The following is a 143,601-nucleotide window of genomic DNA, read 5'->3' as shown; positions in this document are numbered from 1 at the left end:
CATGAAAGGTTACAGAAGTCGACTTAGGTCCAATTTAACAGCCAATGATTTTTCGATGAGCAGAGCTGCAACAGATTTTATTTAGCCACAAGCATTTTTTTTTCTTTTTTCTGATATGAAGTCAGAAATTTTGATTTTTTTTTTTTTTAAAGACACTAAATGTCACTAAACCTGCAACCAGACCAGATAAAGTTCAAATTAGAGTGATTCTGAATCCTTTCATTAAAACGCTGCACATTTCTGTGCCAATTATTTCTGACTCTTCTGGACAAAAGTGGATGAAATAGTTCTTACAAATTAATAATAAAAGGTTGGAAGCTTTTACTCACACAAACACTAGTGAATTTTCCAGGAAATATTGCTTTGGCAGGGAATTTTCCCAAATCTAAAATAAAGAGAGGAAAAGTTGGGTTCTCATATTAGTTACTGCTTTTGACTGCTGGACAAAGGGAATAAAAACAGTAGTTAAGTGCAAGGTTTCCTTCTCTTCTTTAGTATGGATAGGAATCGTCACTTCGGACCTTTAGCACCTTCAGAAACACACCCAGTGCCATGCAGGTTCCTCTGCAGCTACTTCTAACAATTACTGGTGCTCCTTAGCATGGAAGTTTGACTCAAAACACTCTCCAGATTTAGCTCTTTTGACTGCCCAAGGAGCTCATCATTTTGCTTGTTGCCTTCCATTTTCCTGAACACACCGGGAACGCTGTTCAGAATCTGAATGGATCTGGTCTAAGGAATGGGAAGAAAGCAAAACCAACGATACCTTGCAGCCCTACATTCCAAAAAAGCAGTCTCATTTTAAAAAGGACCTCAAAAGCTTTTTTTTTTTTTTAAACTTACATCTGCTAACAGAGCAATCCAAGCGCTAAACCAGCTGAAGTTGCCCCTGAAAGCCTGAATAAAAATGAGTAACTCTGGTGCACTCAGCAGGTCTGTCATAGAAGTTGGTAAGGGTTTTAGATTTCTTTTTTTTTGCTCCAGGGTGCTGGTAACATTTTTGCATTAAGAGATTTTGAACCTTTTGTACCAAAGAATTAGAGGTGCGCTACAGTGCCAGTAGCTGGGGGTCTGGAAATACACACCAACAAGTGTCATAAGCTTTGCCTTTGCTGAAGGAAGATGAATAGTACAAAGAAAATCTGTCTAGTTTGTTTTACAGGCTTGTCTTTCTCAGTACGGAACAAACTGACCTCCCTGGTCTAACTTTGCAGTGCCTATTCTGCCTTTGTCCTGCAGAGAAGAGCAAGAAAGGAACAAATCTATTTTTGCACCCCAAAAACGCATTAGAGGAGGATTATCACACCCACCTAAGGGTACTGCCTTGTTTGTTTATAAAGCACAAAGCATTTCTCTTCTTGGACACTCTCTGTTGCTGGCCTGTTTTGTGCCTTCCATTTGTAATAAAGATACTAAGATGCTTACCCCTTGTTTTTTTTTTGTTTTGTTTTGTTTTGTTTTGTTTTGTTTTGTTTTGTTTTTAAAAGAACAGTGGAAGTGGAGAGTCGGATGACAAGCAAGAACAAACACTAGAAACTCCTTCTTCTGGCCCTGCTTTTTAATCACCCAGCATCACCCCGGCTGCAAAACAGCCTCTGCTGATTTACCTGCTTGTTAAAGCACCCCACAGGCTGCAAGTGCGGTGTGCTAGGTGTCAAGTTATATTTAACGGTGCACACGTAACCATTCATCTTCCCACAGTCGAAGCACAGAACAGCCTCTTGCTAACACAACTCATCCCTGCTGCTGCAAGAAACCTCATGGCCTGCAGGAAAACCTCAAGCTAAGAGTTCCAAAGCAAAAGCAGAAAACGCATCATTTGTACTCTTTCTATTTGAGGGAATTCTAGCTGCTAAACGCTGCCTACATCTGAGGGCACGTTCTGAGGCTGGGGGGAAGGACACTCAACACCCACTGACAGCAGGAGTGCAAAGATGCCAGCCAAGAAGGCAAAGCTTAGAGCTGAACGCTGCCTCAGCTTCCTCCAGCAGCCAGCTGGGGGTCACCTTTCACCACGCTCTCTGAGCCTCGGAGCCCCGAGTTACCGCAGCCGCCACGTACAGCTGCTCCTTGCTGGCCCAAACTATTTGAAGAGTCTTCAGACTTCAGGGACCTGTTTTACGACAGCCTCAAGATCAAATTCATCTGTTCCTGAAGGCGCTGATCGTCCTGCTGTTTCTGTAGCTGTCCAAGAACAATCCTGAACTGAGGCACTCGTCTGATCACACAGTGCTTCGGCACAGATTTCTCTTTAGCTTGACACAGCAAGGTGAAGAGGAATCGATTCTTGCAAGCAACCTCTCAAGCAGGGATCTAATAAGGTGACCAAAACGACAGATCTGTTGTGCAGATCTGAGCACGTCACTCTGCAGGGAATCACTTTCAAGCCTAAGATGTTTCACCCATCTCCCTGCCCCAGAGCGACACAAGGAAAGCTCTTAAGCAATTGCTAGCCTCTCCTCAGTGCTCACGAGTCCCAAATCACTAATTTTACAATATATAAACCATGGCAGCTGGCACCTAGTTGGCACACGGTGACACTGCACACGTTGGCAGTGTCCTCAGGAGCTGGAAAGTCAGGGGTGAGGGGCTTAAGGGAAAACCACACATCAGTTTAGCAACTTGGCTCCCGTAGGATACTTCCTACGGCAGGAGTTTTAGCAAAGTCCCTCCCTCAGAGGGACCTGCTGGCTAATTAAAACGGGACTTCTGCTGGAGCAGTCAGAAGGCAGCAGGGTATCAGGAGATATCCAGTGGCCATCACCGTCAGCCTGTGGCAGTTTGGGGTCCAGGTATCAGTGGTTATGCGTGGTTTTCTCTGCTTCACTTTCTCCAAAGCTGTGAAAACATATTTCTTTTACAGCACTGTACAGTCACACGTTACGGATGGAACCAGCTGCATCAACTTCCAGTACGACGGTGTTGGAAAAAGGTGCCTTTGGTGGTCAGGAGCACAACAGCTCTGGTGAGGTGTTATTTAAGTGTGTTCTTACATCTGAGTTTCCTCATAGCAGTATGTAGCTGAGGGGGTCCAGGTTTCCCAGGTAAGATTGATGTTTTTTCTCCTACCAAGCACCAGCTCAGTATACAAAGCTCTGTTAATAACACCCAAGCGTGTAGATGATAAGCTGAAACTGCTTTTAAACCTATTTGTTGTTACAAAAATAGCTTAATACACCATCTTCACAGGGTAAAAATTCACATGGAAGGACAGAAAAACCCAGAAGCGCTTCCTGAGCTTCAGTTTACCAACAGCACCATCGGATTTAGATCCTGGCCTGGCAGCCAGGATGCAGGGTCTGTAAGCATTGCTGCGATGTGCAAGTGCCAAGGCAGGTTTCTGGCCTGCCCTGACTAAAATACCTTTTATATTTTTAATACAAACAGCGTGCCAGGTACGCTGTAATGCCAATGGGCCAGGTCAATAGAGGATGTCCAACAGCAGAGGCGTTTATCCTAATTTCTGGCATGAAAACACTTTGAACAGCATTCTTTTCACAAAGAAACCCCTCTCTATCTTCTCCAATGCTCCAGGATCTGCTGCAGCTGCAGCAGCCGCGCTGGTACAACCCACATCTTTGCCAAATCTTTTCAGTAACTGTGCTTTACCTCGGCAATGTTGAGGTCACTCCTCTTCCTCCTCCAGCTGAGCAAGCAGCTCGCTGGCTCTGCCACACCGCAGGTGCGGAAGCGAAAGCTGGGAACACAGGAGTCAAACTCTCAGTGCTCACGAAGCCACCAGGGCAGAGGGCTGACACAGAGGCACCCCGGATCCGCTCTCCCTCCCCGCTGCGAGGCTCGCAGCAGCCCCAACCCGAAGCACACACAATGCTTCGCATGGTGATGTCACCGCTGATTCTGAGTCCCCACGTGAGGATCTGCCTCACCACTCTCAACGTCCGTGTTGGTTTTTGTTTTTTTGTTTTGTTTTTTTTTTAAACATTCACAGCTTATGGGAAACCATCAGGTAAACCACAGATCGCTAGGGAAGAAGGCCCACACGAGGGAAGTCCGTGCTTTTCTTCCAGGCAGTGGCACGTGCTTTAACACGCCGCGTTCGACAAAGCAGCTCTCCCCGTTTTGCTCAGTGGCAACAGGCACGACTGCAACGCACACAGGTGTAGGCAGCACCTGCAGGTCCCAAACCCTTAACCGGTTTTTAGAGAGCACCAGTTTTGTAAGTAGTGCTTTTCCCTTAATCCATGACCCCTTCTTTCCTTTATTTCTATCGGGTGGCTCTCCTCCATTTTCCTCCTCAGTGTCTGAGCAGACACTGGGAATCGTTTCCGGAGGAAGGGCACTGCTGAAGCTCCTCCATCTACTCTCCGAGAAAAGAGAGTATGTTAAAGAATACATCTTTCCTTTCTTTTCCCTTTTTTAAATACAATTTCTGAAATCAACGCTGCGGCCTGGCAGCAAATACCTACGGGACTAAAGATGATTCCTCATCCTCACTGTGACGTTGTAGTTAACCTCCCAACGAACCCATCTCCCCAGGAAGCGGCCATTTGAGATGGGAAGGGGCAGAGCAAGAGGAAGCTCTCCTTAGCCTAGCTCTTCCCCCAACACCACCTCGCCACCCAGCACCAAATTCAACTCACCTGCTCCGCCCGATCACTCGAACGGGCGTCCGACGCTGGCACACGCCGCAGCGGTGGTTCTGACGTGCCTTAAATCACCTCTCCGCAGAATCTCTCGGGTCTGTACGCTCAAATAACGCAGTATTTGAGAAATAACGCCCAGAGCTCACTCTCTGAGTGCAGCCCAACAGCACCGAAGCACCGGTAGGCTAAACATTCCGAACCTGGCAACAAGGCTGACCCAAGCAACAGCACGGAACCCTTCTGCACCTTCAGCGTGGACATCAGCGTAAGGAAACACAGACCTCCTCGATCCAAATTTTAAGCGAGAAACGCAAAAGGTCACCCAACCGGCTTGTTTTCAGCAAGCTAAAGGAGAAATTAAGGCGACAACCGGGTGCATCCAGAGTTAGTCAGATCCTGAAGGCAGTTCCTTGGGGGAACGGAGGAGCAACGCGCCAGATGAGGGCTGCCTTACAGCGCACCCCTTAGAGGCACTGCTACGGAAGGAAGGCAGAAGGTTGGAACTCGAAAGAACTCGCAAGGCGCCCGTTAAGGGGGAAATCTTTCATTTTTTTCTCAGCAGAACCTCCCCTCTCCCCTCCCCTTCCCCCCTTGAAGGCAGCCCAGGGACTCTTTGCTTCCTTAGGGAGAGCGCAGGGACGGGGCAGGGTGGTGGGACAGATGGCCACAGGGTATGATGGACGGACAGACAGCCGGACAGAGGGCCCAGCAAGGCCTGACGAAGGGCTCAGGAGCGGGAGGGAAGGGCAGGGCGAGGGGAAGGGCGGCCCCGGGCCTGACAGGAGACCTTGGGCCTAACCCCGGGCAGCAGCTCCGCGTCTCACAGGGCCCAGAAGGGGCTGATACAGGGGCAGGGAACACCCCAGCCCCCAGCCCTGCCTCCAGGCCCTGCGGCCTGGTCCCCCTCAGGGCAGCGGAGGGGAGCCGGGCCGGGCACGAGGCCTTTCCCCCGTCCCCTGCTGGTCTATGAAGGGCTCTAGTTACCGGCGAGCAGGGATTTTTACCGATCCTGGCCGGACAACGAAGACTACTTATTAGACAAGTACAATTCTTTTTTTCCTTGTGATAACTTTTCTTGACCAAACCCCACGATTGTGAATGAGGCAAAATGAAAGATGTAACATGGGGACGTGCGCATACTCACGATGATGCAGCCTTCTATCCGCATGTTCACCTGCTCATAGAGCCACACCTGGATCCTCGACCTCTGCAGAACGAAGGAGGAGAGTAAGGCGGGCCACAAACACTGAGCAGGTTTGTTCTCTCATGTGTTCAGAAATACCTGCTAGCCACAGCCACGACAGCTCCCAAACGCTCCGAGGAGCAACTCTCAGGGGCAGTTCCAATGTGCAATCTGACATTTGAGCGTTATACCATCGGGTGAATACTACACGTTTGGTGAAGAACACGTTTCCAGTCACAAGGGAACACCCCTGCACGCCCGGCTACACGAGGGGGAAACGCCGGGCTCCTTGTGCCCACCAGCACGCCGCACAGCTCTCCATCCCCCACAAACCCGTCCCGGGACACAGCCAGGAGCCGAAAACTCACCGAGGGGAATCCCCAGACCCTCCCCACTCCCCCCACACCCCCCAAATCCCCATCCCCGCCCCCTCCCCGCGGTACTCACGTTCTGCAGGGAGTGGAAGATGAGGTTCTGGGGCGCTGCGTTAAGGGCTCAGCACGGGGACGACAGTTCCGGGCTCGGGACAAGGCCCCAAACCCCACAGCGAGGCCTCAGGGCCCCGCGACAAGGCCTCAAGGCCCGGGCCGAGCCCCCTGAGGTCCGAGCCGCCCCCCACCCACCTCCCCGGCACCCCCCAGCCGCAGGAAGGATACGATGGGCTGCACCATCACCTTCTGCACCTTCTGGCCCTGCCCGCGGTACGCCATGGCTGCTGCCGCCTCGCCGCTCCCGCTCCCAGCACCGCAGGCAGAAGAGGCCAAGGCTGATGGTAGAACAGGGCTTCTTGGGGTGAAGGGAAAGCGAGGGCAGGTGGGCGCAGTCTCTGAGCTCTCCTCCTCCTGAGTTTGCTTTTTCTCCCCCATTTCTGAGCCGGCAGAAGTCCCCGTGAAGTCCTTCGGCACGATGAAGGCCTGCGTGAGCTCCAGCAGCAGTTTCGTCGGCGGAGGTTTTCCCTGGTGGGGCCGGGGCGTCACAGCACACACACACACACACACACACAGAGACGCGTGGTTTTGTCCAAACATTAAGTATTTACAACAAATTCGACAAGCGCTTTTCCTCTGCCAGCAGCAAATGCCTGAGGGCCCCCACAGCTTCACAAATCCTAGCGGGAAGAGCCTACCGTGCCGCGAAAAGTTTGGAAAATAATTCAAAATTGCTCTGCTAGGGGAAAAAAAACGATGGCTGGTGGCAGGGTACACAATACACCCGAATCTCAGCTCTGTCCTCCGCAGGGTCAGTGCCCACGCCCAAGCGCGATGCTGATGGCACCCGAACATTTGCTGTAGCAGGCGGCAGAGCCAGCAGCTCAGGGGAGCAAGTTTTAAAACCAAGAGGCACTTAAACAACCCTTCATCGACCCCGTGACTGCGGCAGAGTCCCGACTGCTCGCCCCGGAGTCCTCACACAGGCAAAAAGCACCAACCAAAGCCTGGGGGAACTTTGGTACAGCACAAGAGAAGGGAGTGGGGGTAGCGGAGCCGCATGGCAGAGCTGCTGCTTTTCACCATTTGATCCTCCCTGATAACTGAAAGGAAGGCTGGGTGGGCTGACCCCCACCCCCACTCCTGGCAGCAAGTTTGGTCCACAACACACTGGAATAACGATTCTGCTCCCTCCCACCCCTACAGCTTCATCATCTGACACGGGTACACTCAAAACAATGGCATACACGAGTCAAAGTCAAGAGTTGACATAGTAACTCCAGGATTTGGCTATCAACTGTCCGAGAAATCAGAACACCGAAGCTTCACAATGTGCCCAACATCGAGTTGTGCCAAGGGCGGAGGAAGGAAGAAGCTTTACGTTTAAGCCTTCAGAGCATCGCTCCATCAGAAGATCGATTTGCAGCCACCATGGCGTGCCAACGGAGATCTTTCTGTGCCAAAAGAAGTGCTTTGTCCTCTCGATATCGAAGGTAACCACCTATACTTACAGAACGGATGCACAAGACCTTAACTCTGACCAGCAGGGAAATTTAGGACAACTGAGTGCAGATCCTGCCAATTTCTACCACTTCGGACTGTGCTTTAAGTCTCATTGCAAAGCCTCAGTTAGAAAAACGATGACCTCGGGGTATCCAACAAGAAGAACAGGTTTTTTTTTAATTTTATTTTTTTTTTAATTATTCCACAGGACTACACAGTTCAACTGTCAATCATCTCGGAGAGTTCAAGGAGGAGGTCATCCTCGTCCTTCCCTGGGTCTAAGTCGATTTCGGCTTCCAGTCCGCCTCCTGAGATTTCCCAAAGTAGCTTCTCAAAATCTTCATCCGCAGATGAGGGCGCGTTCCCTGTGGAACTCAGCCGGCGTGTCCGTGCCTCTTCTAGCTGGGAAGAAGCTGAGGTCGAGCTCTCGAGATCCATCTCCATCTGCTCCTCAAATCTTTCCGGGCTTCCAAGACGCACTTCAGGTCTTGGGAGAGCAAGAAAGAACAATCAGGATATGCCATTTCTTAACGGGAAATCCCTTTCCTGCAAACCGGCTCTTAAAACTGTAGGCAAGCCCTCCTACGCTTCAGTCTTACACAGGGATTGTTATCAATCAACCCAGGGCTACATTTAGAGCCCGATGCGTTACCAGGTACATTTTGCAGTCTGCGGGTTTATCTGTGAAGCCAGGGCACCTGGAGTTGAGGTGGCATTCTTGAGGACCAAAAGGCAGAGGACACTACTCATCATCTATCACCTCACGAGGAAGTAGAACTTCACCTCATCCTCGTTCAGGTATTCAGACAACCCAAGAAGTCACCGGAAAGCTGTGCTGACTTGCAGCATTTCAAGAAAGCCTAATTAAGCAATCCTGCTAGCTGCTAGAACGTGGTTTCAGGTGACTTATTCCTTTGATGGATTTTGGCTTCAATTATCTCAGAACCCTCATTTTTTCCCACATGTGACAGAACTTATGTTTCCCTGGGGATATACACTGATTAAGAAAAAGAACAAGTTGGGGGTGTCACCTGTTTTGGGGATTTTCTTCAATTCTGATGGCTGGGACGTGCTCCGGCACGTCTGGAACACCCTAGAAAGCAGCAAAACAGTATTTATGACACATGGGTAAAAGATTCCTTAATAGCCTTTTCCTCCACACTGCTTCTCCTCTGGCATTGCGGAGCCGTGGCCAAAATACAAAACCAAGGTGCTCCTGAAGAAAGTTCACATTCACCTGGAGGTTACTCATGATCTGGTGTCTTTTAAGAACATGGCATTAATGGACAAAATCCCCCCCACCAGAGAAATCACAGCATCAGAGTACCGGTTACAGAGTGCCATTCATCTCATAAATACAGAAGGGTTCTACAAGCATCCTGCAGACAGCTACTGGATTTCAAAGGAAACAGAAGGCCTGCAGAACGTTTGAGTTTTCCACCTTTTCAAATAGAGGAGGGTAGAAATTTAACAAGGGATCCATCTCTGCATTAGCCCCTGGCCTTACCATGGCTGCTTTTTTGGCTGGAGGTCCCATCATGTCAGCATCAAAGGCAGTCTGTAGTTCCACAGCTGCTATGGCAGAGGGATAACTCCCAGGTGCCTTACGTTTCAGTACCTTCTTCTTGGGGAAAGTGACTTTCCCATGCGAAGGCTTCGCAGATGTCATAAAGTTGCCTAGAGTAAAAGGAAGAGAGAACTGATACAGTCTTGCTCTGCCTCAGGAAAAATCCAGGTTCTCCTAATCATTTCCACAGTCCTTCTACACAGTTAAATGCATTTGGCCAGCACAATTACACCGCCATTGCCTGGATTCTCAGGAATCTTTTCCACATAGTAAACTCTGTCTACCAACAAGCCATACAAAGGAACAAAGAAACCGAAGAGCTACAGTAAATAATAATCCAGGACAAGGGAAACCTCAGACACATAGCAATCCTAAGTGCAAGCTAGGTTCACAAATATAGACAGCTCTTATATTGAAAGTCCTGCTCCCTCTAGCAAAGGAAAAAGCAGCAGTTATAGTAGGACAAGAGTGTATGCAACTGTTGTACCAGCTTCCTCTCCCTTGCCGTGATGTCCCACAGTTAAGTTGTTCTACAAAGTCCACATTTGTAGTGTCATTTTCTAGTCTCCCGTTCCTTACCTAACATCTGGCTGGCAGGAAAAGAAACAAACTAAGAAAAAGAAAGAACACCCTTCGCTTCGTAGCACTGCGTGGCAAAATGCACCCAGCCAGAGTTACAGCATGAGAATTGTCATCTTCTGTCTGTATTTCAGAAGACAACCTAAGTAACTCTTAACCTTCAACACTTACTTTTAGCTTCCTGGCCCTGAAATTGAGCTGCCACTTTCCCTGCTGGTTCAGTATTAAAGAAGCCAGCAGTAGATTTGACAGCAGCTGCCTCCTTCCGAAGCTTCTCTTGTTGTTCTCTCTGTTGCCACTTCTCCCACCGTCTCTCTTCAAAGCTCTTCTCTGGACATTTACGAGTTCCAATCTGCTGAGTGGGCTAGAAGGAAAGAAAAGTAGTGCATGAAGAGGACAAAAAAAAATAAAATAAAAAAATCCGTGGAGATTCCGTTAAGAAAATCTGATCAGCAATCCCTCCAAAATGGTCTTGAAGTGGAACAGCATATTAATCTCGTTCAGGTTACTGTTGGTTTTTTTTTTTTTTTTTTTTTTTCCCATAAAATTCTGCATTCTGTAACAAGAGCCATGCTTTACTATGGACACAGTCTCACATATCTGCAATATCCACTATGGCAAGCTTCTTTAAACAGCTAGGGTGTTCTGCTGTACATCTATTTATGCCATTCTTTTTAAGCAGCAGAAAGTCATACAAGTTCCCCTATACAGTATCCACTGACAGATTGATTTCCTTGAACACAGAACTCTGGCCTTCTGTATGAAATCCTTCATGTCTGACAGATCAAGTCAGTAAGAACAAAAAGAATTCCCTCCACGTTAACTGTGTAGATTTCAGCTGGTGCTAACAGGGTTTCTTTCTTGCTGTGGTATAAACAGACTGATTCCAAGTTTGAGGATTACAGAGTTGTCTGGAAATGCTGCTGGCGACAGGATTTAGACTGCACTGCAGCTCCTACCAGCTGCTGAAGGGTAAGAACACACTCAAGAGGGTGGCACACGGTGAGTAACAAAACTTGTCAGAATTATCAGAAATTGTACGGATGTATGTGTGTCTTCACAGAGGACTCACCTGTACATCAGGTCCAGAGGAAAGTTTAGGAAAAGGCCGGTTCAATTCCACTGCCTTCTTTTCTTCTTTTTCAGGTGCTTTAAAAAAAGACAAAAAAAAGTGTTGTCAACGGCAGAAATAAAGAAAGCTGGGTACTTGTTTCCTTTGTGCATTTATTTCCTTGTGTCCCATGAGAGAGAGAGAGAAAGGCTACGATGTGCAAGCCATTCAGCATTTATCCATGAAGCAGATCCTGAGCAAACTGAACTTGCTCAATATGGGAAGCACCTCACTGGGGCAGGCATTAAAGCATCTTATTACCTGTTAGTTTTGTGCTCCATAAAGATTTCTGCTCTGCTGGGGCAGGTCCGGGTTGTGCTTTCTTCTCTTCTACCAAGCGATTATTCTGTTTTTCAGACAAGGCTTCAGAGAAAGTTTGCATGCGACCTGCACGAGCAGCTCTTGCCCCTGCGCTGGAATCTTCAGTTTTACCGTGCCCTTCAGCCTCGGCTTTGGCTTGAGTTTCGCGTCTCTGAAGAGCTTTCTCACGACGGATTTCCTCCAGTGTTTTCACATGGATCTCTCCCATCGGCTTAGCAGCCTTCCCTGTCATCATCAAGAAATGAGGAGAAGCACCAACATTTAAAGAGAGTCCAGCAATATTTTAAGTCTCCAGAATTTGTCAGAGCACTAAGGAAAACTCATCTTGAGCGTTCCCAATAATGCATCTTAGAACAATATCCTTAGAACAACATTCTCCTCCTCCTCTGAGCCACTTGTATTTTGAAGACCAGCCCTATCCAGAGAGAACTGCTACACAGAAATGCTGCTTTACTTGATTACTTGTTCAGACTGCATTTCAAATTCCTGCTCCTGGCAGTGGTTCTATTCTAATTGTACCTAACGGTTCACAGAAGCAGCTAAAAACCTTGACAAGGCACAAGCAGAAAATAAACACACACCTAGAGCCAGAGTTCTGATAGTGGCTGTCAGAAGAGCTTCAGCACTCAAGCAAGAGGCGTCAGATCTTTGTTTTCGTTTCAATTAGTTTGTAGGGATGTATGAAAGCAGTCCAAGTTCGTGGAAAGGAAGGAGGAGAAAGCATATTTAAGATCTAGCTGTTACCTCTCTCAGTACTGGTCTGTTTAGGAGGTAATCCCAGCCTGTCCTTCAGAGACTTGGGAACTCGAACTGCAAAACAGAAAAAGAACGAATTAGGGAGGCTGCATAATGTCAACTTCAGGTTCACATTTCAAAACAAGACAGGAAAGGGAACCTTGAATCCCAGTGATTACGACCTCAGCCAACATGCAAAAAGAAACATCACTGGAAAAGGACAAACAGAAAGACTAAAAACGAAACCCAGGAATCCAATCCAGATGCCCGTTTAGTACCTGTCTCTCTCTTGGGTGCTTTGTCAGCATTTCCCAGAGCCTCTACCTTCTTCCCCAGCCTTTCAGCAAGGCTGCGCTTCACTGGAAGGCTGCCTACATCATCTTCAGAGAAAACAAGGAATATTGTAAGGACTTTTCTTTGCAGGAAGGTTTGAGAACAGTCAACAATAAGCTTCTCTTTTTCAAGCATATTTTCAAATAATTGCCTTTCAGCTGCTAAATGATTTTTTTTGTTTTTTGCCATTTCTGCAGTCAACACAGATCTCCACTGCAAAGTATTTTCCTTTCATACATCACAAATACTCTTTAATGCAGTCATATATAGAAGGCAGCACCTACGTAACAGCTCGTAAAAAGTTCTTACCCGTGGAGGCTTTCCGTTTTCCTTGTCTATCAGCAAGATCTACTCGAACCACAGGTTCCGCCCCTAAAACAAAGGGGAATTTTTTTTTCTATTTCACAGAAACCAGTAGCCAACAGAAATATTATCCTGTTAGCCCATGTCCAACAAACCCCAGTCAGACACTCTTTTGACAGCTAAACCACATAAACTCATATTTTAACTATAATTAACATAGAAAAAAAATATTAATAGTCTCAGTGCTTGCTTCAAACTCCAGCTGAGATAGTAGAGAGTGAATCTGAGTCTGCTTGACACCTATACTTTGTGCAGAACAAAGCTGCATAAGCAAGCAGAATATTCTTAGGTACAAATGCTGAGAAATATTCCTTTCTAAGGTGAATGTCTACGAGTAAAAGTACTTCCACACTTTTTTCCCTTTAAAAGGCATTTGCACAGCTCTAAACAATTTATACACAAACTCCTGTCATACTGTGTCCACACCTGCCACTGTACGCCTCTTTAATGCTTCAGAAATTGCTTCTTATATAGCACTGTCTTCTACAGCTCTTTCTTCTTGTTACTCTTCTGTTTTTCAGTTACCCCCCTATTTGCATACTGACACTTTTTTTTTTCTCCTGCCACTGCACTTAACCTGAGCACCAAATCTTTCCAGTACAACCAGGGGCTTTAAGCATAAAAGCAAGTTTTGAACACAAGGCAGCACCAGAAGGCTAACATGGGTGAATTGTTTTAAGTATTGCTTAACCCTCCAGTTCAGGACTAATGAAATCAAAACAAAAGCATTCATTATTACCTTTTTTGGAAGACAGTGTCACAGTTCTCACCACTGTCCGGACATTTTCCTTTTCTGGAGCAGGAAAAATCATAGAATCAACGGGACGAAGAGAAGATCTCGAAGAACCTTCTGTTCAGAGCAACCAAAACATAAGGAAGTTTACCCAACATAAAAAACTATCACAAAGAACAAAAAACTTTAAATGATTTGTTACTGTCAAAAATACAGCAAGCAGAGCATGTAAAGAAGAGAGGTGACTAATTTGCCTCTGGTTGCCCTTTGCACTCCCATTTAGAATACCAGCTGGCTGAGAATCAGGTTGCTTTATGCCCCCAGCTAAAAATGGAAGGCTGTCCCTCAAGCAGCTCCCAGTCACCATCACCTGCCGTGAACAGGATAAGAAAGTAGGCAATATTAACTCACCACCGTGTCTCTTAGTTTTTTCCTTCATCTTCTGCCATTTCATTTCCTCAAGTGTTTTTATTCCAAAATTCAGATTGCCCTCTGAAAACAGGAAACAGTTCGTGAGACAGGCTTAGAGGCACTCACTGAGGACCACAGGTCCTCAGGCTTCTTAGCGCTCAGGAACTTTCTGAAGTATTTCGAATAAAGCCTGTCAACACTCCTCACAAGTGAAAGAGCCATAGAACCAATGGCATTTTGCCCCTCCTTTCATCCTTCAGGGTTCAAAATGTAGTTTTAATTTTCATCCATTTACACGATATTAGATCCCTCTATCGTTAGATATGGCTTATCAGCAGTGGTTGCAAGGCTGCACGTGCAGCCATTTAAACTCCATGCTGTGGCCCTGTTTTGTTCTCCAAAAGTAAAGAAAAGGAGTTCACCTTTCTGACCCAATGGGCACGTGATGGTATTAATGGCAGAAATGAGATCGTGGAAATAACCGACTCCATTCAGCACCCCTACATTTTGTTGTGTTTTTACACCACGCTGCTTTTGACTTAACTGTCAAGTTCTTCTGATTTATCCTACTAAGGTGCTGGCATACCTTGTTTAGTAGTAGTAGAACTGCCTTTCCGAGTGGAAATCACCCGTAATCCATTTTTGCCTTCCGCAGCTGGTTGCTGGACGGGAGTTTTAGTTTCTTCTCCTTCCTCAGAAAGTTGCTCTGAAGGGCAAAAATCGATTCAGTTATGCATAGACCAGATTGGTCATGATTACGTAGCTCATGCAGTGACACTTCAGCCCATGGTTCATATAAAAAACTTTCTTGCTGTTTTTTTTTTTTTTTTTTTTTTTTTGTTTGTTTCTTTCTTTCTTTGTTTCTAAACAGCTACACTGACCTGATGAACTCCTAAGTAGAATACACTAGGACAAAACATCTAGGACTCTAGATTCTCTCTGCAGCTTTAACTACTACACAACACATCGCTCTTCAGACAGAAAAAAGAAATTTCCTTCCTAGTTTCACATACAACTTTACACAAAAGACCAGCTAAAGCCAGGAGTGGTTCTAAGCTTTCCTCCAACGTTTCAGCTTCTGTCCACTGACTGCCAGACAAAGCCACCAGTGACCTGGCCAGACTGCCTGCCCTATCGCTAGTCAGACCTCAGGTCATCTGTGATTTATACATTCATTTACAGCACAGATTCCTTCAAGAACCAAAGATTTAACACCTTCATTTACAGCACAGATTCCTTCAAGAACCTAAGATTTACACAATCATTTACAGCACAAATTCCTTCCAAGAACCAAAACATGCTCACCATCATCATCTTCATCATCATCTGCAGCATTGATTACAACTGGAGGGTGTGTAGGGCTTGGGACATTTTCAGAGTTTTCCACTTTCATCACCCCCTTGGCTGTGGAGAGGGATTTGACTGGACAGAAAGTTTGTTTTGCTGCAGTGACATCTGAGCCACTTTCAGATCATCGTCCGCGCACTCAGGCGGACTTGGCAGTGTAGCTAGAGGAAGAGGAGGATCATCGGTAATATGGCAGTTTAAGACTTTGACCACAATGCAAAGAGATGGTAGCAAAGGCAGATAACCCGCACAGACAACGAGTTCAGCATCTCCTTTTGCCCATCCCATCACTGCTTACACCGTGAACAATGATTTCCCTTCCAACAACAACACATCTCCCTACCACCCAGCAAAAGAGGAAACAACAGGAAGCAAACTGCAAGGCAAACATCACACAAAGCAAAGAGAAGCTGAGCACGAAAGCAGAAAACAAACACCAGCAGTACACTCGGTGCAGTACACCTACGACTGCAGACCTTTTCCTGCCCTCACAAATGAACAGTTACCTGACGCCCCCTACAGCATTGGCACCCACTAAGTAATACTCAAAATTAATTCTTCAGCGCTTAAAGAAAAAGGACCTAAACTCACTCTTGCTTGGGGGTAAGAATTGTCCATCGATGTAACGTCCCTTTGCATGATGAAAAGCACAGTTGGCTTTCTGACAGCCTCCCGGCTGGTTCTCCCAGTAGCAAGGAATCTCACTGCGCTTTTTCTGAAGACAGAAGGAAAGAAAAGCTCGTGATAACATGCACCTGAGGCTTGCAAAGAGATGCACAGCTCCAGATCGTGACAGCTGTCACAACACAGTGCTGAAACAGCATTCCAAAGGTCAGTTTCTCAGTTAAGTGCAGTATTTCTGGGCATATTCACAAAGTTTGCATAAGCTGTAACCACTATGCACATTTAGATTGGTCATCATTCAGTTTGAGAAGACAGGCACTCTCAGACATCAGTTGAGGGGGGGTTAAACTAATACACCTAGGATTATACGAGGATTATTCAGAGGGAAAAAGAACATCTGAAATTGCCTAGGTTAACCCTGTCTAGAACTACTTCTTGGAGACTTAGTTCTGCTGCACCTTTAACTTTCCCCACTTCCTACCTCAGGCAGCTACAACAGCCTTATCTGAAGGACCGTGGGTCAGAAGAGACCTGATAGTTCATTATCAAGCCTGCTCCCATGAGGATAGAACAGCCTGTTTATTACCCCCCTGCTCCAGCAGGTTTTAGCAGTCTATTTAACAGCTATTCTGCATCTGTTGAGAAAACTCTCAGCATCTAATAAAAAATAAAATAAAAATATCTTGCTAAGCCATACCTAAGGCATTGATTTTATTTCCCTCTGCTTCCTCCCACCCCCTCTCTTGGTAACAGAAACCAGTATGATTTTGAAGCAAACGAATCTATCCTGCAAAAGCACAATCAGTACACCTACGGCACTGAAAAATGCTTTTGTGGATTTATTTTGAGAACACATCGTTAGGCACTCACCTCAATTTCCATGTGTCTGAATCGGCAGACATTCCTGAAACAACGACCCTCCTGCCACAGCTTGCAGACCGTCTCATTGCCCAGAGCAGCTTCGCAGTGGCGGTAGGCACATTTGTCTCCCTGGAACCAAAAGGAAACCAACAAGGAAAATAGAGTACAGCCTCAAAAAGGGCCATGCTGCTGCCTAATGGTGCTACAACTGAATTCACAATCTATCTGGTTCTCAAGTTAACCAAAGACCAGTGTGCTTCCTCCTCCTAATCTACTCCTTCCTGAAAAAAAGGGGGAAAAAAAGCAAAGCAAAGGAAAGCCAGCCATACCTTGCTACAGGTAGAATAGAAATAGAAGTAGCAATCGTCTCCTTGTTTAGACATGCCGACGAGTTCTGCTAACAAGCTCGGGTTCTCTCCACAGGGACTTCCTCTGCTCTTGGAGAGAGCTGTCTTCACCCTTGCTTGGGCTGAAAGTCTTCTACTGGCTTGTGATCGGTGAAATCTTCTTTTTAAAAGGAACCCGAAAGAAAGTAACAAGTGAAAAATAATGAGGAACGAACATTTTTCCAGCTTTCTTCAGTTAATCAAATCAAGTTATCAGTCTCTCGAAGAGAGCAAAGCCTTGAAATCAGCTGTGACATGAACTAACTAAATATTCAAGTTCTGTAAAGCTGCCAGGAGCTTTGTCAGCAAGCGTTCTCTTCCACAGCCTCAATAATATGACCTGGAGCACATCTGGAAGCCTGAAAACGGAGTCACTCCTTAAAAAACCACCTGATGATACATGCAAGTCAATAATCAGTTATCGATCTTCAAAGACTTCCAGTTAACTGCTCCTGTAGGCCGAACCAAGACTGAATCCGTGAATTAATAATAAAGGGGTAGGAAGAATTTTCCTCCTCACTTTGCCAAGGGAACCTCTCATCCACAATTCAAACATAGGATGCGCTTTTAAACAGCTTATAACTAAGAGAGGAAGCAAGTCCATTTGAATGCTCTCTCAGGCTGGAGGCAGCCAGGGTTAGTTAGCTCTTCAAAAAAATGAAAACCAAAAAAAAAAACAAAACAAAAACAAAAAACCCAGCGCATTTAGAGATGAACTCGTGATTCAAAGTGGCTGCAAAAATGAGGCTCCATCTTCCACAGCCGGACAATTGAACTTTTTTTTTTTTTTTTTTTTAATTTAAAATTCAGCATGTTCCAATCTCTGGTCTTCAAGATTTCTTCACCTATTAAGAAAACACAAAAACCTTTCCCCGTCTTTATTACCTGTACAGCAAAAAACATACCAGTGCATCTAAATCCACAGATGTGCACACGCATACACACATCTGTCTTTATACACACACGAGGAGGGAGTGAGAGAAAGTTAGCGAGAGCGACAGTGAAAATCAGAATTTTTGCCTTTTCGACACAGAGAGCGCGTAAAAATTCTCTCATTTTGAGGGAACTAGAAAAAAATGGAGGCTCTACGAAAGATTTTGATGAGTGTGCCTTCGAGGCCGATGCTTTGTAACAGGAGGGATCTGGGGGCCAGCACACAAATATGCATACGGATGTACATGCATACAGGATAAACATATCTATACACACAAGCGTGCACAGTAGATGTTGTATGATCTCCATATCGAGAACAACTCGTAGAGTTGCAATCACTTAACAGCAGCAAGACAGCAGATCAAGGGTACAGCAAGCTTTGAGAGGCAGGGGAATGCTCACTTTGCCAGTGGCATGGCTGCATGATACCAAGGAGTTTGAATTAGTTTGATTTTTTGGAAGCAATTTGGTTTTTCTTTCTGCGCTGTAGCAAATGCCACAGGTTTGCCATCACGTGCTGTTCCCTAATCCATATATCCATCATCATCCATTGCTGCAGGATCATGAAAGGTTACAGAAGTCGACTTAGGTCCAATTTAACAGCCAATGATTTTTCGATGAGCAGAGCTGCAACAGATTTTATTTAGCCACAAGCATTTTTTTTTCTTTTTTCTGATATGAAGTCAGAAATTTTGATTTTTTTTTTTTTTAAAGACACTAAATGTCACTAAACCTGCAACCAGACCAGGTAAAGTTCAAATTAGAGTGATTCTGAATCCTTTCATTAAAACGCTGCACATTTCTGTGCAAATTATTTCTGACTCTTCTGGACAAAAGTGGATGAAATAGTTCTTACAAATTAATAATAAAAGGTTGGAAGCTTTTACTCACACCAACACTAGTGAATTTTCCAGGAAATATTGCTTTGGCAGGGAATTTTCCCAAATCTAAAATAAAGAGAGGAAAAGTTGGGTTCTCATATTAGTTACTGCTTTTGACTGCTGGACAAAGGGAATAAAAACAGTAGTTAAGTGCAAGGTTTCCTTCTCTTCTTTAGTATGGATAGGAATCGTCACTTCGGACCTTTAGCACCTTCAGAAACACACCCAGTGCCATGCAGGTTCCTCTGCAGCTACTTCTAACAATTACTGGTGCTCCTTAGCATGGAAGTTTGACTCAAAACACTCTCCAGATTTAGCTCTTTTGACTGCCCAAGGAGCTCATCATTTTGCTTGTTGCCTTCCATTTTCCTGAACACACCGGGAACGCTGTTCAGAATCTGAATGGATCTGGTCTAAGGAATGGGAAGAAAGCAAAACCAACGATACCTTGCAGCCCTACATTCCAAAAAAGCAGTCTCATTTTAAAAAGGACCTCAAAATTTTTTTTTTTTTTTTAAACTGACATCTGCCAACATAGCAATCCAAGCGCTAAACCAGCTGAAGTTGCCCCTGAAAGCCTGAATAAAAATGAGTAACTCTGGTGCACTCAGCAGGTCTGTAATAGAAGTTGGTAAGGTTTTTAGATTTCTTTTTTTTTGCTCCAGGGTGCTGGTAACATTTTTGCATTAAGAGATTTTGAACCTTTTGTACCAAAGAATTAGAGGTGCGCTACAGTGCCAGTAGCTGGGGGTCTGGAAATACACACCAACAAGTGTCATAAGCTTTGCCTTTGCTGAAGGAAGATGAATAGTACAAAGAAAATCTGTCTAGTTTGTTTTACAGGCTTGTCTTTCTCAGTACGGAACAAACTGACCTCCCTGGTCTAACTTTGCAGTTGCCTATTCTGCCTTTGTCCTGCAGAGAAGAGCAAGAAAGGAACAAATCTATTTTTGCACCCCAAAAACGCATTAGAGGAGGATTATCACACCCACCTAAGGGTACTGCCTTGTTTGTTTATAAAGCACAAAGCATTTCTCTTCTTGGACACTCTCTGTTGCTGGCCTGTTTTGTGCCTTCCATTTGTAATAAAGATACTAAGATGCTTACCCCTTGTTTTTTTTTTGTTTTGTTTTGTTTTGTTTTGTTTTGTTTTGTTTTGTTTTTAAAAGAACAGTGGAAGTGGAGAGTCGGATGACAAGCAAGAACAAACACTAGAAACTCCTTCTTCTGGCCCTGCTTTTTAATCACCCAGCATCACCCCGGCTGCAAAGCAGCCTCTGCTGATTTACCTGCTTGTTAAAGCACCCCACAGGCTGCAAGTGCGGTGTGCTAGGTGTCAAGTTATATTTAACGGTGCACACGTAACCATTCATCTTCCCACAGTCGAAGCACAGAACAGCCTCTTGCTAACACAACTCATCCCTGCTGCTGCAAGAAACCTCATGGCCTGCAGGAAAACCTCAAGCTAAGAGTTCCAAAGCAAAAGCAGAAAACGCATCATTTGTACTCTTTCTATTTGAGGGAATTCTAGCTGCTAAACGCTGCCTACATCTGAGGGCACGTTCTGAGGCTGGGGGGAAGGACACTCAACACCCACTGACAGCACGAGTGCAAAGATGCCAGCCAAGAAGGCAAAGCTTAGAGCTGAACGCTGCCTCAGCTTCCTCCAGCAGCCAGCTGGGGGTCACCTTTCACCACGCTCTCTGAGCCTCGGAGCCCCGAGTTACCGCAGCCGCCACGTACAGCTGCTCCTTGCTGGCCCAAACTATTTCAAGAGTCTTCAGACTTCAGGGACCTGTTTTACGACAGCCTCAACATCAAATTCATCTGTTCCTGAAGGCGCTGATCGTCCTGCTGTTTCTGTAGCTGTCCAAGAACAATCCTGAACTGAGGCACTCGTCTGATCACACAGTGCTTCGGCACAGATTTCTCTTTAGCTTGACACAGCAAGGTGAAGAGGAATCGATTCTTGCAAGCAACCTCTCAAGCAGGGATCTAATAAGGTGACCAAAACGACAGATCTGTGGTGCAGATCTGAGCACGTCTCTCTGCAGGGAATCACTTTCAAGCCTAAGATGTTTCACCCATCTCCCTGCCCCAGAGCGACACAAGGAAAGCTCTTAAGCAATTGCTAGCCTCTCCTCAGTGCTCACGAGTCCCAAATCACTAATTTTACAATATATAAACCATGGCAGCTGGCACCTAGATGGCACACGGTGACACTGCACACGTTGGCAGTGTCCTCAGGAGCTGGAAAGTCAGGGGTGAGGGGCTTAAGGGAAAACCACACATCAGTTTAGCAACTTGGCTCCCGTAGGATACTTCCTACGGCAGGAGTTTTAGCAAAGTCCCTCCCTCAGAGGGACCTGCTGGCTAATTAAAACGGGACTTCTGCTGGAGCAGTCAGAAGGCAGCAGGGTATCAGGAGATATCCAGTGGGCATCACCGTCAGCCTGTGGCAGTTTGGGGTCCAGGTATCAGTGGTTATGCGTGGTTTTCTCTGCTTCACTTTCTCCAAAGCTGTGAAAACATATTTCTTTTACAGCACTGTACAGTCACACGTTACGGATGGAACCAGCTGCATCAACTTCCAGTACGACGGTGTTGGAAAAAGGTGCCTTTGGTGGTCAGGAGCACAACAGCTCTGGTGAGGTGTTATTTAAGTGTGTTCTTACATCTGAGTTTCCTCATAGCAGTATGTAGCTGAGGGGCTCTAAGTTTCCCAGGTAAGATTGATGTTTTTTCTCCTACCAAGCACCAGCTCAGTATACAAAGCTCTGTTAATAACACCCAAGCGTGTAGATGATAAGCTGAAACTGCTTTTAAACCTATTTGTTGTTACGAAAATAGCTTAATACACCATCTTCACAGGGTAAAAATTCACATGGAAGGACAGAAAAACCCAGAAGCGCTTCCTGAGCTTCAGTTTACCAACAGCACCATCGGATTTAGATCCTGGCCTGGCAGCCAGGATGCAGGGTCTGTAAGCATTGCTGCGATGTGCAAGTGCCAAGGCAGGTTTCTGGCCTGCCCTGACTAAAATACCTTTTATTTTTTTAATACAAACAGCGTGCCAAGTACGCTGTAATGCCAATGGGCCAGGTCAATAGAGGATGTCCAACAGCAGAGGCGTTTATCCTAATTTCTGGCATGAAAACACTTTGAACAGCATTCTTTTCACAAAGAAACCCCTCTCTATCTTCTCCAATGCTCCAGGATCTGCTGCAGCTGCAGCAGCCGCGCTGGTACAACCCACATCTTTGCCAAATCTTTTCAGTAACTGTGCTTTACCTCGGCAATGTTGAGGTCACTCCTCTTCCTCCTCCAGCTGAGCAAGCAGCTCGCTGGCTCTGCCACACCGCAGGTGCGGAAGCGAAAGCTGGGAACACAGGAGTCAAACTCTCAGTGCTCACGAAGCCACCAGGGCAGAGGGCTGACACAGAGGCACCCCGGATCCGCTCTCCCTCCCCGCTGCGAGGCTCGCAGCAGCCCCGACCCGAAGCACACACAATGCTTCGCATGGTGATGTCACCGCTGATTCTGAGTCCCCAGGTGAGGATCTGCTTCACCACTCTCAACGTTGGTGTTGGTTTTTTTTTTTTTTTTTTTTTTTCTTTGAAACATTCTCAGCTTATGGGAAACCATCAGGTAAACCACAGATCGCTAGGGAAGAAGGCCCACACGAGGGAAGTCCGTGCTTTTCTTCCAGGCAGTGGCACGTGCTTTAACACGCCGCGTTCGACAAAGCAGCTCTCCCCGTTTTGCTCAGTGGCAACAGGCACGACTGCAACGCACACAGGTGTAGGCAGCACCTGCAGGTCCCAAACCCTTAACCGGTTTTTAGAGAGCACCAGTTTTGTAAGTAGTGCTTTTCCCTTAATCCATGACCCCTTCTTTCCTTTATTTCTATCGGGTGGCTCTCCTCCATTTTCCTCCTCAGTGTCTGAGCAGACACTGGGAATCGTTTCCGGAGGAAGGGCACTGCTGAAGCTCCTCCATCTACTCTCCGAGAAAAGAGAGTATGTTAAAGAATACATCTTTCCTTTCTTTTCCCTTTTTTAAATACAATTTCTGAAATCAATGCTGCGGCCTGGCAGCAAATACCTACGGGACTAAAGATGATTCCTCGTCCTCACTGTGACGTTGTAGTTAACCTCCCAACGAACCCATCTCCCCAGGAAGCGGCCATTTGAGATGGGAAGGGGCAGAGCAAGAGGAAGCTCTCCTTAGCCTAGCTCTTCCCCCAACACCACCTCGCCACCCAGCACCAAATTCAACTCACCTGCTCCGCCCGATCACTCGAACGGGCGTCCGACGCTGGCACACGCCGCAGCGGTGGTTCTGACGTGCCTTAAATCACCTCTCCGCAGAATCTCTCGGGTCTGTACGCTCAAATAACGCAGTATTTGAGAAATAACGCCCAGAGCTCACACTCTGAGTGCAGCCCAACAGCACCGAAGCACCGGTAGGCTAAACATTCCAAACCTGGCAACAAGGCTGACCCAAGCAACAGCACGGAACCCTTCTGCACCTTCAGCGTGGACATCAGCGTAAGGAAACACAGACCTCCTCGATCCAAATTTTAAGCGAGAAACGCAAAAGGTCACCCAACCGGCTTGTTTTCAGCAAGCTAAAGGAGAAATTAAGGCGACAACCGGGTGCATCCAGAGTTAGTCAGATCCTGAAGGCAGTTCCTTGGGGGAACGGAGGAGCAACGCGCCAGATGAGGGCTGCCTTACAGCGCACCCCTTAGAGGCACTGCTATGGAAGGAAGGCAGAAGGTTGGAACTCGAAAGAACTTGCAAGGCGCCCGTTAAGGGGGAAATCTTTCATTTTTTTCTCAGCAGAACCTCCCCTCTCCCCTCCCCTTCCCCCCTTGAAGGCAGCCCAGGGACTCTTTGCTTCCTTAGGGAGAGCGCAGGGACGGGGCAGGGTGGTGGGACAGATGGCCACAGGGTATGATGGACGGACAGACAGACAGCCGGACAGAGGGCCCAGCAAGGCCTGACGAAGGGCTCAGGAGCGGGAGGGAAGGGCAGGGCGAGGGGAAGGGTGGCCCCGGGCCTGACAGGAGACCTTGGGCCTAACCCCGGGCAGCAGCTCCGCGTCTCACAGGGCCCAGAAGGGGCTGATACAGGGGCAGGGAACACCCCAGCCCCCAGCCCTGCCTCCAGGCCCTGCGGCCTGGTCCCCCTCAGGGCAGCGGAGGGGAGCCGGGCCGGGCACGAGGCCTTTCCCCCGTCCCCTGCTGGTCTATGAAGGGCTCTAGTTACCGGCGAGCAGGGATTTTTACCGATCCTGGCCGGACAACGAAGACTACTTATTAGACAAGTACAATTCTTTTTTTCCTTGTGATAACTTTTCTTGACCAAACCCCACGATTGTGAATGAGGCAAAATGAAAGATGTAACATGGGGACGTGCGCATACTCACGATGATGCAGCCTTCTATCCGCATGTTCACCTGCTCATAGAGCCACACCTGGATCCTCGACCTCTGCAGAACGAAGGAGGAGAGTAAGGCGGGCCACAAACACTGAGCAGGTTTGTTCTCTCATGTGTTCAGAAATACCTGCTAGCCACAGCCACGACAGCACCGGGACACGGCCAGGAGCCGAAAACTCACCGAGGGGAATCCCCAGACCCTCCCCACTCCCCCCACACCCCCCAAATCCCCATCCCCGCCCCCTCCCCGCGGTACTCACGTTCTGCAGGGAGCGGAAGATGAGGTTCTGGGGCGCTGCGTTAAGGGCTCAGCACGGGGACGACAGTTCCGGGCTCGGGACAAGGCCCCAAACCCCACAGCGAGGCCTCAGGGCCCCGCGACAAGGCCTCAAGGCCCGGGCCGAGCCCCCTGAGGTCCGAGCCGCCCCCCACCCACCTCCCCGGCACCCCCCAGCCGCAGGAAGGATACGATGGGCTGCACCATCACCTTCTGCACCTTCTGGCCCTGCCCGCGGTACGCCATGGCTGCTGCCGCCTCGCCGCTCCCGCTCCCAGCACCGCAGGCAGAAGAGGCGAAGGCTGATGGTAGAACAGGGCTTCTTGGGGTGAAGGGAAAGCGAGGGCAGGTGGGCGCAGTCTCTGAGCTCTCCTCCTCCTGAGTTTGCTTTTTCTCCCCCATTTCTGAGCCGGCAGAAGTCCCCGTGAAGTCCTTCGGCACGATGAAGGCCTGCGTGAGCTCCAGCAGCAGTTTCGGTGGCGGACGTTTTCCCTGGTGGGGCCGGGGCGTCACAGCACACACACACACACACACACACACAGAGACGCGTGGTTTTGTCCAAACATTAAGTATTTACAACAAATTCGACAAGCGCTTTTCCTCTGCCAGCAGCAAATGCCTGAGGGCCCCCACAGCTTCACAAATCCTAGCGGGAAGAGCCTACCGTGCCGCGAAAAGTTCGGAAAATAATTCAAAATTGCTCTGCTAGGGGAAAAAAAACGATGGCTGGTGGCAGGGTACACAATACACCCGAATCTCAGCTCTGTCCTCCGCAGGGTCAGTGCCCACGCCCAAGCGCGATGCTGATGGCACCCGAACATTTGCTGTAGCAGGCAGCAGAGCCAGCAGCTCAGGGGAGCAAGTTTTAAAACCAAGAGGCACTTAAACAACCCTTCATCGACCCCGTGACTGCGGCAGAGTCCCGACTGCTCGCCCCGGAGTCCTCACACCAGCAAAAAGCACCAACCAAAGCCTGGGGGAACTTTGGTACAGCACAAGAGAAGGGAGTGGGGGTAGCGGAGCCGCATGGCAGAGCTGCTGCTTTTCACCATTTGATCCTCCCTGATAATTGAAAGGAAGGCTGGGTGGGCTGACCCCCACCCCCATTCCTGGCAGCAAGTTTGGTCCACAACACACTGGAACAACGATTCTGCTCCCTCCCACCCCTACAGCTTCATCATCTGACACGGGTACAGTCAAAACAATGGCATACACGAGTCAAAGTCAAGAGTTGACATAGTAACTCCAGGATTTGGCTATCGAGTGTCCGAGAAATCAGAACACCGAAGCTTCACAATGTGCCCAACATCGAGTTGTGCCAAGGGCGGAGGAAGGAAGAAGCTTTACGTTTAAGCCTTCAGAGCATCGCTCCATCAGAAGATCGATTTGCAGCCACCATGGCGTGCCAACGGAGATCTTTCTGTGCCAAAAGAAGTGCTTTGTCCTCTCGATATCGAAGGTAACCACCTATACTTACAGAACGGATGCACAAGACCTTAACTCTGACCAGCAGGGAAATTTAGGACAACTGAGTGCAGATCCTGCCAATTTCTACCACTTCGGACTGTGCTTTAAGTCTCATTGCAAAGCCTCAGTTAGAAAAACGATCACCTCGGGGTATCCAACAAGAAGAACAGTTTTAATTTATTATTAATTTTTAATTATACCATAGGACTACGCAGTTCAACTGTCAATCATCTCGGAGAGTTCAAGGAGGAGGTCATCCTCGTCCTTCCCTGGGTCTAAGTCGATTTCAGCTTCCAGTCTGCCTCCTGAGATTTCCCAAAGTAGCTTCTCAAAATCTTCATCCGCAGATAAGGGCGCGTTCCCTGTGGAACTCAGCCGGCGTGTCCGTGCCTCTTCTAGCTGGGAAGAAGCTGAGGTCGAGCTCTCGAGATCCATCTCCATCTGCTCCTCAAATCTTTCCGGGCTTCCAAGACGCACTTCAGGTCTTGGGAGAGCAAGAAAGAACAATCAGGATATGCCATTTCTTAACGGGAAATCCCTTTCCTGCAAACCGGCTCTTAAAACTGTAGGCAAGCCCTCCTACGCTTCAATCTTACACAGGGATTGTTATCAATCAACCCAGGGCTACATTTAGAGCCCGATGTGTTACCAGGTACATTTTTCAGTCTGCGGGTTTATCTGTGAAGCCAGGGCACCTGGAGTTGAGGTGGCATTCTTGAGGACCAAAAGGCAGAGGACACTACTCATCATCTATCACCTCACGAGGAAGTAGAACTTCACCTCATCCTCGTTCAGGTATTCAGACAACCCAAGAAGTCACCGGAAAGCTGTGCTGACTTGCAGCATTTCAAGAAAGCCTAATTAAGCAATCCTGCTAGCTGCTAGAACGTGGTTTCAGGTGACTTATTCCTTTGATGGATTTTGGCTTTAATTATCTCAGAACCCTCATTTTTTCCCACATGTGACAGAACTTATGTTTCCCTGGGGATATACACTGATTAAGAAAAAGAACAAGTTGGGGGTGTCACCTGTTTTGGGGATTTTCTTCAAGTCTGATGGCTGGGACGTGCTCCAGCACGTCTGAAACACCCTAGAAAGCAGCAAAACAGTATTTATGACACATGGGTAAAAGATTCCTTAATAGCTTTTTCCTCCACACTGCTTCTCCTCTGGCATTGCGGAGCCGTGGCCAAAATACAAAACCAAGGTGCTCCTGAAGAAAGTTCACATTCACCTGGAGGTTACTCATGATCTGGTGTCTTTTAAGAACATGGCATTAATGGACAAAATCCCCCCCACCAGAGAAATCACAGCATCAGAGTACCGGTTACAGAGTGCCATTCATCTCATAAATACAGAAGGGTTCTACAAGCATCCTGCAGACAGCTACTGGATTTCAAAGGAAACAGAAGGCCTGCAGAACGTTTGAGTTTTCCACCTTTTCAAATAGAGGAGGGTAGAAATTTAACAAGGGATCCATCTCTGCATTAGCCCCTGGCCTTACCGTGGCTGCTTTTTTGGCTGGAGGTCCCATCATGTCAGCATCAAAGGCAGTCTGTAGTTCCACAGCTGCTACGGCAGAGGGATAACTCCCAGGTGCCTTACGTTTCAGTGCCTTCTTCTTGGGGAAAGTGACTTTCCTACCCGAAGGCTTCGCAGATGTCATAAAGTTGCCTAGAGTAAAAGGAAGAGAGAACTGATACAGTCTTGCTCTGCCTCAGGAAAAATCCAGGTTCTCCTAATCATTTCCACAGTCCTTCTACACAGTTAAATGCATTTGGCCAGCAGAATTACACCGCCATTGCCTGGATTCTCAGGAATCTTTTCCACATAGTAAACTCTGTCTACCAACAAGCCATACAAAGGAACAAAGAAACCGAAGAGCTACAGTAAGTAATAATCCAGGACAAGGGAAACCTCAGACACATAGCAATCCTAAGTGCAAGCTAGGTTCACAAATATAGACAGCTTTTATATTGAAAGTCCTGCTCCCTCTAGCAAAGGAAAAAGCAGCAGTTATAGTAGGACAAGAGTGTAGGCAACTGTTGTACCAGCTTCCTCTCCCTTGCAGTGATGTCCCACAGTTAAGTTGTTCTACAAAGTCCACATTTGTAGTGTCATTTTCTAGTCTCCCGTTCCTTACCTAACATCTGGCTGGCAGGAAAAGAAGCAAACTAAGAAAAAGAAAGTACACCCTTCGCTTCGTAGCACTGCGTGGCAAAATGCACCCAGCCAGAGTTACAGCATGAGAATTGGCATCTTCTGCCTGTATTTCAGAAGACAACCTAAGTAACTCTTAACCTTCAACACTTACTTTTAGCTTCCTGGCCCTGAAATTGAGCTGCCACTTTCCCTGCTGGTTCAGTATTAAAGAAGCCAGCAGTAGATTTGACAGCAGCTGCCTCCTTCCGAAGCTTCTCTTGTTGTTCTCTCTGTTGCCACTTCTCCCACCGTCTCTCTTCAAAGCTCTTCTCTGGACATTTACGAGTTCCACTCTGCTGAGTGGGCTAAAAGGAAAGAAAAGTAGTGCATGAAGAGGACAAAAAAAATTAAAAAAAAAAAATCCGTGGAGATTCCGTTAAGAAAATCTGATCAGCAATCCCTCCAAAATGGTCTTGAAGTGGAACAGCATATTAATCTCGTTCAGGTTACTGTTGTTTTTTTTTTTTTTTTTTTTTTTTTCCATAAAATTCTGCATTCTGTAACAAGAGCCATGCTTTACTATGGACACAGTCTCACATATCTGCAATATCCACTATGGCAAGCTTCTTTAAACAGCTAGGGTGTTCTGCTGTACATCTATTTATCACATTCTTTTTAAGCAGCAGAAAGTCATACAAGTTCCCCTATACAGTATCCACTGACAGATTGATTTCCTTGAACACAGAACTCTGGCCTTCTGTATGAAATCCTTCATGTCTGACAGATCAAGTCAGTAAGAACAAAAAGAATTCCCTCCACGTTAACTGTGTAGATTTCAGCTGGTGCTAACAGGGTTTCTTTCTTGCTGTGGTATAAACAGACTGATTCCAAGTTTGAGGATTACAGAGTTGTCTGGAAATGCTGCTGGAGACAGGATTTAGACTGCACTGCAGCTCCTACCAGCTGCTGAAGGGTAAGAACACACTCAAGAGGGTGGCACACGGTGAGTAACAAAACTTGTCAGAATTATCAGAAATTGTACGAATGTATGTGTGTCTTCACAGAGGACTCACCCGTACATCAGGTCCAGAGGAAAGTTTAGGAAAAGGCCGGTTCAATTCCACTGCCTTCTTTTCTTCTTTTTCAGGTGCTTTAAAAAAAGACAAAAAAAAGTGTTGTCAAGGGCAGAAATAAAGAAAGCTGGGTACTTGTTTCCTTTGTGCATTTATTTCCTTGTGTCCCATGAGAGAGAGAGAGAAAGGCTACGATGTGCAAGCCATTCAGCATTTATCCATGAAGCAGATCCTGAGCAAACTGAACTTGCTCAATATGGGAAGCACCTCACTGGGGCAGGCATTAAAGCATCTTATTACCTGTTAGTTTTGTGCTCCATAAAGATTTCTGCTCTGCTGGGGCAGGTCCGGGTTGTGCTTTCTTCTCTTCTACCAAGCGATTATTCTCTTTTTCAGACAAGGCTTCAGAGAAAGTTTGGATGCGACCTGCACGAGCAGCTCTTGCCCCTGCGCTGGAATCTTCAGTTTTACCGTGCCCTTCAGCCTCGGCTTTGGCTTGAGTTTCGCGTCTCTGAAGAGCTTTCTCACGACGGATTTCCTCCAGTGTTTTCACATGGATCTCTCCCATCGGCTTAGCAGCCTTCCCTGTCATCATCAAGAAATGAGGAGAAGCACCAACATTTAAAGAGAGTCCAGCAATATTTTAAGTCTCCAGAATTTGTCAGAGCACTAAGGAAAACTCATCTTGAGCGTTCCCAATAATGCATCTTAGAACAATATCCTTAGAACAACATTCTCCTCCTCCTCTGAGCCACTTGTATTTTGAAGACCAGCCCTATCCAGAGAGAACTGCTACACAGAAATGCTGCTTTACTTGATTACTTGTTCAGACTGCATTTCAAATTCCTGCTCCTGGCAGTGGTTCTATTCTAATTGTACCTAACGGTTCACAGAAGCAGCTAAAAACCTTGACAAGGCACAAGCAGAAAATAAACACACACCTAGAGCCAGAGTTCTGATAGTGGCTGTCAGAAGAGCTTCAGCACTCAAGCAAGAGGCGTCAGATCTTTGTTTTCGTTTCAATTAGTTTGTAGGGATGTATGAAAGCAGTCCAAGTTCGTGGAAAGGAAGGAGGAGAAAGCATATTTAAGATCTAGCTGTTACCTCTCTCAGTACTGGTCTGTTTAGGAGGTAATCCCAGCCTGTCCTTCAGAGACTTGGGAACTCGAACTGCAAAACAGAAAAAGAACGAATTAGGGAGGCTGCATAATGTCAACTTCAGGTTCACATTTCAAAACAAGGCAGGAAAGGGAACCTTGAATCCCAGTGATTACGACCTCAGCCAACATGCAAAAAGAAACATCACTGGAAAAGGACAAACAGAAAGACTAAATACGAAACCCAGGAATCCAATCCAGATGCCCGTTTAGTACCTGTCTCTCTCTTGGGTGCTTTGTCAGCATTTCCCGGAGCCTCTACCTTCTTCCCCAGCCTTTCAGCAAGGCTGCGCTTCACTGGAAGGCTGCCTACATCATCTTCAGAGAAAACAAGGAATATTGTAAGGACTTTTCTTTGCAGGAAGGTTTGAGAACAGTCAACAATAAGCTTCTCTTTTTCAAGCATATTTTCATAGAATTGCCTTTCAGCTGCTAAATGATTTTTTTTTTTTTTTGCCATTTCTGCAGTCAACACAGATCTTCACTGCAATGTATTTTCCTTTCATACATCACAAATACTCTTTAATGCAGTCATATATAGAAGGCAGCACCTACGTAACAGCTCATAAAAAGTTCTTACCCGTGGAGGCTTTCCGTTTTCCTTGTCTATCAGCAAGATCTACTCGAACCACAGGTTCCGCCCCTAAAACAAAGGGGATTTTTTTTTTCTATTTCACAGAAACCAGTAGCCAACAGAAATATTATCCTGTTAGCCCATGTCCAACAAACCCCAGTCAGACACTCTTTTGACAGCTAAACCACATAAACTCATATTTTAACTATAATTAACATAGAAAAAAAATATTAATAGTCTCAGTGCTTGCTTCAAATTCCAGCTGAGATAGTAGAGAGTGAATCTGAGTCTGCTTGACAGCTATACTTTGTGCAGAACAAAGCTGCATAAGCAAGCAGAATATTATTAGGTACAAATGCTGAGAAATATTCCTTTCTAAGGTGAATGTCTACGAGTAAAAGTACTTCCACACTTTTTTCCCTTTAAAAGGCATTTGCACAGCTCTAAACAATTTATACACAAACACCTGTCATACTGTGTCCACACCTGCCACTGTCAGCCTCTTTAATGCTTCAGAAATTGCTTCTTATATAGCACTGTCTTCTACAGCTCTTTCTTCTTCTCGTTACTCTTCTGTTTTTCAGTTACCCCCCTATTTGCATACTGACACTTTTTTTTTTTTTTCTCCTGCCACTGCACTTAACCTGAGCACCAAATCTTTCCAGTACAACCAGGGGCTTTAAGCATAAAAGCACGTTTTGAACACAAGGCAGCACCAGAAGGCTAACATGGGTGAATTGTTTTAAGTATTGCTTAACCCTCCAGTTCAGGACTAATGAAATCAAAACAAAAGCATTCATTATTACCTTTTTTGGAAGACAGTGTCACAGTTCTCACCACTGTCCGGACATTTTCCTTTTCTGGAGCAGGAAAAATCATAGAATCAACGGGACGAAGAGAAGATCTCGAAGAACCTTCTGTTCAGAGCAACCAAAACATAAGGAAGTTTACCCAACATAAAAAACTATCACAAAGAACAAAAAACTTTAAATGATTTGTTACTGTCAAAAATACAGCAAGCAGAGCATGTAAAGAAGAGAGGTGACTAATTTGCCTCTGGTTGCCCTTTGCACTCCCATTTAGAATACCAGCTGGCTGAGAATCAGGTTGCTTTATGCCCCCAGCTAAAAATGGAAGTCTGTCCCTCAAGCAGCTCCCAGTCACCATCACCTGCCGTGAACAGGATAAGAAAGTAGGCAATATTAACTCACCACCGTGTCTCTTAGTTTTTTCCTTCATCTTCTGCCATTTGATTTCCTCAAGTGTTTTTATTCCAAAATTCAGATTGCCCTCTGAAAACAGGAAACAGTTCGTGAGACAGGCTTAGAGGCACTCACTGAGGACCACAGGTCCTCAGGCTTCTTAGCGCTCAGGAACTTTCTGAAGTATTTCGAATAAAGCCTGTCAACACTCCTCACAAGTGAAAGAGCCATAGAACCAATGGCATTTTGCCCCTCCTTTCATCCTTCAGGGTTCAAAATGTAGTTTTAATTTTCATCCATTTACACGATATTAGATCCCTCTATCGTTAGATATGGCTTATCAGCAGTGGTTGCAAGGCTGCACGTGCAGCCATTTAAACTCCATGCTGTGGCCCTGTTTTGTTCTCCAAAAGTAAAGAAAAGGAGTTCACCTTTCTGACCCAATGGGCACGTGATGGTATTAATGGCAGAAATGAGATCGTGGAAATAACCGACTCCATTCAGCACCCCTACATTTTGTTGTGTTTTTACACCACGCTGCTTTTGAGTTAACTGTCAAGTTCTTCTGATTTATCCTACTAAGGTGCTGGCATACCTTGTTTAGTAGTAGTAGAACTGCCTTTCCGAGTGGAAATCACCCGTAATCCATTTTTGCCTTCCGCAGCTGGTTGCTGGACGGGAGTTTTAGTTTCTTCTCCTTCCTCAGAAAGTTGCTCTGAAGGGCAAAAATCGATTCAGTTATGCATAGACCAGATTGGTCATGATTACGTAGCTCATGCAGTGACACTTCAGCCCATGGTTCATATAAAAAACTTTGTTGCTGTTTTTTTTTTTTTTTTTTTTTTTTTTTTTTTTTGTTTGTTTGTTTCTAAACAGCTACACTGACCTGATGAACTCCTAAGTAGAATACACTAGGACAAAACATCTAGGACTCTAGATTCTCTCTGCAGCTTTAACTACTACACAACACATTGCTCTTCAGACAGAAAAAACAAATTTCCTTCCTAGTTTCACATACAACTTTACACAAAAGACCAGCTAAAGCCAGGAGTGGTTCTAAGCTTTCCTCCAACGTTTCAGCTTCTGTCCACCGACTGCCAGACAAAGCCACCAGTGACCTGGCCAGACTGCCTGCCCTATCGCTAGTCAGACCTCAGGTCATCTGTGATTTATACATTCATTTACAGCACAGATTCCTTCAAGAACCAAAGATTTAACACATTCATTTACAGCACAGATTCCTTCAAGAACCAAAGATTTACACAATCATTTACAGCACAAATTCCTTCCAAGAACCAAAACATGCTCACCATCATCATCTTCATCATCATCTGCAGCATTGATTACAACTGGAGGGTGTGTAGGGCTTGGGACATTTTCAGAGTTTTCCACTTTCATCACCCCCTTGGCTGTGGAGAGGGATTTGACTGGACAGAAAGTTTGTTTTGCTGCAGTGACATCTGAGCCACTTTCAGATCATCGTCCGCGCACTCAGGCGGACTTGGCAGTGTAGCTAGAGGAAGAGGAGGATCATCGGTAATATGGCAGTTTAAGACTTTGACCACAATGCAAAGAGATGGTAGCAAAGGCAGATAACCCGCACAGACAACGAGTTCAGCATCTCCTTTTGCCCATCCCATCACTGCTTACACCGTGAACAATGATTTCCCTTCCAACAACAACACATCTCCCTACCAGCCAGCAAAAGAGGAAACAACAGGAAGCAAACTGCAAGGCAAACATCACACAAAGCAAAGAGAAGCTGAGCACGAAAGCAGAAAACAAACACCAGCAGTACACTCGGTGCAGTACACCTATGACTGCAGACCTTTTCCTGCCCTCACAAATGAACAGTTACCTGACGCCCCCTACAGCATTGGCACCCACTAAGTAATACTCAAAATTAATTCTTCAGCGCTTAAAGAAAAAGGACCTAAACTCACTCTTGCTTGGGGGTAAGAATTGTCCATCGATGTAACGTCCCTTTGCATGATGAAAAGCACAGTTGGCTTTCTGACAGCCTCCCGGCTGGTTCTCCCAGTAGCAAGGAATCTCACTGCGCTTTTTCTGAAGACAGAAGGAAAGAAAAGCTCGTGATAACATGCACCTGAGGCTTGCAAAGAGATGCACAGCTCCAGATCGTGACAGCTGTCACAACACAGTGCTGAAACAGCATTCCAAAGGTCAGTTTCTCAGTTAAGTGCAGTATTTCTGGGCATATTCACAAAGTTTGCATAAGCTGTAACCACTATGCACATTTAGATTGGTCATCACTCAGTTTGAGAAGACAGGCACTCTCAGACATCAGTTGAGGGGGGGTTAAACTAATACACCTAGGATTATACGAGGATTATTCAGAGGGAAAAAGAACATCTGAAATTGCCTAGGCTAACCCTGTCTAGAACTACTTCTTGGAGACTTAGTTCTGCTGCACCTTTAACTTTCCCCACTTCCTACCTCAGGCAGCTACAACAGCCTTATCTGTGGGTCAGAAGAGACCTGATAGTTCATTATCAAGCCTGCTCCCATGAGGATAGAACAGCCTGTTTATTACCCCCCTGCTCCAGCAGGTTTTAGCAGTCTATTTAACAGCTATTCTGCATCTGTTGAGAAAACTCTCAGCATCTAATAAAAAATAAAATAAAAATATCTTGCTAAGAAATACCTAAGGCATTGATTTTATTTCCCTCTGCTTCCTCCCACCCCCTCTCTTGGTAACAGAAACCAGTATGATTTTGAAGCAAACGAATCTATCCTGCAAAAGCACAATCAGTACACCTACGGCACTGAAAAATGCTTTTGTGGATTTATTTTGAGAACACATCGTTAGGCACTCACCTCAATTTCCATGTGTCTGAATCGGCAGACATTCCTGAAACAACGACCCTCCTGCCACAGCTTGCAGACCGTCTCATTGCCCAGAGCAGCTTCGCAGTGGCGGTAGGCACATTTGTCTCCCTGGAACCAAAAGGAAACCAACAAGGAAAATAGAGTACAGCCTCAAAAATGGCCATGCTGCTGCCTAATGGTGCTACAACTGAATTCACAATCTATCTGGTTCTCAAGTTAACCAAAGACCAGTGTGCTTCCTCCTCCTAATCTACTCCTTCCTGAAAAAAGGGGAAAAAAAAGCAAAGCAAAGGAAAGCCAGCCATACCTTGGTACAGGTAGAATAGAAATAGAAGTAGCAATCGTCTCCTTGTTTAGACATGCCGACGAGTTCTGCTAACAAGCTCGGGTTCTCTCCACAGGGACTTCCTCTGCTCTTGGAGACAGCTGTCTTCACCCTTGCTTGGGCTGAAAGTCTTCTACTGGCTTGTGATCGGTGAAATCTTCTTTTTAAAAGGAACCCGAAAGAAAGTAACAAGTGAAAAATAACGAGGAACGAACATTTTTCCAGCTTTCTTCAGTTAATCAAATCAAGTTATCAGTCTCTCGAAGAGAGCAAAGCCTTGAAATCAGCTGTGACATGAACTAACTAAATATTCAAGTTCTGTAAAGCTGCCAGGAGCTTTGTCAGCAAGCGTTCTCTTCCACAGCCTCAATAATATGACTTGGAGCACATCTGGAAGCCTGAAAACGGAGTCACTCCTTAAAAAACCACCTGATGATACATGCAAGTCAGTAATCAACTATGGCTACAAATTACTTCTCTAGAACACAGTTAGGACGCATTAAACAGCACGTTCCAGGCACTGTGGGTCTTCGATTTCACCTACCTGGACAACCTCAGCAAAGTTATCGATCTTCAAAGGCTTCCAGTTAACTGCTCCTGTGGGCCGAACCAAGACTGAATCCGTGAATTAATAATAAAGGGGTAGGAAGAATTTTCCTCCTCACTTTGCCAAGGGAACCTCTCATCCACAATTCAAACATAGGATGCGCTTTTAAACAGCTTATAACTAAGAGAGGAAGCAAGTCCATTTGAATGCTCTCTCAGACTGGATGCAGCCACGGTTAGTTAGCTCTTCAAAAAAATAAAAAACAAAAACCAAAACAAAACAAAAACAAAAAAAAAACAGCGCATTTAGAGATGAACTCGTGATTCAAAGTGGCTGCAAAAATGAGGCTCCATCTTCCACAGCCGGACAATTGAACTTTTTTTTTTTTTTTTTTTTTAATTTAAAATTCAGCATGTTCCAATCTCTGGTCTTCAAGATTTCTTCACCTATTAAGAAAACACAAAAACCTTTCCCCGTCTTTATTACCTGTACAGCAAAAAACATACCAGTGCATCTAAATCCACAGATGTGCACACGCATACACACATCTGTCTTTATACACACACGAGGAGGGAGTGAGAGAAAGTTAGCGAGAGCGACAGTGAAAATCAGAATTTTTGCCTTTTCGACACAGAGAGCGCGTAAAAATTCTCTCATTTTGAGGGAACTAGAAAAAAATGGAGGCTCTACGAAAGATTTTGATGAGTGTGCCTTCGAGGCCGATGCTTTGTAACAGGAGGGATCTGGGGGCCAGCACACAAATATGCATACGGATGTACATGCATACAGGATAAACATATCTATACACACAAGCGTGCACAGTAGATGTTGTATGATCTCCATATCGAGAACAACTCGTAGAGTTGCAATCACTTAACAGCAGCAAGACAGCAGATCAAGGGTACAGCAAGCTTTGAGAGGCAGGGGAATGCTCACTTTGCCAGTGGCATGGCTGCATGATACCAAGGATTTTGAATTAATTTGATTTTTTGGAAGCAATTTGGTTTTTCTTTCTGCGCTGTAGCAAATGCCACAGGTTTGCCATCACGTGCTGTTCCCTAATCCATATATCCATCATCATCCATTGCTGCAGGATCATGAAAGGTTACAGAAGACGACTTAGGTCCAATTTAACAGCCAATGATTTTTCGATGAGCAGAGCTGCAACAGATTTTATTTAGCCACAAGCATTTTTTTTTCTTTTTTCTGATATGAAGTCAGAAATTTTGATTTTTTTTTTTTTTAAAGACACTAAATGTCACTAAACCTGCAACCAGACCAGATAAAGTTCAAATTAGAGTGATTCTGAATCCTTTCATTAAAACGCTGCACATTTCTGTGCAAATTATTTCTGACTCTTCTGGACAAAAGTGGATGAAATAGTTCTTACAAATTAATAATAAAAGGTTGGAAGCTTTTACTCACACCAACACTAGTGAATTTTCCAGGAAATATTGTTTTGGCAGGGAATTTTCCCAAATCTAAAATAAAGAGAGGAAAAGTTGGGTTCTCATATTAGTTACTGCTTTTGACTGCTGGACAAAGGGAATAAAAACAGTAGTTAAGTGCAAGGTTTCCTTCTCTTCTTTAGTATGGATAGGAATCGTCACTTCGGACCTTTAGCACCTTCAGAAACACACCCAGTGCCATGCAGGTTCCTCTGCAGCTACTTCTAACAATTACTGGTGCTCCTTAGCATGGAAGTTTGACTCAAAACACTCTCCAGATTTAGCTCTTTTGACTGCCCAAGGAGCTCATCATTTTGCTTGTTGCCTTCCATTTTCCTGAACACACCGGGAACGCTGTTCAGAATCTGAATGGATCTGGTCTAAGGAATGGGAAGAAAGCAAAACCAACGATACCTTGCAGCCCTACATTCCAAAAAAGCAGTCTCATTTTAAAAAGGACCTCAAAAGCTTTTTTTTTTTTTTAAACTGACATCTGCCAACATAGCAATCCAAGCGCTAAACCAGCTGAAGTTGCCCCTGAAAGCCTGAATAAAAATGAGTAACTCTGGTGCACTCAGCAGGTCTGTCATAGAAGTTGGTAAGGGTTTTAGATTTCTTTTTTTTTGCTCCAGGGTGCTGGTAACATTTTTGCATTAAGAGATTTTGAACCTTTTGTACCAAAGAATTAGAGGTGCGCTACAGTGCCAGTAGCTGGGGGTCTGGAAATACACACCAACAAGTGTCATAAGCTTTGCCTTTGCTGAAGGAAGATGAATAGTACAAAGAAAATCTGTCTAGTTTGTTTTACAGGCTTGTCTTTCTCAGTATGGAACAAACTGACCTCCCTGGTCTAACTTTGCAGTTGCCTATTCTGCCTTTGTCCTGCAGAGAAGAGCAAGAAAGGAACAAATCTATTTTTGCACCCCAAAAACGCATTAGAGGAGGATTATCACACCCACCTAAGGGTACTGCCTTGTTTGTTTATAAAGCACAAAGCATTTCTCTTCTTGGACACTCTCTGTTGCTGGCCTGTTTTGTGCCTTCCATTTGTAATAAAGTTATTAAGATGCTTACCCCTTGTTTTTTTTTTTCTTTTTGTTGTTGTTTTTTTTTTTGTTTGTTTGTTTTAATTTGTTTTGTTTTGTTTTTAAAAGAACTGTGGAAGTGGAGAGTCGGATGACAAGCAAGAACAAACACTAGAAACTCCTTGTTCTGCCCCTGCTTTTTAATCACCCAGCATCACCCCGGCTGCAAAACAGCCTCTGCTGATTTACCTGCTTGTTAAAGCACCCCACAGGCTGCAAGTGCGGTGTGCTAGGTGTCAAGTTATATTTAACGGTGCACACGTAACCATTCATCTTCCCACAGTCGAAGCACAGAACAGCCTCTTGCTAACACAACTCATCCCTGCTGCTGCAAGAAACCTCATGGCCTGCAGGAAAACCTCAAGCTAAGAGTTCCAAAGCAAAAGCAGAAAACGCATAACTTGTACTCTTTCTATTTGAGGGAATTCTAGCTGCTAAACGCTGCCTACATCTGAGGGCACGTTCTGAGGCTGCGGGGAAGGACACTCAACACCCACTGACAGCACGAGTGCAAAGATGCCAGCCAAGAAGGCAAAGCTTAGAGCTGAACGCTGCCTCAGCTTCCTCCAGCAGCCAGCTGGGGGTCACCTTTCACCACGCTCTCTGAGCCTCGGAGCCCCGAGTTAGCGCAGCCGCCACGTACAGCTGCTCCTTGCTGGCCCAAACTATTTGAAGAGTCTTCAGACTTCAGGGACCTGTTTTACGACAGCCTCAAGATCAAATTCATCTGTTCCTGAAGGCGCTGATCGTCCTGCTGTTTCTGTAGCTGTCCAAGAACAATCCTGAACTGAGGCACTCGTCTGATCACACAGTGCTTCGGCACAGATTTGTCTTTAGCTTGACACAGCAAGGTGAAGAGGAATCGATTCTTGCAAGCAACCTCTCAAGCAGGGATCTAATAAGGTGACCAAAACGACAGATCTGTGGTGCAGATCTGAGCACGTCACTCTGCAGGGAATCACTTTCAAGCCTAAGATATTTCACCCATCTCCCTGCCCCAGAGCGACACAAGGAAAGCTCTTAAGCAATTGCTAGCCTCTCCTCAGTGCTCACGAGTCCCAAATCACTAATTTTACAATATATAAACCATGGCAGCTGGCACCTAGATGGCACACGGTGACACTGCACACGTTGGCAGTGTCCTCAGGAGCTGGAAAGTCAGGGGTGAGGGGCTTAAGGGAAAACCACACATCAGTTTAGCAACTTGGCTCCCGTAGGATACTTCCTACGGCAGGAGTTTTAGCAAAGTCCCTCCCTCAGAGGGACCTGCTGGCTAATTAAAACGGGACTTCTGCTGGAGCAGTCAGAAGGCAGCAGGGTATCAGGAGATATCCAGTGGGCATCACCGTCAGCCTGTGGCAGGTTGGGGTCCAGGTATCAGTGGTTATGCGTGGTTTTCTCTGCTTCACTTTCTCCAAAGCTGTGAAAACATATTTCTTTTACAGCACTGTACAGTCACACGTTACGGATGGAACCAGCTGCATCAACTTCCAGTACGACGGTGTTGGAAAAAGGTGCCTTTGGTGGTCAGGAGCACAACAGCTCTGGTGAGGTGTTATTTAAGTGTGTTCTTACATCTGAGTTTCCTCATAGCAGTATGTAGCTGAGGGGGTCCAGGTTTCCCAGGTAAGATTGATGTTTTTTCTCCTACCAAGCACCAGCTCAGTATACAAAGCTCTGTTAATAACACCCAAGCGTGTAGATGTTAAACTGAAACTGCTTTTAAACCTATTTGTTGTTACGAAAATAGCTTAATACACCATCTTCACAGGGTAAAAATTCACATGGAAGGACAGAAAAACCCAGAAGCGCTTCCTGAGCTTCAGTTTACCAACAGCACCATCGGATTTAGATCCTGGCCTGGCAGCCAGGATGCAGGGTCTGTAAGCATTGCTGCGATGTGCAAGTGCCAAGGCAGGTTTCTGGCCTGCCCTGACTAAAATACCTTTTATATTTTTAATACAAACAGCGTGCCAGGTACGCTGTAATGCCAATGGGCCAGGTCAATAGAGGATGTCCAACAGCAGAGGCGTTTATCCTAATTTCTGGCATGAAAACACTTTGAACAGCATTCTTTTCACAAAGAAACCCCTCTCTATCTTCTCCAATGCTCCAGGATCTGCTGCAGCTGCAGCAGCCGCGCTGGTACAACCCACATCTTTGCCAAATCTTTTCAGTAACTGTGCTTTACCTCGGCAATGTTGAGGTCACTCCTCTTCCTCCTCCAGCTGAGCAAGCAGCTCGCTGGCTCTGCCACACCGCAGGTGCGGAAGCGAAAGCTGGGAACACAGGAGTCAAACTCTCAGTGCTCACGAAGCCACCAGGGCAGAGGGCTGACACAGAGGCACCCCGGATCCGCTCTCCCTCCCCGCTGCGAGGCTCGCAGCAGCCCCGACCCGAAGCACACACAATGCTTCGCATGGTGATGTCACCGCTGATTCTGAGTCCCCAGGTGAGGATCTGCCTCACCACTCTCAACGTTGGTGTTGGTTTTTGTTTTTTTGTTTTTTTTTTTCTTTTAAACATTCTCAGCTTATGGGAAACCATCAGGTAAACCACAGATCGCTAGGGAAGAAGGCCCACACGAGGGAAGTCCGTGCTTTTCTTCCAGGCAGTGGCACGTGCTTTAACACGCCGCGTTCGACAAAGCAGCTCTCCCCGTTTTGCTCAGTGGCAACAGGCACGACTGCAACGCACACAGGTGTAGGCAGCACCTGCAGGTCCCAAACCCTTAACCCGTTTTTAGAGAGCACCAGTTTTGTAAGTAGTGCTTTTCCCTTAATCCATGACCCCTTCTTTCCTTTATTTCTATCGGGTGGCTCTCCTCCATTTTCCTCCTCAGTGTCTGAGCAGACACTGGGAATCGTTTCCGGAGGAAGGGCACTGCTGAAGCTCCTCCATCTACTCTCCGAGAAAAGAGAGTATGTTAAAGAATACATCTTTCCTTTCTTTTCCCTTTTTTAAATACAATTTCTGAAATCAACGCTGCGGCCTGGCAGCAAATACCTACGGGACTAAAGATGATTCCTCATCCTCACTGTGACGTTGTAGTTAACCTCCCAACGAACCCATCTCCCCAGGAAGCGGCCATTTGAGATGGGAAGGGGCAGAGCAAGAGGAAGCTCTCCTTAGCCTAGCTCTTCCCCCAACACCACCTCGCCACCCAGCACCAAATTCAACTCACCTGCTCCGCCCGATCACTCGAACGGGCGTCCGACGCTGGCACACGCCGCAGCGGTGGTTCTGACGTGCCTTAAATCACCTCTCCGCAGAATCTCTCGGGTCTGTACGCTCAAATAACGCAGTATTTGAGAAATAACGCCCAGAGCTCACACTCTGAGTGCAGCCCAACAGCACCGAAGCACCGGTAGGCTAAACATTCCGAACCTGGCAACAAGGCTGACCCAAGCAACAGCACGGAACCCTTCTGCACCTTCAGCGTGGACATCAGCGTAAGGAAACACAGACCTCCTCGATCCAAATTTTAAGCGAGAAACGCAAAAGGTCACCCAACCGGCTTGTTTTCAGCAAGCTAAAGGAGAAATTAAGGCGACAACCGGGTGCATCCAGAGTTAGTCAGATCCTGAAGGCAGTTCCTTGGGGGAACGGAGGAGCAACGCGCCAGATGAGGGCTGCCTTACAGCGCACCCCTTAGAGGCACTGCTACGGAAGGAAGGCAGAAGGTTGGAACTCGAAAGAACTCGCAAGGCGCCCGTTAAGGGGGAAATCTTTCATTTTTTTCTCAGCAGAACCTCCCCTCTCCCCTCCCCTTCCCCCCATGAAGGCAGCCCGGGGCAGGGTGGTGGGACAGCTGGCCACAGGGTCGGATGGACGGACAGACAGCCGGACAGAGGGCCCAGCAAGGCCTGAGGAAGGGCACCCCGACCCACAGGGCTTGGGATGCAGCCTGGTCCCCCTCCGGGCAGCGGAGGGGAGCCGGGCCGGGCACGAGCCCTTTCCCCCGCCCCCCGCTGGTCTATGAAGGGCTCTAGTTACCGGCGAGCAGGGATTTTTACCGATCCTGGCCGGACAACGAAGACTACTTATTAGACAAGTACAATTCTTTTTTTCCTTGTGATAACTTTTCTTGACCAAACCCCACGATTGTGAATGAGGCAAAATGAAAGATGTAACATGGGGACGTGCGGATACTCACGATGATGCAGCCTTCTATCCGCATGTTCACCTGCTCATAGAGCCACACCTGGATCCTCGACCTCTGCAGAACGAAGGAGGAGAGTAAGGCGGGCCACAAACACTGAGCAGGTTTGTTCTCTCATGTGTTCAGAAATACCTGCTAGCCACAGCCACGACAGCTCCCAAACGCTCCGAGGAGCAACTCTCAGGGGCAGTTCCAATGTGCAATCTGACATTTGAGCGTTATACCATCGGGTGAATACTACACGTTTGGTGAAGAACACGTTTCCAGTCACAAGGGAACACCCCTGCACGCCCGGCTACACGAGGGGGAAATGCCGGGCTCCTTGTGCCCACCAGCACACCGCACAGCTCTCCATCCCCCACAAACCCGTCCCGGGACACGGCCAGGAGCCGAAAACTCACCGAGGGGAATCCCCAGACCCTCCCCACTCCCCCCACACCCCCCAAATCCCCATCCCCGCCCCCTCCCCGCGGTACTCACGTTCTGCAGGGAGCGGAAGATGAGGTTCTGGGGCGCTGCGTTAAGGGCTCAGCACGGGGACGACAGTTCCGGGCTCGGGACAAGGCCCCAAACCCCACAGCGAGGCCTCAGGGCCCCGCGACAAGGCCTCAAGGCCCGGGCCGAGCCCCCTGAGGTCCGAGCCGCCCCCCACCCACCTCCCCGGCACCCCCCAGCCGCAGGAAGGATACGATGGGCTGCACCATCACCTTCTGCACCTTCTGGCCCTGCCCGCGGTACGCCATGGCTGCTGCCGCCTCGCCGCTCCCGCTCCCAGCACCGCAGGCAGAAGAGGCGAAGGCTGATGGTAGAACAGGGCTTCTTGGGGTGAAGGGAAAGCGAGGGCAGGTGGGCGCAGTCTCTGAGCTCTCCTCCTCCTGAGTTTGCTTTTTCTCCCCCATTTCTGAGCCGGCAGAAGTCCCCGTGAAGTCCTTCGGCACGATGAAGGCCTGCGTGAGCTCCAGCAGCAGTTTCGGCGGCGGACGTTTTCCCTGGTGGGGCCGGGGCGTCACAGCACACACACACACACACACACACAGAGACGCGTGGTTTTGTCCAAACATTAAGTATTTACAACAAATTCGACAAGCGCTTTTCCTCTGCCAGCAGCAAATGCCTGAGGGCCCCCACAGCTTCACAAATCATAGTGGGAAGTGCCTACCGTGCCGCGAAAAGTTCGGAAAATAATTCAAAATTGATCTGCTAGGGGAAAAAAAACGATGGCTGGTGGCAGGGTACACAATACACCCGAATCTCAGCTCTGTCCTCCGCAGGGTCAGTGCCCACGCCCAAGCGCGATGCTGATGGCACCCGAACATTTGCTGTAGCAGGCGGCAGAGCCAGCAGCTCAGGGGAGCAAGTTTTAAAACCAAGAGGCACTTAAACAACCCTTCATCGACCCCGTGACTGCGGCAGAGTCCCGACTGCTCGCCCCGGAGTCCTCACACAGGCAAAAAGCACCAACCAAAGCCTGGGGGAACTTTGGTATAGCACAAGAGAAGGGAGTGGGGGTAGCGGAGCCGCATGGCAGAGCTGCTGCTTTTCACCATTTGATCCTCCCTGATAACTGAAAGGAAGGCTGGGTGGGCTGACCCCCACCCCCACTCCTGGCAGCAAGTTTGGTCCACAACACACTGGAATAACGATTCTGCTCCCTCCAACCCCTACAGCTTCATCATCTGACACGGGTACAGTCAAAACAATGGCATACACGAGTCAAAGTCAAGAGTTGACATAGTAACTCCAGGATTTGGCTATCAACTGTCCGAGAAATCAGAACACCGAAGCTTCACAATGTGCCCAACATCGAGTTGTGCCAAGGGCGGAGGAAGGAAGAAGCTTTACGTTTAAGCCTTCAGAGCATCGCTCCATCAGAAGATTGATTTGCAGCCACCATGGCGTGCCAACGGAGATCTTTCTGTGCCAAAAGAAGTGCTTTGTCCTCTCGATATCGAAGGTAACCACCTATACTTACAGAACGGATGCACAAGACCTTAACTCTGACCAGCAGGGAAATTTAGGACAACTGAGTGCAGATCCTGCCAATTTCTACCACTTCGGACTGTGCTTTAAGTCTCATTGCAAAGCCTCAGTTAGAAAAACGATCACCTCGGGGTATCCAACAAGAAGAACAGTTTTTTTTTAATTTTATTTTTTTTAATTATACCATAGGACTACGCAGTTCAACTGTCAATCATCTCGGAGAGTTCAAGGAGGAGGTCATCCTCGTCCTTCCCTGGGTCTAAGTCGATTTCGGCTTCCAGTCTGCCTCCTGAGATTTCCCAAAGTAGCTTCTCAAAATCTTCATCCGCAGATAAGGGCGCGTTCCCTGTGGAACTCAGCCGGCGTGTCCGTGCCTCTTCTAGCTGGGAAGAAGCTGAGGTCGAGCTCTCGAGATCCATCTCCATCTGCTCCTCAAATCTTTCCGGGCTTCCAAGACGCACTTCAGGTCTTGGGAGAGCAAGAAAGAACAATCAGGATATGCCATTTCTTAACGGGAAATCCCTTTCCTGCAAACCGGCTCTTAAAACTGTAGGCAAGCCCTCCTATGCTTCAATCTTACACAGGGATTGTTATCAACCAAACCAGGGCTACATTTGGAGCCCGATGCGTTACCAGGTACATTTTTCAGTCTGGGGGTTTATCTGTGAAGCCAGGGCACCTGGAGTTGAGGTGGCATTCTTGAGGACCAAAAGGCAGAGGACACTACTCATCATCTATCACCTCACGAGGAAGTAGAACTTCACCTCATCCTCGTTCAGGTATTCAGACAACCCAAGAAGTCACCGGAAAGCTGTGCTGACTTGCAGCATTTCAAGAAAGCCTAATTAAGCAATCCTGCTAGCTGCTAGAACGTGGTTTCAGGTGACTTATTCCTTTGATGGATTTTGGCTTCAATTATCTCAGAACCCTGATTTTTTCCCACATGTGACAGAACTTATGTTTCCCTGGGGATATACACTGATTAAGAAAAAGAACAAGTTGGGGGTGTCACCTGTTTTGGGGATTTTCTTCAAGTCTGATGGCTGGGACGTGCTCCGGCACGTCTGGAACACCCTAGAAAGCAGCAAAACAGTATTTATGACACATGGGTAAAAGATTCCTTAATAGCTTTTTCCTCCACACTGCTTCTCCTCTGGCATTGCGGAGCCGTGGCCAAAATACAAAACCAAGGTGCTCCTGAAGAAAGTTCACATTCACCTGGAGGTTACTCATGATCTGGTGTCTTTTAAGAACATGGCATTAATGGACAAAATCCCCCCCACCAGAGAAATCACAGCATCAGAGTACCGGTTAAAGAGTGCCATTCATCTCATAAATACAGAAGGGTTCTACAAGCATCCTGCAGACAGCTACTGGATTTCAAAGGAAACAGAAGGCCTGCAGAACGTTTGAGTTTTCCACCTTTTCAAATAGAGGAGGGTAGAAATTTAACAAGGGATCCATCTCTGCATTAGCCCCTGGCCTTACCATGGCTGCTTTTTTGGCTGGAGGTCCCATCATGTCAGCATCAAAGGCAGTCTGTAGTTCCACAGCTGCTACGGCAGAGGGGTAACTCCCAGGTGCCTTACGTTTCAGTGCCTTCTTCTTGGGGAAAGTGACTTTCCTACCCGAAGGCTTCGCAGATGTCATAAAGTTGCCTAGAGTAAAAGGAAGAGAGAACTGATACAGTCTTGCTCTGCCTCAGGAAAAATCCAGGTTCTCCTAATCATTTCCACAGTCCTTCTACACAGTTAAATGCATTTGGCCAGCACAATTACACCGCCATTGCCTGGATTCTCAGGAATCTTTTCCACGTAGTAAACTCTGTCTACCAACAAGCCATACAAAGGAACAAAGAAACCGAAGAGCTACAGTAAGTAATAATCCAGGACAAGGGAAACCTCAGACACATAGCAATCCTAAGTGCAAGCTAGGTTCACAAATATAGACAGCTTTTATATTGAAAGTCCTGCTCCCTCTAGCAAAGGAAAAAGCAGCAGTTATAGTAGGACAAGAGTGTATGCAACTCTTGTACCAGCTTCCTCTCCCTTGCAGTGATGTCCCACAGTTAAGTTGTTCTACAAAGTCCACATTTGTAGTGTCATTTTCTAGTCTCCCGTTCCTTACCTAACATCTGGCTGGCAGGAAAAGAAACAAACTAAGAAAAAGAAAGTACACCCTTCGCTTCGTAGCACTGCGTGGCAAAATGCACCCAGCCAGAGTTACAGCATGAGAATTGGCATCTTCTGCCTGTATTTCAGAAGACAACCTAAGTAACTCTTAACCTTCAACACTTACTTTTAGCTTCCTGGCCCTGAAATTGAGCTGCCACTTTCCCTGCTGGTTCAGTATTAAAGAAGCCAGCAGTAGATTTGACAGCAGCTGCCTCCTTCCGAAGCTTCTCTTGTTGTTCTCTCTGTTGCCACTTCTCCCACCGTCTCTCTTCAAAGCTCTTCTCTGGACATTTACGAGTTCCACTCTGCTGAGAGGGCTAGAAGGAAAGAAAAGTAGTGCATGAAGAGGACAAAAAAAAATAAAATAAAAAAATCCGTGGAGATTCCGTTAAGAAAATCTGATCAGCAATCCCTCCAAAATGGTCTTGAAGTGGAACAGCATATTAATCTCGTTCAGGTTACTGTTGGTTTTTTTTTTTTTTTTTTTTTTTTCCATAAAATTCTGCATTCTGTAACAAGAGCCATGCTTTACTATGGACACAGTCTCACATATCTGCAATATCCACTATGGCAAGCTTCTTTAAACAGCTAGGGTGTTCTGCTGTACATCTATTTATCACATTCTTTTTAAGCAGCAGAAAGTCATACAAGTTCCCCTATACAGTATCCACTGACAGATTGATTTCCTTGAACACAGAACTCTGGCCTTCTGTATGAAATCCTTCATGTCTGACAGATCAAGTCAGTAAGAACAAAAAGAATTCCCTCCACGTTAACTGTGTAGATTTCAGCTGGTGCTAACAGGGTTTCTTTCTTGCTGTGGTATAAACAGACTGATTCCAAGTTTGAGGATTACAGAGTTGTCTGGAAATGCTGCTGGAGACAGGATTTAGACTGCACTGCAGCTCCTACCAGCTGCTGAAGGGTAAGAACACACTCAAGAGGGTGGCACACGGTGAGTAACAAAACTTGTCAGAATTATCAGAAATTGTACGGATGTATGTGTGTCTTCACAGAGGACTCACCTGTACGTCAGGTCCAGAGGAAAGTTTAGGAAAAGGCCGGTTCAATTCCACTGCCTTCTTTTCTTCTTTTTCAGGTGCTTTAAAAAAAGACAAAAAAAAGTGTTGTCAACGGCAGAAATAAAGAAAGCTGGGTACTTGTTTCCTTTGTGCATTTATTTCCTTGTGTCCCATGAGAGAGAGAGAGAAAGGCTACGATGTGCAAGCCATTCAGCATTTATCCATGAAGCAGATCCTGAGCAAACTGAACTTGCTCAATATGGGAAGCACCTCACTGGGGCAGGCATTAAAGCATCTTATTACCTGTTAGTTTTGTGCTCCATAAAGATTTCTGCTCTGCTGGGGCAGGTCCGGGTTGTGCTTTCTTCTCTTCTACCAAGCGATTATTCTCTTTTTCAGACAAGGCTTCAGAGAAAGTTTGGATGCGACCTGCACGAGCAGCTCTTGCCCCTGCGCTGGAATCTTCAGTTTTACCGTGCCCTTCAGCCTCGGCTTTGGCTTGAGTTTCGCGTCTCTGAAGAGCTTTCTCACGACGGATTTCCTCCAGTGTTTTCACATGGATCTCTCCCATCGGCTTAGCAGCCTTCCCTGTCATCATCAAGGAATGAGGAGAAGCACCAACATTTAAAGAGAGTCCAGCAATATTTTAAGTCTCCAGAATTTGTCAGAGCACTAAGGAAAACTCATCTTGAGCGTTCCCAATAATGCATCTTAGAACAATATCCTTAGAACAACATTCTCCTCCTCCTATGAGCCACTTGTATTTTGAAGACCAGCCCTATCCAGAGAGAACTGCTACACAGAAATGCTGCTTTACTTGATTACTTGTTCAGACTGCATTTCAAATTCCTGCTCCTGGCAGTGGTTCTATTCTAATTGTACCTAACGGTTCACAGAAGCAGCTAAAAACCTTGACAAGGCACAAGCAGAAAATAAACACACGCCTAGAGCCAGAGTTCTGATAGTGGCTGTCAGAAGAGCTTCAGCACTCAAGCAAGAGGCGTCAGTTCTTTGTTTTCGTTTCAATTAGTTTGTAGGGATGTATGAAAGCAGTCCAAGTTCGTGGAAAGGAAGGAGGAGAAAGCATATTTAAGATCTAGCTGTTACCTCTCTCAGTACTGGTCTGTTTAGGAGGTAATCCCAGCCTGTCCTTCAGAGACTTGGGAACTCGAACTGCAAAACAGAAAAAGAACGAATTAGGGAGGCTGCATAATGTCAACTTCAGGTTCACATTTCAAAACAAGACAGGAAAGGGAACCTTGAATCCCAGTGATTACGACCTCAGCCAACATGCAAAAAGAAACATCACTGGAAAAGGACAAACAGAAAGACTAAATACGAAACCCAGGAATCCAATCCAGATGCCCGTTTAGTACCTGTCTCTCTCTTGGGTGCTTTGTCAGCATTTCCTGGAGCCTCTACCTTCTTCCCCAGCCTTTCAGCAAGGCTGCGCTTCACTAGAAGGCTGCCTACATCATCTTCAGAGAAAACAAGGAATATTGTAAGGACTTTTCTTTGCAGGAAGGTTTGAGAACAGTCAACAATAAGCTTCTCTTTTTCAAGCATATTTTCATAGAATTGCCTTTCAGCTGCTAAATGTTTTTTTTTTTTTTTTTGCCATTTCTGCAGTCAACACAGATCTCCACTGCAAAGTATTTTCCTTTCATACATCACAAATACTCTTTAATGCAGTCATATATAGAAGGCAGCACCTACGTAACAGCTCATAAAAAGTTCTTACCCGTGGAGGCTTTCCGTTTTCCTTGTCTATCAGCAAGATCTACTCGAACCACAGGTTCCGCCCCTAAAACAAAGGGGATTTTTTTTTTCTATTACACAGAAACCAGTAGCCAACAGAAATATTATCCTGTTAGCCCATGTCCAACAAACCCCAGTCAGACACTCTTTTGACAGCTAAACCACATAAATTCATATTTTAACTATAATTAACATGGAAAAAAAATATTAATAGTCTCAGTGCTTGCTTCAAATTCCAGCTGAGATAGTAGAGAGTGAATCTGAGTCTGCTTGACACCTATACTTTGTGCAGAACAAAGCTGCATAAGCAAGCAGAATATTCTTAGGTGCAAATGCTGAGAAATATTCCTTTCTAAGGTGAATGTCTACGAGTAAAAGTACTTCCACACTTTTTTCCCTTTAAAAGGCATTTGCACAGCTCTAAACAATTTATACACAAACTCCTGTCATACTGTGTCCACACCTGCCACTGTACGCCTCTTTAATGCTTCAGAAATTGCTTCTTATATAGCACTGTCTTCTACAGCTCTTTCTTCTTCTCGTTACTCTTCTGTTTTTCAGTTACCCCCCTATTGGCATACTGACACTTTTTTTTTTCTCCTGCCACTGCACTTAACCTGAGCACCAAATCTTTCCAGTACAACCAGGGGCTTTAAGCATAAAAGCACGTTTTGAACACAAGGCAGCACCAGAAGGCTAACATGGGTGAATTGTTTTAAGTATTGCTTAACCCTCCAGTTCAGGACTAATGAAATCAAAACAAAAGCATTCATTATTACCTTTCTTGGAAGACAGTGTCACAGTTCTCACCACTGTCCGGACATTTTCCTTTTCTGGAGCAGGAAAAATCATAGAATCAACGGGACGAAGAGAAGATCTCGAAGAACCTTCTGTTCAGAGCAACCAAAACATAAGGAAGTTTACCCAACATAAAAAACTATCACAAAGAACAAAAAACTTTAAATGATTTGTTACTGTCAAAAATACAGCAAGCAGAGCATGTAAAGAAGAGAGGTGACTAATTTGCCTCTGGTTGCCCTTTGCACTCCCATTTAGAATACCAGCTGGCTGAGAATCAGGTTGCTTTATGCCCCCAGCTAAAAATGGAAGGCTGTCCCTCAAGCAGCTCCCAGTCACCATCACCTGCCGTGAACAGGATAAGAAAGTAGGCAATATTAACTCACCACCGTGTCTCTTATTTTTTTCCTTCATCTTCTGCCATTTCATTTCCTCAAGTGTTTTTATTCCAAAATTCAGATTGCCCTCTGAAAACAGGAAACAGTTCGTGAGACAGGCTTAGAGGCACTCACTGAGGACCACAGGTCCTCAGGCTTCTTAGCGCTCAGGAACTTTCTGAAGTATTTCGAATAAAGCCTGTCAACACTCCTCACAAGTGAAAGAGCCATAGAACCAATGGCATTTTGCCCCTCCTTTCATCCTTCAGGGTTCAAAATGTAGTTTTAATTTTCATCCATTTACACGATATTAGATCCCTCTATCGTTAGATATGGCTTATCAGCAGTGGTTGCAAGGCTGCACGTGCAGCCATTTAAACTCCATGCTGTGGCCCTGTTTTGTTCTCCAAAAGTAAAGAAAAGGAGTTCACCTTTCTGACCCAATGGGCACGTGATGGTATTAATGGCAGAAATGAGATCGTGGAAATAACCGACTCCATTCAGCACCCCTACATTTTGTTGTGTTTTTACACCACGCTGCTTTTGACTTAACTGTCAAGTTCTTCTGATTTATCCTACTAAGGTGCTGGCATACCTTGTTTAGTAGTAGTAGAACTGCCTTTCCGAGTGGAAATCACCCGTAATCCATTTTTGCCTTCCGCAGCTGGTTGCTGGACGGGAGTTTTAGTTTCTTCTCCTTCCTCAGAAAGTTGCTCTGAAGGGCAAAAATCGATTCAGTTATGCATAGACCAGATTGGTCATGATTACGTAGCTCATGCAGTGACACTTCAGCCCATGGTTCATATAAAAAACTTTCTTGCTGTTTTTTTTTTTTTTTTTTTTTTTTTGTTTGTTTCTTTCTTTCTTTGTTTCTAAACAGCTACACTGACCTGATGAACTCCTAAGTAGAATACACTAGGACAAAACATCTAGGACTCTAGATTCTCTCTGCAGCTTTAACTACTACACAACACATCGCTCTTCAGACAGAAAAAAGAAATTTCCTTCCTAGTTTCACATACAACTTTACACAAAAGACCAGCTAAAGCCAGGAGTGGTTCTAAGCTTTCCTCCAACGTTTCAGCTTCTGTCCACTGACTGCCAGACAAAGCCACCAGTGACCTGGCCAGACTGCCTGCCCTATCGCTAGTCAGACCTCAGGTCATCTGTGATTTATACATTCATTTACAGCACAGATTCCTTCAAGAACCAAAGATTTAACACCTTCATTTACAGCACAGATTCCTTCAAGAACCTAAGATTTACACAATCATTTACAGCACAAATTCCTTCCAAGAACCAAAACATGCTCACCATCATCATCTTCATCATCATCTGCAGCATTGATTACAACTGGAGGGTGTGTAGGGCTTGGGACATTTTCAGAGTTTTCCACTTTCATCACCCCCTTGGCTGTGGAGAGGGATTTGACTGGACAGAAAGTTTGTTTTGCTGCAGTGACATCTGAGCCACTTTCAGATCATCGTCCGCGCACTCAGGCGGACTTGGCAGTGTAGCTAGAGGAAGAGGAGGATCATCGGTAATATGGCAGTTTAAGACTTTGACCACAATGCAAAGAGATGGTAGCAAAGGCAGATAACCCGCACAGACAACGAGTTCAGCATCTCCTTTTGCCCATCCCATCACTGCTTACACCGTGAACAATGATTTCCCTTCCAACAACAACACATCTCCCTACCACCCAGCAAAAGAGGAAACAACAGGAAGCAAACTGCAAGGCAAACATCACACAAAGCAAAGAGAAGCTGAGCACGAAAGCAGAAAACAAACACCAGCAGTACACTCGGTGCAGTACACCTACGACTGCAGACCTTTTCCTGCCCTCACAAATGAACAGTTACCTGACGCCCCCTACAGCATTGGCACCCACTAAGTAATACTCAAAATTAATTCTTCAGCGCTTAAAGAAAAAGGACCTAAACTCACTCTTGCTTGGGGGTAAGAATTGTCCATCGATGTAACGTCCCTTTGCATGATGAAAAGCACAGTTGGCTTTCTGACAGCCTCCCGGCTGGTTCTCCCAGTAGCAAGGAATCTCACTGCGCTTTTTCTGAAGACAGAAGGAAAGAAAAGCTCGTGATAACATGCACCTGAGGCTTGCAAAGAGATGCACAGCTCCAGATCGTGACAGCTGTCACAACACAGTGCTGAAACAGCATTCCAAAGGTCAGTTTCTCAGTTAAGTGCAGTATTTCTGGGCATATTCACAAAGTTTGCATAAGCTGTAACCACTATGCACATTTAGATTGGTCATCATTCAGTTTGAGAAGACAGGCACTCTCAGACATCAGTTGAGGGGGGGTTAAACTAATACACCTAGGATTATACGAGGATTATTCAGAGGGAAAAAGAACATCTGAAATTGCCTAGGTTAACCCTGTCTAGAACTACTTCTTGGAGACTTAGTTCTGCTGCACCTTTAACTTTCCCCACTTCCTACCTCAGGCAGCTACAACAGCCTTATCTGAAGGACCGTGGGTCAGAAGAGACCTGATAGTTCATTATCAAGCCTGCTCCCATGAGGATAGAACAGCCTGTTTATTACCCCCCTGCTCCAGCAGGTTGTAGCAGTCTATTTAACAGCTATTCTGCATCTGTTGAGAAAATTCTCAGCATCTAATAAAAAATAAAATAAAAATATCTTGCTAAGAAATACCTAAGGCATTGATTTTATTTCCCTCTGCTTCCTCCCACCCCCTCTCTTGGTAACAGAAACCAGTATGATTTTGAAGCAAACAAATCTATCCTGCAAAAGCACAATCAGTACACCTACGGCACTGAAAAATGCTTTGGTTGATTTATTTTGAGAACACATCGTTAGGCACTCACCTCAATTTCCATGTGTCTGAATCGGCAGACATTCCTGAAACAACGACCCTCCTGCCACAGCTTGCAGACCGTCTCATTGCCCAGAGCAGCTTCGCAGTGGCGGTAGGCACATTTGTCTCCCTGGAACCAAAAGGAAACCAACAAGGAAAATAGAGTACAGCCTCAAAAAGGGCCATGCTGCTGCCTAATGGTGCTACAACTGAATTCACAATCTATCTGGTTCTACGGTTAACCAAAGACCAGTGTGCTTCCTCCTCCTAATCTACTCCTTCCTGAAAAAAAGGGGAAAAAAAAGCAAAGCAAAGGAAAGCCAGCCATACCTTGGTACAGGTAGAATAGAAATAGAAGTAGCAATCGTCTCCTTGTTTAGACATGCCGACGAGTTCTGCTAACAAGCTCGGGTTCTCTCCACAGGGACTTCCTCTGCTCTTGGAGACAGCTGTCTTCACCCTTGCTTGGGCTGAAAGTCTTCTACTGGCTTGTGATCGGTGAAATCTTCTTTTTAAAAGGAACCCGAAAGAAAGTAACAAGTGAAAAATAATGAGGAACGAACATTTTTCCAGCTTTCTTCAGTTAATCAAATCAAGTTATCAGTCTCTCGAAGAGAGCAAAGCCTTGAAATCAGCTGTGACATGAACTAACTAAATATTCAAGTTCTGTAAAGCTGCCAGGAGCTTTGTCAGCAAGCGTTCTCTTCCACAGCCTCAATAATATGACTTGGAGCACATCTGGAAGCCTGAAAACGGAGTCACTCCTTAAAAAACCACCTGATGATACATGCAAGTCAATAATCAGTTATCGATCTTCAAAGACTTCCAGTTAACTGCTCCTGTAGGCCGAACCAAGACTGAATCCGTGAATTAATAATAAAGGGGTAGGAAGAATTTTCCTCCTCACTTTGCCAAGGGAACCTCTCATCCACAATTCAAACATAGGATGCGCTTTTAAACAGCTTATAACTAAGAGAGGAAGCAAGTCCATTTGAATGCTCTCTCAGACTGGATGCAGCCACGGTTAGTTAGCTCTTCAAAAAAATAAAAAACAAAAACCAAAACAAAACAAAAACAAAAAAAAAACAGCGCATTTAGAGATGAACTCGTGATTCAAAGTGGCTGCAAAAATGAGGCTCCATCTTCCACAGCCGGACAATTGAACTTTTTTTTTTTTTTTTTTTTAATTTAAAATTCAGCATGTTCCAATCTCTGGTCTTCAAGATTTCTTCACCTATTAAGAAAACACAAAAACCTTTCCCCGTCTTTATTACCTGTACAGCAAAAAACATACCAGTGGATATATCCACAGATGTGCACACGCATACACACATCTGTGTTTATACACACACGAGGAGGGAGTGAGAGAAAGTTAGCGAGAGCGACAGTGAAAATCAGAATTTTTGCCTTTTCGACACAGAGAGCGCGTAAAAATTCTCTCATTTTGAGGGAACTAGAAAAAAATGGAGGCTCTACAAAAGATTTTGATGAGTGTGCCTTCGAGGCCGATGCTTTGTAACAGGAGGGATCTGGGGGCCAGCACACAAATATGCATACGGATGTACATGCATACAGGATAAACATATCTATACACACAAGCGTGCACAGTAGATGTTGTATGATCTCCATATCGAGAACAACTCGTAGAGTTGCAATCACTTAACAGCAGCAAGACAGCAGATCAAGGGTACAGCAAGCTTTGAGAGGCAGGGGAATGCTCACTTTGCCAGTGGCACGGCTGCATGATACCAAGGAGTTTGAATTACTTTGATTTTTTGGAAGCAATTTGGTTTTTCTTTCTGCGCTGTAGCAAATGCCACAGGTTTGCCATCACGTGCTGTTCCCTAATCCATATATCCATCATCATCCATTGCTGCAGGATCATGAAAGGTTACAGAAGACGACTTAGGTCCAATTTAACAGCCAATGATTTTTCGATGAGCAGAGCTGCAACAGATTTTATTTAGACACAAGCATTTTTTTTCTTTTTTCTGATATGAAGTCAGAAATTTTGATTATTTCTTTTTTTTTTAAAGACACTAAATGTCACAAAACCTGCAACCAGACCAGGTAAAGTTCAAATTAGAGTGATTCTGAATCCTTTCATTAAAACGCTGCACATTTCTGTGCAAATTATTTCTGACTCTTCTGGACAAAAGTGGAGGAAATAGTTCTTACAAATTAATAATAAAAGGTTGGAAGCTTTTACTCACACCAACACTAGTGAATTTTCCAGGAAATATTGTTTTGGCAGGGAATTTTCCCAAATCTAAAATAAAGAGAGGAAAAGTTGGGTTCTCATATTAGTTACTGCTTTTGACTGCTGGACAAAGGGAATAAAAACAGTAGTTAAGTGCAAGGTTTCCTTCTCTTCTTTAGTATGGATAGGAATCGTCACTTCGGACCTTTAGCACCTTCAGAAACACACCCAGTGCCATGCAGGTTCCTCTGCAGCTACTTCTAACAATTACTGGTGCTCCTTAGCATGGAAGTTTGACTCAAAACACTCTCCAGATTTAGCTCTTTTGACTGCCCAAGGAGCTCATCATTTTGCTTGTTGCCTTCCATTTTCCTGAACACACCGGGAACGCTGTTCAGAATCTGAATGGATCTGGTCTAAGGAATGGGAAGAAAGCAAAACCAACGATACCTTGCAGCCCTACATTCCAAAAAAGCAGTCTCATTTTAAAAAGGACCTCAAAAGCTTTTTTTTTTTTTTTAAACTTACATCTCCTAACAGAGCAATCCAAGCGCTAAACCAACTGAAGTTGCCCCTGAAAGCCTGAATAAAAATGAGTAACTCTGGTGCACTCAGCAGGTCTGTCATAGAAGTTGGTAAGGGTTTTAGATTTCTTTTCTTTGCTCCAGGGTGCTGGTAACATTTTTGCATTAAGAGATTTTGAACCTTTTGTACCAAAGAATTAGAGGTGCGCTACAGTGCCAGTAGCTGGGGGTCTGGAAATACACACCAACAAGTGTCATAAGCTTTGCCTTTGCTGAAGGAAGATGAATAGTACAAAGAAAATCTGTCTAGTTTGTTTTACAGGCTTGTCTTTCTCAGTATGGAACAAACTGACCTCCCTGGTCTAACTTTGCAGTTGCCTATTCTGCCTTTGTCCTGCAGAGAAGAGCAAGAAAGGAACAAATCTATTTTTGCACCCCAAAAACGCATTAGAGGAGGATTATCACACCCACCTAAGGGTACTGCCTTGTTTGTTTATAAAGCACAAAGCATTTCTCTTGGACAGTCTCTGTTGCTGGCCTCTATTGTGCCTTCCATTTATAATAAAGATATTAAGATGCTTACCCCTTGGGGTTTTTTTTTTGTTTGTTTTAATTTGTTTTTTTTTTTTTTTTTTTAAAGAACAGTGGAAGTGGAGAGTCGGATGACAAGCAAGAACAAACACTAGAAACTCCTTGTTCTGCCCCTGCTTTTTAATCACCCAGCATCACCCCGGCTGCAAAACAGCCTCTGCTGATTTACCTGCTTGTTAAAGCACCCCACAGGCTGCAAGTGCGGTGTGCTAGGTGTCAAGTTATATTTAACGGTGCACACGTAACCATTCATCTTCCCACAGTCGAAGCACAGAACAGCCTCTTGCTAACACAACTCATCCCTGCTGCTGCAAGAAACCTCATGGCCTGCAGGAAAACCTCAAGCTAAGAGTTCCAAAGCAAAAGCAGAAAACGCATCATTTGTACTCTTTCTATTTGAGGGAATTCTAGCTGCTAAATGCTGCCTACATCTGAGGGCACGTTCTGAGGCTGGGGGGAAGGACACTCAACACCCACTGACAGCAGGAGTGCAAAGATGCCAGCCAAGAAGGCAAAGGTTAGAGCTGAACGCTGCCTCAGCTTCCTCCAGCAGCCAGCTGGGGGTCACCTTTCACCACGCTCTCTGAGCCTCGGAGCCCCGAGTTACCGCAGCCGCCACGTACAGCTGCTCCTTGCTGGCCCAAACTATTTCAAGAGTCTTCAAACTTCAGGGACCTGTTTTACGACAGCCTCAACATCAAATTCATCTGTTCCTGAAGGCGCTGATCGTCCTGCTGTTTCTGTAGCTGTCCAAGACTGAGGCACTCATCTGATCACACAGTGCTTCGGCACAGATTTCTCTTTAGCTTGACACATCAAGGTGAAGAGGAATCGATTCTTGCAAGCAACCTCTCAAGCAGGGATCTAATAAGGTGAGCAAAACGACAGATCTGTGGTGCAGATCTGAGCACGTCACTCTGCAGGGAATCACTTTCAAGCCTAAGATGTTTCACCCATCTCCCTGCCCCAGAGCGACACAAGGAAAGCTCTTAAGCAATTGCTAGCCTCTCCTCAGTGCTCACGAGTCCCAAATCACTAATTTTACAATATATAAACCATGGCAGCTGGCACCTAGATGGCACACGGTGACACTGCACACGTTGGCAGTGCTGTCAGGAGCTGGAAAGTCAGGGCTGAGGGGCTTAAGGGAAAACCACACATCAGTTTAGCAACTTGGCTCCCGTAGGATACTTCCTACGGCAGGAGTTTTAGCAAAGTCCCTCCCTCAGAGGGACCTGCTGGCTAATTAAAACGGGACTTCTGCTGGAGCAGTCAGAAGGCAGCAGGGTATCAGGAGATATCCAGTGGGCATCACCGTCAGTCTGTGGCAGTTTGGGGTCCAGGTATCAGTGGTTATGCGTGGTTTTCTCTGCTTCACTTTCTCCAAAGCTGTGAAAAAATATTTCTTTTACAGCACTGTACAGTCACACGTTACGGATGGAACCAGCTGCATCAACTTCCAGTACGACGGTGTTGGAAAAAGGTGCCTTTGGTGGTCAGGAGCACAACAGCTCTGGTGAGGTGTTATTTAAGTGTGTTCTTACATCTGAGTTTCCTCATAGCAGTATGTAGCTGAGGGGCTCCAAGTTTCCCAGGTAAGATTGATGTTTTTTCTCCTACCAAGCACCAGCTCAGTATACAAAGCTCTGTTAATAACACCCAAGCGTGTAGATGATAAGCTGAAACTGCTTTTAAACCTATTTGTTGTTACGAAAATAGCTTAATACACCATCTTCACAGGGTAAAAATTCACATGGAAGGACAGAAAAACCCAGAAGCGCTTCCTGAGCTTCAGTTTACCAACAGCACCATCGGATTTAGATCCTGGCCTGGCAGCCAGGATGCAGGGTCTGTAAGCATTGCTGCGATGTGCAAGTGCCAAGGCAGGTTTCTGGCCTGCCCTGACTAAAATACCTTTTATTTTTTTAATACAAACAGCGTGCCAGGTACGCTGTAATGCCAATGGGCCAGGTCAATAGAGGATGTCCAACAGCAGAGGCGTTTATCCTAATTTCTGGCATGAAAACACTTTGAACAGCATTCTTTTCACAAAGAAACCCCTCTCTATCTTCTCCAATGCTCCAGGATCTGCTGCAGCTGCAGCAGCCGCGCTGGTACAACCCACATCTTTGCCAAATCTTTTCAAGAATTGTGCTTTACCTCGGCAATGTTGAGGTCACTCCTCTTCCTCCTCCAGCTGAGCAAGCAGCTCGCTGGCTCTGCCACACCGCAGGTGCGGAAGCGAAAGCTGGGAACACAGGAGTCAAACTCTCAGTGCTCACGAAGCCACCAGGGCAGAGGGCTGACACAGAGGCACCCCGGATCCGCTCTCCCTCCCCGCTGCGAGGCTCGCAGCAGCCCCAACCCGAAGCACACACAATGCTTCGCATGGTGATGTCACCGCTGATTCTGAGTCCCCAGGTGAGGATCTGCCTCACCACTCTCAACGTTGGTGTTGGTTTTTTATTTTTTGTTTTGTTTTTTTTTTTAAACATTCTCAGCTTATGGGAAACCATCAGGTAAACCACAGATCACTAGGGAAGAAGGCCCACACGAGGGAAGTCCGTGCTTTTCTTCCAGGCAGTGGCACGTGCTTTAACACGCCGCGTTCGACAAAGCAGCTCTCCCCGTTTTGCTCAGTGGCAACAGGCACGACTGCAACGCACACAGGTGTAGGCAGCACCTGCAGGTCCCAAACCCTTAACCGGTTTTTAGAGAGCACCAGTTTTGTAAGTAGTGCTTTTCCCTTAATCCATGACCCCTTCTTTCCTTTATTTCTATCGGGTGGCTCTCCTCCATTTTCCTCCTCAGTGTCTGAGCAGACACTGGGAATCGTTTCCGGAGGAAGGGCACTGCTGAAGCTCCTCCATCTACTCTCCGAGAAAAGAGAGTATGTTAAAGAATACATCTTTCCTTTCTTTTCCCTTTTTTAAATACAATTTCTGAAATCAATGCTGCGGCCTGGCAGCAAATACCTACGGGACTAAAGATGATTCCTCATCCTCACTGTGACGTTGTAGTTAACCTCCCAACGAACCCATCTCCCCAGGAAGCGGCCATTTGAGATGGGAAGGGGCAGAGCAAGAGGAAGCTCTCCTTAGCCTAGCTCTTCCCCCAACACCACCTCGCCACCCAGCACCAAATTCAACTCACCTGCTCCGCCCGATCACTCGAACGGGCGTCCGACGCTGGCACACGCCGCAGCGGTGGTTCTGACGTGCCTTAAATCACCTCTCCGCAGAATCTCTCGGGTCTGTACGCTCAAATAACGCAGTATTTGAGAAATAACGCCCAGAGCTCACACTCTGAGTGCAGCCCAACAGCACCGAAGCACCGGTAGGCTAAACATTCCAAACCTGGCAACAAGGCTGACCCAAGCAACAGCACGGAACCCTTCTGCACCTTCAGCGTGGACATCAGCGTAAGGAAACACAGACCTCCTCGATCCAAATTTTAAGCGAGAAACGCAAAAGGTCACCCAACCGGCTTGTTTTCAGCAAGCTAAAGGAGAAATTAAGGCGACAACCGGGTGCATCCAGAGTTAGTCAGATCCTGAAGGCAGTTCCTTGGGGGAACGGAGGAGCAACGCGCCAGATGAGGGCTGCCTTACAGCGCACCCCTTAGAGGCACTGCTACGGAAGGAAGGCAGAAGGTTGGAACTCGAAAGAACTCGCAAGGCGCCCGTTAAGGGGGAAATCTTTCATTTTTTTCTCAGCAGAAACTCCCCTCTCCCCCCCCCCCCCGCCCCCCCCATGAAGGCAGCCCGGGGACTCTTTGCTTCCTTAGGGAGAGGGCAGGGACGGGGCAGGGTGGTGGGACAGATGGCCAGAGGGTCGGATGGACGGACAGACAGACAGCCGGACAGAGGGCCCAGCAAGGCCTGACGAAGGGCACCCCGACACGGCCAGGAGCCGAAAACTCACCGAGGGGAATCCCCAGACCCTCCCCACTCCCCCCACACCCCCCAAATCCCCATCCCCGCCCCCTCCCCGCGGTACTCACGTTCTGCAGGGAGCGGAAGATGAGGTTCTGGGGCGCTGCGTTAAGGGCTCAGCACGGGGACGACAGTTCCGGGCTCGGGACAAGGCCCCAAACCCCACAGCGAGGCCTCAGGGCCCCGCGACAAGGCCTCAAGGCCCGGGCCGAGCCCCCTGAGGTCCGAGCCGCCCCCCACCCACCTCCCCGGCACCCCCCAGCCGCAGGAAGGATACGATGGGCTGCACCATCACCTTCTGCACCTTCTGGCCCTGCCCGCGGTACGCCATGGCTGCTGCCGCCTCGCCGCTCCCGCTCCCAGCACCGCAGGCAGAAGAGGCGAAGGCTGATGGTAGAACAGGGCTTCTTGGGGTGAAGGGAAAGCGAGGGCAGGTGGGCGCAGTCTCTGAGCTCTCCTCCTCCTGAGTTTGCTTTTTCTCCCCCATTTCTGAGCCGGCAGAAGTCCCCGTGAAGTCCTTCGGCACGATGAAGGCCTGCGTGAGCTCCAGCAGCAGTTTCGGCGGCGGAGGTTTTCCCTGGTGGGGCCGGGGCGTCACAGCACACACACACACACACACACAGGCGCGTGGTTTTGTCCAAACATTAAGTATTTACAACAAATTCGACAAGCGCTTTTCCTCTGCCAGCAGCAAATGCCTGAGGGCCCCCACAGCTTCACAAATCCTAGCGGGAAGAGCCTACCGTGCCGCGAAAAGTTCGGAAAATAATTCAAAATTGCTCTGCTAGGGGAAAAAAAACGATGGCTGGTGGCAGGGTACACAATACACCCGAATCTCAGCTCTGTCCTCCGCAGGGTCAGTGCCCACGCCCAAGCGCGATGCTGATGGCACCCGAACATTTGCTGTAGCAGGCAGCAGAGCCAGCAGCTCAGGGGAGCAAGTTTTAAAACCAAGAGGCACTTAAACAACCCTTCATCGACCCTGTTACTGCGGCAGAGTCCCGACTGCTCGCCCCGGAGTCCTCACACAGGCAAAAAGCACCAACCAAAGCCTGGGGGAACTTTGGTACAGCACAAGAGAAGGGAGTGGGGGTAGCGGAGCCGCATGGCAGAGCTGCTGCTTTTCACCATTTGATCCTCCCTGATAACTGAAAGGAAGGCTGGGTGGGCTGACCCCCACCCCCACTCCTGGCAGCAAGTTTGGTCCACAACACACTGGAATAACGATTCTGCTCCCTCCCACCCCTACAGCTTCATCATCTGACACGGGTACAGTCAAAACAATGGCATACACGAGTCAAAGTCAAGAGTTGACATAGTAACTCCAGGATTTGGCTATCAACTGTCCGAGAAATCAGAACACCGAAGCTTCACAATGTGCCCAACATCGAGTTGTGCCAAGGGCGGAGGAAGGAAGAAGCTTTACGTTTAAGCCTTCAGAGCATCGCTCCATCAGAAGATCGATTTGCAGCCACCATGGCGTGCCAACGGAGATCTTTCTGTGCCAAAAGAAGTGCTTTGTCCTCTCGATATCGAAGGTAACCACCTATACTTACAGAACGGATGCACAAGACCTTAACTCTGACCAGCAGGGAAATTTAGGACAACTGAGTGCAGATCCTGCCAATTTCTACCACTTCGGACTGTGCTTTAAGTCTCATTGCAAAGCCTCAGTTAGAAAAACGATCACCTCGGGGTATCCAACAAGAAGAACAGTTTTTTTTTAATTTTATTTTTTTTTTAATTATTCCACAGGACTACACAGTTCAACTGTCAATCATCTCGGAGAGTTCAAGGAGGAGGTCATCCTCGTCCTTCCCTGGGTCTAAGTCGATTTCAGCTTCCAGTCTGCCTCCTGAGATTTCCCAAAGTAGCTTCTCAAAATCTTCATCCGCAGATAAGGGCGCGTTCCCTGTGGAACTCAGCCGGCGTGTCCGTGCCTCTTCTGGCTGGGAAGAAGCTGAGGTCGAGCTCTCGAGATCCATCTCCATCTGCTCCTCAAATCTTTCCGGGCTTCCAAGACGCACTTCAGGTCTTGGGAGAGCAAGAAAGAACAATCAGGATATGCCATTTCTTAACGGGAAATCCCTTTCCTGCAAACCGGCTCTTAAAACTGTAGGCAAGCCCTCCTACGCTTCAATCTTACACAGGGATTGTTATCAATCAACCCAGGGCTACATTTAGAGCCCGATGCGTTACCAGGTACATTTTTCAGTCTGGGGGTTTATCTGTGAAGCCAGGGCACCTGGAGTTGAGGTGGCATTCTTGAGGACCAAAAGGCACAGGACACTACTCATCATCTATCACCTCACGAGGAAGTAGAACTTCACCTCATCCTCGTTCAGGTATTCAGACAACCCAAGAAGTCACCGGAAAGCTGTGCTGACTTGCAGCATTTCAAGAAAGCCTAATTAAGCAATCCTGCTAGCTGCTAGAACGTGGTTTCAGGTGACTTATTCCTTTGATGGATTTTGGCTTTAATTATCTCAGAACCCTCATTTTTTCCCACATGTGACAGAACTTATGTTTCCCTGGGGATATACACTGATTAAGAAAAAGAACAAGTTGGGGGTGTCACCTGTTTTGGGGATTTTCTTCAAGTCTGATGGCTGGGATGTGCTCCGGCACGTCTGGAACACCCTAGAAAGCAGCAAAACAGTATTTATGACACATGGGTAAAAGATTCCTTAATAGCTTTTTCCTCCACACTGCTTCTCCTCTGGCATTGCGGAGCCGTGGCCAAAATACAAAACCAAGGTGCTCCTGAAGAAAGTTCACATTCACCTGGAGGTTACTCATGATCTGGTGTCTTTTAAGAACATGGCATTAATGGACAAAATCCCCCCCACCAGAGAAATCACAGCATCAGAGTACCGGTTACAGAGTGCCATTCATCTCATAAATACAGAAGGGTTCTACAAGCATCCTGGAGACAGCTACTGGATTTCAAAGGAAACAGAAGGCCTGCAGAACGTTTGAGTTTTCCACCTTTTCAAATAGAGGAGGGTAGAAATTTAACAAGGGATCCATCGCTGCATTAGCCCCTGGCCTTACCATGGCTGCTTTTTTGGCTGGAGGTCCCATCATGTCAGCATCAAAGGCAGTCTGTAGTTCCACAGCTGCTATGGCAGACGGGTAACTCCCAGGTGCCTTACGTTTCAGTGCCTTCTTCTTGGGGAAAGTGACTTTCCTACCCGAAGGCTTCGCAGATGTCATAAAGTTGGCTAGAGTAAAAGGAAGAGAGAACTGATACAGTCTTGCTCTGCCTCAGGAAAAATCCAGGTTCTCCTAATCATTTCCACAGTCCTTCTACACAGTTAAATGCATTTGGCCAGCACAATTACACCGCCATTGCCTGGATTCTCAGGAATCTTTTCCACATAGTAAACTCTGTCTACCAACAAGCCATACAAAGGAACAAAGAAACCGAAGAGCTACAGTAAATAATAATCCAGGACAAGGGAAACCTCAGACACATAGCAATCCTAAGTGCAAGCTAGGTTCACAAATATAGACAGCTCTTATATTGAAAGTCCTGCTCCCTCTAGCAAAGGAAAAAGCAGCAGTTATAGTAGGACAAGAGTGTATGCAACTGTTGTACCAGCTTCCTCTCCCTTGCAGTGATGTCCCACAGTTAAGTTGTTCTACAAAGTCCACATTTGTAGTGTCATTTTCTAGTCTCCCGTTCCTTACCTAACATCTGGCTGGCAGGAAAAGAAACAAACTAAGAAAAAGAAAGAACACCCTTCGCTTCGTAGCACTGCGTGGCAAAATGCACCCAGCCAGAGTTACAGCATGAGAATTGGCATCTTCTGTCTGTATTTCAGAAGACAACCTAAGTAACTCTTAACCTTCAACACTTACTTTTAGCTTCCTGGCCCTGAAATTGAGCTGCCACCTTCCCTGCTGGTTCAGTATTAAAGAAGCCAGCAGTAGATTTGACAGCAGCTGCCTCCTTCTGAAGCTTCTCTTGTTGTTCTCTCTGTTGCCACTTCTCCCACCGTCTCTCTTCAAAGCTCTTCTCTGGACATTTACGAGTTCCAATCTGCTGAGTGGGCTAGAAGGAAAGAAAAGTAGTGCATGAAGAGGACAAAAAAAAATAAAATAAAAAAATCCGTGGAGATTCCGTTAAGAAAATCTGATCAGCAATCCCTCCAAAATGGTCTTGAAGTGGAACAGCATATTAATCTCGTTCAGGTTACTGTTGGTTTTTTTTTTTTTTTTTTTTTTTCCCATAAAATTCTGCATTCTGTAACAAGAGCCATGCTTTACTATGGACACAGTCTCACATATCTGCAATATCCACTATGGCAAGCTTCTTTAAACAGCTAGGGTGTTCTGCTGTACATCTATTTATGCCATTCTTTTTAAGCAGCAGAAAGTCATACAAGTTCCCCTATACAGTATCCACTGACAGATTGATTTCCTTGAACACAGAACTCTGGCCTTCTGTATGAAATCCTTCATGTCTGACAGATCAAGTCAGTAAGAACAAAAAGAATTCCCTCCACGTTAACTGTGTAGATTTCAGCTGGTGCTAACAGGGTTTCTTTCTTGCTGTGGTATAAACAGACTGATTCCAAGTTTGAGGATTACAGAGTTGTCTGGAAATGCTGCTGGCGACAGGATTTAGACTGCACTGCAGCTCCTACCAGCTGCTGAAGGGTAAGAACACACTCAAGAGGGTGGCACACGGTGAGTAACAAAACTTGTCAGAATTATCAGAAATTGTACGAATGTATGTGTGTCTTCACAGAGGACTCACCTGTACATCAGGTCCAGAGGAAAGTTTAGGAAAAGGCCGGTTCAATTCCACTGCCTTCTTTTCTTCTTTTTCAGGTGCTTTAAAAAAAGACAAAAAAAAGTGTTGTCAACGGCAGAAATAAAGAAAGCTGGGTACTTGTTTCCTTTGTGCATTTATTTCCTTGTGTCCCATGAGAGAGAGAGAGAAAGGCTACGATGTGCAAGCCATTCAGCATTTATCCATGAAGCAGATCCTGAGCAAACTGAACTTGCTCAATATGGGAAGCACCTCACTGGGGCAGGCATTAAAGCATCTTATTACCTGTTAGTTTTGTGCTCCATAAAGATTTCTGCTCTGCTGGGGCAGGTCCGGGTTGTGCTGAGGGAGCTGGCACATCTCCTTCACTCTGCTGCATCCGCAGAGCTTTCTCACGCTTTATTTCTTCCAAGGTTTTAACACGCACTTCTCCTTCTGGCTTGACTTTTCCTGCCGGCTCCTTCGCCTGCCCTTTGCTGGGCCCGGACAGAGCGAGCTGCTTCTTGGACTCACCCTGAATTTTGCTCTTGCTATGGCATTCTCCTGCTTTTTTCTTCTCTTCTACCAAGCGATTATTCTGTTTTTCAGACAAGGCTTCAGAGAAAGTTTGCATGCGACCTGCACGAGCAGCTCTTGCCCCTGCGCTGGAATCTTCAGTTTTACCGTGCCCTTCAGCCTCGGCTTTGGCTTGAGTTTCGCGTCTCTGAAGAGCTTTCTCACGACGGATTTCCTCCAGTGTTTTCACATGGATCTCTCCCATCGGCTTAGCAGCCTTCCCTGTCATCATCAAGAAATGAGGAGAAGCACCAACATTTAAAGAGAGTCCAGCAATATTTTAAACACACACCTAGAGCCAGAGTTCTGATAGCGGCTGTCAGAAGAGCTTCAGCACTCAAGCAAGAGGCGTCAGTTCTTTGTTTTCGTTTCAATTAGTTTGTAGGGATGTATGAAAGCAGTCCAAGTTCGTGGAAAGGAAGGAGGAGAAAGCATATTTAAGATCTAGCTGTTACCTCTCTCAGTACTGGTCTGTTTAGGAGGTAATCCCAGCCTGTCCTTCAGAGACTTGGGAACTCGAACTGCAAAACAGAAAAAGAACGAATTAGGGAGGCTGCATAATGTCAACTTCAGGTTCACATTTCAAAACAAGACAGGAAAGGGAACCTTGAATCCCAGTGATTACGACCTCAGCCAACATGCAAAAAGAAACATCACTGGAAAAGGACAAACAGAAAGACTAAATACGAAACCCAGGAATCCAATCCAGATGCCCGTTTAGTACCTGTCTCTCTCTTGGGTGCTTTGTCAGCATTTCCCGGAGCCTCTACCTTCTTCCCCAGCCTTTCAGCAAGGCTGCGCTTCACTGGAAGGCTGCTTACATCATCTTCAGAGAAAACAAGGAATATTGTAAGGACTTTTCTTTGCAGGAAGGTTTGAGAACAGTCAACAATAAGCTTCTCTTTTTTAAGCATATTTTCATAGAATTGCCTTTCAGCTGCTAAATGATTTTTTTTTTTTTTTTGCCATTTCTGCAGTCAACACAGATCTCCACTGCAATGTATTTTCCTTTCATACATCACAAATACTCTTTAATGCAGTCATATATAGAAGGCAGCACCTACGTAACAGCTCATAAAAAGTTCTTACCCGCGGAGGCTTTCCGTTTTCCTTGTCTATCAGCAAGATCTACTCGAACCACAGGTTCCGCCCCTAAAACAAAGGGGATTTTTTTTTTCTATTTCACCGAAACCAGTAGCCAACAGAAATATTATCCTGTTAGCCCATGTCCAACAAACCCCAGTCAGACACTCTTTTGACAGCTAAACCACATAAACTCATATTTTAACTATAATTAACATAGAAAAAAATATTAATAGTCTCAGTGCTTGCTTCAAATTCCAGCTGAGATAGTAGAGAGTGAATCTGAGTCTGCTTGACACCTATACTTTGTGCAGAACAAAGCTGCATAAGCAAGCAGAATATTATTAGGTGCAAATGCTGAGAAATATTCCTTTCTAAGGTGAATGTCTACGAGTAAAAGTACTTCCACACTTTTTTCCCTTTAAAAGGCATTTGCACAGCTCTAAACAATTTATACACAAACTCCTGTCATACTGTGTCCACACCTGCCACTGTACGCCTCTTTAATGCTTCAGAAATTGCTTCTTATATAGCACTGGCTTCTACAGCTCTTTCTTCTTCTCGTTACTCTTCTGTTTTTCAGTTACCCCCCTATTTGCATACTGACACTTTTTTTTTTCTCCTGCCACTGCACTTAACCTGAGCACCAAATCTTTCCAGTACAACCAGGGGCTTTAAGCATAAAAGCACGTTTTGAACACAAGGCAGCACCAGAAGGCTAACATGGGTGAATTGTTTTAAGTATTGCTTAACCCTCCAGTTCAGGACTAATGAAATCAAAACAAAAGCATTCATTATTACCTTTCTTGGAAGACAGTGTCACAGTTCTCACCACTGTCCGGACATTTTCCTTTTCTGGAGCAGGAAAAATCATAGAATCAACGGGACGAAGAGAAGATCTCGAAGAACCTTCTGTTCAGAGCAACCAAAACATAAGGAAGTTTACCCAACATAAAAAACTATCACAAAGAACAAAAAACTTTAAATGATTTGTTACTGTCAAAAATACAGCAAGCAGAGCATGTAAAGAAGAGAGGTGACTAATTTGCCTCTGGTTGCCCTTTGCACTCCCATTTAGAATACCAGCTGGCTGAGAATCAGGTTGCTTTATGCCCCCAGCTAAAAATGGAAGTCTGTCCCTCAAGCAGCTCCCAGTCACCATCACCTGCCGTGAACAGGATAAGAAAGTAGGCAATATTAACTCACCACCGTGTCTCTTAGTTTTTTCCTTCATCTTCTGCCATTTGATTTCCTCAAGTGTTTTTATTCCAAAATTCAGATTGCCCTCTGAAAACAGGAAACAGTTCATGAGACAGGCTTAGAGGCACTCACTGAGGACCACAGGTCCTCAGGCTTCTTAGCGCTCAGGAACTTTCTGAAGTATTTCGAATAAAGCCTGTCAACACTCCTCACAAGTGAAAGAGCCATAGAACCAATGGCATTTTGCCCCTCCTTTCATCCTTCAGGGTTCAAAATGTAGTTTTAATTTTCATCCATTTACACGATATTAGATCCCTCTATCGTTAGATATGGCTTATCAACAGTGGTTGCAAGGCTGCACGTGCAGCCATTTAAACTCCATGCTGTGGCCCTGTTTTGTTCTCCAAAAGTAAAGAAAAGGAGTTCACCTTTCTGACCCAATGGGCACGTGATGGTATTAATGGCAGAAATGAGATCGTGGAAATAACCGACTCCATTCAGCACCCCTACATTTTGTTGTGTTTTTACACCACGCTGCTTTTGAGTTAACTGTCAAGTTCTTCTGATTTATCCTACTAAGGTGCTGGCATACCTTGTTTAGTAGTAGTAGAACTGCCTTTCCGAGTGGAAATCACCCGTAATCCATTTTTGCCTTCCGCAGCTGGTTGCTGGACGGGAGTTTTAGTTTCTTCTCCTTCCTCAGAAAGTTGCTCTGAAGGGCAAAAATCGATTCAGTTATGCATAGACCAGATTGGTCATGATTACGTAGCTCATGCAGTGACACTTCAGCCCATGGTTCATATAAAAATCTTTGTTGCTGTTTTGTTTTGTTTTGTTTGTTTGTTTGTTTTTAAACAGCTACACTGACCTGATGAACTCCTAAGTAGAATACACTAGGACAAAACATCTAGGACTCTAGATTCTCTCTGCAGCTTTAACTACTACACAACACATCGCTCTTCAGACAGAAAAAACAAATTTCCTTCCTAGTTTCACATACAACTTTACACAACAGACCAGCTAAAGCCAGGAGTGGTTCTAAGCTTTCCTCCAACGTTTCAGCTTCTGTCCACCGACTGCCAGACAAAGCCACCAGTGACCTGGCCAGACTGCCTGCCCTATCGCTAGTCAGACCTCAGGTCATCTGTGATTTATACATTCATTTACAGCACAGATTCCTTCAAGAACCAAAGATTTAACACCTTCATTTACAGCACAGATTCCTTCAAGAACCAAAGATTTAACACCTTCATTTACAGCACAGATTCCTTCAAGAACCAAAGATTTACACAATCATTTACAGCACAAATTCCTTCCAAGAACCAAAACATGCTCACCATCATCATCTTCATCATCATCTGCAGCATTGATTACAACTGGAGGGTGTGTAGGGCTTGAGACATTTTCAGAGTTTTCCACTTTCATCACCCCCTTGGCTGTGGAGAGGGATTTGACTGGACAGAAAGTTTGTTTTGCTGCAGTGACATCTGAGCCACTTTCAAATCATCGTCCGCGCACTCAGGCGGACTTGGCAGTGTAGCTAGAGGAAGAGGAGGATCATCGGTAATATGGCAGTTTAAAACTTTGACCACAATGCAAAGAGATGGTAGCAAACGCAGATAACCCGCACAGACAACGAGTTCAGCATCTCCTTTTGCCCATCCCATCACTGCTTACACCGTGAACAATGATTTCCCTTCCAACAACAACACATCTCCCTACCAGCCAGCAAAAGAGGAAACAACAGGAAGCAAACTGCAAGGCAAACATCACACAAAGCAAAGAGAAGCTGAGCACGAAAGCAGAAAACAAACACCAGCAGTACACTCGGTGCAGTACACCTATGACTGCAGACCTTTTCCTGCCCTCACAAATGAACAGTTACCTGACGCCCCCTACAGCATTGGCACCCACTAAGTAATACTCAAAATTAATTCTTCAGCGCTTAAAGAAAAAGGACCTAAACTCACTCTTGCTTGGGGGTAAGAATTGTCCATCGATGTAACGTCCCTTTGCATGATGAAAAGCACAGTTGGCTTTCTGACAGCCTCCCGGCTGGTTCTCCCAGTAGCAAGGAATCTCACTGCGCTTTTTCTGAAGACAGAAGGAAAGAAAAGCTCGTGATAACATGCACCTGAGGCTTGCAAAGAGATGCACAGCTCCAGATCGTGACAGCTGTCACAACACAGTGCTGAAACAGCATTCCAAAGGTCAGTTTCTCAGTTAAGTGCAGTATTTCTGGGCATATTCACAAAGTTTGCATAAGCTGTAACCACTATGCACATTTAGATTGGTCATCATTCAGTTTGAGAAGACAGGCACTCTCAGACATCAGTTGAGGGGGGGTTAAACTAATACACCTAGGATTATACGAGGATTATTCAGAGGGAAAAAGAACATCTGAAATTGCCTAGGTTAACCCTGTCTAGAACTACTTCTTGGAGACTTAGTTCTGCTGCACCTTTAACTTTCCCCACTTCCTACCCCAGGCAGCTACAACAGCCTTATCTGAAGGACCGTGGGTCAGAAGAGACCTGATAGTTCATTATCAAGCCTGCTCCCATGAGGATAGAACAGCCTGTTTATTACCCCCCTGCTCCAGCAGGTTTTAGCAGTCTATTTAACAGCTATTCTGCATCTGTTGAGAAAACTCTCAGCATCTAATAAAAAATAAAATAAAAATATCTTGCTAAGCCATACCTAAGGCATTGATTTTATTTCCCTCTGCTTCCTCCCACCCCCTCTCTTGGTAACAGAAACCAGTATGATTTTGAAGCAAACGAATCTATCCTGCAAAAGCACAATCAGTACACCTACGGCACTGAAAAATGCTTTGGTTGATTTATTTTGAGAACACATCGTTAGGCACTCACCTCAATTTCCATGTGTCTGAATCGGCAGACATTCCTGAAACAACGACCCTCCTGCCACAGCTTGCAGACCGTCTCATTGCCCAGAGCAGCTTCGCAGTGGCGGTAGGCACATTTGTCTCCCTGGAACCAAAAGGAAACCAACAAGGAAAATAGAGTACAGCCTCAAAAATGGCCATGCTGCTGCCTAATGGTGCTACAACTGAATTCACAATCTATCTGGTTCTACGGTTAACCAAAGACCAGTGTGCTTCCTCCTCCTAATCTACTCCTTCCTGAAAAAAAGGGGAAAAAAAAGCAAAGCAAAGGAAAGCCAGCCATACCTTGGTACAGGTAGAATAGAAATAGAAGTAGCAATCGTCTCCTTGTTTAGACATGCCGACGAGTTCTGCTAACAAGCTCGGGTTCTCTCCACAGGGACTTCCTCTGCTCTTGGAGACAGCTGTCTTCACCCTTGCTTGGGCTGAAAGTCTTCTACTGGCTTGTGATCGGTGAAATCTTCTTTTTAAAAGGAACCCGAAAGAAAGTAACAAGTGAAAAATAACGAGGAACGAACATTTTTCCAGCTTTCTTCAGTTAATCAAATCAAGTTATCAGTCTCTCCAAGAGAGCAAAGCCTTGAAATCAGCTGTGACATGAACTAACTAAATATTCAAGTTCTGTAAAGCTGCCAGGAGCTTTGTCAGCAAGCGTTCTCTTCCACAGCCTCAATAATATGACTTGGAGCACATCTGGAAGCCTGAAAACGGAGTCACTCCTTAAAAAACCACCTGATGATACATGCAAGTCAGTAATCAACTATGGCTACAAATAACTTCTCTAGAACACAGTAAGGACGCATTAAACAGCACGTTCCAGGCACTGTGGGTCTTCGATTTCACCTACCTGGACAACCTCAGCAAAGTTATCGATCTTCAAAGGCTTCCAGTTAACTGCTCCTGTAGGCCGAACCAAGACTGAATCCGTGAATTAATAATAAAGGGGTAGGAAGAATTTTCCTCCTCACTTTGCCAAGGGAACCTCTCATCCACAATTCAAACATAGGATGCGCTTTTAAACAGCTTATAACTAAGAGAGGAAGCAAGTCCATTTGAATGCTCTCTCAGGCTGGAGGCAGCCAGGGTTAGTTAGCTCTTCAAAAAAATAAAAACCAAAAAACAAAACAAAACAAAACAAACAAACAAACAAAAACAAAAAACAAAAACCAGCGCATTTAGAGATGAACTCGTGATTCAAAGTGGCTGCAAAAATGAGGCTCCATCTTCCACAGCCGGACAATTGAACTTTTTTTTTTTTTTTTTGTAATTTAAAATTCAGCATGTTCCAATCTCTGGTCTTCAAGATTTCTTCACCTATTAAGAAAACACAAAAACCTTTCCCCGTCTTTATTACCTGTACAGCAAAAAACATACCAGTGCATCTAAATCCACAGATGTGCACACGCATACACACATCTGTCTTTATACACACACGAGGAGGGAGTGAGAGAAAGTTAGCGAGAGCGACAGTGAAAATCAGAATTTTTGCCTTTTCGACACAGAGAGCGCGTAAAAATTCTCTCATTTTGAGGGAACTAGAAAAAAATGGAGGCTCTACGAAAGATTTTGATGAGTGTGCCTTCGAGGCCGATGCTTTGTAACAGGAGGGATCTGGGGGCCAGCACACAAATATGCATACGGATGTACATGCATACAGGATAAACATATCTATACACACAAGCGTGCACAGTAGATGTTGTATGATCTCCATATCGAGAACAACTCGTAGAGTTGCAATCACTTAACAGCAGCAAGACAGCAGATCAAGGGTACAGCAAGCTTTGAGAGGCAGGGGAATGCTCACTTTGCCAGTGGCATGGCTGCATGATACCAAGGAGTTTGAATTAATTTGATTTTTTGGAAGCAATTTGGTTTTTCTTTCTGCGCTGTAGCAAATGCCACAGGTTTGCCATCACGTGCTGTTCCCTAATCCATATATCCATCATCATCCATTGCTGCAGGATCATGAAAGGTTACAGAAGTCGACTTAGGTCCAATTTAACAGCCAATGATTTTTCGATGAGCAGAGCTGCAACAGATTTTATTTAGCCACAAGCATTTTTTTTTCTTTTTTCTGATATGAAGTCAGAAATTTTGATTATTTTTTTTTTTAAAGACACTAAATGTCACAAAACCTGCAACCAGACCAGGTAAAGTTCAAATTAGAGTGATTCTGAATCCTTTCATTAAAACGCTGCACATTTCTGTGCAAATTATTTCTGACTCTTCTGGACAAAAGTGGATGAAATAGTTCTTACAAATTAATAATAAAAGGTTGGAAACTTTTACTCACACCAACACTAGTGAATTTTCCAGGAAATATTGCTTTGGCAGGGAATTTTCCCAAATCTAAAATAAAGAGAGGAAAAGTTGGGTTCTCATATTAGTTACTGCTTTTGACTGCTGGACAAAGGGAATAAAAACAGTAGTTAAGTGCAAGGTTTCCTTCTCTTCTTTAGTATGGATAGGAATCGTCACTTCGGACCTTTAGCACCTTCAGAAACACACCCAGTGCCATGCAGGTTCCTCTGCAGCTACTTCTAACAATTACTGGTGCTCCTTAGCATGCAAGTTTGACTCAAAACACTCTCCAGATTTAGCTCTTTTGACTGCCCAAGGAGCTCATCATTTTGCTTGTTGCCTTCCATTTTCCTGAACACACCGGGAACGCTGTTCAGAATCTGAATGGATCTGGTCTAAGGAATGGGAAGAAAGCAAAACCAACGATACCTTGCAGTATTCCAAATTCCAAAAAAGCAGTCTCATTTTAAAAAGGACCTCAAAAGCTTTTTTTTTTTTTTAAACTTACATCTCCTAACAGAGCAATCCAAGCGCTAAACCAACTGAAGTTGCCCCTGAAAGCCTGAATAAAAATGAGTAACTCTGGTGCACTCAGCAGGTCTGTCATAGAAGTTGGTAAGGGTTTTAGATTTCTTTTCTTTGCTCCAGGGTGCTGGTAACATTTTTGCATTAAGAGATTTTGAACCTTTTGTACCAAAGAATTAGAGGTGCGCTACAGTGCCAGTAGCTGGGGGTCTGGAAATACACACCAACAAGTGTCATAAGCTTTGCCTTTGCTGAAGGAAGATGAATAGTACAAAGAAAATCTGTCTAGTTTGTTTTACAGGCTTGTCTTTCTCAGTATGGAACAAACTGACCTCCCTGGTCTAACTTTGCAGTTGCCTATTCTGCCTTTGTCCTGCAGAGAAGAGCAAGAAAGGAACAAATCTATTTTTGCACCCCAAAAACGCATTAGAGGAGGATTATCACACCCACCTAAGGGTACTGCCTTGTTTGTTTATAAAGCACAAAGCATTTCTCTTGGACAGTCTCTGTTGCTGGCCTGTTTTGTGCCTTCCATTTATAATAAAGATACTAAGATGCTTACCCCTTGGGGTTTTTTTTTTGTTTGTTTTAATTTTTTTTTTTTTTTTTTTAAAGAACAGTGGAAGTGGAGAGTCGGATGTCAAGCAAGAACAAACACTGGAACTCCTTGTTCTGCCCCTGCTTTTTAATCACCCAGCATCACCCCGGCTGCAAAGCAGCCTCTGCTGATTTACCTGCTTGTTAAAGCACCCCACAGGCTGCAAGTGCGGTGTGCTAGGTGTCAAGTTATATTTAACGGTGCACACGTAACCATTCATCTTCCCACAGTCGAAGCACAGAACAGCCTCTTGCTAACACAACTCATCCCTGCTGCTGCAAGAAACCTCATGGCCTGCAGGAAAACCTCAAGCTAAGAGTTCCAAAGCAAAAGCAGAAAACGCATCATTTGTACTCTTTCTATTTGAGGGAATTCTAGCTGCTAAACGCTGCCTACATCTGAGGGCACGTTCTGAGGCTGGGGGGAAGGACACTCAACACCCACTGACAGCAGGAGTGCAAAGATGCCAGCCAAGAAGGCAAAGCTTAGAGCTGAACGCTGCCTCAGCTTCCTCCAGCAGCCAGCTGGGGGTCACCTTTCACCACGCTCTCTGAGCCTCGGAGCCCCGAGTTACCGCAGCCGCCACGTACAGCTGCTCCTTGCTGGCCCAAACTATTTCAAGAGTCTTCAGACTTCAGGGACCTGTTTTACGACAGCCTCAAGATCAAATTCATCTGTTCCTGAAGGCGCTGATCGTCCTGCTGTTTCTGTAGCTGTCCAAGAACAATCCTAAACTGAGGCACTCGTCTGATCACACAGTGCTTCGGCACAGATTTCTCTTTAGCTTGACACAGCAAGGTGAAGAGGAATCGATTCTTGCAAGCAACCTCTCAAGCAGGGATCTAATAAGGTGACCAAAACGACAGATCTGTGGTGCAGATCTGAGCACGTCACTCTGCAGGGAATCACTTTCAAGCCTAAGATGTTTCACCCATCTCCCTGCCCCAGAGCGACACAAGGAAAGCTCTTAAGCAATTGCTAGCCTCTCCTCAGTGCTCACGAGTCCCAAATCACTAATTTTACAATATATAAACCATGGCAGCTGGCACCTAGTTGGCACACGGTGACACTGCACACGTTGGCAGTGTCCTCAGGAGCTGGAAAGTCAGGGGTGAGGGGCTTAAGGGAAAACCACACATCAGTTTAGCAACTTGGCTCCCGTAGGATACTTCCTACGGCAGGAGTTTTAGCAAAGTCCCTCCCTCAGAGGGACCTGCTGGCTAATTAAAACGGGACTTCTGCTGGAGCAGTCAGAAGGCAGCAGGGTATCAGGAGATATCCAGTGGGCATCACCGTCAGTCTGTGGCAGTTTGGGGTCCAGGTATCAGTGGTTATGCGTGGTTTTCTCTGCTTCACTTTCTCCAAAGCTGTGAAAACATAGTTCTTTTACAGCACTGTACAGTCACACGTTACGGATGGAACCAGCTGCATCAACTTCCAGTACGACGGTGTTGGAAAAAGGTGCCTTTGGTGGTCAGGAGCACAACAGCTCTGGTGAGGTGTTATTTAAGTGTGTTCTTACATCTGAGTTTCCTCATAGCAGTATGTAGCTGAGGGGCTCCAAGTTTCCCAGGTAAGATTGATGTTTTTTCTCCTACCAAGCACCAGCTCAGTATACAAAGCTCTGTTAATAACACCCAAGCGTGTAGATGTTAAACTGAAACTGCTTTTAAACCTATTTGTTGTTACGAAAATAGCTTAATACACCATCTTCACAGGGTAAAAATTCACATGGAAGGACAGAAAAACCCAGAAGCGCTTCCTGAGCTTCAGTTTACCAACAGCACCATCGGATTTAGATCCTGGCCTGGCAGCCAGGAGGCAGGGTCTGTAAGCATTGCTGCGATGTGCAAGTGCCAAGGCAGGTTTCTGGCCTGCCCTGACTAAAATACCTTTTATTTTTTTAATACAAACAGCGTGCCAGGTACGCTGTAATGCCAATGGGCCAGGTCAATAGAGGATGTCCAACAGCAGAGGCGTTTATCCTAATTTCTGGCATGAAAACACTTTGAACAGCATTCTTTTCACAAAGAAACCCCTCTCTATCTTCTCCAATGCTCCAGGATCTGCTGCAGCTGCAGCAGCCGCGCTGGTACAACCCACATCTTTGCCAAATCTTTTCAAGAATTGTGCTTTACCTCGGCAATGTTGAGGTCACTCCTCTTCCTCCTCCAGCTGAGCAAGCAGCTCGCTGGCTCTGCCACACCGCAGGTGCGGAAGCGAAAGCTGGGAACACAGGAGTCAAACTCTCAGTGCTCACGAAGCCACCAGGGCAGAGGGCTGACACAGAGGCACCCCGGATCCGCTCTCCCTCCCCGCTGCGAGGCTCGCACCAGCCCCGACCCGAAGCACACACAATGCTTCGCATGGTGATGTCACCGCTGATTCTGAGTCCCCAGGTGAGGATCTGCCTCACCACTCTCAACGTTGGTTTTTGTTTTTTTGTTTTGTTTTTTTTTTTTTTTTAAACATTCTCAGCTTATGGGAAACCATCAGGTAAACCACAGATCGCTAGGGAAGAAGGCCCACACGAGGGAAGTCCGTGCTTTTCTTCCAGGCAGTGGCACGTGCTTTAACACGCCGCGTTCGACAAAGCAGCTCTCCCCGTTTTGCTCAGTGGCAACAGGCACGACTGCAACGCACACAGGTGTAGGCAGCACCTGCAGGTCCCAAACCCTTAACCCGTTTTTAGAGAGCACCAGTTTTGTAAGTAGTGCTTTTCCCTTAATCCATGACCCCTTCTTTCCTTTATTTCTATCGGGTGGCTCTCCTCCATTTTCCTCCTCAGTGTCTGAGCAGACACTGGGAATCGTTTCCGGAGGAAGGGCACTGCTGAAGCTCCTCCATCTACTCTCCGAGAAAAGAGAGTATGTTAAAGAATACATCTTTCCTTTCTTTTCCCTTTTTTAAATACAATTTCTGAAATCAATGCTGCGGCCTGGCAGCAAATACCTACGGGACTAAAGATGATTCCTCATCCTCACTGTGACGTTGTAGTTAACCTCCCAACGAACCCATCTCCCCAGGAAGCGGCCATTTGAGATGGGAAGGGGCAGAGCAAGAGGAAGCTCTCCTTAGCCTAGCTCTTCCCCCAACACCACCTCGCCACCCAGCACCAAATTCAATTCACCTGCTCCTCCCGATCACTCGAACGGGCGTCCGACGCTGGCACACGCCGCAGCGGTGGTTCTGACGTGCCTTAAATCACCTCTCCGCAGAATCTCTCGGGTCTGTACGCTCAAATAACGCAGTATTTGAGAAATAACGCCCAGAGCTCACACTCTGAGTGCAGCCCAACAGCACCGAAGCACCGGTAGGCTAAACATTCCAAACCTGGCAACAAGGCTGACCCAAGCAACAGCACGGAACCCTTCTGCACCTTCAGCGTGGACATCAGCGTAAGGAAACACAGACCTCCTCGATCCAAATTTTAAGCGAGAAACGCAAAAGGTCACCCAACCGGCTTGTTTTCAGCAAGCTAAAGGAGAAATTAAGGCGACAACCGGGTGCATCCAGAGTTAGTCAGATCCTGAAGGCAGTTCCTTGGGGGAACGGAGGAGCAACGCGCCAGATGAGGGCTGCCTTACAGCGCACCCCTTAGAGGCACTGCTACGGAAGGAAGGCAGAAGGTTGGAACTCGAAAGAACTCGCAAGGCGCCCGTTAAGGGGGAAATCTTTCATTTTTTTCTCAGCAGAACCTCCCCTCTCCCCTCCCCTTCCCCCCTTGAAGGCAGCCTGGGGACTCTTTGCTTCCTTAGGGAGAGCGCAGGGACGGGGCAGGGTGGTGGGACAGACGGCCACAGGGTATGATGGACGGACAGACAGCCGGACAGAGGGCCCAGCAAGGCCTGACGAAGGGCTCAGGAGCGGGAGGGAAGGGCAGGGCGAGGGGAAGGGCGGCCCCGGGCCTGACAGGAGACCTTGGGCCTAACCCCGGGCAGCAGCTCCGCGTCTCACAGGGCCCAGAAGGGGCTGATACAGGGGCAGGGAACACCCCAGCCCCCAGCCCTGCCTCCAGGCCCTGCGGCCTGGTCCCCCTCAGGGCAGCGGAGGGGAGCCGGGCCGGGCACGAGGCCTTTCCCCCGTCCCCTGCTGGTCTATGAAGGGCTCTAGTTACCGGCGAGCAGGGATTTTTACCGATCCTGGCCGGACAACGAAGACTACTTATTAGACAAGTACAATTCTTTTTTTCCTTGTGATAACTTTTCTTGACCAAACCCCACGATTGTGAATGAGGCAAAATGAAAGATGTAACATGGGGACGTGCGCATACTCACGATGATGCAGCCTTCTATCCGCATGTTCACCTGCTCATAGAGCCACACCTGGATCCTCGACCTCTGCAGAACGAAGGAGGAGAGTAAGGCGGGCCACAAACACTGAGCAGGTTTGTTCTCTCATGTGTTCAGAAATACCTGCTAGCCACAGCCACGACAGCTCCCAAACGCTCCGAGGAGCAACTCTCAGGGGCAGTTCCAATGTGCAATCTGACATTTGAGCGTTATACCATCGGGTGAATACTACACGTTTGGTGAAGAACACGTTTCCAGTCACAAGGGAACACCCCTGCACGCCCGGCTACACGAGGGGGAAATGCCGGGCTCCTTGTGCCCACCAGCACACCGCACAGCTCTCCATCCCCCACAAACCCGTCCCGGGACACAGCCAGGAGCCGAAAACTCACCGAGGGGAATCCCCAGACCCTCCCCACTCCCCCCACACCCCCCAAATCCCCATCCCCGCCCCCTCCCCGCGGTACTCACGTTCTGCAGGGAGCGGAAGATGAGGTTCTGGGGCGCTGCGTTAAGGGCTCAGCACGGGGACGACAGTTCCGGGCTCGGGACAAGGCCCCAAACCCCACAGCGAGGCCTCAGGGCCCCGCGACAAGGCCTCAAGGCCCGGGCCGAGCCCCCTGAGGTCCGAGCCGCCCCCCACCCACCTCCCCGGCACCCCCCAGCCGCAGGAAGGATACGATGGGCTGCACCATCACCTTCTGCACCTTCTGGCCCTGCCCGCGGTACGCCATGGCTGCTGCCGCCTCGCCGCTCCCGCTCCCAGCACCGCAGGCAGAAGAGGCGAAGGCTGATGGTAGAACAGGGCTTCTTGGGGTGAAGGGAAAGCGAGGGCAGGTGGGCGCAGTCTCTGAGCTCTCCTCCTCCTGAGTTTGCTTTTTCTCCCCCATTTCTGAGCCGGCAGAAGTCCCCGTGAAGTCCTTCGGCACGATGAAGGCCTGCGTGAGCTCCAGCAGCAGTTTCGGCGGCGGAGGTTTTCCCTGGTGGGGCCGGGGCGTCACAGCGCACACACACACACACACACAGAGACGCGTGGTTTTGTCCAAACATTAAGTATTTACAACAAATTCGACAAGCGCTTTTCCTCTGCCAGCAGCAAATGCCTGAGGGCCCCCACAGCTTCACAAATCCTAGCGGGAAGAGCCTACCGTGCCGCGAAAAGTTCGGAAAATAATTCAAAATTGCTCTGCTAGGGGAAAAAAAACGATGGCTGGTGGCAGGGTACACAATACACCCGAATCTCAGCTCTGTCCTCCGCAGGGTCAGTGCCCACGCCCAAGCGCGATGCTGATGGCACCCGAACATTTGCTGTAGCAGGCGGCAGAGCCAGCAGCTCAGGGGAGCAAGTTTTAAAACCAAGAGGCACTTAAACAACCCTTCATCGACCCTGTGACTGCGGCAGAGTCCCGACTGCTCGCCCCGGAGTCCTCACACAGGCAAAAAGCACCAACCAAAGCCTGGGGGAACTTTGGTACAGCACAAGAGAAGGGAGTGGGGGTAGCGGAGCCGCATGGCAGAGCTGCTGCTTTTCACCATTTGATCCTCCCTGATAACTGAAAGGAAGGCTGGGTGGGCTGACCCCCACCCCCACTCCTGGCAGCAAGTTTGGTCCACAACACACTGGAATAACGATTCTGCTCCCTCCCACCCCTACAGCTTCATCATCTGACACGGGTACAGTCAAAACAATGGCATACACGAGTCAAAGTCAAGAGTTGACATAGTAACTCCAGGATTTGGCTATTGAGTGTCCGAGAAATCAGAACACCGAAGCTTCACAATGTGCCCAACATCGAGTTGTGCCAAGGGCGGAGGAAGGAAGAAGCTTTACGTTTAAGCCTTCAGAGCATCGCTCCATCAGAAGATCGATTTGCAGCCACCATGGCGTGCCAACGGAGATCTTTCTGTGCCAAAAGAAGTGCTTTGTCCTCTCGATATCGAAGGTAACCACCTATACTTACAGAACGGATGCACAAGACCTTAACTCTGACCAGCAGGGAAATTTAGGACAACTGAGCGCAGATCCTGCCAATTTCTACCACTTCGGACTGTGCTTTAAGTCTCATTGCAAAGCCTCAGTTAGAAAAACGATCACCTCGGGGTATCCAACAAGAAGAACAGTTTTAATTTTTTTATTTTTTTTTAATTATTCCACAGGACTACACAGTTCAACTGTCAATCATCTCGGAGAGTTCAAGGAGGAGGTCATCCTCGTCCTTCCCTGGGTCTAAGTCGATTTCGGCTTCCAGTCCGCCTCCTGAGATTTCCCAAAGTAGCTTCTCAAAATCTTCATCCGCAGATAAGGGCGCGTTCCCTGTGGAACTCAGCCGGCGTGTCCGTGCCTCTTCTAGCTGGGAAGAAGCTGAGGTCGAGCTCTCGAGATCCATCTCCATCTGCTCCTCAAATCTTTCCGGGCTTCCAAGACGCACTTCAGGTCTTGGGAGAGCAAGAAAGAACAATCAGGATATGCCATTTCTTAACGGGAAATCCCTTTCCTGCAAACCGGCTCTTAAAACTGTAGGCAAGCCCTCCTACGCTTCAGTCTTACACAGGGATTGTTATCAATCAACCCAGGGCTACATTTAGAGCCCGATGTGTTACCAGGTACATTTTTCAGTCTGCGGGTTTATCTGTGAAGCCAGGGCACCTGGAGTTGAGGTGGCATTCTTGAGGACCAAAAGGCACAGGACACTACTCATCATCTATCACCTCACGAGGAAGTAGAACTTCACCTCATCCTCATTTAGGTATTCTGACAACCCAAGAAGTCACCGGAAAGCTGTGCTGACTTGCAGCATTTCAAGAAAGCCTAATTAAGCAATCCTGCTAGCTGCTAGAACGTGGTTTCAGGTGACTTATTCCTTTGATGGATTTTGGCTTTAATTATCTCAGAACCCTCATTTTTTCCCACATGTGACAGAACTTATGTTTCCCTGGGGATATACACTGATTAAGAAAAAGAACAAGTTGGGGGTGTCACCTGTTTTGGGGATTTTCTTCAAGTCTGATGGCTGGGATGTGCTCCGGCACGTCTGGAACACCCTAGAAAGCAGCAAAACAGTATTTATGACACATGGGTAAAAGATTCCTTAATAGCTTTTTCCTCCACACTGCTTCTCCTCTGGCATTGCGGAGCCGTGGCCAAAATACAAAACCAAGGTGCTCCTGAAGAAAGTTCACATTCACCTGGAGGTTACTCATGATCTGGTGTCTTTTAAGAACATGGCATTAATGGACAAAATCCCCCCCACCAGAGAAATCACAGCATCAGAGTACCGGTTACAGACTGCCATTCATCTCATAAATACAGAAGGGTTCTACAAGCATCCTGCAGACAGCTACTGGATTTCAAAGGAAACAGAAGGCCTGCAGAACGTTTGAGTTTTCCACCTTTTCAAATAGAGGAGAGTAGAAATTTAACAAGGGATCCATCTCTGCATTAGCCCCTGGCCTTACCGTGGCTGCTTTTTTGGCTGGAGGTCCCTTCATGTCAGCATCAAAGGCAGTCTGTAGTTCCACAGCTGCTATGGCAGCCGGGTAACTCCCAGGTGCCTTACGTTTCAGTGCCTTCTTCTTGGGGAAAGTGACTTTCCCACGCGAAGGCTTCGCAGATGTCATAAAGTTGCCTAGAGTAAAAGGAAGAGAGAACTGATACAGTCTTGCTCTGCCTCAGGAAAAATCCAGGTTCTCCTAATCATTTCCACAGTCCTTCTACACAGTTAAATGCATTTGGCCAGCACAATTACACCGCCATTGCCTGGATTCTCAGGAATCTTTTCCACATAGTAAACTCTGTCTACCAACAAGCCATACAAAGGAACAAAGAAACCGAAGAGCTACAGTAAATAATAATCCAGGACAAGGGAAACCTCAGACACATAGCAATCCTAAGTGCAAGCTAGGTTCACAACTATAGACAGCTTTTATATTGAAAGTCCTGCTCCCTCTAGCAAAGGAAAAAGCAGCAGTTATAGTAGGACAAGAGTGTATGCAACTGTTGTACCAGCTTCCTCTCCCTTGCCGTGATGTCCCACAGTTAAGTTGTTCTACAAAGTCCACATTTGTAGTGGCATTTTCTAGTCTCCCGTTCCTTACCTAACATCTGGCTGGCAGGAAAAGAAACAAACTAAGAAAAAGAAAGAACACCCTTCGCTTCGTAGCACTGCGTGGCAAAATGCACCCAGCCAGAGTTACAGCATGAGAATTGTCATCTTCTGTCTGTATTTCAGAAGACAACCTAAGTAACTCTTAACCTTCAACACTTACTTTTAGCTTCCTGGCCCTGAAATTGAGCTGCCACTTTCCCTGCTGGTTCAGTATTAAAGAAGCCAGCAGTAGATTTGACAGCAGCTGCCTCCTTCCGAAGCTTCTCTTGTTGTTCTCTCTGTTGCCACTTCTCCCACCGTCTCTCTTCAAAGCTCTTCTCTGGACATTTACGAGTTCCACTCTGCTGAGTGGGCTAGAAGGAAAGAAAAGTAGTGCATGAAGAGGACAAAAAAAAATAAAATAAAAAAATCCGTGGAGATTTCGTTAAGAAAATCTGATCAGCAATCCCTCCAAAATGGTCTTGAAGTGGAACAGCATATTAATCTCGTTCAGGTTACTGTTGGTTTTTTTTTTTTTTTTTTTTTTTTTCCCATAAAATTCTGCATTCTGTAACAAGAGCCATGCTTTACTATGGACACAGTCTCACATATCTGCAATATCCACTATGGCAAGCTTCTTTAAACAGCTAGGGTGTTCTGCTGTACATCTATTTATGCCATTCTTTTTAAGCAGCAGAAAGTCATACAAGTTCCCCTATACAGTATCCACTGACAGATTGATTTCCTTGAACACAGAACTCTGGCCTTCTGTATGAAATCCTTCATGTCTGACAGATCAAGTCAGTAAGAACAAAAAGAATTCCCTCCACGTTAACTGTGTAGATTTCAGCTGGTGCTAACAGGGTTTCTTTCTTGCTGTGGTATAAACAGACTGATTCCAAGTTTGAGGATTACAGAGTTGTCTGGAAATGCTGCTGGCGACAGGATTTAGACTGCACTGCAGCTCCTACCAGCTGCTGAAGGGTAAGAACACACTCAAGAGGGTGGCACACGGTGAGTAACAAAACTTGTCAGAATTATCAGAAATTGTACGAATGTATGTGTGTCTTCACAGAGGACTCACCCGTACATCAGGTCCAGAGGAAAGTTTAGGAAAAGGCCGGTTCAATTCCACTGCCTTCTTTTCTTCTTTTTCAGGTGCTTTAAAAAAAGACAAAAAAAAGTGTTGTCAACGGCAGAAATAAAGAAAGCTGGGTACTTGTTTCCTTTGTGCATTTATTTCCTTGTGTCCCATGAGAGAGAGAGAGAAAGGCTACGATGTGCAAGCCATTCAGCATTTATCCATGAAGCAGATCCTGAGCAAACTGAACTTGCTCAATATGGGAAGCACCTCACTGGGGCAGGCATTAAAGCATCTTATTACCTGTTAGTTTTGTGCTCCATAAAGATTTCTGCTCTGCTGGGGCAGGTCCGGGTTGTGCTTTCTTCTCTTCTACCAAGCGATTATTCTCTTTTTCAGACAAGGCTTCAGAGAAAGTTTGGATGCGACCTGCACGAGCAGCTCTTGCCCCTGCGCTGGAATCTTCAGTTTTACCGTGCCCTTCAGCCTCGGCTTTGGCTTGAGTTTCGCGTCTCTGAAGAGCTTTCTCACGACGGATTTCCTCCAGTGTTTTCACATGGATCTCTCCCATCGGCTTAGCAGCCTTCCCTGTCATCATCAAGAAATGAGGAGAAGCACCAACATTTAAAGAGAGTCCAGCAATATTTTAAGTCTCCAGAATTTGTCAGAGCACTAAGGAAAACTCATCTTGAGCGTTCCCAATAATGCATCTTAGAACAATATCCTTAGAACAACATTCTCCTCCTCCTCTGAGCCACTTGTATTTTGAAGACCAGCCCTATCCAGAGAGAACTGCTACACAGAAATGCTGCTTTACTTGATTACTTGTTCAGACTGCATTTCAAATTCCTGCTCCTGGCAGTGGTTCTATTCTAATTGTACCTAACGGTTCACAGAAGCAGCTAAAAACCTTGACAAGGCACAAGCAGAAAATAAACACACACCTAGAGCCAGAGTTCTGATAGCGGCTGTCAGAAGAGCTTCAGCACTCAAGCAAGAGGCGTCAGATCTTTGTTTTCATTTCAATTAGTTTGTAGGGATGTATGAAAGCAGTCCAAGTTCGTGGAAAGGAAGGAGGAGAAAGCATATTTAAGATCTAGCTGTTACCTCTCTCAGTACTGGTCTGTTTAGGAGGTAATCCCAGCCTGTCCTTCAGAGACTTGGGAACTCGAACTGCAAAACAGAAAAAGAACGAATTAGGGAGGCTGCATAATGTCAACTTCAGGTTCACATTTCAAAACAAGACAGGAAAGGGAACCTTGAATCCCAGTGATTACGACCTCAGCCAACATGCAAAAAGAAACATCACTGGAAAAGGACAAACAGAAAGACTAAATACGAAACCCAGGAATCCAATCCAGATGCCCGTTTAGTACCTGTCTCTCTCTTGGGTGCTTTGTCAGCATTTCCCGGAGCCTCTACCTTCTTCCCCAGCCTTTCAGCAAGGCTGCGCTTCACTGGAAGGCTGCCTACATCATCTTCAGAGAAAACAAGGAATATTGTAAGGACTTTTCTTTGCAGGAAGGTTTGAGAACAGTCAACAATAAGCTTCTCTTTTTCAAGCATATTTTCATAGAATTGCCTTTCAGCTGCTAAATGATTTTTTTTTTTTTTTTTGCCATTTCTGCAGTCAACACAGATCTCCACTGCAAAGTATTTTCCTTTCATACATCACAAATACTCTTTAATGCAGTCATATATAGAAGGCAGCACCTACGTAACAGCTCGTAAAAAGTTCTTACCCGTGGAGGCTTTCCGTTTTCCTTGTCTATCAGCAAGATCTACTCGAACCACAGGTTCCGCCCCTAAAACAAAGGGGATTTTTTTTTTCTATTTCACAGAAACCAGTAGCCAACAGAAATATTATCCTGTTAGCCCATGTCCAACAAACCCCAGTCAGACACTCTTTTGACAGCTAAACCACATAAACTCATATTTTAACTATAATTAACATAGAAAAAAAATATTAATAGTCTCAGTGCTTGCTTCAAATTCCAGCTGAGATAGTAGAGAGTGAATCTGAGTCTGCTTGACAGCTATACTTTGTGCAGAACAAAGCTGCATAAGCAAGCAGAATATTATTAGGTACAAATGCTGAGAAATATTCCTTTCTAAGGTGAATGTCTACGAGTAAAAGTACTTCCACACTTTTTTCCCTTTAAAAGGCATTTGCACAGCTCTAAACAATTTATACACAAACTCCTGTCATACTGTGTCCACACCTGCCACTGTCAGCCTCTTTAATGCTTCAGAAATTGCTTCTTATATAGCACTGGCTTCTACAGCTCTTTCTTCTTCTCGTTACTCTTCTGTTTTTCAGTTACCCCCCTATTTGCATACTGACACTTTTTTTTTTCTCCTGCCACTGCACTTAACCTGAGCACCAAATCTTTCCAGTACAACCAGGGGCTTTAAGCATAAAAGCACGTTTTGAACACAAGGCAGCACCAGAAGGCTAACATGGGTGAATTGTTTTAAGTATTGCTTAACCCTCCAGTTCAGGACTAATGAAATCAAAACAAAAGCATTCATTATTACCTTTCTTGGAAGACAGTGTCACAGTTCTCACCACTGTCCGGACATTTTCCTTTTCTGGAGCAGGAAAAATCATAGAATCAACGGGACGAAGAGAAGATCTCGAAGAACCTTCTGTTCAGAGCAACCAAAACATAAGGAAGTTTACCCAACATAAAAAACTATCACAAAGAACAAAAAACTTTAAATGATTTGTTACTGTCAAAAATACAGCAAGCAGAGCATGTAAAGAAGAGAGGTGACTAATTTGCCTCTGGTTGCCCTTTGCACTCCCATTTAGAATACCAGCTGGCTGAGAATCAGGTTGCTTTATGCCCCCAGCTAAAAATGGAAGTCTGTCCCTCAAGCAGCTCCCAGTCACCATCACCTGCCGTGAACAGGATAAGAAAGTAGGCAATATTAACTCACCACCGTGTCTCTTAGTTTTTTCCTTCATCTTCTGCCATTTCATTTCCTCAAGTGTTTTTATTCCAAAATTCAGATTGCCCTCTGAAAACAGGAAACAGTTCGTGAGACAGGCTTAGAGGCACTCACTGAGGACCACAGGTCCTCAGGCTTCTTAGCGCTCAGGAACTTTCTGAAGTATTTCGAATAAAGCCTGTCAACACTCCTCACAAGTGAAAGAGCCATAGAACCAATGGCATTTTGCCCCTCCTTTCATCCTTCAGGGTTCAAAATGTAGTTTTAATTTTCATCCATTTACACGATATTAGATCCCTCTATCGTTAGATATGGCTTATCAACAGTGGTTGCAAGGCTGCACGTGCAGCCATTTAAACTCCATGCTGTGGCCCTGTTTTGTTCTCCAAAAGTAAAGAAAAGGAGTTCACCTTTCTGACCCAATGGGCACGTGATGGTATTAATGGCAGAAATGAGATCGTGGAAATAACCGACTCCATTCAGCACCCCTACATTTTGTTGTGTTTTTACACCACGCTGCTTTTGAGTTAACTGTCAAGTTCTTCTGATTTATCCTACTAAGGTGCTGGCATACCTTGTTTAGTAGTAGTAGAACTGCCTTTCCGAGTGGAAATCACCCGTAATCCATTTTTGCCTTCCGCAGCTGGTTGCTGGACGGGAGTTTTAGTTTCTTCTCCTTCCTCAGAAAGTTGCTCTGAAGGGCAAAAATCGATTCAGTTATGCATAGACCAGATTGGTCATGATTACGTAGCTCATGCAGTGACACTTCAGCCCATGGTTCATATAAAAAACTTTCTTGCTGTTTTGGTTTTTGTTTGTTTGTTTGTTTGTTTTTAAACAGCTACACTGACCTGATGAACTCCTAAGTAGAATACACTAGGACAAAACATCTAGGACTCTAGATTCTCTCTGCAGCTTTAACTACTACACAACACATTGCTCTTCAGACAGAAAAAAGAAATTTCCTTCCTAGCTTCACATACAACTTTACACAAAAGACCAGCTAAAGCCAGGAGTGGTTCTAAGCTTTCCTCCAACGTTTCAGCTTCTGTCCACCGACTGCCAGAGAAAGCCACCAGTGACCTGGCCAGACTGCCTGCCCTATCGCTAGTCAGACCTCAGGTCATCTGTGATTTATACATTCATTTACAGCACAGATTCCTTCAAGAACCAAAGATTTACACAATCATTTACAGCACAAATTCCTTCCAAGAACCAAAACATGCTCACCATCATCATCTTCATCATCATCTGCAGCATTGATTACAACTGGAGGGTGGTAGAGCTTGAGACATTTTCAGAGTTTTCCACTTTCATCACCCCCTTAGCTGTGGAGAGGGATTTGACTGGACAGAAAGTTTGTTTTGCTGCAGTGACATCTGAGCCACTTTCAGATCATCGTCCGCGCACTCAGGCGGACTTGGCAGTGTAGCTAGAGGAAGAGGAGGATCATCGGTAATATGGCAGTTTAAGACTTTGACCACAATGCAAAGAGATGGTAGCAAAGGCAGATAACCCGCACAGACAACGAGTTCAGCATCTCCTTTTGCCCATCCCATCACTGCTTACACCGTGAACAATGATTTCCCTTCCAACAACAACACATCTCCCTACCACCCAGCAAAAGAGGAAACAACAGGAAGCAAACTGCAAGGCAAACATCACACAAAGCAAAGAGAAGCTGAGCACGAAAGCAGAAAACAAACACCAGCAGTACACTCGGTGCAGTACACCTATGACTGCAGACCTTTTCCTGCCCTCACAAATGAACAGTTACCTGACGCCCCCTACAGCATTGGCACCCACTAAGTAATACTCAAAATTAATTCTTCAGCGCTTAAAGAAAAAGGACCTAAACTCACTCTTGCTTGGGGGTAAGAATTGTCCATCGATGTAACGTCCCTTTGCATGATGAAAAGCACAGTTGGCTTTCTGACAGCCTCCCGGCTGGTTCTCCCAGTAGCAAGGAATCTCACTGCGCTTTTTCTGAAGACAGAAGGAAAGAAAAGCTCGTGATAACATGCACCTGAGGCTTGCAAAGAGATGCACAGCTCCAGATCGTGACAGCTGTCACAACACAGTGCTGAAACAGCATTCCAAAGGTCAGTTTCTCAGTTAAGTGCAGTATTTCTGGGCATATTCACAAAGTTTGCATAAGCTGTAACCACTATGCACATTTAGATTGGTCATCATTCAGTTTGAGAAGACAGGCACTCTCAGACATCAGTTGAGGGGGGGTTAAACTAATACACCTAGGATTATACGAGGATTATTCAGAGGGAAAAAGAACATCTGAAATTGCCTAGGTTAACCCTGTCTAGAACTACTTCTTGGAGACTTAGTTCTGCTGCACCTTTAACTTTCCCCACTTCCTACCCCAGGCAGCTACAACAGCCTTATCTGAAGGACCGTGGGTCAGAAGAGACCTGATAGTTCATTATCAAGCCTGCTCCCATGAGGATAGAACAGCCTGTTTATTACCCCCCTGCTCCAGCAGGTTTTAGCAGTCTATTTAACAGCTATTCTGCATCTGTTGAGAAAACTCTCAGCATCTAATAAAAAATAAAATAAAAATATCTTGCTAAGACATACCTAAGGCATTGATTTTATTTCCCTCTGCTTCCTCCCACCCCCTCTCTTGGTAACAGAAACCAGTATGATTTTGAAGCAAACGAATCTATCCTGCAAAAGCACAATCAGTACACCTACGGCACTGAAAAATGCTTTTGTGGATTTATTTTGAGAACACATCGTTAGGCACTCACCTCAATTTCCATGTGTCTGAATCGGCAGACATTCCTGAAACAACGACCCTCCTGCCACAGCTTGCAGACCGTCTCATTGCCCAGAGCAGCTTCGCAGTGGCGGTAGGCACATTTGTCTCCCTGGAACCAAAAGGAAACCAACAAGGAAAATAGAGTACAGCCTCAAAAATGGCCATGCTGCTGCCTAATGGTGCTACAACTGAATTCACAATCTATCTGGTTCTCAAGTTAACCAAAGACCAGTGTGCTTCCTCCTCCTAATCTACTCCTTCCTGAAAAAAGGGGAAAAAAAAGCAAAGCAAAGGAAAGCCAGCCATACCTTGCTACAGGTAGAATAGAAATAGAAGTAGCAATCGTCTCCTTGTTTAGACATGCCGACGAGTTCTGCTAACAAGCTCGGGTTCTCTCCACAGGGACTTCCTCTGCTCTTGGAGACAGCTGTCTTCACCCTTGCTTGGGCTGAAAGTCTTCTACTGGCTTGTGATCGGTGAAATCTTCTTTTTAAAAGGAACCCGAAAGAAAGTAACAAGTGAAAAATAATGAGGAACGAACATTTTTCCAGCTTTCTTCAGTTAATCAAATCAAGTTATCAGTCTCTCGAAGAGAGCAAAGCCTTGAAATCAGCTGTGACATGAACTAACTAAATATTCAAGTTCTGTAAAGCTGCCAGGAGCTTTGTCAGCAAGCGTTCTCTTCCACAGCCTCAATAATATGACTTGGAGCACATCTGGAAGCCTGAAAACGGAGTCACTCCTTAAAAAACCACCTGATGATACATGCAAGTCAATAATCAACTATGGCTACAAATAACTTCTCTAGAACACAGTTAGGACGCATTAAACAGCACGTTCCAGGCACTGTGGGTCTTCGATTTCACCTACCTGGACAACCTCAGCAAAGTTATCGATCTTCAAAGGCTTCCAGTTAACTGCTCCTGTAGGCCGAACCAAGACTGAATCCGTGAATTAATAATAAAGGGGTAGGAAGAATTTTCCTCCTCACTTTCCCAAGGGAACCTCTCATCCACAATTCAAACATAGGATGCGCTTTTAAACAGCTTATAACTAACAGAGGAAGCAAGTCCATTTGAATGCTCTCTCAGGCTGGAGGCAGCCAGGGTTAGTTAGCTCTTCAAAAAAATAAAAACCAAAAAACAAAACAAAACAAAAACAAACAAACAAACAAAAAAAAACCAAAAAACAGCGCATTTAGAGATGAACTCGTGATTCAAAGTGGCTGCAAAAATGAGGCTCCATCTTCCACAGCCGGACAATTGAACTTTTTTTTTTTTTTTTTTTTTTTAATTTAAAATTCAGCATGTTCCAATCTCTGGTCTTCAAGATTTCTTCACCTATTAAGAAAACACAAAAACCTTTCCCCGTCTTTATTACCTGTACAGCAAAAAACATACCAGTGCATCTAAATCCACAGATGTGCACACGCATACACACATCTGTCTTTATACACACACGAGGAGGGAGTGAGAGAAAGTTAGCGAGAGCGACAGTGAAAATCAGAATTTTTGCCTTTTCGACACAGAGAGCGCGTAAAAATTCTCTCATTTTGAGGGAACTAGAAAAAAATGGAGGCTCTACGAAAGATTTTGATGAGTGTGCCTTCGAGGCCGATGCTTTGTAACAGGAGGGATCTGGGGGCCAGCACACAAATATGCATACGGATGTACATGCATACAGGATAAACATATCTATACACACAAGCGTGCACAGTAGATGTTGTATGATCTCCATATCGAGAACAACTCGTAGAGTTGCAATCACTTAACAGCAGCAAGACAGCAGATCAAGGGTACAGCAAGCTTTGAGAGGCAGGGGAATGCTCACTTTGCCAGTGGCATGGCTGCATGATACCAAGGAGTTTGAATTAGTTTGATTTTTTGGAAGCAATTTGGTTTTTCTTTCTGTGCTGTAGCAAATGCCACAGGTTTGCCATCACGTGCTGTTCCCTAATCCATATATCCATCATCATCCATTGCTGCAGGATCATGAAAGGTTACAGAAGTCGACTTAGGTCCAATTTAACAGCCAATGATTTTTCGATGAGCAGAGCTGCAACAGATTTTATTTAGCCACAAGCATTTTTTTTTCTTTTTTCTGATATGAAGTCAGAAATTTTGATTATTTTTTTTTTTAAAGACACTAAATGTCACAAAACCTGCAACCAGACCAGGTAAAGTTCAAATTAGAGTGATTCTGAATCCTTTCATTAAAACGCTGCACATTTCTGTGCCAATTATTTCTGACTCTTCTGGACAAAAGTGGATGAAATAGTTCTTACAAATTAATAATAAAAGGTTGGAAGCTTTTACTCACACCAACACTAGTGAATTTTCCAGGAAATATTGTTTTGGCAGGGAATTTTCCCAAATCTAAAATAAAGAGAGGAAAAGTTGGGTTCTCATATTAGTTACTGCTTTTGACTGCTGGACAAAGGGAATAAAAACAGTAGTTAAGTGCAAGGTTTCCTTCTCTTCTTTAGTATGGATAGGAATCGTCACTTCGGACCTTTAGCACCTTCAGAAACACACCCAGTGCCATGCAGGTTCCTCTGCAGCTACTTCTAACAATTACTGGTGCTCCTTAGCATGGAAGTTTGACTCAAAACACTCTCCAGATTTAGCTCTTTTGACTGCCCAAGGAGCTCATCATTTTGCTTGTTGCCTTCCATTTTCCTGAACACACCGGGAACGCTGTTCAGAATCTGAATGGATCTGGTCTAAGGAATGGGAAGAAAGCAAAACCAACGATACCTTGCAGCCCTACATTCCAAAAAAGCAGTCTCATTTTAAAAAGGACCTCAAAAGCTTTTTTTTTTTTTTAAACTTACATCTCCTAACAGAGCAATCCAAGCGCTAAACCAACTGAAGTTGCCCCTGAAAGCCTGAATAAAAATGAGTAACTCTGGTGCACTCAGCAGGTCTGTCATAGAAGTTGGTAAGGGTTTTAGATTTCTTTTTTTTTTGCTCCAGGGTGCTGGTAAAATTTTTGCATTAAGAGATTTTGAACCTTTTGTACCAAAGAATTAGAGGTGCGCTACAGTGCCAGTAGCTGGGGGTCTGGAAATACACACCAACAAGTGTCATAAGCTTTGCCTTTGCTGAAGGAAGATGAATAGTACAAAGAAAATCTGTCTAGTTTGTTTTACAGGCTTGTCTTTCTCAGTACGGAACAAACTGACCTCCCTGGTCTAACTTTGCAGTGCCTATTCTGCCTTTGTCCTGCAGAGAAGAGCAAGAAAGGAACAAATCTATTTTTGCACCCCAAAAACGCATTAGAGGAGGATTATCACACCCACCTAAGGGTACTTCCTTGTTTGTTTATAAAGCACAAAGCATTTCTCTTCTTGGACACTCTCTGTTGCTGGCCTGTTTTGTGCCTTCCATTTGTAATAAAGTTATTAAGATGCTTACCCCTTGTTTTTTTTTTCTTTTTGTTGTTTTTTTTTGTTTGTTTGTTTGTTTTAATTTTTTTTTTTTTTTTTTTTTTTTTTTTTTAAAGAACAGTGGAAGTGGAGAGTCGGATGACAAGCAAGAACAAACACTAGAAACTCCTTGTTCTGCCCCTGCTTTTTAATCACCCAGCATCACCCCGGCTGCAAAACAGCCTCTGCTGATTTACCTGCTTGTTAAAGCACCCCACAGGCTGCAAGTGCGGTGTGCTAGGTGTCAAGTTATATTTAACGGTGCACACGTAACCATTCATCTTCCCACAGTCGAAGCACAGAACAGCCTCTTGCTAACACAACTCATCCCTGCTGCTGCAAGAAACCTCATGGCCTGCAGGAAAACCTCAAGCTAAGAGTTCCAAAGCAAAAGCAGAAAACGCATCATTTGTACTCTTTCTATTTGAGGGAATTCTAGCTGCTAAACGCTGCCTACATCTGAGGGCACGTTCTGAGGCTGGGGGGAAGGACACTCAACACCCACTGACAGCAGGAGTGCAAAGATGCCAGCCAAGAAGGCAAAGCTTAGAGCTGAACGCTGCCTCAGCTTCCTCCAGCAGCCAGCTGGGGGTCACCTTTCACCACGCTCTCTGAGCCTCGGAGCCCCGAGTTACCGCAGCCGCCACGTACAGCTGCTCCTTGCTGGCCCAAACTATTTCAAGAGTCTTCAGACTTCAGGGACCTGTTTTATGACAGCCTCAAGATCAAATTCATCTGTTCCTGAAGGCGCTGATCGTCCTGCTGTTTCTGTAGCTGTCCAAGAACAATCCTGAACTGAGGCACTCGTCTGATCACACAGTGCTTCGGCACAGATTTCTCTTTAGCTTGACACAGCAAGGTGAAGAGGAATCGATTCTTGCAAGCAACCTCTCAAGCAGGGATCTAATAAGGTGACCAAAACGACAGATCTGTTGTGCAGATCTGAGCACGTCACTCTGCAGGGAATCACTTTCAAGCCTAAGATGTTTCACCCATCTCCCTGCCCCAGAGCGACACAAGGAAAGCTCTTAAGCAATTGCTAGCCTCTCCTCAGTGCTCACGAGTCCCAAATCACTAATTTTACAATATATAAACCATGGCAGCTGGCACCTAGTTGGCACACGGTGACACTGCACACGTTGGCAGTGTCCTCAGGAGCTGGAAAGTCAGGGCTGAGGGGCTTAAGGGAAAACCACACATCAGTTTAGCAACTTGGCTCCCGTAGGATACTTCCTACGGCAGGAGTTTTAGCAAAGTCCCTCCCTCAGAGGGACCTGCTGGCTAATTAAAACGGGACTTCTGCTGGAGCAGTCAGAAGGCAGCAGGGTATCAGGAGATATCCAGTGGGCATCACCGTCAGCCTGTGGCAGTTTGGGGTCCAGGTATCAGTGGTTATGCGTGGTTTTCTCTGCTTCACTTTCTCCAAAGCTGTGAAAAAATAGTTCTTTTACAGCACTGTACAGTCACACGTTACGGATGGAACCAGCTGCATCAACTTCCAGTACGACGGTGTTGGAAAAAGGTGCCTTTGGTGGTCAGGAGCACAACAGCTCTGGTGAGGTGTTATTTAAGTGTGTTCTTACATCTGAGTTTCCTCATAGCAGTATGTAGCTGAGGGGGTCCAGGTTTCCCAGGTAAGATTGATGTTTTTTCTCCTACCAAGCACCAGCTCAGTATACAAAGCTCTGTTAATAACACCCAAGCGTGTAGATGATAAGCTGAAACTGCTTTTAAACCTATTTGTTGCTACGAAAATAGCTTAATACACCATCTTCACAGGGTAAAAATTCACATGGAAGGACAGAAAAACCCAGAAGCGCTTCCTGAGCTTCAGTTTACCAACAGCACCATCGGATTTAGATCCTGGCCTGGCAGCCAGGATGCAGGGTCTGTAAGCATTGCTGCGATGTGCAAGTGCCAAGGCAGGTTTCTGGCCTGCCCTGACTAAAATACCTTTTTTTTTTTTCAATACAAACAGCGTGCCAGGTACGCTGTAATGCCAATGGGCCAGGTCAATAGAGGATGTCCAACAGCAGAGGCGTTTATCCTAATTTCTGGCATGAAAACACTTTGAACAGCATTCTTTTCACAAAGAAACCCCTCTCTATCTTCTCCAATGCTCCAGGATCTGCTGCAGCTGCAGCAGCCGCGCTGGTACAACCCACATCTTTGCCAAATCTTTTCAGTAACTGTGCTTTACCTCGGCAATGTTGAGGTCACTCCTCTTCCTCCTCCAGCTGAGCAAGCAGCTCGCTGGCTCTGCCACACCGCAGGTGCGGAAGCGAAAGCTGGGAACACAGGAGTCAAACTCTCAGTGCTCACAAAGCCACCAGGGCAGAGGGCTGACACAGAGGCACCCCGGATCCGCTCTCCCTCCCCGCTGCGAGGCTCGCACCAGCCCCGACCCGAAGCACACACAATGCTTCGCATGGTGATGTCACCGCTGATTCTGAGTCCCCAGGTGAGGATCTGCTTCACCACTCTCAACGTTGGTGTTGGTTTTTGTTTTTTTGTTTTTTTTTTTCTTTTAAACATTCTCAGCTTATGGGAAACCATCAGGTAAACCACAGATCGCTAGGGAAGAAGGCCCACACGAGGGAAGTCCGTGCTTTTCTTCCAGGCAGTGGCACGTGCTTTAACACGCCGCGTTCGACAAAGCAGCTCTCCCCGTTTTGCTCAGTGGCAACAGGCACGACTGCAACGCACACAGGTGTAGGCAGCACCTGCAGGTCCCAAACCCTTAACCCGTTTTTAGAGAGCACCAATTTTGTAAGTAGTGCTTTTCCCTTAATCCATGACCCCTTCTTTCCTTTATTTCTATCGGGTGGCTCTCCTCCATTTTCCTCCTCAGTGTCTGAGCAGACACTGGGAATCGTTTCCGGAGGAAGGGCACTGCTGAAGCTCCTCCATCTACTCTCCGAGAAAAGAGAGTATGTTAAAGAATACATCTTTCCTTTCTTTTCCCTTTTTTAAATACAATTTCTGAAATCAATGCTGCGGCCTGGCAGCAAATACCTACGGGACTAAAGATGATTCCTCGTCCTCACTGTGACGTTGTAGTTAACCTCCCAACGAACCCATCTCCCCAGGAAGCGGCCATTTGAGATGGGAAGGGGCAGAGCAAGAGGAAGCTCTCCTTAGCCTAGCTCTTCCCCCAACACCACCTCGCCACCCAGCACCAAATTCAATTCACCTGCTCCTCCCGATCACTCGAACGGGCGTCCGACGCTGGCACACGCTGCAGCGGTGGTTCTGACGTGCCTTAAATCACCTCTCCGCAGAATCTCTCGGGTCTGTACGCTCAAATAACGCAGTATTTGAGAAATAATGCCCAGAGCTCACACTCTGAGTGCAGCCCAACAGCACCGAAGCACCGGTAGGCTAAACATTCCAAACCTGGCAACAAGGCTGACCCAAGCAACAGCACGGAACCCTTCTGCACCTTCAGCGTGGACATCAGCGTAAGGAAACACAGACCTCCTCGATCCAAATTTTAAGCGAGAAACGCAAAAGGTCACCCAACCGGCTTGTTTTCAGCAAGCTAAAGGAGAAATTAAGGCGACAACCGGGTGCATCCAGAGTTAGTCAGATCCTGAAGGCAGTTCCTTGGGGGAACGGAGGAGCAACGCGCCAGATGAGGGCTGCCTTACAGCGCACCCCTTAGAGGCACTGCTATGGAAGGAAGGCAGAAGGTTGGAACTCGAAAGAACTCGCAAGGCGCCCGTTAAGGGGGAAATCTTTCATTTTTTTCTCAGCAGAAACTCCCCTCTCCCCTCCCCTTCCCCCCTTGAAGGCAGCCCAGGGACTCTTTGCTTCCTTAGGGAGAGCGCAGGGACGGGGCAGGGTGGTGGGACAGATGGCCACAGGGTATGATGGACGGACAGACAGACAGCCGGACAGAGGGCCCAGCAAGGCCTGACGAAGGGCTCAGGAGCGGGAGGGAAGGGCAGGGCGAGGGGAAGGGTGGCCCCGGGCCTGACAGGAGACCTTGGGCCTAACCCCGGGCAGCAGCTCCGCGTCTCACAGGGCCCAGAAGGGGCTGATACAGGGGCAGGGAACACCCCAGCCCCCAGCCCTGCCTCCAGGCCCTGCGGCCTGGTCCCCCTCAGGGCAGCGGAGGGGAGCCGGGCCGGGCACGAGGCCTTTCCCCCGTCCCCTGCTGGTCTATGAAGGGCTCTAGTTACCGGCGAGCAGGGATTTTTACTGATCCTGGCCGGACAACGAAGACTACTTATTAGACAAGTACAATTCTTTTTTTCCTTGTGATAACTTTTCTTGACCAAACCCCACGATTGTGAATGAGGCAAAATGAAAGATGTAACATGGGGACGTGCGCATACTCACGATGATGCAGCCTTCTATCCGCATGTTCACCTGCTCATAGAGCCACACCTGGATCCTCGACCTCTGCAGAACGAAGGAGGAGAGTAAGGCGGGCCACAAACACTGAGCAGGTTTGTTCTCTCATGTGTTCAGAAATACCTGCTAGCCACAGCCACGACAGCACCGGGACACGGCCAGGAGCCGAAAACTCACCGAGGGGAATCCCCAGACCCTCCCCACTCCCCCCACACCCCCCAAATCCCCATCCCCGCCCCCTCCCCGCGGTACTCACGTTCTGCAGGGAGCGGAAGATGAGGTTCTGGGGCGCTGCGTTAAGGGCTCAGCACGGGGACGACAGTTCCGGGCTCGGGACAAGGCCCCAAACCCCACAGCGAGGCCTCAGGGCCCCGCGACAAGGCCTCAAGGCCCGGGCCGAGCCCCCTGAGGTCCGAGCCGCCCCCCACCCACCTCCCCGGCACCCCCCAGCCGCAGGAAGGATACGATGGGCTGCACCATCACCTTCTGCACCTTCTGGCCCTGCCCGCGGTACGCCATGGCTGCTGCCGCCTCGCCGCTCCCGCTCCCAGCACCGCAGGCAGAAGAGGCGAAGGCTGATGGTAGAACAGGGCTTCTTGGGGTGAAGGGAAAGCGAGGGCAGGTGGGCGCAGTCTCTGAGCTCTCCTCCTCCTGAGTTTGCTTTTTCTCCCCCATTTCTGAGCCGGCAGAAGTCCCCGTGAAGTCCTTCGGCACGATGAAGGCCTGCGTGAGCTCCAGCAGCAGTTTCGGCGGCGGAGGTTTTCCCTGGTGGGGCCGGGGCGTCACAGCACACACACACACACAGAGAGACGCGTGGTTTTGTCCAAACATTAAGTATTTACAACAAATTCGACAAGCGCTTTTCCTCTGCCAGCAGCAAATGCCTGAGGGCCCCCACAGCTTCACAAATCCTAGCGGGAAGAGCCTACCGTGCCGCGAAAAGTTCGGAAAATAATTCAAATTTCATCTGCTAGGGGAAAAAAAACGATGGCTGGTGGCAGGGTACACAATACACCCGAATCTCAGCTCTGTCCTCCGCAGGGTCAGTGCCCACGCCCAAGCGCGATGCTGATGGCACCCGAACATTTGCTGTAGCAGGCAGCAGAGCCAGCAGCTCAGGGGAGCAAGTTTTAAAACCAAGAGGCACTTAAACAACCCTTCATCGACCCCGTGACTGCGGCAGAGTCCCGACTGCTCGCCCCGGAGTCCTCACACAGGCAAAAAGCACCAACCAAAGCCTGGGGGAACTTTGGTATAGCACAAGAGAAGGGAGTGGGGGTAGCGGAGCCGCATGGCAGAGCTGCTGCTTTTCACCATTTGATCCTCCCTGATAACTGAAAGGAAGGCTGGGTGGGCTGACCCCCACCCCCACTCCTGGCAGCAAGTTTGGTCCACAACACACTGGAATAACGATTCTGCTCCCTCCCACCCCTACAGCTTCATCATCTGACACGGGTACAGTCAAAACAATGGCATACACGAGTCAAAGTCAAGAGTTGACATAGTAACTCCAGGATTTGGCTATCAACTGTCCGAGAAATCAGAACACCGAAGCTTCACAATGTGCCCAACATCGAGTTGTGCCAAGGGCGGAGGAAGGAAGAAGCTTTACGTTTAAGCCTTCAGAGCATCGCTCCATCAGAAGATCGATTTGCAGCCACCATGGCGTGCCAACGGAGATCTTTCTGTGCCAAAAGAAGTGCTTTGTCCTCTCGATATCGAAGGTAACCACCTATACTTACAGAACGGATGCACAAGACCTTAACTCTGACCTGCAGGGAAATTTAGGACAACTGAGTGCAGATCCTGCCAATTTCTACCACTTCGGACTGTGCTTTAAGTCTCATTGCAAAGCCTCAGTTAGAAAAACGATCACCTCGGGGTATCCAACAAGAAGAACAGTTTTAATTTTTTTTTTTTTTTTTTAATTATTCCACAGGACTTCGCAGTTCAACTGTCAATCATCTCGGAGAGTTCAAGGAGGAGGTCATCCTCGTCCTTCCCTGGGTCTAAGTCGATTTCGGCTTCCAGTCCGCCTCCTGAGATTTCCCAAAGTAGCTTCTCAAAATCTTCATCCGCAGATAAGGGCGCGTTCCCTGTGGAACTCAGCCGGCGTGTCCGTGCCTCTTCTAGCTGGGAAGAAGCTGAGGTCGAGCTCTCGAGATCCATCTCCATCTGCTCCTCAAATCTTTCCGGGCTTCCAAGACGCACTTCAGGTCTTGGGAGAGCAAGAAAGAACAATCAGGATATGCCATTTCTTAACGGGAAATCCCTTTCCTGCAAACCGGCTCTTAAAACTGTAGGCAAGCCCTCCTACGCTTCAGTCTTACACAGGGATTGTTATCAATCAACCCAGGGCTACATTTAGAGCCCGATGTGTTACCAGGTACATTTTTCAGTCTGGGGGTTTATCTGTGAAGCCAGGGCACCTGGAGTTGAGGTGGCATTCTTGAGGACCAAAAGGCAGAGGACACTACTCATCATCTATCACCTCACGAGGAAGTAGAACTTCACCTCATCCTCGTTCAGGTATTCAGACAACCCAAGAAGTCACCGGAAAGCTGTGCTGACTTGCAGCATTTCAAGAAAGCCTAATTAAGCAATCCTGCTAGCTGCTAGAACGTGGTTTCAGGTGACTTATTCCTTTGATGGATTTTGGCTTCAATTATCTCAGAACCCTCATTTTTTCCCACATGTGACAGAACTTATGTTTCCCTGGGGATATACACTGATTAAGAAAAAGAACAAGTTGGGGGTGTCACCTGTTTTGGGGATTTTCTTCAAGTCTGATGGCTGGGACGTGCTCCGGCACGTCTGGAACACCCTAGAAAGCAGCAAAACAGTATTTATGACACATGGGTAAAAGATTCCTTAATAGCTTTTTCCTCCACACTGCTTCTCCTCTGGCATTGCGGAGCCGTGGCCAAAATACAAAACCAAGGTGCTCCTGAAGAAAGTTCACATTCACCTGGAGGTTACTCACGATCTGGTGTCTTTTAAGAACATGGCATTAATGGACAAAATCCCCCCCACCAGAGAAATCACAGCATCAGAGTAGAATCATAGAATCATAGAATATCCTGAGTTGGAAAGGACCCTTAAGGACCATCAAGTCCAACTCTTGACACCGCACAGGTCTACCCAAAAGTTCAGACCATGCGACTAAGTGCACAGTCCAATCTCTTCTTAAATTCAGACAGGCTCGGTGCAGTGACCACTTCCCTTGGGAGCCTGTTCCAGTGTGCAACCACCCTCTCTGTGAAGAACCCCCTCCTGACGTCCAGCCTAAATTTCCCCTGCCTCAGCTTAACCCCGTTCCCGCGGGTCCTGTCACTAGTGTTAATGGAGAAAAGGTCTCCTGCCTCTTGACAACCCCTTGCGAGGAAGTTGTAGACTGTGATGAGGTCTCCCCTCAGCCTCCTCTTCTCTAGGCTGAACAGGCCCAGTGACCTCAGCCGTTCCTCGTACGTCTTCCCCTCAAGGCCTTTCACCATCTTCGTAGCCCTCCTCTGGACATTCTCCAACAGTTTCATGTCCTTTTTATACTGTGGTGCCCAGAACTGCACACAGTACTCGAGGTGAGGCCGCACCAGCGCAGAGTAGAGCAGGACAATCACCTCCCTTGACCTACTAGCAATGCCATGCTTGATGCACCCCAGGATACGATTGGCCCTCCTGGCTGCCAGGGCACACTGCTGGCTCATATTCAACTTGCTGTCTACCACGACCCCCAGATCCCTCTCTTCTAGGCTGCTCTCCAGCGTCTCATCGCCCAGTCTGTACATGCAGCCAGGGTTTCCCCGTCCCAGGTGCAGGACCCGGCACTTGCTCTTATTGAACTTCATGCAGTTGGTGATCGCCCAGCTCTCCAACCTGTCCAGATCCCTCTGCAAGGCCTTTACGCCCTCATTTGAGTTCACAACTCCTCCAAGTTTGGTGTCATCAGCAAACTTGCTCAAAATACCTTCTATTTCTACATCCAGATCGTTTATAAAAATATTGAAAAGTACCGGCCCTAAAATGGAGCCTTGAGGGACCCCACTGGTGACCGCCCGCCAGCCTGACGCAGCCCCATTTACCATAACCCTTTGGGCCCTGCCCGTTAGCCAATTGCTCACCCATCGTATGATGTTTTTATTTAGCTGTATGGTGGACATTTTGTCCAGTAGGATCCTATGGCAAACCGTGTCAAAAGCCTTGCTGAAGTCCAAAAAAATCACATCAGCTGGTTTCCCTTGGTCCACCATACGGGTGATCTTATCGTAAAAGGAAATCAGGTTAGTTAGGCAGGACCTACCCTTCACAAACCCATGCTGGCTGGGACCAATGACTGCTTTGTCCCCCAGGTGCGCCTCAATAAGTCCGAGAACCAACTTCTCCATGATTTTACCAGGCACTGACGTGAGACTGACAGGCCTGTAATTGCTAGGGTCTTCTTTCTGACCCTTCTTGAAAATCGGCACAACATTTGCCAGCTTCCAGTCTACCGGGACCTCTCCAAATTCCCAGGATCGTTGAAAAATAATCGATAGAGGTTCCGCGATGACATCCGCCAGCTCTTTCAGCACCCGGGGATGAATCCCATCCAGACCCATGGACTTGTAGGGATCCAGGTGGAGTAGCAAATCCCGCACACGTTCAGGGTCAGTTGGGAGTTTGTCATCCCCACCGTCCCAGTCCTCCAGCTCAGGGCACCCTGGGTTCCGAAGCCCATCATCGACATTGAAGACAGAGGCAAAGAAGGCGTTAAGCGTCTCTGCTTTGCCTACGTCATCGTCTGTGAGGAGACCTTCCCTATCAAGGAGCGGCCCTATGTATTCTTTAGTTCTCCTTTTTCCATTTACATATCTAAAAAAACCCTTTTTATTTTCTCTCACAGACACAGCCAGCTTCAACTCTAGCTGTGCTTTGGCCACTCGAACTTTCTCCCTACAAACACGAACAGCATCCCTGTATTCTTTCCATGACGCCTGGCCCTCCTTCCAGTAGCGAAACACTCTCTGTTTCCGCCTCATCTCCATTAGAACATTCCTGGTCAGCCACGCCGGCCTCCTGCCCCGCCTGCCTGACTTGCGATATTTTGGAATTGCCTTATCTTGTGCTTCTAGGAGGCATCGCTTAAAGAGTGACCAGCACTGGTGGACATCGAGGCCTTCAAGAACAGATTCCCAGGGGACCTTGCTGACTAGTTCCCTGAGCAGCCTGAAGTCCGCTTTCCCCATATCTAGGGATGAGGTTTTGGTGGCACTTTTCCTTCTGTCACCATAAATTTTGAACTCAACCACTTCATGGTCGCTATGACCGAGGCGGCCACCAATCACCACATCTCCCACCAGACCCTCTCTGTTTTCTAGCAACAGGTCTAGGAGGGCACCTTTCCTAGTTGGCTCCGTTAGCACCTGCACCAAGAAGTTATCATCTAGGTGCTTCATGAACCTCCTGGACTTGCTCGTGTCAGCCGTGTGGCACTCCCAGTTAACGTCCGGCAAGTTGAAGTCCCCCATAAGGACAAGGGGAGTTAATCTCGAGGCCTCTCTTAGTTCTGTAAAGAATAATTTATCGGCGCTATCGTCCTGGCCAGGCGGTCTGTAATAGACTCCCACAACGACATCCCCTTTATTCGTTCGTCCCTTGATCCTTACCCAGAGGCTCTCAACTTTGCCATTGCCGACCTGAAGTTCCACACAGTCCAGCCCCTGCTTCACATAAATCGCCACCCCACCACCTCGCCTACCCTGCCTGTCCCTCCTGAAGAGCCTGTAACCATCTATTGCAACAATAGCCCTTCTTTCTTTTTTGAAGGATGATGTGGCAATGCGATGTGTAGGTCTCCTTGTCTTAGGCGCCCCCTCCAACTGGGACGGGTTTTTATCTATTTTGTCATTCAGATTGTCTTGTTCTAGTCCTTCATATCGATTATTTAAGGGTAGATGAGAAGGTGAGGTGGGCAGAGAGAGGGCTCGCCTACCACCCCGAATAGGCACCTGCCTCCATTCCCCCCCTTGATCTAGGTCTCCTCCCGCTGCCTGGCAGGAGGAGGGAACCTCCGTCTTCTGCATAACAGGAGACGCCTGTGGTGTGGCAGGCTCGTGAGCCTGCCTCAGAGAGGGTAGAGCGCACCTCCACCAGTCAATTTCCCTCTCTTATTCCCTGATGCTCCTGAGCCTGTTCACCTCCTCCCGGAGCTCCGCTACCTGGCTGAGCAGTTCTTCAACCTGGGCACACCTCCCACAGGCATACCCACCACTGCTGTCGGAGACCGACAGAAGGCTGGGGCACACTCTGCAGCCCAGGACCTGGATGGCTGCGTGTTTCCCCGAGCCCTCCGTCTGAGTAGCCACACTGGTGACCGTGGCTGGAGATGCCTCACGAGATGCGGAGGCCACGGTTTTCTGCCTGGTCGATACCATGGTCAGGTTCTACGCAAGCAGGTTACAAGCACCGAAGGGAGAGGCAGCTGCAACAGAGCGACGATGGGCCCCCCGCTCGCCCTGCCCACGCGAACTGCCGCGCAAACTGCCGCGCCACACCCTTCGACGTGCCACGCCCTGTTTGCCCGTCCTGTTCGCCGCGCTCCTGGTCACTCGCGCTCCCTAGGGGCAACTTTTAAACAGCCTGGGAGGGGGCGCTGCTGGCTCCGCCTGTGCCTCGTCAGCCTCCCTCGCGAGGACAGCTGGGTCCCGGCGGCTCCCCCGAGTGGCCTCGATGCCGGACAAAAAGCCCTGCCCGCCTCGGTCCCCTGCTCCGCTGCAGAACACGTCTGCCCCGGAGCCGATCGCCTCAGCAAATGGATTCCAATGGTTATTTCAATTTTATTATTTTATTATTTTATTTTATTTTATTTTATTTTATTTTATTTTATTTTATTTTATTTTATTTTATTTTATTTTATTTTATTTTATTTTATTTTATTTTATTTTATTATTATTTTGTTCCCAAAGTACAACTGACTTTTCTTAGAAAGGGTTTCATGTGCTGGGCTGGGCTGCAGTTACAGGGACAAAGACCACTGCTGGCAGTGGAGCTGTCAGACCTCCAGACTCTGCTTTTCCTCCTGATGGAGGTCTCCAAAGAAGTCACCCTGGATGAACAGCAATAGGAAAATAATGCTCAAAACTGAAATGCAGCAAAATTCAGACTTTGAAATAAGAAGTTTTTGATTAGGTGCTTTTTGAAATCTTCTTCCTTAACTACATCATGCAAGCTCTGCCATTAGCTGAACAAATCTTGAAGTCTTTAAGAAAACGGTGGTAGAGATGTTAGGAGTTTCTTCATTTTAATGAGGTCCATGGTGTATTTTGGTGCTGAGTCTATGAAGCTCAGGTACTGAGAGGAGAGTGATGTAACCGCTTGAGCAAGTCAAGTCAGAAGGCATAAACGTTGAAGTGACTTGGAGTACTAATGGGCCCCACTGAGGGCTGTTACTAACAAAGCCTCCCCGGGGACTTGTTAGGGCAGATAATTGGAGGCCATGATTACAGACAGGCAAAGCGCTGTGCTGAGAAAAGTCTTGGTTGGTTTTAGTGAAGCAGAAGAGTCAAGGCCTGCCACCAGCTACTGGAGGGGAGATCTTGTACCCCATGTCTGGCTCAGGGCTCTTCCTGGGGATATGTGGGATGTTCTGGGCAGTGTGATGCCATGAAAAGAACAGTGGTATGACACCTCCCAGCCTCTGCAAGGGTTGCAAGGAAGGAAGGAGGCCCCACTGCAATGACTACATCTCATCACCTCATAAGCTCTAGCCAAGGGGACAAAAACTTCAGGGCTGTTGGGCTTTCCATTCTCGCCTGTACCCTCTGCCTTCTCTGCAAGCTTTCCAATGCTGTCCCACACTTTGCCCTATTTTCTTGAAGTCTGCAGAAACCCATGTCTGTTTACCACCTTGCTCTCATCCCAGCATTTCTTCCTCATCGAGGCAAGTGCCAACCTTCCACATTGCATTTTGTGGCAGCTTATTCTCTCCTGCTCTTTCCTATTATCAAAGGAAGCTCCATCAGGGTGGAAACCACCCCTGAAGAGGCATCCCAACCCACCAGGCTCCTTGTGGCCTCGCAGCCAACCAGACACAAGTGACCTCAGCAGCATCTCCCAAGCCCTGGGCCTGCTGCTGGCTTTGCAGCTTCTTGGCTAAACACAGCCAAGTCTTGTGCCTCCTGCTGTCCAGTCATTGACTCAAGCAGAAGGGACAGGACAACCCATTCTGGGGCCTTCTTTCTGTCTGGGACCTCCTGGCTATGTAGGCAGAAGGGATCCCACAGTCAGCATGCCAAGCAGGTGCTTTCTGCTGGCCTAGCAGGGCCACTGGCAGATGTCCGCCCAAAAGTACAGATCCCAGGGAGAAGTCAAGGGTGACCTGTCTGCTATAGACAGAAGTGACCTCGCAGTCCCTTTCTGTGACACGTTCCTGCTGCTGCCCTATCCACTGCAGAGGTAGAAGTGACCTCACAGTCCCTGCCACAGTCACATTCCTCCTGCTGGGGCAGGAGATTTCGAGGTAGAGCTGACCTCTCTCTACTCTCCTAGGGACTAGATTTGACCTTTCTGGGTTAGAGATTAAGCAAAGTTTTAGTGGGAGTGTTTGTTGCTCTGCTTGTGGTGTCAGGTCTCTGGTTAGGTTATGGGCACACATGATGCTTAAGGGTTTTGTTTACATCTGCCAGGAAGTCTAGGATGAAGTAGAGCAATTTAATGTTAGTGTTAGGGGCAATGATTCGGGTGAGCAAGAGAGTAAATGTAAGGGAAAGGGGCTATGGGCTGAGTTTTTCTTCAGGTGATACTTGGATTTCTGCATTACAATAGTGGATTTCTGCACACACTGAGAAAAAGTCTCTCCCCAGCTTTTCTGTTGGCCCACTTTAAGTACCGGATGGATGCTCTAAGGTCTCCTCAGAGCCTTCTCCAGGCTGAACAACACCAACTCCCTCAGCCTGTTTTAATAGGAGAGGTGCTCCAGCCCCTTGATCATCCTTGTGGCCCTTGTCTGGACTCACTCTAATAGCTTCAAGTCATTCTTGTATTGGGAGCCTCAGAGATGAATGCAGTACTCCAGGTGGCGTCTCATGAGAGCAGGTGGGAGTCTCATGAGGTTCCCGCAAGCAACCTCTCAAGCCTGTCCAGTTCCTTACCGCCAAGAAGGAACATGACGACCTATAGCCAGGTCTTCTTCCTGTAAGGGTCCTACTGGGTATGTAGGCAGAGGGGATCTCACAGTTGGCATGGCAATCGAGTGTCTGCTTGTACTGGGTCTGACAGGGATGGAGTTAACTTGCCCTGCAGCAGCCCACATAGTGTTGTGCTCTGCGCAAGGGGAAGTTGCTCAAGGACTCTTCCTAGTATGGCATCAGCCACAAATGAGCTGAAAATGTGCTCCGTGTTGTCATAAAGGGAGATAACAAAGAGGGTCAGTGGTGTTGACCCAAGTGCCCATCACTGAGGGATGCTGCTGGTATCTGGCTGGCAGGAGGACTTTGTACCACTGATGTCCAGCAACCCTCCCCCTCACATCATCATCATCCCTTTCTTCAGTCCAAATATCACCAGTCTGGCTAAAAGGAGACTCCAGAAGACCATGGCAAAGGCCTTGATAAAGTCCAGGTTCACCACATTGCCTTCTTTCCCCTTCCAACTGCTTCAGCAATTTCTTTTTTTTCCTGCCACATACCTGAAGATGGCTGTGCCAGGACTTTCCCCATCATGTCAGCAGGAGCAGAGGTGACAGTTGCAATTCTCCTTGCCCTTTTATTTATTTGTTTATTTATTGTCATTCCTTAAGATGCTTTTGATGCCTGCCTTTTCCAAGTCCCCAGAAATCTCTGAGCCAAACCTCTGACAGCCCAGTCCAGAAAGTCATGGTAGTGTGACATGGAGGAGAGGAGCATGTGCATTGAATCTGTGCAAGAGGCATGACAGAAGTCTCACAGGATCAACAGGGGTTGTTTCTGGAGTCACACAGGGCAGCGTCAGGGCTCTGTGAGGTGCCTATGTCTGAGCTGGCCTCCCATGCTCCTCATACACATGGGGCTGTTGAGAGACACAGGTCCCTGCCTTGCACATCCACAGGCAGTGCACTGCAGTGCCTGCAGTGTCCCTTTGGCTCCCGCAGCCACTGCCAGAGGCTGGGAGGCACCTCAGCCCTGCGGTACCTCATCCTGCTCTGCCCTCCTCTGAGATACCCCAAGGCATGAGGAATGGGCACAGAGACGTTCAAGGAAGCACATCCCAGAGCTGCCTTCAGGTGGCTTCCCAGGGGACGTTACTTGGTCTTGTGACACTATCTGTCCAGCTGACCTTCATGAGACTTCTAGGAATAGCTGATGGCCTTTGTGCTCCTTTGTGTTCATCTCCCCACACGCATATGATGTGCCTGGTGTCACCAGCATTGGGTTTCTCTTTCCGTGTCTCCCATGCACATACAGCAGGCCCTGCTCTTCTGGGAAATCCTATCCCCCGAAGAGCAAGTGAGCAATGGCTTGGTCAGTCATTGCTGAGCCTCCTGCCCATACACCCCACAGCTCTGAGCTTGTGATGGAACTCTCCAGAGTATGAAAAATGACCAAAAGAAAACCTTGTTCCTGCAATGCTTTATGAGTCATATGCAGAAGACAATGGGCTTTTTTTTTTTTTTTTTTTTTAAGATTATCAGGTCTTATCAGTTTCCTCAAGGCATCCTTGAGCTCCTGGTTCCTCATGCTGAAGATGAGGGGGTTCACTGCTGGAGGTAACACTGAGTACAGAACTGCCACCACAAGGTCAAGGGATGGGGAAGAGATGGAGGGGGGCTTCAAGTGGGCAAACAGGACAGTGCTGACAAAGAGGGAGACCATGGTCAGGTGAGGGAGGCACGTGGAAAAGGCTTTGTGCCGGCCCTGCTCAGAGGGCATCCTCAGCACAGCCCTGAAGATCTGCAGATAGGATAATAAAATGAAAAAAAAAGAACCAAAGAGTAAAGAAAAACTGAAAACAAGTAGCTCAAATTCTCTGAGGTAGGCATTTGAGCAGGAAAGCTTGAGGATCTGGGGGATTTCACAGAAGAACTGCTCCACAGCATTGCCTTGGCAGAGGGGCAGGGAAAATGTGTTGGCCGTGTGCAGGACAGCTTGGAGAAAGCCACTGCCCCAGGCAGCTGCTGCCATGGTGGCAGAAGCTCTGCTACCCAGGAGGCTCCTGTAGTGCAGGGGCTTGCGGATGGCAACATAGCGGTCGTAGGCCATGATGGTAAGAATTGAAAACTCTGAACCAAAGAAGAAGACAAAAAAGAGGACTTGTGTAGCACACCCTTGATAGGAGATGGTCCTGGTGTCCCAGAGGACATTGGCCATGGCTTTGGGGAGAGTGGTGGAGTTGCAGCCCAGGTCGAGGAGGGTGAGGTTGAGGAGGAAGAAGCACATGGGGGTGTGGAGGTGGTGGTCGCAGGCTACAGCGGTGAGGATGAGGCCATTACCCAGGAGGGCAGCCAGGTAGATGCCCAGGAAGAGTGTGAAGTGCAGGAGCTGCAGCTCGCGTGTCTGCGAATGGCAGCAGGAAGAACTCACTCAGAGAGCTGCTGTTGGGCATTTTCTGACATTGAACACAGTTGTCTGTTGAAAAAGAGAAGGCAGAACAAAGTTAGAAGAGAATTCTCTGAGGAAAACATTTTGAAAGTCTTAGAGCACTCTCATCCCAAGCCTCTCTCTTTGCAGGAGAATCTTTCTGCATCTCTATCACTTGAGTCCTGGCTGATTCTTTCTGAGGCTGACATTGGGAGCAGGGATTCCTGTGGGCTCCAGAGGAGTCTTTCCTGCTGTGAAGCATTTGAGAAGCAGGAACAAGGGGGAAACTGAAGTTCAGTCCACTTATAAGATCCATGAACTTCACAGCGCAGTTCCAAAGAACACCTCCCTCCAGTATAGAGCAAGGCAGATTTTCTTATGCTTAGTACAACAAGCACACTCTACTGTTTCCCAATATGTAGAGAGCTTAAAGCAGAGAAGCCCCTTTTCCAGTGCAGATGGACAGAATCCTCACCTTGTCTTCAGGTGCATGAGCAGGATCTCAGCTTCTCCCTCTTCGCCAGGGCTGCAGAGGCCTCACTCCAGCTGCCCACAGACAGCCAGTCAGCAACACGGACATGGCCTTAGTGCAGAGGTGTTTTCTCCTTGGGGGACCTGGAGAACACAAGGATGCCAAGAGGGAGCTGCATCCTGCTGGAGATCAGGCTGCGGCCTAGGAGGATGCCCCTCAGTCAACTGAATTTTTTAAAGCTGGGGTGTCCGAGCATCCCAGCTGCACCCCTGCAGTGTCTGGAGGAGGCTTAGCACTTGGCTCTTGGCTGACCAGGGGCAGCTGGGTTATGGCTCTCCATGGACTTTCTGCCAGATGTCCTCACCTCACAGTACAACCCAGCAGGACTCTCAAAACCCACTGCCCTCCCAGAAACAAGACCCAGGAGGAGACCCTTCCAGGACCTGCAGCTGCATGGCCCTGCAGCCAGACACTTACCTTGTCAAGGGCTGTGCAGATTTCTCCTGCAGGCAGCTCTCAGCATCCTCCCACTCCCAACTGCCTCCAAGCCCTCTCTCCTCCCCTCCTCTCCCCGTGCCAGCTGTGGTCAGAGCCCAGAGCCCTGCTGCGCTGTGCAGAGGAGCTGCTCCTGGGCACAGCTGTCTCTCTGCACCAGGGCCCTCTTGCCACGAGCTCTCTCTGTACCAGAAGTCAGGCCCAGCCCAGCAGCACAGGCCCAGCCCAAGGCATTGCAATCACCCCTCTGGGGGCTTTCCTGATGAGCCCACAAACCTCAGGCACTCAGAGACAGTTGAAGAAATCTCTCCAGAAGTCCAAGTCAGATGCAAGTTTCCTGGAGTGTCCCCCTGAGGGCCAGCATTGACACAGCCTCCCTTGAAGCTCATTAGAGCAGAGCATTGGAGGCAGTGAGGACAAGGAGACAAAGGCAATGTGAAGGTGACACTGAGGTGTACACAAAGTGGATGCGTTTCACCAAGCACAAGGGCCCAGACAATAATGATTTAAAATTTGAAAAGATTGAAAAGGAAGATAAATTTGTTATAATAACAATAATAATAATAAGAAGAATATGTACAGAGCAAGTGATGCACCATGCAATTGTTGAGAAGCCCCTCACCAATGCTCAACCTGTCCCTGAGCAATGTCCCCCTGACCCTGGCCAGCCTGCATCAGGATCTGTTGTGCACGTCCCTTGGCCTTAATTTCTTTTAGTGCAAAATCAGCTTTCAGAGGGATTTGGAGTATTTTCTTCCCTTTCTCAAATACTTCCTCTGCTCTGTCACCCCACACAATGATGCCATCGATGTAGTGCAGGTGTTCAGCAGCTTCCTCCTCTTCCAGTGCAGTCTAGGTCAGTCCGTAGTCCCTCAGGGCTGTGTTTCCAGCCCTGGGGCAGTTGATTCCATGTTGCAAGCAAGCTGCGGCCTTCACTCTGCTGGCAGACAGATGGAGAAAAATGCATTAGCGATATCAATTGTGGCAAAACACTTGGGTGCCTTTGATTCCAGTTTGCATGGAAGCTCTACCGTGTCTGGCATGGCAGAACTCAGCATTGCATGACTTCATTCAGGCCACGATAGTCCTCAGTTAGTGGACTCAGCTGGTGCTATACTGACTCAGGTGCACGGTTGTGGTAGTGATTGGCACCAGCTGTCCTTCAACGCTCATCAACCCCACAACAGAAAAGTCCTTTGAGAGACCAAGGCAAGGTAAACAACAGTTTAATGTCCTCCATCTCCAAGGCAGCTATGCCAAAAGCCCACTGATACCCTTTTGGGTCCTTAAAATATCTATCCTCTCCTGGAGTAGTCTCTTGCAAGGATGCACAGAGTCTCTGGGTTAGTGCCAATGGGTTGCTTTTGCCACTCCTTCCCACTTAGATACACTTAGGCCAGGACCCAGTACACTGCAGTGGTATGTGTTTCTTTGGAAATGCCAGGGTGATAACACCTCCTTTTCAAGCATTTAACCATTTTTTATTAGGATTCTGCACTTGTTTGGGGATGACCTTCCAAAGCTTTGGAGGTGCCCACTGCTCTAGGTGCCTGCCCATATCCTCACACACTCCTTGCCACTAGAAACTCTCCTGCCACCAGAGAGATATCTGAATGGCCTTCTTAAGTTGTTCTGAAACACATTCAGGAGACATAACAATAGGAACATGCTGGTTTGACCATCCCAAGGATATTCACAACTTTGAAGAGCTAGTGTAACTAGCCTAATGGAGAAGAGGGAAGTGAAGCAGAAAGGGAGAGTGAAGAAGTGGGGAAAAGTGTCTTCCTCTTGTCTCCCCCACAGCTTGGTTTCCTGAGGAGAAAAGGTCCAGAGTGTAATTCTTAATAGTTTCTGAGAGATGTCTCCCAAGATATGGAGGTAATGGCAATGCTGAGTGCAAGTACCAGATTAGTTTCATGACCAGGAATTTTACCATGTCATAAGCCAGTGTTACACGGTACATCAAAAGAATGAAGTTAAACCAGCCATCAGAAAAGATAAACAGCATGACAGGGGAGGCATACAGTAAATAATGTTCTATACAACACAATTCTGAAATGTAGCACTACAGACCTGAGATTTAAGAAAAAAAATAAAAGAAAAAAAGAAGGAAAATCAACCTTGTGATCAGCAAATATTAAAATCAACTAATGCTTATAACAGCTTTCTTTTAACATGCTGTGGTCAGATCTGTCATTGGCTCAAACTTTGTGCTCCATGTTGGGCACCAAAAAGAGTGTGGTTTATCCCGGCAGGCAGCTCAGCACCACACAGCCATTCACTCATACACACACCGTGCTACATCCCCAGTGGATGCAGTTGAGAATGAGGAGAGGAAAAAAATGAAATAAAAAAGAAATCATGGGTTGAGATAAAGACAGTTTAATAGGACATAAAGGGAAGACAAATAATAAATGAGAGACAGCAGCACAATCAGGGTAAGCCATGTCCCTGCAGACATGAACAGCTGACAGAATGGACCATCAGTGTGAAGGAAACATTGAGAAACTGCAAGATTTTGCCTACAGAAACCTCTTGGCATTTACAAGGATCAGAGCCTAGTCCTGCACCAGAGGAAGGGGAACCCCACACATCAGGGCAGACTGGGACCCTGCTGAGTGAGCAGTGCCCAGGAGGAGAAGGGCCTGGACACCACGAGGGATGCCATAGAGCAGAGGTGCCTGCTCACCAGGAAGCAGGCCAGCTTCCTACAGAGCTGCCTTACGAGGAGCATGGCCAGCAAGCAATCTAAGTTATCAGACTAATCTCAGATCCCCTGAGACACCACACAGACGAGGGTATAGAGACAGCAGGAAAAGAGGTGCAGGTGTGAGAGTCCCTTGGACAGGCTGGTGTGGAGAGGAGCAAGGGCTGTGGCAAGGCTGAAAGTGCCAACAGGACATAGGTCTCTGTGCCTGAGGCTACGGCTGTTGTCTGTGCCACTGAGGCCTATCAGGAGACAGCTTATCATTAAAGCAGCAGAGCCTCATTGCCTCCTTATCTCCACCCATGAACTAGGCAGGGGTCGTACCATCCTCCTGCACTTGGCCATGCACATCCCCATCTCCTACTGCCCCAGGAAGAGCCCTGAGCACTGTGTGAAGGGAAAGGATCTCCCTTCCCAAGGGCCAGGGGTCAAGGCCTGACCCTTGTACTTAATGAAACACATCCAGTTTTCCTACACATCAGTGTCACCTTCACATTGCCTTTGTCTCCTTGTCTTCAGTGGCTCCAGTGTTCTGCTCTAACGAGCTCCAAGGGAGGCTGTGTCAGTGCTGGCCCTCAGGGGGACACTGCAGGAAACTTGCCTCTGACTTGGACTTCTGGAGAGATTTCTTCAACTGTCTCTGAGTGCCTGAGGTTTGTGGGCTCATCAGGAAAGCCCCCAGAGGGGTGATTGCAATGCCTTGGGCTGGGCCTGTGCTGCTGGGCTGGGCCTGACTTCTGGTACAGAGAGAGCTCGTGGCAAGAGGGCCCTGGTGCAGAGAGACAGCTGTGCCCAGGAGCAGCTCCTCTGCACAGCGCAGCAGGGCTGGGGGCTCTGACCGCAGGCACCCAGGCAGAAAGGGATTCCAGGCAGCCTGGAGGGTGTACGCAGAGGAGAGCTCAGTGCAGGAGAAACCTTCACAGCTCTGCCCACGGTAAGTCTCTGGCTGCAGGACAGTGCAGGCGAGGTTCGTGGAAGGGGCTTCTGGGCGTGGGATGTCTCTGCCTGGCCAGGAGCTGCCAGGATGTCTCTCGTGGCTTGTGCGGTGTGGAGGAGAAGGTGCTGCAGGGCAGCTGCAGGGGTGCCCAGGGCTGTGGTGCAGAGCAGGGTCCCTGCTGTGCCCCAGGGGCTGTGTGGTGGGGCAGGGCCTCTGCTGCCTGCCAGGCTCAGCACTCTGCCTGCCGGGGGAGCCCAGGGGCTTGAGCAGAGGAAGGGCAGGGCAGGGGCTGCCTGCAAAGAGAAGGCTCTTTCTGCACTCTCTGCCTGCCTCTCCTTGCCTTGATTGTGGGGTAGGTTCCATGTTAAGAGTGGTTGGATTTGCACAGGTAACTGAGCTTCCTGTTTCACTGAACTTAGACATAAAGATGTCAGTGACAAACCTCAAAATATCCCTTTTCTTCTCTCTGCTCACAGAGTGCACTAGGGCTTTTCTGTGCTATTCTTTAGGACCTGCAGATAGGGAGATGTCCCCAGAGCTGTCCCCATCCCCAGGAGGTGTCTGCAGGGCAGAGCTGGGCACACAGTGGGTGGAATGGTGTCCGTGAGCATGGATGGGAGGAGACATGGGGACAGAGAAAGAGCTGCTGGCATGGACAGCTGCAGGCAACAGGGACATGGGCAGGCAGTGAGAGGGAGTTGCTCCCTCCCTGCCATCCCCTGCAGTGCAGGCGCCTTCCTTGCAGCATCCCCTGGTCTCCTCTCTTCCCCTCAGAGTTTCTGTCATGGCTTGTACAATATGGGGGGCTGAGAATATGGGGTGTCTGAACCCTAAATCTCTGTGTAAGTAGTCACATTTGCTGCAGGCCCCCTCCACCTTCCTCCATGGAAGAAGGCACAGAATCATTGAATCATAGAAGAGCAAAAGTTGGAAGGGACCCACAAGGACCATCAAGTCCAACTCCTGCTCCACAGAGGTCTTACCCCCAAATTCCTACCATATGACAAGGAGCATATTCCAAATGCTTCTTCCACTCCAGAGCTCTTGTCCCTCTCCTGTCTGTGCTAGCCAGATGGCACAGGGCTGTGAGGACAGGCTCTACCTCACTGACACCGCAGCTTCTGCACTGGGTTGGGTCTGCCCTGCCTGCCCATGCCTGCTTCTCCCCCTTCCCCAGCGTGGTAGCTGGTGGTGTCTGATTCTGACAGGGAGTGCTGTGCACGGCGGGTGAAGCAGGAGGAGATGCTTCCTGTTCCCTCCGGCCAGATACGCACAATCCACCTGCTGATTTTGTCTCCTGGATATTGAACAGGGAAGATGCACGCAGAGTCACACAGACAAACACCCCTCACTCAGCAGAGGGAGCCACTTCCCAGGAACCTTCCCTCTTGGAACCTTGAATGGAGCAGAGCAGGCTCCTTGGGAGCTGATGGGCAGAGGAGGCTGCAGTGTACAGGTTACTCAGGAAATGCAGAGCAGGGCTCCAGTCAGGGAGAGAGAAAAAGATCCTCTAGAAACAGGAAATGTAAGGCTTTAATTGGGAATTAACTGAATTTTGCTCACAGACTTTACTCGTGACACTCTCTATTTTTTTCTCATTTGGCAGTGTCCATGTCCAGTATCAGCAAATGCCCAACATCAGCTCTGTGAGTGAGTTCCTCCTGCTGGCATTCGCAGACACATGGGAGCTTCAGCTCCTGCACTTTGCGCTCTTCCTGGGCATCTACCTGGCTGCCCTCCTGGGCAACGGCCTCATCCTCACCACCATAGCCTGCAACCACCACCTCCACACCCCCATGTACTTCTTCCTCCTCAACCTCGCCCTCCTCGACCTGGGCTGCATCTCCACCACTCTGCCCAAAGCCATGGCCAATGCCCTCTGGGACTCAAGGGTCATCTCCTATCAAGGGTGTGCTGCACAGGTTTTTCTGTTTATTTTCTTGTCTGGAGCAGAGGTTTTTCTTCTCACTGCCATGGCCTACGACCGCTACGTTGCCATCTGCAAGCCCCTGCATTATGGGAGCCTCCTGGGCAGCAGAGCTTGTGCCACCATGGCAGCAGCTGCCTGGGGCAGTGGCTTTCTCAATGCTGTCCTGCACACGGCCGCTACATTTTCCCTTCCCCTCTGCCAAGGCAATGCTGTGGACCAGTTCTTCTGTGAAATTCCCCAGATTCTCAAGCTCTCCTGTTCAGATGCCTACCTCAGGGAAATTGGGTTTATTGTATTTAGCTTTTGTTTAGGTCTTGGCTGTTTTGTTTTCATTGTGGTGTCCTATGTGCATATCTTCAGGGCCGTGCTGAGGATGCCCTCTGAGCAGGGCAAGCACAAAGCCTTTTCCACATGCTTCCCTCACCTGGCCGTGGTCTCCCTTTATCTCAGCACTATTATGTTTGCTGGCTTGAAGCCCCCTAACATCTCCTCCCTATACCTGGACCTTGTGGTGGCATTTCTGTACTCAGTGTTACCTCCAGCAGTGAACCCCCTCATCTACAGCATGAGGAACCAGGAGCTCAAGCATTCACTGAAGAAGCTCTTTCAGTTGTCTTCTAGAATCAATTAGCTGTTGCTCTGCTTCTCCAATGGGAAAAGCTCACCAAAAAAACAGGGTGGGAGACACAGCCTTTCAGTGCCAGGTACCAGGTCCACCAACACAAACTGTGAGAAACAAAGTAAAAATATTATTTACAGAAGGAGAGAAGATGAATCTCAGAATGCAGGGCTGCAGGTACCTGTGGGCAGTGCAGACACTGACCTGTGGTCTCAAGTCTCCCTGGGTGGTGAGTAGGAGAAAGTGGCCAGTGCCTGTTCTGTGCCACCTCCCCTCCAGCCCTGTCCTTCCACAGGTGGAGTATTTCTTCCTTACTTAGGCACCAACAGAGCTTTGCCTCCTCATCCTCCACAAGGAGATGAGCCATAGGCCTGGCTGTGTGTGAGGGGGCAGCAGACCTGAGCAGAAAAAAGCCATTTTCATGGCACTGAGGCATCTGAATGGCCCAGCCCTTGTCATTGGGTCTGTTCTCTGCAGCAAAAGGCTGTCACCAAACCCCACTTAAATGGTTGCTCCTGCAGCTCTGAGGACCTCTCCAAGGGCATCACAGTATCAACGATCAGGACCTATGAGGGTCAGCCCACCCATGGATCGCAGCAGTAGGTTGGTAGGATTCCATAGTTCACAAGGACACCTCCTTGCTCTTTTCATGAATGTCTGTATTACAAATTGCTACAAATCCCTACCTGTAAAGCAACTACATATTGCAAGAAACTATTAAGTTACCACTAGGAAAGCAAATATGGGCTTGTGATGCTTTCCCTAAATCTGCACCAATAAATACTATTTGAGGTGCTACTGCTATGACACTCATGAGTCCACTTGGTGGAGGGAGCAAGGCATGGCACCTTCCCCTTCTTTCTTTCGGGCCAGTCATGATAGCTCTTGAGGAATGTGAACATTGGGTAACCCTAATGACATGCCTCCAGATTGTGTTTCTGTCTTCTTTTTTTTTTTTCCCCAAGGGTAAACAACTAAACAAAAGGGTACCAGAGGGCTGTTGGCATAACTGCCTTGAATGCAGCAAACATCAAATAGTTGTCTACCTTGCCTTGTCTCGCACAGGACCCTTCTGTTGTGGGGTTGCTGAGAGCCGAAGAGCAGGTGCTGATGGCTGCCACAACGGTGCACCGGCAGCAATAGCGCACTGACCTCCAAGTCCTCCAAGCTCAAGAGGTATGTATTCCTGTGAGCAAAATGTCAGACAAAGGGAGCAGGAGACCTGCTAGGATGATCAAGGAGATCCTGGAATGACTGAAATGGAAGAAGGAAGTACACATAAAGTGGAAAAGGGGACAAGCCACTTGGGAGGAATATAGGGACATTGTCCAAGAAAAGGTCTTTTTCAAATATATCAAGAGCAGAAGGAAGAGGAAGGAAAATGTGGGCCCACTGCTTAATGAGGTGGGTGCCCTCGTGACAAAGGATACAGAGAAGGCAGAATTACTGAATGCCTTCTTCGCTTCAGTCTTCACAGCTAAGAGCAGCCCTCCGGAATCTCTGGCATTAGGAACAAGGGAAGAAATCTGGAGAAACGAGGACTCTCCGTTGGTTGAAGAGGATCAGGTCAGAGATCTCTTCGGCAAATTTGACAGCCACAAATTCATGGACCCCGATGGGATACGTTCATGAGTTCTGAGGGAGCTGGCAGATGTTACTGCTGGCCAATCATTTTTGAAAGGTCATGGAGAACAGGAGAGCTGCCTGAAGACTGGAAGAAAGCTCATGTCATACCGCTCTTCAACAAGGGCAAGAAGGAGGCCCCAGGCAACTACAGGCCCGTCAGCCTCACCTCCATCCCTGGAAAGGCAATGGAACAGCTCATCCTGGAGGTCATCTCCAGCATGTGGAAGAGAAGAAGGTGATCAGGAGTAGTCAGCATGGGTTCACCAAGGGCAACCATGCTTCACCAACTTGATAGGCTTCTATGATGGAATGACTAGCTGAGTGGGTGAGGGGAGAGCAGCAGATGTTGTCTACTTTGACTTCAGCAAGGCTTTCAGCACTGTCTCCCATAACATCCTCATAGGCTAGCTGAGGAAGTATGAGATGGAGGAGTGGTCGGTGAGGTGGGTTGTGAGCTGGCTGGATGGCAGAGTTCAGAGGGTCGTGCTTAGTGGAACAGAGTCTAGTTGGAGGCCTGTAGCCAGCAGTGTCTCCCAGGGACCTACACTGAGTCCAGTCCTGTTCAACTTATTTGTCAATGACCTGGATGATGGAATAGAGTGCACTCTTGTCCTGGTTTCAGTTAGGACAGAGCTAATTTTCCTCCTAGTAGGTGGAAAGGGTGCTATGTTTTGGATTAGGATGAGAAGAGTGCTGAGAAGAGTGCTCAGCAAGTGTAAAGATGTGCTGTTTCATGTCAAAGCACTCTGTTTTGAGTCAAAGCTCTCCTCAGGCTCTCCTCAAAGCTCCACTCAAGCTCTCCAGCTCAGATCCCTATCTTAGGGAAGTTGGGGTACTTGCATTCAGTGTCTGTTTAGCATTTGGATGTTTTGTTTTCATTGCTCTGTCCTATGTGCAGGTCGTCAGGGCTGTGCTGAGGATGCCCTCTGAGCAGGGCCAGCACAAAGCCTTTTCCACATGCCTCCCTCACTTGGCCGTGGTCTCCCTGCATAGCATCACTGCCATGGTTGCCTACCTGAAGCCTCCCTCTACCACCTCCCTATCCCTGGGCCTGGTGGTTTCAGTTCTATATTCGGTGTTGCCTCCAGCAGTGAAACCCTCATCTACAGCATGAGGAACAAGGAGCTAAAGGAGGCACTGAGGAAGTTATTCTAATCTACAGTATTTCCCCATCAATGAGGTACCTGCATATCTTCCTCACATGTACCTGGGCAAGGCAGAAACAGCTTTGTTCATGTATTTCAAAATTGCTTTTCATTCTTTGCAATACTAGTCCAATAAAAACATTTTTCTCCATCTCACTTCTTCGACCTTTCGTTGTTGTTGTCATTGTTGTCTTTTTATGAACTAAACAATTTAACTAATGGGAAATAAAATGGGAAAGGGGAAAAGGGAGGGGGAAAGGGAAAAAAATAAAACAAAAGGGAGGAATACAAACAAATAAAATAAATGAAGGCTATATGGAAGTGCAGAGGAAAGAAATTATTCTCTACTTCCCACAAATGAGCGATGATTGACCATGTCCTTGAAGCAAGGCCTCAACGCACGCAGCCGGTGTTCGAGAGGAGGACCGACGTTTTCCCGACGAGAGCCCACCCCTCCCCTCTTCTTCCTGTTTCCACCTTTTATTGCTGAGTGTGACATCACATGGTATGGAATATCCCTTTGATTGTTTTAGGTCATCTGCCCTAGTGATGTTTCTCTCCTCAATTTTGCCCACCCCCTAGGAGGGTTAGAGAAAGGCCCAATGCTGTGCCACTGCTGCTCAGCAGTAGACACAACACTGGTGTGATAACACTGCTGTTCCAGCTACAAGTGCAGAGTACGGCACTGTATGGGCTGCTGCCGGGAAAGTTAACATTCCAGCCAGACCCAGTACAGGCGGTAAGGATGAGGCCGTTGCCCAGGAGGGCAGCCAGGTAGATGCCCAGGAAGAGTGCAAAGAGCAGGAGCTGAAGCTCCCGTGTGTCTGTAAAGCCAGCAGGAGGAACTCACTCACAGAGCTGCTGTTGGGCATTTTCTGACATTCAACACAGTTGTCTGTTGAAGAGGAGAATGCAGAGCAAAGTTAGAACAGACTTCAACAAGGAAAACCTATTCCATGTCTTAGAACATCCCCCATACGGTCGTCTCTCATTGCAGGAGAACCTGTATGAATCTCATTGCTTCCATTCTGAGCTCTCTGTGCAATGCTCTCGGATTCTAAGTCTCCAGCACAATCTTGACAACACATTGCTATCAAACCTGCCTCCCCTGCAATGCAGGAATGGGAAAACACAGAACCAAATAAAGTCTTCTCCTTCAGATAAACCAAGCCTCAATCTTCTTCTGGAAATGACACCTTATAAATGCCATTCCCTACAACATATTCAACTTCTCCCTGGAGAAACAGATTGAACCATCCTGACAGATGCTATCAGGCATCGGATGTGCCAGCTGTAGAAGACCCCTCTGGCAACTGCACCTGCATTGCCCTGCTGCCAGAGACTCACGGTGTCAACAGCCTGCAGATGTGTCCTGCCACACGCTGCCCTCTGTTGCTGCGCTCCTCACTGCCTCCAAGCCCTCTCTCCTTCTCTCCTCTCCGTGTGCCAGCTGCAGTCAGAGCCCCCAGCCCTGCTGCGCTGTGCAGAGGAGCTGCTCCTGGGCAGAGCTGTCTCTCTGCAGTGCTGCCTGATTGCCAGGAGCTCCCCTTGGGCCCAGGAGCCCTGCCCAGCTCAGCAGCACAGCACCCGACCATGGCATCGCTTGCTCTGTGCCCTTGGGCTCCCTCGAGTTGTCCCCAAAGCCTCAGGGCTCCCGAAGGCAGCAGGGTCTCTGCTGGGGTGTGGTGTCTGAAGCATACCAAATTTATCACTGTCTGCCCTTCTCTGAACACAGGGGAGATGACTTTTACAAGGGTGATTTGTATTCTTGGACTGTGGTTGTCAAACATGTCCTTTAACATGTTGGGCATTGAAATACCTCTGAGCTGTTAGCTCACACCCATTGTTCAGAAGCTTATTTGTTGAAATATAGATGGTTTAAAAGGACAAAAAATGAAGATATAAGAATACCAGTAACAATATTAATAAATAATAATGCATTTTATTATTATTATTATGACATGTATAAAGCAAGTGATGCACAGAGCAATTGCTCATCACACACTGACCAATGCCCAATCAGTTTCCCCAAGCAGTGTTCCCTGCTAAACCTGGATAGCATGCATTATATTCTCCTGTGCAGGTGTCATGACCTTTCTTTGTTTGAGGACAATACAAGCTTTCAGAAGGATTTGGAGCATTTGCTTCCCTTTCTCAAATTCTTCTGCTGCTGTGTTGCCTCATGTGATGATGACATCAGTATGTTGGAGGTGTTCAGGAGCTTCCCTGTGTTCCAGGGCAGTTTGGATCAGCCAATGGCAAAAGTAGGGCTGTGCTTCCAGCCCTGGGGCAGTTGATTCCAGGTGGACAGGACACCCCTCCATGTGAAAGCAAAGTGTGGCCCTTGTACTGCCGCTGCAGGGATGGAGAAAAATGCATTAGCAATATTAATTGTGGCATAGCACTTGGCTGCCTTTGACTCCAGTTCATACTGAGTGAAGTTCTAGCACGCATGGCACAGCAACACTCAGCGGTGGTGGGACTTCATTCAAGCCACAGAAGTGCACCGTTATCTTCCACTCACCATTGACTTATGGATTGGAATCAGGGAGTCTCTGTTAGTGCAATATTACCTTGGGCGCACTGTTGTGGTAGCGATTGGCACCTGCTGCTCATTGGCCATCAGCACCTACACAGCAGAAGGGTCCTGTGAAAGAGTGGGCAAGGTAGACAACTGTTTCCTGTCCTCCGTCTCCAAGACAGCTATGCCATAAGCCCACCAATACTCTTGTGGACCTTTGAAGTACCCGCTCCTGAAGTAGTCTATGCCAGGGTTACACAGAGCCTCCAGGCCAGTCCCAATGGGTTGCACTGGGACTGGCCTCCCACTCTACTCTACGCTAGTGCGGCCTCACCTCGAGTACTGGGTTCAGTTTTGGGCACCACAGTACAAGAAGGACATTAAACTGTTGGAGAGTGTCCAGAGGAGGACAACAAAGATGGTGAAGGGCCTAGAGGGGAAGACATACGAAGAGCGGCTGAGGGCACTTGGCCTGTTCAGCCTGGAGAAGAGGAGGCTGAGGGGGGACCTCATCGCTGTCTACAACTTCCTCGCGAGGGGGAGTGGAGAGGCAGGTGACCTATTCTTTGTAAACACCATTGATAGGACCCGCGGGAATGGTATTAAGCTGAGGCAGGGGAAATTTAGGCTGGACATCAGGAAGAGGTTCTTCAGCGAGAGGGTGGTTGCACACCGGAACAGGCTTCCCAGGGGCGTAGTCACTGCACCACGCCTGTCTGAATTTAAAAAGCGATTGGACTCTGCACTTTGTCACATGGTCTAAACTTTTGGGCAGACCTGTGCGGTGCCAGGAGTTGGACTTGATGATCCTTATGGGTCCTTCCAACTTGGGATATTCTATGATTCTATGATTTCCCACTGTTCCCAGTTAGACTCACTTCAGCCTCCAGTGCAGTTAACTCTTGGGTTTGATGTGCCAGGCCAATAATCCTCAAAGTCCAATACACCTGATTGTCCTCTCCCTCCCCCAGGGTGGAGGCTGGGCCCCTCTAGTCCTACTCATAGTATTCTTTACTCTGTTTGGAGGATTGCCCACTAGAAATTGGAGCAGCAAGTTTCTCAGAAGAACCACTTCTAGACAATGTTTTCCCTTGTGCTTCATCTATCCGTGCCTGTAAGGTGGAGGCCAATTTTTGCATCCCATTTTCTCATGCTCTCTCCATGGTCAGACCATCAAAAGCACAGGATGGAACCTGGTATGTACCCACTATGTCACCTTTCTTGAGCAGAGGGATGCTTACATCTGATAGCTGAGCTATTGTTTTGTGCAGGTGGGGAGGAAGCTGTATTCTCTTGGAGCTGTTGGACCTCTTGGGAAAGATTCTTTCTGGACAAGACACAGACCCACAGGGAAGAAGAGAGACTTTCTTCATACTGCCATAGTTGGCTAGCCAATTCATCCACCATAGGTTCCTCTTGGTCTTTCCTGGTCATTACTGCCAATGGGTTGGCATATGATGATGGTGTGCTCTGTACAAACTCCTGCCACATGGGTCATATACACTTGACTTCATCTGGATCTTTGGATAGCTGTTTATTATCTAGGTTTCTACAAATCGCCTTCAGCTTGCCTAATTTCCTCAGGTACCGAATACCCCTCTGCTTGGTGCTCCACTTTCCTGGTTGACATACAAGATCTTCCTTCAAGGGAGACCTTTTCTTCGAGCATGATGGGAGTAAGTTCCTTGTGCCCTTTTCCAATGGCTTTGTCAATCACCCCTTCCCTAGAGGGGGATTCTGTCTGCTTGGCTTCCCTGCCCTCTAATTCCAGGCTATTGGCCCTGTTCTCCCCCCACGGGAGCAGCCAGCTGACAATGTGCTCACCGACATGATGGCTTAAATATTTTCCCATATCTCATAGCTTACCCTGGGAAAGGGATCGCTTGGTTTCTGATGTTTATATAATCTCTTCTTCTTTGTCCTCCTGCTTCCAAGATGGCCCAACTTTGGAGAAACCTGCCTCATGCCTCATCTTCTTCCTTCTTTCTTGTCTGGGTAGGAGTTTCTTTCCTCTCTAAAGAAAAACTGACTTTCACACCTGTTATAAGTTGCCCCCTTAATTAATTTTCAGAGAGCATTGCATTAATAATAGAAAGGAATTTATTGAGTAAGCAACAGCAAGCAAAACAGCGCTGGGCGGCCGGGGAGTCTCGGCTCCACCAATGGCGCGCACCTCACCCCCGCCAGGGTCCCTTTTTATATCTTGGTAATTCCGGGATTACGCAGCACATCCTGGTATATTCTGCGACTGCGCGCACTGTTGCTAGGGGGTCGTCTCTGTCCCTCTGGTGGTCGTGAAGATGAAGGCCGTAGTCTTCCTCCGCGTTGTGGTTCAACTTCTTTTTTTTATTTGGTCATGTTGGCCCAGCGTGAGACAGGAATGCAGGATGTTGATACACTAGTTTAGCAACTTATCAGGAGATGGTTACATGAACTTTGCAGCAGTGTCTTTGAACAAAAGAGGCAACTGAGATGCAGAAGGAGAGAAGGGGAGGGGGTTCTCTTTTTTGTTACATTAAGCAAAAGAATTTTCATAGTGTCTAGCCAAGTATTATACATCTTACTTCAGCAGGGAGCTTTTGCAACTCCTGCTCCTCAAACGGAACTCCTTGTTTTATAATACAAAAGACAATGAACAAACATTTATTGTGTATTACAATCCCTCCTTTTTCTTTTAGTTACTCATTTTGTTCATTGAAGCTCTGCAATGCCTGGCTATTAAGAACTAATGTTTCCTCGATTCCTTCGTTGGTACTTATTGGCTCGTATTTGGCATGTATGAGCATTAGATGTGCCGCTTCTAAACATCCCTTTACAATCGCAATCAATTTATTAAAAATACATGGTCCAAAAGTTAGTGCTATTATTAATAACAACAAAGGTCCTGCTATTGTTGATAATAAAGTAGTAAGCCAAGGTGAATAATTAAACCAAGATTCGTACCAGCTCTGTTGGGCTTCTTTCTCCCGTTTCCTTTTTTCCAACCCTTCCCTGGGTCTTGCCATTGTATCTCTTACCACTCCAGTGTGATCAGCATACACAGCATTCCTCTTTCAGGGCTGCAAACAGCCCGTCCTGTTGAAAAATACCAAATCTAATCCCCTACGATTTTGTAACACTACCTCTGAAGTGACCTGATAGATTTTCCAGGGCCGAGATGGATTGTTCAGTTTGGGTCAGGTCCTCGTCCACAGCAACGCGTAAGGAAGTAAATTCTTGATTTTGTTTAACCAATGAGGCTACCCTGGTCCCCACTCTAGCTCCTCCCAGGATTATTAGGGTGGCCAAAGTTAGAGCCGTGAATGGTTCCCGTCTTTCCAGATGATAACTTGCCACTGTGTGCTGGGTATACATACAATCCTCAGGGTGGTATAGAATCCTTGGTATAATTATCACCTGTATACAAAAATCACGAGACGCATTAAAGAGTTTTAGTGATAGACAAAGAGTTACGCCCACTCATGAACAAACCCACCTAGCGTTGTTGGCTGGGATTAGCCACTCGGTTGATTGTTTTCCATTCTCCATGGTATTACATAGGTGACACTTCCCACTAGGAACCGTGCCCACACACCTACCACCTCCAGTGACTTGTGTTAGTGTTACCCTTATGTCTTTTCCCCAACTGCAATGTAGAGGGCTGTTCTTGTTTGTGCGGGTGGGCTCCCCAGGATCTCCAATAGCATCATAATATGAAGGCCTTATACTAAAGCATAATCAACAGTGTTTTGTTACATTTGTTTTGTTTAATAATTGGTAGCTGGCATTCATGACCCCCCCCCCCATATGTTATTCTCAACTATGTTATCATTCTCAGCTTTACCTGAGCTTGTAGGGCTGCCGAGGGTTGGCACTGTAGTATTTTCCACAGGCTGGATTCCCTGGACATTTTCTGACAATACCTCATTTGTTCCTACTGCCTGGGGCCTATCAGCATCCTCCTTTTTATTAGTATGAGTCCTCCCCTATCTGTTCTGTGTTCGTAAAATCTGACATTTTCCTAGTACCCAGCTAGTATCTTGCAAATTTCTTTATTTCCATGGAAGGTTCCTGTATACCCTATACCATGCCCTTGCCACCTGTAACGGGGATCCACTTGTCAGTTACAACCTTGCGGCCCATATCCCACTTGTAAGAATGTATTCCGACCAGCCCCGAGTGTCCAGTCCGTAGCAATGGTTTCACACCCCCCAGTATGCACAATAATATGTGTTTGGATAATTACAGTACCCCTTTCCTGGGTTAGAACTTGGGCAGAAATAAAATCCTGATAGGTTAAAGCATGGCTGCACTGACGCCAGGTCACATAATGTGATGCGGAAACTGGGAGCACCCGCTGTCGTTGTTTGCTGGATGATGAATTGATCCTCCCATCTGATTAAGCTCCATTTAAAAGGCTGGTGGGGATGCGCAGACCCATAGCTGACCAAAACGATGATACTGACTCCCATGTATCGTAGGAGGTGGTCGGAGCCCATCTAAATTGTCGGCCCCGCAGTCCCCCACCGTTTTCACTTCTCTGCCTCGCTTGTCAGTTCGGTTGCAGCGAACTACAAGGTATCGGTTCTTCTTGGCAGCAGCAGTGTTCTTCAGGGGAACCTACTAGGGAGCCTTCGAAACAGGGCCTCCTCCCCTTCCCACGATACACAGATAATACACAATACTTATCGAGTCCGTCTTAGCGTCAGCTTCAAGTCGTCAGGGCCTGGAGCTGCCTCCCATTTACGTTCCCGGATTGGTCCTTTCACTCAGCCGGCATGCGTCCATCCTTTCTCCGCAGTTCGAATAGCCGTTTCTGTGGTAAGCAAAACAACATAGGGGCCTTCCCCATCGTGGTGTTAAAGAAGTCTCTTTCCAAGTCTTAATTAGAATTGAGGGTGATCAAGTGGCAATTCCGAGTCATAGGGCATACCATATAGCATTTCAAAAGGAGAAATTCCTATATCAGTTCTGGGCTGTGTCCATATGTTTAACAGTGCAAGAGGTAAGCATTTTACCCAAGAAGCCTTAGTTTCCAGCATAAGTTTTGTTAGTTGTTTCTTAATTTCACCATTCATTCGCTCTACCTTTCCAGAAGAGGAGGGGTGCCAGGGGCTGTGAAAATCCCACTCAATCTCTAAGGCCTGCTTTAATCCTTGCAGTAAAGCTTTACACCCATTCAGTCACGTGGTCGATTAGGACAAACAAGTAACTCAGTAAAGTCTACCTGTATACTTTGGAAAGGTCAAACCCCTGGCTCCCGTCCCCCTCTAGATAGGTTACAGAAGACCTTTTTATTTACCCTTTGACATATAGTAGTACATCCTCTGCATGTGTGCTTCCCTAAAGTATATATTTCTACACAGACATGCTTTCTTAGAACAACATCACACATTGCTTGCACCTCCCAATGATTCTTCTGATGTAAAACAGTTAATATTTGCCTCATTATCACTTTATTCAGCATTTCTCTCCCATCAGGGAGTATCGATTTTCCTTAAAATGATCCACATATTTATAACATTAATACCTCCTTGGGAGGTTGTAATTACTCCAAAATCTTTTTTTAGAATTTACCCAGATAGGTGGCCCTGTAAATCCCTGAGGTAAAATTGTCCACCTATATTGTTGCTTCCGCCCCCATTTCAGGGTCTTTCCAGTCAGAGGTGAATATACATGTATATTTGCTCTCAGGGCCAGAGAGCACTCCATTAATAACACTGTTATTCCAGTCTAACAATTTACTATTTGAATGCCCAATTTAATCATCAAATCCCTTCCCAACAAGTTAGTCTCTGCCTTGGATACATACAATAATTGCCCCGCGATCATTTTATCCCCTAGTCTCAGCTTGGTATCCCCCAAAAGTGGCACTGTTATCCCAGTCCCTTCTACCCCCATCACATTTAGGGTTTCATTAGTTAATTTAATCCCTGATACTTTACAAGTCAGTAATGACTTAGCTGCCCCAGTGTATTGGGTTTGATGGCAAGGTTCGGGGGGTGTGAGGGGTGTGGGGGTGCGAAACTGCAGTGGCAGCCCCCGTGAAAAAACAAAACAAAGCAAAACAAAACAAAAACAGAAACCTCCCCGTGGTAGATAAGGGACAATTTCATCTGGCCCTAAAGGGGCCCACTGCTGCCCAGAGCCAAGCCATAGCAACACAGTCCGTGCCTCTGTGAGAGCACGTCCACGAAAACAAACAAACAAAGAAACAAACAAAAACCTGCTGCTCAACAGCAGTTGGGAGAGCAAGAAAACCCCCCGCAGACACCAAAGTCAGTGCAGAAGGAGGGGGAGGAGGCGCTCCAGGCGCTGGAGCCGAAGCCCCTCTGCGGCCGCTGGAGAGGCCCCTCGTGGAGCAGGCTGTTCCCCCCTCCCTGATGCTTGGGAAACTGAACAAACACCACAGCAAATATGCAAATATACCAAAACTTCTAGACTGTTACTTAGATAATACCTACATCACCTTTCCCTGCTCATTCAACTTCGAATACCTTTAACACTTTCCACAAACCTTTTAACACTTCCTTTATCTTTCTCTAGCCTTTACTTTTCTAATGCCGACATCAAAGGCTCAGTCAGGGGCCAACTTAATTCCATACCTTTTCCCTCCAAGATGCTGAAACAACATCAATATACAACATTTCATCCTGTTTTCCTTCTCTCCACAAAAACATTGACTGTAATATGGTGTTATAATTAGTAGTTCCATTTAGGGGCCACTCCGCTCCATCCTCTAGTTTATAAAGTGGCCACCACTGATTACAATATTTGATAAGAGTTCTTTTACTTTCTGTACCCTCTCACCCCACTATATCCCTCCAATGTGTTAGTATACATCCTAGGAGGCTTTTCCTCGGGATTTCTTTGCTTTGAACTTTTCCTATTGTAATCTACAGTGGTTAATATTCCACTGTTTTCCTAGAAGCTCTTTACTAGTCAATCCCAATCCCTCCAAAATCCACAATATACAGATACACAAGTAAAATCAAACCACTGTAAATTAACTGCCTGTAGACAATTACACTGGGGACATTTAAACCTGATGAGCCGATAATATGCCTGGGCAAATTTTGTTCCCTTAGACATACACCTCAATGGCAGTTCTTATATTTACATATTAACATATTAATATATGTATAAAAGAACACTTTAACAAAAATGCCCGGGCTTTTATATATACAATATACAATGTACAGTTATTATTCCAGTTAGAATTATTCCTCAGCAGCTGCAAACATTATGCCAGTTGCCATTAAAGATCACTTACCCTCCTCCTGTCTCTTTCTTAAAATCTCAGACGTCCCCGGAGTTAATGGGGACTGCCACATATTCCTAGTCACTGGTCCCTGAGTGCTAGAATCAGAGTTGCTATCAGAGTCTCCCCGGGGTTGCAGATTAGGAAGCCCGGGAGTTGGAGGGGCTGCAGGTGGGGGTGGTGGAATATAGGGAGGCAGTGGGGCTGGAATCTCTACTTCTCGGTTTATCTTGTGCCTCCCATCCCCTCCTTTTTCTTTTAGAGGATATAAATTGGCTCGAGTTTCCGAGCTGATCCACAAATGTGCATATTCACTTTCTTCCAAACTAAAAAGTTCTTTTGAGTTTACATAAATATTTAGGGCCTGGCAAACCCAATCTTCAAAGGACCCAAATACAGGCCAGTAAAGGTGGTCTCCTCAAATCTGTTTACCACCCCAAACTTCAACACAATAATGTATCATTTTTACTTTATTCCTTCCCCGCCTAAAAGGGGAATCCTCCCAATTTTTAATCATTAATCCCGGGGTAACCTAACATCAGACGTTACCCCGCCCATGGGACCAGAAGGCTTACTCTTCTTCTGTCCCATCTTCTGGAGCGCCTTCACACACACACACACAAATCGCTTCCCCCTTTTCGTGGCCCAGTCCCTCGCGGGATGTGGGAACCGCACTACCGAGGGGTCCGCACTCGCTTCGTCCGCAATTGGACGTCTCACAGCGACACGCTCCAGGATACCCAACCCCAACCGAACGGATCACCGGCCTATACTTACTCACTCCTGAGTCTTCGTTCGGTCTTCGTGCACAAAGATTACTAGGGGTTGCCGGCTTTATTTGCTTGCTGCCGAATTTAGGGTTCGTCGGTGAAGGATTTGAATGAAAGCAGTCCTAGCGAAGGCCGCTGAAATCAGCGGGGCGCCCCCTCCGAAGGTCTTTCAATCAGATTGCCTTCATCCGAGTCACGGCACCAAATTTGTTATAAGTTGCCCCCTTAATTAATTTTCAGAGAGCATTGCATTAATAATAGAAAGGAATTTATTGAGTAAGCAACAGCAAGCAAAACAGCGCTGGGCGGCCGGGGAGTCTCGGCTCCACCAATGGCGCGCACCTCACCCCCGCCAGGGTCCCTTTTTATATCTTGGTAATTCCGGGATTACGCAGCACATCCTGGTATATTCTGCGACTGCGCGCACTGTTGCTAGGGGGTCGTCTCTGTCCCTCTGGTGGTCGTGAAGATGAAGGCCGTAGTCTTCCTCCGCGTTGTGGTTCAACTTCTTTTTTTTATTTGGTCATGTTGGCCCAGCGTGAGACAGGAATGCAGGATGTTGATACACTAGTTTAGCAACTTATCAGGAGATGGTTACATGAACTTTGCAGCAGTGTCTTTGAACAAAAGAGGCAACTGAGATGCAGAAGGAGAGAAGGGGAGGGGGTTCTCTTTTTTGTTACATTAAGCAAAAGAATTTTCATAGTGTCTAGCCAAGTATTATACATCTTACTTCAGCAGGGAGCTTTTGCAACTCCTGCTCCTCAAACGGAACTCCTTGTTTTATAATACAAAAGACAATGAACAAACATTTATTGTGTATTACAATCCCTCCTTTTTCTTTTAGTTACTCATTTTGTTCATTGAAGCTCTGCAATGCCTGGCTATTAAGAACTAATGTTTCCTCGATTCCTTCGTTGGTACTTATTGGCTCGTATTTGGCATGTATGAGCATTAGATGTGCCGCTTCTAAACATCCCTTTACAATCGCAATCAATTTATTAAAAATACATGGTCCAAAAGTTAGTGCTATTATTAATAACAACAAAGGTCCTGCTATTGTTGATAATAAAGTAGTAAGCCAAGGTGAATAATTAAACCAAGATTCGTACCAGCTCTGTTGGGCTTCTTTCTCCCGTTTCCTTTTTTCCAACCCTTCCCTGGGTCTTGCCATTGTATCTCTTACCACTCCAGTGTGATCAGCATACACAGCATTCCTCTTTCAGGGCTGCAAACAGCCCGTCCTGTTGAAAAATACCAAATCTAATCCCCTACGATTTTGTAACACTACCTCTGAAGTGACCTGATAGATTTTCCAGGGCCGAGATGGATTGTTCAGTTTGGGTCAGGTCCTCGTCCACAGCAACGCGTAAGGAAGTAAATTCTTGATTTTGTTTAACCAATGAGGCTACCCTGGTCCCCACTCTAGCTCCTCCCAGGATTATTAGGGTGGCCAAAGTTAGAGCCGTGAATGGTTCCCGTCTTTCCAGATGATAACTTGCCACTGTGTGCTGGGTATACATACAATCCTCAGGGTGGTATAGAATCCTTGGTATAATTATCACCTGTATACAAAAACCACGAGACGCATTAAAGAGTTTTAGTGATAGACAAAGAGTTACGCCCACTCATGAACAAACCCACCTAGCGTTGTTGGCTGGGATTAGCCACTCGGTTGATTGTTTTCCATTCTCCATGGTATTACATAGGTGACACTTCCCACTAGGAACCGTGCCCACACACCTACCACCTCCAGTGACTTGTGTTAGTGTTACCCTTATGTCTTTTCCCCAACTGCAATGTAGAGGGCTGTTCTTGTTTGTGCGGGTGGGCTCCCCAGGATCCCCAATAGCATCATAATATGAAGGCCTTATACTAAAGCATAATCAACAGTGTTTTGTTACATTTGTTTTGTTTAATAATTGGTAGCTGGCATTCATGACCCCCCCCCCATATGTTATTCTCAACTATGTTATCATTCTCAGCTTTACCTGAGCTTGTAGGGCTGCCGAGGGTTGGCACTGTAGTATTTTCCACAGGCTGGATTCCCTGGACATTTTCTGACAATACCTCATTTGTTCCTACTGCCTGGGGCCTATCAGCATCCTCCTTTTTATTAGTATGAGTCCTCCCCTATCTGTTCTGTGTTCGTAAAATCTGACATTTTCCTAGTACCCAGCTAGTATCTTGCAAATTTCTTTATTTCCATGGAAGGTTCCTGTATACCCTATACCATGCCCTTGCCACCTGTAACGGGGATCCACTTGTCAGTTACAACCTTGCGGCCCATATCCCACTTGTAAGAATGTATTCCGACCAGCCCCGAGTGTCCAGTCCGTAGCAATGGTTTCACACCCCCCAGTATGCACAATAATATGTGTTTGGATAATTACAGTACCCCTTTCCTGGGTTAGAACTTGGGCAGAAATAAAATCCTGATAGGTTAAAGCATGGCTGCACTGACGCCAGGTCACATAATGTGATGCGGAAACTGGGAGCACCCGCTGTCGTTGTTTGCTGGATGATGAATTGATCCTCCCATCTGATTAAGCTCCATTTAAAAGGCTGGTGGGGATGCGCAGACCCATAGCTGACCAAAACGATGATACTGACTCCCATGTATCGTAGGAGGTGGTCGGAGCCCATCTAAATTGTCGGCCCCGCAGTCCCCCACCGTTTTCACTTCTCTGCCTCGCTTGTCAGTTCGGTTGCAGCGAACTACAAGGTATCGGTTCTTCTTGGCAGCAGCAGTGTTCTTCAGGGGAACCTACTAGGGAGCCTTCGAAACAGGGCCTCCTCCCCTTCCCACGATACACAGATAATACACAATACTTATCGAGTCCGTCTTAGCGTCAGCTTCAAGTCGTCAGGGCCTGGAGCTGCCTCCCATTTACGTTCCCGGATTGGTCCTTTCACTCAGCCGGCATGCGTCCATCCTTTCTCCGCAGTTCGAATAGCCGTTTCTGTGGTAAGCAAAACAACATAGGGGCCTTCCCCATCGTGGTGTTAAAGAAGTCTCTTTCCAAGTCTTAATTAGAATTGAGGGTGATCAAGTGGCAATTCCGAGTCATAGGGCATACCATATAGCATTTCAAAAGGAGAAATTCCTATATCAGTTCTGGGCTGTGTCCATATGTTTAACAGTGCAAGAGGTAAGCATTTTACCCAAGAAGCCTTAGTTTCCAGCATAAGTTTTGTTAGTTGTTTCTTAATTTCACCATTCATTCGCTCTACCTTTCCAGAAGAGGAGGGGTGCCAGGGGCTGTGAAAATCCCACTCAATCTCTAAGGCCTGCTTTAATCCTTGCAGTAAAGCTTTACACCCATTCAGTCACGTGGTCGATTAGGACAAACAAGTAACTCAGTAAAGTCTACCTGTATACTTTGGAAAGGTCAAACCCCTGGCTCCCGTCCCCCTCTAGATAGGTTACAGAAGACCTTTTTATTTACCCTTTGACATATAGTAGTACATCCTCTGCATGTGTGCTTCCCTAAAGTATATATTTCTACACAGACATGCTTTCTTAGAACAACATCACACATTGCTTGCACCTCCCAATGATTCTTCTGATGTAAAACAGTTAATATTTGCCTCATTATCACTTTATTCAGCATTTCTCTCCCATCAGGGAGTATCGATTTTCCTTAAAATGATCCACATATTTATAACATTAATACCTCCTTGGGAGGTTGTAATTACTCCAAAATCTTTTTTTAGAATTTACCCAGATAGGTGGCCCTGTAAATCCCTGAGGTAAAATTGTCCACCTATATTGTTGCTTCCGCCCCCATTTCAGGGTCTTTCCAGTCAGAGGTGAATATACATGTATATTTGCTCTCAGGGCCAGAGAGCACTCCATTAATAACACTGTTATTCCAGTCTAACAATTTACTATTTGAATGCCCAATTTAATCATCAAATCCCTTCCCAACAAGTTAGTCTCTGCCTTGGATACATACAATAATTGCCCCGCGATCATTTTATCCCCTAGTCTCAGCTTGGTATCCCCCAAAAGTGGCACTGTTATCCCAGTCCCTTCTACCCCCATCACATTTAGGGTTTCATTAGTTAATTTAATCCCTGATACTTTACAAGTCAGTAATGACTTAGCTGCCCCAGTGTATTGGGTTTGATGGCAAGGTTCGGGGGGTGTGAGGGGTTTGGGGGTGCGAAACTGCAGTGGCAGCCCCCGTGAAAAAACAAAACAAAGCAAAACAAAACAAAAACAGAAACCTCCCCGTGGTAGATAAGAGACAATTTCATCTGGCCCTAAAGGGGCCCACTGCTGCCCAGAGCCAAGCCATAGCAACACAGTCCGTGCCTCTGTGAGAGCACGTCCACGAAAACAAACAAACAAAGAAACAAACAAAAACCTGCTGCTCAACAGCAGTTGGGAGAGCAAGAAACCCCCCCGCAGACACCAAAGTCAGTGCAGAAGGAGGGGGAGGAGGCGCTCCAGGCGCTGGAGCCGAAGCCCCTCTGCGGCCGCTGGAGAGGCCCCTCGTGGAGCAGGCTGTTCCCCCCTCCCTGATGCTTGGGAAACTGAACAAACACCACAGCAAATATGCAAATATACCAAAACTTCTAGACTGTTACTTAGATAATACCTACATCACCTTTCCCTGCTCATTCAACTTCGAATACCTTTAACACTTTCCACAAACCTTTTAACACTTCCTTTATCTTTCTCTAGCCTTTACTTTTCTAATGCCGACATCAAAGGCTCAGTCAGGGGCCAACTTAATTCCATACCTTTTCCCTCCAAGATGCTGAAACAACATCAATATACAACATTTCATCCTGTTTTCCTTCTCTCCACAAAAACATTGACTGTAATATGGTGTTATAATTAGTAGTTCCATTTAGGGGCCACTCCGCTCCATCCTCTAGTTTATAAAGTGGCCACCACTGATTACAATATTTGATAAGAGTTCTTTTACTTTCTGTACCCTCTCACCCCACTATATCCCTCCAATGTGTTAGTATACATCCTAGGAGGCTTTTCCTCGGGATTTCTTTGCTTTGAACTTTTCCTATTGTAATCTACAGTGGTTAATATTCCACTGTTTTCCTAGAAGCTCTTTACTAGTCAATCCCAATCCCTCCAAAATCCACAATATACAGATACACAAGTAAAATCAAACCACTGTAAATTAACTGCCTGTAGACAATTACACTGGGGACATTTAAACCTGATGAGCCGATAATATGCCTGGGCAAATTTTGTTCCCTTAGACATACACCTCAATGGCAGTTCTTATATTTACATATTAACATATTAACATATGTATAAAAGAACACTTTAACAAAAATGCCCGGGCTTTTATATATACAATATACAATGTACAGTTATTATTCCAGTTAGAATTATTCCTCAGCAGCTGCAAACATTATGCCAGTTGCCATTAAAGATCACTTACCCTCCTCCTGTCTCTTTCTTAAAATCTCAGACGTCCCTGGAGTTAATGGGGACTGCCACATATTCCTAGTCACTGGTCCCTGAGTGCTAGAATCAGAGTTGCTATCAGAGTCTCCCCGGGGTTGCAGATTAGGAAGCCCGGGAGTCGGAGGGGCTGCAGGTGGGGGTGGTGGAATATAGGGAGGCAGTGGGGGCTGGAATCTCTACTTCTCGGTTTATCTTGTGCCTCCCATCCCCTCCTTTTTCTTTTAGAGGATATAAATTGGCTCGAGTTTCCGAGCTGATCCACAAATGTGCATATTCACTTTCTTCCAAACTAAAAAGTTCTTTTGAGTTTACATAAATATTTAGGGCCTGGCAAACCCAATCTTCAAAGGACCCAAATACAGGCCAGTAAAGGTGGTCTCCTCAAATCTGTTTACCACCCCAAACTTCAACACAATAATGTATCATTTTTACTTTATTCCTTCCCCGCCTAAAAGGGGAATCCTCCCAATTTTTAATCATTAATCCCGGGGTAACCTAACATCAGACGTTACCCCGCCCATGGGACCAGAAGGCTTACTCTTCTTCTGTCCCATCTTCTGGAGCGCCTTCACACACACACACACAAATCGCTTCCCCCTTTTCGTGGCCCAGTCCCTCGCGGGATGTGGGAACCGCACTACCGAGGGGTCCGCACTCGCTTCGTCCGCAATTGGACGTCTCACAGCGACACGCTCCAGGATACCCAACCCCAACCGAACGGATCACCGGCCTATACTTACTCACTCCTGAGTCTTCGTTCGGTCTTCGTGCACAAAGATTACTAGGGGTTGCCGGCTTTATTTGCTTGCTGCCGAATTTAGGGTTCGTCGGTGAAGGATTTGAATGAAAGCAGTCCTAGCGAAGGCCGCTGAAATCAGCGGGGCGCCCCCTCCGAAGGTCTTTCAATCAGATTGCCTTCATCCGAGTCACGGCACCAAATTTGTTATAAGTTGCCCCCTTAATTAATTTTCAGAGAGCATTGCATTAATAATAGAAAGGAATTTATTGAGTAAGCAACAGCAAGCAAAACAGCGCTGGGCGGCCGGGGAGTCTCGGCTCCACCAATGGCGCGCACCTCACCCCCGCCAGGGTCCCTTTTTATATCTTGGTAATTCCGGGATTACGCAGCACATCCTGGTATATTCTGCGACTGCGCGCACTGTTGCTAGGGGGTCGTCTCTGTCCCTCTGGTGGTCGTGAAGATGAAGGCCGTAGTCTTCCTCCGCGCTGTGGTTCAACTTCTTTTTTTTTATTTGGTCATGTTGGCCCAGCGTGAGACAGGAATGCAGGATGTTGATACACTAGTTTAGCAACTTATCAGGAGATGGTTACATGAACTTTGCAGCAGTGTCTTTGAACAAAAGAGGCAACTGAGATGCAGAAGGAGAGAAGGGGAGGGGGTTCTCTTTTTTGTTACATTAAGCAAAAGAATTTTCATAGTGTCTAGCCAAGTATTATACATCTTACTTCAGCAGGGAGCTTTTGCAACTCCTGCTCCTCAAACGGAACTCCTTGTTTTATAATACAAAAGACAATGAACAAACATTTATTGTGTATTACAGGTTCCATGTTAAGAGTGGTTGGATTTGCACAGGTAACTGAGCTTCCTATTTCACTGAACTTAGACATAAAGATGTCAGTGACAAACCTCAAAATATCCCTTTTCTTCTCTCTGCTCACAGAGTGCACTAGGGCTTTTCTGTGCTATTCTTTAGGACCTGCAGATAGGGAGATGTCCCCAGAGCTGTCCCCATCCCCAGGAGGTGTCTGCAGGGCAGAGCTGGGCACACAGTGGGTGGAATGGTGTCCGTGAGCATGGATGGGAGGAGACATGGGGACAGAGAAAGAGCTGCTGGCATGGACAGCTGCAGGCAACAGGGACATGGGCAGGCAGTGAGAGGGAGTTGCTCCCTCCCTGCCATCCCCTGCAGTGCAGGCGCCTTCCTTGCAGCATCCCCTGGTCTCCTCTCTTCCCCTCAGAGCTTCTGTCATGGCTTGTACAATATGGGGGGCTGAGAATATGGGGTGTCTGAACCCTAAATCTCTGTGTAAGTAGTCACATTTGCTGCAGGCCCCCTCCACCTTCCTCCATGGAAGAAGGCACAGAATCATTGAATCATAGAAGAGCAAAAGTTGGAAGGGACCCACAAGGACCATCAAGTCCAACTCCTGCTCCACAGAGGTCTTACCCCCAAATTCCTACCATATGACAAGGAGCATATTCCAAATGCTTCTTCCACTCCAGAGCTCTTGTCCCTCTCCTGTCTGTGCTAGCCAGATGGCACAGGGCTGTGAGGACAGGCTCTACCTCACTGACACCGCAGCTTCTGCACTGGGTTGGGTCTGCCCTGCCTGCCCATGCCTGCTTCTCCCCCTTCCCCAGCGTGGTAGCTGGTGGTGTCTGATTCTGACAGGGAGTGCTGTGCACGGCGGGTGAAGCAGGAGGAGATGCTTCCTGTTCTCTCCAGCCAGATACGCACAATCCACCTGCTGATTTTGTCTCCTGGATATTGAACAGGGAAGATGCACACAGAGTCACACAAACACCCCTCACTCAGCAGAGGAAGCCACTTCCCAGGAACCTTCCCTCTTGGAACCTTGAATGGAGCAGAGCAGGCTCCTTGGGAGCTGATGGGCAGAGGAGGCTGCAGTGTACAGGTTACTCAGGAAATGCAGAGCAGGGCTCCAGTCAGGGAGAGAGAAAAAGATCCTCTAGAAACAGGAAATGTAAGGCTTTAATTGGGAATTAACTGAATTTTGCTCACAGACTTTACTCGTGACACTCTCTATTTTTTTCTCATTTGGCAGTGTCCATGTCCAGAATCAGCAAATGCCCAACATCAGCTCTGTGAGTGAGTTCCTCCTGCTGGCATTCGCAGACACATGGGAGCTGCAGCTCCTGCACTTTGCGCTCTTCCTGGGCATCTACCTGGCTGCCCTCCTGGGCAACGGCCTCATCCTCACCACCATAGCCTGCGACCACCACCTCCACACCCCCATGTACTTCTTCCTCCTCAACCTTGCCCTCCTCGACCTGGGCTGCATCTCCACCACTCTGCCCAAAGCCATGGCCAATGCCCTCTGGGACACAAGGGTCATCTCCTATCAAGGGTGTGCTGCACAGGTTTTTCTGTTTATTTTCTTGTCTGGAGCAGAGGTTTTTCTTCTCACTGCCATGGCCTACGACCGCTACGTTGCCATCTGCAAGCCCCTGCATTATGGGAGCCTCCTGGGCAGCAGAGCTTGTGCCACCATGGCAGCAGCTGCCTGGGGCAGTGGCTTTCTCAATGCTGTCCTGCACACGGCCGCTACATTTTCCCTTCCCCTCTGCCAAGGCAACGTTGTGGACCAGTTCTTCTGTGAAATTCCCCAGATTCTCAAGCTCTCCTGTTCAGATGCCTACCTCAGGGAAATTGGGTTTATTGTATTTAGCTTTTGTTTAGGTCTTGGCTGTTTTGTTTTCATTGTGGTGTCCTATGTGCATATCTTCAGGGCCGTGCTGAGGATGCCCTCTGAGCAGGGCAAGCACAAAGCCTTTTCCACATGCTTCCCTCACCTGGCCGTGGTCTCCCTTTATCTCAGCACTATTATGTTTGCTGGCTTGAAGCCCCCTAACATCTCCTCCCTATACCTGGACCTTGTGGTGGCATTTCTGTACTCAGTGTTACCTCCAGCAGTGAACCCCCTCATCTACAGCATGAGGAACCAGGAGCTCAAGCATTCACTGAAGAAGCTCTTTCAGTTGTCTTTTAGAATCAATTAGCTGTTGCTCTGCTTCTCCAATGGGAAAAGCTCACCAAAAAAACAGGGTGGGAGACACAGCCTTTCAGTGCCAGGTACCAGGTCCACCAACACAAACTGTGAGAAACGAAGTAAAAATATTATTTACAGAAGGAGAGAAGATGAATCTCAGAATGCAGGGCTGCAGGTACCTGTGGGCAGTGCAGACACTGACCTGTGGTCTCAAGTCTCCCTGGGTGGTGAGTAGGAGAAAGTGGCCAGTGCCTGTTCTGTGCCACCTCCCCTCCAGCCCTGTCCTTCCACAGGTGGAGTATTTCTTCCTTACTTAGGCACCAACAGAGCTTTGCCTCCTCATCCTCCACAAGGAGATGAGCCATAGGCCTGGCTGTGTGTGAGGGGGCAGCAGACCTGAGCAGAAAAAAGCCATTTTCATGGCACTGAGGCATCTGAATGGCCCAGCCCTTGTCATTGGGTCTGTTCTCTGCAGCAAAAGGCTGTCACCAAACCCCACTTAAATGGTTGCTCCTGCAGCTCTGAGGACCTCTCCAAGGGCATCACAGTATCAACGATCAGGACCTATGAGGGTCAGCCCACCCATGGATCGCAGCAGTAGGTTGGTAGGATTCCATAGTTCACAAGGACACCTCCTTGCTCTTTTCATGAATGTCTGTATTACAAATTGCTACAAATCCCTACCTGTAAAGCAACTACAGATTGCAAGAAACTATTAAGTTACCACTAGGAAAGCAAATATGGGCTTGTGATGCTTTCCCTAAATCTGCACCAATAAATACTATTTGAGGTGCTACTGCTATGACACTCATGAGTCCACTTGGTGGAGGGAGCAAGGCATGGCACCTTCCCCTTCTTTCTTTCGGGCCAGTCATGATAGCTCTTGAGGAATGTGAACATTGGGTAACCCTAATGACATGCCTCCAGATTGTGTTTCTGTCTTCTTTTTTTTTTTTTTTTTTCCCCAAGGGTAAACAACTAAACAAAAGGGTACCAGAGGGCTGTTGGCATAACTGCCTTGAATGCAGCGAACATCAAATAGTTTTCTACCTTGCCTTGTCTCGCACAGGACCCTTCTGTTGTGGGGTTGCTGAGAGCCGAAGAGCAGGTGCTGATGGCTACCACAACGGTGCACCGGCAGCAATAGCGCACTGACCTCCAAGTCCTTCAAGCTCAAGAGGTATGTATTCCTGTGAGCAAAATGTCAGACAAAGGGAGCAGGAGACCTGCTAGGATGATCAAGGAGATCCTGGAATGACTGAAATGGAAGAAGGAAGTACACATAAAGTGGAAAAGGGGACAAGCCACTTGGGAGGAATATAGGGACATTGTCCAAGGAAAGGTCTTTTTCAAATATATCAAGAGCAGAAGGAAGAGGAAGGAAAATGTGGGCCCACTGCTTAATGAGGTGGGTGCCCTCGTGACAAAGGATACAGAGAAGGCAGAATTACTGAATGCCTTCTTCGCTTCAGTCTTCACAGCTAAGAGCAGCCCTCCGGAATCTCTGGCATTAGGAACAAGGGAAGAAATCTGGAGAAACGAGGACTCTCCGTTGGTTGAAGAGGATCAGGTCAGAGATCTCTTCGGCAAATTTGACAGCCACAAATTCATGGACCCCGATGGGATACGTTCATGAGTTCTGAGGGAGCTGGCAGATGTTACTGCTGGCCAATCATTTTTGAAAGGTCATGGAGAACAGGAGAGCTGCCTGAAGACTGGAAGAAAGCTCATGTCATACCGCTCTTCAACAAGGGCAAGAAGGAGGCCCCAGGCAACTACAGGCCCGTCAGCCTCACCTCCATCCCTGGAAAGGCAATGGAACAGCTCATCCTGGAGGTCATCTCCAGCATGTGGAAGAGAAGAAGGTGATCAGGAGTAGTCAGTACGGGTTCACCAAGGGCAACCATGCTTCACCAACTTGATAGGCTTCTATGATGGAATGACTAGCTGAGTGGGTGAGGGGAGAGCAGCAGATGTTGTCTACTTTGACTTCAGCAAGGCTTTCAGCACTGTCTCCCATAACATCCTCATAGGCTAGCTGAGGAAGTATGAGATGGAGGAGTGGTCGGTGAGGTGGGTTGTGAGCTGGCTGGATGGCAGAGTTCAGAGGGTCGTGCTTAGTGGAACAGAGTCTAGTTGGAGGCCTGTAGCCAGCAGTGTCTCCCAGGGACCTACACTGAGTCCAGTCCTGTTCAACTTATTTGTCAATGACCTGGATGATGGAATAGAGTGCACTCTTGTCCTGGTTTCAGTTAGGACAGAGCTTATTTTCCTCCTAGTAGGTGGAAAGGGTGCTATGTTTTGGATTAGGATGAGAAGAGTGCTGAGAAGAGCGCTCAGCAAGTGTAAAGATGTGCTGTTTCATGTCAAAGCACTCTGTTTTGAGTCAAAGCTCTCCTCAGGCTCTCCTCAAAGCTCCACTCAAGCTCTCCAGCTCAGATCCCTATCTTAGGGAAGTTGGGGTACTTGCGTTCAGTGTCTGTTTAGCAGTTGGATGTTTTGTTTTCATTGCTCTGTCCTATGTGCAGGTCGTCAGGGCTGTGCTGAGGATGCCCTCTGAGCAGGGCCAGCACAAAGCCTTTTCCACATGCCTCCCTCACTTGGCCGTGGTCTCCCTGCATAGCATCACTGCCATGGTTGCCTACCTGAAGCCTCCCTCTACCACCTCCCTATCCCTGGGCCTGGTGGTTTCAGTTCTATATTCGGTGTTGCCTCCAGCAGTGAAACCCTCATCTACAGCATGAGGAACCAGGAGCTAAAGGAGGCACTGAGGAAGTTATTCTAATCTACAGTATTTCCCCATCAATGAGGTACCTGCACATCTTCCTCACATGTACCTGGGCAAGGCAGAAACAGCTTTGTTCATGTATTTCAAAATTGCTTTTCATTCTTTGCAATACTAGTCCAATAAAAACATTTTTCTCCATCTCACTTCTTCGACCTTTCGTTGTTGTTGTCGTTGTTGTCTTTTTATGAACTAAACAATTTAACTAATGGGAAATAAAATGGGAAAGGGGAAAAGGGAGGGGGAAAGGGAAAAAAATAAAACAAAAGGGAGGAATACAAACAAATAAAATAAATGAAGGCTATATGGAAGTGCAGAGGAAAGAAATTATTCTCTACTTCCCACAAATGAGCGATGATTGACCATGTCCTTGAAGCAGGGCCTCAACGCACGCAGCCGGTGTTCGAGAGGAGGACCGACGTCTTCTCAACGAGAGCCCACCCCTCCCCTCTTCTTCCTGTTTCCACCTTTTATTGCTGAGTGTGACATCACATGATATGGAATATCCCTTTGATTGTTTTAGGTCATCTGCCCTAGTGATGTTTCTCTCCTCAATTTTGCCCACCCCCTAGGAGGGTTAGAGAAAGGCCCAATGCTGTGCCACTGCTGCTCAGCAGTAGACACAACACTGGTGTGATAACACTGCTGTTCCAGCTACAAGTGCAGAGTACGGCACTGTATGGGCTGCTGCCGGGAAAGTTAACATTCCAGCCAGACCCAGTACAGGCGGTAAGGATGAGGCCGTTGCCCAGGAGGGCAGCCAGGTAGATGCCCAGGAAGAGTGCAAAGAGCAGGAGCTGAAGCTCCCGTGTGTCTGTAAAGCCAGCAGGAGGAACTCACTCACAGAGCTGCTGTTGGGCATTTTCTGACATTCAACACAGTTGTCTGTTGAAGAGGAGAATGCAGAGCAAAGTTAGAACAGACTTCAATAAGGAAAACCTATTCCATGTCTTAGAACATCCCCCATACGGTCGTCTCTCATTGCAGGAGAACCTGTATGAATCTCATTGCTTCCATTCTGAGCTCTCTGTGCAATGCTCTCGGATTCTAAGTCTCCAGCACAATCTTGACAACACATTGCTATCAAACCTGCCTCCCCTGCAATGCAGGAATGGGAAAACACAGAACCAAATAAAGTCTTCTCCTTCAGATAAACCAAGCCTCAATCTTCTTCTGGAAATGACACCTTATAAATGCCATTCCCTACAACATATTCAACTTCTCCCTGGAGAAACAGATTGAACCATCCTGACAGATGCTATCAGGCATCGGATGTGCCAGCTGTAGAAGACCCCTCCGGCAACTGCACCTGCAGTGCCCTGCTGCCAGAGACTCACGGTGTCAACAGCCTGCAGATGTGTCCTGCCACACTCTGCCCTCTGTTGCTGCGCTCCTCACTGCCTCCAAGCCCTCTCTCCTTCTCTCCTCTCCGTGTGCCAGCTGCAGTCAGAGCCCCCAGCCCTGCTGCGCTGTGCAGAGGAGCTGCTCCTGGGCAGAGCTGTCTCTCTGCAGTGCTGCCTGATTGCCAGGAGCTCCCCTTGGGCCCAGGAGCCCTGCCCAGCTCAGCAGCACAGCACCCGACCATGGCATCGCTTGCTCTGTGCCCTTGGGCTCCCTCGAGTTGTCCCCAAAGCCTCAGGGCTCCCGAAGGCAGCAGGGTCTCTGCTGGGGTGTGGTGTCTGAAGCATACCAAATTCATCACTGTCTGCCCTTCTCTGAACACAGGGGAGATGACTTTTACAAGGGTGATTTGTATTCTTGGACTGTGGTTGTCAAACATGTCCTTTAACATGTTGGGCATTGAAATACCTCTGAGCTGTTAGCTCACACCCATTGTTCAGAAGCTTA

The 143,601-nt window shown here is 47.1% G+C and overlaps 3 protein-coding genes, 1 long non-coding RNA gene and 1 pseudogene across 5 annotated transcripts; 2 read left to right on the top strand and 3 right to left on the bottom strand.

Moving 5' to 3' along the window:
* Positions 1 to 25,261: 25,261 nt before the first annotated feature.
* On the bottom strand, positions 25,262 to 71,719 carry LOC309891179 (zinc finger CCCH domain-containing protein 11A-like; annotated as a pseudogene). Its single transcript has 14 exons — positions 71,666 to 71,719; positions 71,346 to 71,465; positions 70,443 to 70,566; positions 69,810 to 70,012; positions 69,065 to 69,184; positions 68,479 to 68,559; positions 68,090 to 68,184; positions 66,645 to 66,699; positions 65,920 to 66,411; positions 29,607 to 29,732; positions 29,307 to 29,383; positions 28,406 to 28,598; positions 27,596 to 27,765; positions 25,262 to 25,270 (listed from the first exon to the last, which is right to left on the bottom strand). The product of its transcript is annotated as a zinc finger CCCH domain-containing protein 11A-like (transcript).
* Positions 71,720 to 81,399: 9,680 nt separating this feature from the next.
* Positions 81,400 to 82,576, bottom strand: LOC309891165. Its single transcript, XR_014319479.1, has 3 exons — positions 82,553 to 82,576; positions 82,077 to 82,138; positions 81,400 to 81,532 (listed from the first exon to the last, which is right to left on the bottom strand). It is a non-coding gene; the product is annotated as an uncharacterized lncRNA (long non-coding RNA).
* A 16-nt stretch (positions 82,577 to 82,592) lies between these two features.
* On the bottom strand, positions 82,593 to 120,110 carry LOC309891178 (olfactory receptor 14J1-like; the record flags this gene model as incomplete). The annotated part of the gene is made up of 8 exons (XM_082785558.1): positions 82,593 to 82,603; positions 82,654 to 82,722; positions 83,363 to 83,555; positions 84,266 to 84,342; positions 84,566 to 84,691; positions 107,603 to 107,668; positions 108,344 to 109,283; positions 120,060 to 120,110. The coding sequence occupies 8 exons, from the start codon at positions 120,108 to 120,110 to the stop codon at positions 82,593 to 82,595; spliced, it is 1,533 nt and encodes a 510-aa protein (XP_082641684.1).
* On the top strand, positions 115,547 to 116,479 carry LOC309891164 (olfactory receptor 14C36-like; the record flags this gene model as incomplete). The annotated part of the gene is made up of 1 exon (XM_082785547.1): positions 115,547 to 116,479. One exon carries the CDS (start codon positions 115,547 to 115,549, stop codon positions 116,477 to 116,479), a length of 933 nt encoding a protein of 310 aa, XP_082641673.1.
* Positions 120,111 to 138,045: 17,935 nt separating the features above from the next.
* LOC309891177 (olfactory receptor 14C36-like) lies at positions 138,046 to 138,978 on the top strand (the record flags this gene model as incomplete). Its single annotated transcript, XM_082785557.1, has 1 exon — positions 138,046 to 138,978. The coding sequence occupies one exon, from the start codon at positions 138,046 to 138,048 to the stop codon at positions 138,976 to 138,978; it is 933 nt and encodes a 310-aa protein (XP_082641683.1).
* Between the last annotated feature and the right edge of the window lie 4,623 nt (positions 138,979 to 143,601).

This window comes from Aythya marila, assembly GCF_965140915.1.
Source record: "Aythya marila genome assembly, contig: HAP1_HAP1_SCAFFOLD_192, whole genome shotgun sequence".
In the NCBI taxonomy this organism is placed as follows: Eukaryota; Metazoa; Chordata; class Aves; order Anseriformes; family Anatidae; genus Aythya; species Aythya marila.
This window is presented reverse-complemented; position numbering and strand designations above follow the sequence as displayed.